Source organism: Ascaphus truei, chromosome 4, assembly GCF_040206685.1.
Source record: "Ascaphus truei isolate aAscTru1 chromosome 4, aAscTru1.hap1, whole genome shotgun sequence".
NCBI lineage: Eukaryota > Metazoa > Chordata > Amphibia > Anura > Ascaphidae > Ascaphus > Ascaphus truei.
Genome location: NC_134486.1, coordinates 249,723,065 through 249,867,243, shown reverse-complemented (window position 1 = coordinate 249,867,243; position 144,179 = coordinate 249,723,065). Strand labels below are relative to the sequence as shown.

Genomic DNA, 144,179 nt, shown 5'->3' with positions numbered 1-144,179 from the left:
GATGGGAGATGCAGGGGGGAGAGAGATGGGAGATGCAGAGGGGGGGAGAGAGATGGGAGATGCAGGGGGGGGAGAGATGGGAGATGCAGGGGGGGGAGAGAGATGGGAGATGCACGGGGGGAGAGAGATGGGAGATGCAGAGGGGGGAGGGAGATGGGAGATGCAGAGGGGGGAGAGATGGGAGATGCAGGGGGGGAGAGAGATGGGAGATGCAGGGGGGGGAAGAGATGGGAGATGCAGGGTGGGAGAGAGATGGGAGATGCAGAGGGGGGGGAGAGAGATGGGAGATGCAGGGGGGAGAGAGATGGGAGATGCAGGGGGGGGGGAGAGAGCTGGGAGATGCAGGGGGGGAGAGAGATGGGAGTTGCAAAGGGGGGGAGAGAGATGGGAGATGCAGAGGGGGGGAGAGTGTGTGTATGTGTATATGTGTATGTGTCAAATACAATAAATAAAAACATTTTTTATTTGCAATGGGTTTTTTTTTTAATTTAAAAAATACATTACACTCACGCATACACACGCATAAAAACACACACACAACACACATGCAGGGGGGGGAGAGATGGGAGATGCAGAGGGGGGGGGGAAGAGAGATGGGAGATGCAGGGGGGGAGAGAGATGGGAGATGCAGAGGGGGAGAGATGGGAGATGTAGGGGGGGGAGAGAGATGGGAGATGCAGAGGGGGGAGAGATGGGAGATGTAGGGGGGGGGAGAGAGATGGGAGATGGTATTTAGAGGAACCCCAGCAGTGAGACCCGGAAGTGAGTCAGTGAGATTTTCCGGTGTCTGCTGCCAGGGCCCAAGATGGCTTTCCCTCCACCCATGCTCCACCGTGCCAGGTAGTGTCCATAATGGGGTGAGAGAGACACAGAATAGGGAGAGAGAGGGACACGCAGAATAGGGAGAGAGAGACACAGAATATGGCGAGAGAGAGACACGCAGAATAGGGAGAGAGAGAGAGACACAGAATAGGGAGAGAGAGAGACACAGAATATGGCGAGAGAGAGGGACACGCAGAATAGGGAGAGAGAGACACAGAATATGGCGAGAGAGAGACACGCAGAATAGGGAGAGAGAGAGAGACACAGAATAGGGAGAGAGAGAGAGACACAGAATAGGGAGAGAGAGAGACACAGAATATGGCGAGAGAGAGACACGCAGAATAGGGAGAGAGAGAGAGACACAGAATAGGGAGAGAGAGAGAGACACAGAATAGGGAGAGAGAGAGAGACACAGAATAGGGAGAGAGAGAGAGACACAGAATAGGGAGAGAGAGAGAGAGACACAGAATAGGGAGAGAGAGAGACACAGAATAGGGAGAGAGAGAGAGAGACACGCAGAATAGGGAGAGAGAGAGACACAGAATAGGGAGAGAGAGAGACACAGAATAGGGAGAGAGAGAGACAGAATATGGCGAGAGAGAGACACGCAGAATAGGGAGAGAGAGAGACACAGAATAGGGAGAGAGAGAGACACAGAATAGGGAGAGAGAGAGAGAGACACGCAGAATAGGGAGAGAGAGAGAGACACGCAGAATAGGGAGAGAGAGAGACACAGAATACGGAGAGAGAGAGACACGCAGAAAAGGGAGCGAGAGACACAGAATAGGGAGAGAGAGACACGCAGAATAGGGAGAGAGAGAGAGACACGCAGAATAGGGAGAGAGAGAGAGAGACACAGAATAGGGAGAGAGAGAGACACGCAGAATAGGGAGAGAGACACACAGAATAGGCAGAGAGAGACACACACACAGAATAGGCAGAGAGAGACACACACAGAATAGGGAGAGAGAGAGAGACACACAGAATAGGGAGAGAGACACACACAGAATAGGACAGAATGGGGGGAGAGAGAGACACACAGAATCGGGAGAGAGACACAGCATGGGGGGGAGAGAGAGACACGGCATGGGGACAGAGAGACACAGCAGATAATGGAGTAGAGACAGAATGGGAAGGGGGCAGAGAATTGAGGGAGGGATGGGGATAGAGGGAGAAAGAGAATGGGGGTGTGGGGGGCAGAGAGAATGGAGGGTGGGAGGGAGAGAATGTGGGGGTGGGGGGAGGTGAGAGAATGGGGAGGGTGAGAGAATGGGGGTTGGGGGAGGGTGAGAGGATGGGGGTTTGGGGGGAGGGTGAGAGAATGGGGGTTTGGGGGGAGGGTGAGAGAATGGGGGTTTGGGGGGAGGGTGTGAGAGAATAGGGGGGTTGGGGGAGGGTGTGAGAAAATGGAGGGGGGGAGGGTGAGAATGGAGGGGGTGGGGGGGAGGGTGAGAATGGAGGAGGTGGGGGGAGGGTGTGAGAATGGGGGGTTGGGTGGAGGGTGTGAGAATGGGGGGAGGGTGAGAGAGAATTTGGGGGGGTGGGGGGTTAGAGGAATGGGGAGTGAGAAGGGGGACAGAGGGGCGGAGAGACATAAAGGGGAAGGGGCGCAGTTGATGATGTAATTTGTTTTATTAATATTTTTTTCATGTGTCCCGGTTTTTATTTTTGTTAATCTGTTCACCCTACTTAAAGGGATCCCATAAGTGTTTTTGTGTGTGTGTATATTCTCAAATTTGCTTGAAAATGCACCATTTGCCCACTTTTTTTTCAAAATTTTGTCGGGGGGGGGGGGGCTTTTAACCCCCCTTATGCTGGTCGGGCTCGCTCGCCACGGTGCACTCACCACCACTTTCACACCGGGCACTGGCCGTTAAAATTATGCCCCCCCCCGAAAAAAATTCTGCGGACGCCCATGCTAGGACCCGTTGGCAGGGTGCCCTCACGTTTGAGGAAGCACACCCTATCACCCTGACATAGCTTCTGCTCCCCCATATGGAGAACAGCTGGGAGCCTATCCCTTCTGGCAGCTATAGGGCAATACTCTAAGGCAGGGGTGTGCAAACTTTTCTCCCTTCGCTCCCCTCCCTGCTCGCTCCCCCTCCTTACCTTGTCTCTGGTGTCAAATGACGCCACATGGTCACGTGACGTCACATGACCCAGTGACGTCATTTGATGTCGCGTTGCCACGGCGCCGCGCCGCCAAAGACAAGGGTAGTTGCAGAAGCATTGGGTGTTCCCCCAGCATTTCATTTAAATGCCTTGGGGAAGAGTGTGGGCCTCTGTAACCGCTGCGCCCACCCTTGAAAATAATGCGCCCCCCTGCACTAAGGGACCCAACACTAAAGACCCTATAATAAAGTGCCTTGTATCCCCTCTTGTGGGTAGGATGCGCCATACAAGGGGATCCTGTAATAATTTAGAAGTGACTTTCCCTCACTGGAAAATAACAAAGGGTTTCTAACTTAGGGCCTCATGCAGTAAGCGCCAATAAGGCTTTTTTCGCCATTTTTCCGCAAAAAATGCCATTCCGATTTAGTAAGCGCTGAAAAGTGGCAAAAATCGGCAATTTTGGTTCCCAATAAAAACTTATCAAAACACATAAATACTTATAAAGAAATAACCCCCCGCCCCGCTAACACATACAGTATAGTAATGGGCACAATTACTATTATCCACAAATGGATAATAGTGAATGTGCCCATTTTAAAAACATAAAGAACAATAAATACATTAAATACATATTGCACTCACCCTTGTCCGGCTGCCACGATGAAGGCCATCCTCATCTTCAACACCGTCCATGCCCTCTCCAATGCTGCAAAACATAAACAAGAATAAAAACAGCCAATGTAATGTCCCCTAACCCCTTAATCACCATAGCGGTTATTAACCGCTACAGTCATTAAGGGGTTAACCCACCCTGACCCACCACTCGGGCGGCCTACATACCCTCCCCCACAACCCCCCCACCCCGTGAGGCCTAACCACCCTTACCCAATACCCAGCCGGGAGGCCTACCCACATACCGTTGGGGCCAATACCCCCTCCCCCCACCCCCAGTACCCACAATAAAAACAATACACTGCCCCACAATAAACATCATTATATTTATTAAATACATAACTCACCCTATGTGCCCCCCATAAATATATGATTTATTATTTTACATACAGGGTTAATACCCCAGGCCCACGTGAGTCCCCGGTGGGCCTGACGGGTCACCTCACAGACCTACAGGTGCCCAGCATCATGTTTCACACAGGGTCTGGAGGCCTGTTGGTTCCCGCCAGGCACTATGGTCCACCAGGTGGTCTCCGCGGGTCACCGTGGGCCACAATGGGGTCTCCACGGTAGGCCCGTGGATGTCTGGGGGGCCCAGGTCAGACCCACAAGTGTCTGAGGGGCCTCGGGTGGTTCCCACGGGGGTCTGGGGACCCACGGGTGGTCCCTACGGGTCCGCGGTGCCCCCACAGATGTGGGGCCACCGGTTCTTGCCTGGTGTCCCAGGTGTCCCCGTGGACCCGGCAGCCTGGTACCCGTGAGAAGCCCGAGGATACCGCAGGTGGTCTCCAGAGGTCTGTCGCAGACCAAAAGGAATGTAAAAAAAATAAACCTGACCTATACATAAAATACATCAATCTCCCCCCCCCCCACAACACATAAAGTACAATAATGTGCAAAATAACTATTATCCAGATAGGGATAATAGATTATTTGCCCATTATTAAACACATTAACTAGCATAATAAAATAACTAAAGTTCTACTCACCTCATCAATAAGAAGCCCCCTCGCCAGCATAATTCGTGTCCTCCGTTGCCAACAAAATACATAGCCAATACATTGCAATTACATTCAGATATCAATTAACCCCTTAATCACCTTATCGGATAATAACCGCAAAGGTAATTAAGGGGTTAAGCCACCCTGGCCCGATACCCACCCTTCACCCATTCATTTGTACAGTGGCTTCATCATGCAACTATATATATACACATAAATATATATATATATAATATATATATAGAGATACATATATATATATAATATATATATAGATATACATGTATATATATATATATATATATATATATATATATATATATATATATATATATATATATATACACACACACACACAGGATGAACCAATATACAAATAAATGTTGAAGGGTTATCAAAAACATGCTCTACTACAAATATCACTTCTCCATACAGACACATTACAATAAAATCATATTTCCTAAAAAAATCCAATCTCATCTTCCAATCAAAATCCTCAAATGCCAATCAAACATTGCATTTACATTGTATACATGATGCATACAATCTATGCACCATGTACACTCTGCAAATCAATGTTAACAATAAAATATTCCAAAAAAAATACCAATACATCCAAACAAGTATACTATTTAAACCAATCAAGTCACCATAAATCAATTAGCATTCATTAATTAAATCACTAAACAATTTAAATACCATCCATAACAATTAAACAATTAACTATTTCAATCGTTAAACAGAACAAGTTACCATCAGCCAAAATATAAGTACCAAAAAGAATACAATATACAAAAGCAAGCCTCACCCTGACCTAAAGTACACCATACAAAACCAAAAATGACATCTATCTAATTAGAAAATACATTACACACACATTTATGCATAGCAGCATAGCCAAAATCATTTTAAATACTGCAAAACAAGCTTTTAAAACAAAATCATTTCTTACCCTGTATGTATAGTGTGGCGGATCTCTCTCTGCTGCAAACACATATCGGCAGAAACGGCGTATCGCCAGGTTATCGGGAGACAGGCTTTTTTATCACCGGCTCATCGGCGTTTTGCTTTCGCAGTGAATCGCCAGGGACTCAGCCCTTCCTGAATACTGCGAGGGCAAATCGCCAAAATCATGCCGATATGGAACACTTGGCGAGAGTGCTTTTTCGGCGCTTACGGCATAGAGCCCTTAGTCACTTACTATAAACATATGTGCAGGTGAGATCCCCTCCTCTGTTCCTCCTGGGATCTGGGGCAAAAAGGCTGAACCCTGCCTAATATAATATGGGTTCCCCACCCCTTGTTGCTGGGCAAATTAAAGGGTGGGCTAAACATTATAGTAAGGTCACCCCATGTCAGGTGACCTTCTGGCAACTGCAAGAAATAAGGGGGTGCCAGACACTAACCTTTAAAATAGAAACATTATTTAAGTTACATAGAAAATGCAACGTATTGTACTAAGAACTAGGATTAACCCCTTAACAGCCTTAGGCCTCGATTATAGTGGCAGCGACGGCGTGCGCATGCGGCACTAACAAACCTCATCTCTATGAGGCCACTCATAGAGAGCGCGACTGCGTGCGTGATTCTCCAGAAGACAAACAATTTTGTCTTTGCCGCGCGAAGGCCGGGCCACGTGCGCTGCTCAGCCAATGAGGGCGAATTGCTCATTTGACATCATGGCCACGCCTCAGACCAGGTTTTGCACAAGCGACAGGCTTGTGTGACATCATGCGCTCCGTCGCGTGTGGCCACTATAATCACGGCCTTAGGGACCATGACACACTAGGATTAAATTAGCAAGGGTGCTACATATATAGCCCAAAGAGGCTGTCCTATGTATGAAAGAAATCTAAGGATAACATAGGGTCTGACAGACTAGGTGGACAAGCGGCTCTTATCTGCTGTCAAATTCTAAGTTACAATAACTTCTATTTATATGTGAATATAAATATGTGTGTAGCCAGGTCTCCCAGGCTCACCCTTATCTCTGCTGCAATGGGAAAATAAGGGAAGGTTGCAGAGCATGCAGGAAGCGTTTCGGTACACTGGAGGCTCCGCGGCGGCCCGAGCGCCCAGGGCGCCGCCATTTGTACTTGCGCATGCGCAGAGCGTCTCAGAGGCGACGGCGTGTGATAAGAGGTCGCGCATGAGCAGAGAGTGGCTGCGGTAGCGCATGAAGCACGGGCCAATCGGTAGGGGCCTAGGCCCGGAGACTACAAGTCCCATGAGCCACAGCCAGACCAGGTGACGCCAGGGAGCCAATAGGGTGATAGGAGACTCTGCAGGAAGAGATAGGAGGTTGCGCAGGGGAGCACGCAGGCAGAGAAGATTGGGAGGGGGACAAGGAAGGAGCTCAGTGTGTAGAGAGGCAAGTAGCCTCTACACTAGGCCCGTATACCCCCAGGCCCAGATAGGCCCTGAGTCACAGTCAGTCAGAGTTAATGTAGGGACAGGCCCTAGAATAGGAACCTGTCACATTAGTGAGTGAAGCTGCTAAAGACACAGAGACTGTCACAGCACCAGCCCAGAGGTTTGGGACCAGACCTCTTCAGGCATATAGTCAGCCATCCGGGTGGGATCGCACCGGAAGGTATCACAGGCAGCTCCGCGTCGTCGGATCCTTAGTGAAGTCTGTTTGCGGGCCCGAGCACAGGAGCGCTCGGCAGGTAACATCCATTAAGTGCACCAACTATAATATTATTCATACTAGTGGCTGCGCAGTCACACACATACACTCACTTTGGGGTATGGGAACACGGTGAAGGGTCGCGTCCTGTGAGATGCGGTAGTATAGTGTCTCATTGAAGAGTAACACCGATAGGGATATACAATGCATGGTTATGGTTACCACCAATAAAGCTACTGTTTCTTTTACACGCTGTGTGAGTAGTATTGTATTATTGTCCTGTGAGGAACATCTCCCGCTCTGCTGGGAGCCATCGCAGGTGGAGGCGCTGCATCTGATAAGAGGTACTATATATTAATATATTGCCCCAGGCTCTCCGTGGCAGAGGCTCAGGCCCTGTGAGCCAGCAGGTTATACAGCATCGGTAGTTGTACTGTGTTCAGAAGGAAACAGGGCTACATGTGAATGAAATAATTCCTCCCCAGACTCTTCTTTTTATCCACGTTATCCCCACACAGCATTGTTTGCTGATACGTGTAGGTTCAACTCCATGCAAAGTAGTTTCATAAAAGGAAGACGGGAGACCAGTTCAACATTACTATTGTAAGGTCAAATTACTGCCAAATAAGCTTTTCTAAATAATGTTTTTTTAATAGAGTTTCAAATGGAAAATAATTATTTCAAGGGTCTCAAAACACTAGACAAACACAATGCTAAAATGAAAGTGCAAATAATACAATCTGCTGTCCATAACCCAGCCTGGTAAATTAGGAGCTTGTGTTTACCAGCATTATTACAATTGCAACTGCCAATTTTCACTGTCCTGAATGTACAAAAAAGACAGAAATACGTGGTTGGTTCAACTGATCCTAAGTACCATACCATCCAACTGTACCTATATAGCAGATAGTGTACCTGTTTTTTATTGTCCTGCACTGTAACTGTTAACCCTTTGCGTGCCCACGGGCATCATACTCTAATTGCTCATTTGGGTAGGGGAGTTCGCGTTCTTCGTTCTCCTCTTGTTCTGTCATTAGTGATGGAGTGGTCACGTGATCGCAAGTGCCGGAGGGGCTGTGGCATTGAAAGGGTTAAAACCAAGTGTACCTATTGTACCAATTTCTCCAGTACATATTGTATTGAGCCAGTAGTTGTAGCTCAGAACCTTGAGATAACTAAAGTAGTTTATACAAATGCAGCGGCCGTTATTCGAACATTTCACGTGGTGCATACTTCTGAATACCCATGTCATGGCGCGGGATTTCTTCCAACCGTACCGCCGTGAGACGCGAGTGCAGGCGAGTGCAGAAAATGTCATTTTAGTGTTCTGGTTTTCAAACACCTGAAATTGACAGAGTAGCACAGTACTGTACACATCACAATTCATTCATTTCTGCCACGGATAGGAAACAGAATCCATGACATTTAAACAAAGCAACCGCGATAAACACGAGTGCCCGGGTGTGATTGGCCGGGTGGAAAACAGCAGAGCACAAGAAACGGCTCGGTGAAATGTTCGAATAACGGCCGCTGCATCTGTAGAGTGATGACGTCTCTGATCAGCTGCTAAGGGGGAATTAAATACCCCCTTCCTTGTGTGTAAGTGTAACTATGTACAAATAAAAAAATACACATTTTATTGATAATATGATTTTAGCATATGGTAAATTGCATGTGTAACAGCGACCCCTTAGGAGGTGAATTGTTAGATGTCTTATGAACAAAATATCTAAGGAATTGTGGTGTTATTCTTTTTGTATTTTCCTACTTCCTTTTGCTATTGTAATAACATTCCCATTGTACCACTTCATAGTTTCACATGCTTGGTCTGCTGAGGGCGCTGTGGGGAAGATGAGCTGTAGAACCTCAGACCAGGTAGGCTCCTGCTGCAGAAGCTGCTGCTCCCAGCAATTTACATCAGCAAAAGAACTGAAGCAGAGGAATCCTGATAACGGTTTCATATGTAATCAGCAACATTGTGACTGTTTATTTAGTTCTTTGGATGTAAATTCCACAGTAACATAGACATCAAACAGACTTTCCTGTTGCAGCTTCCAGAGAGCAAGTTGGCTAACACATGTACAATATCCCTGGTAGTCTAGTGGTTAGGATTTGGCGCTCTCACCGCCGCGGCCCGGGTTCGATTCCCGGTCAGGGAAGTAGATTTTTTTGCACTAATATATTTACCATATTTTAACATTCATTTGGTTATCTTTACATATATATAATTTATTTAATGTTTTAGCAAAATCCCACATTTTCATTCCTACACACATTCCCACTATCCTTTTATGGAAAGTTAATAGAAAGATAATCTCCTTTTCTGTTTTCATAGCTTCCCGTGTCCTGTTTCTGTTGGTTAAACCTCAAAACCTCCAGCTAATTGGTGCAGCTGACAATTTACATACTGTACTTACATACTCACGACACAGACAATTATTTATCAGATGCATTTTATCCTCTTTCCTATGGCTTGTGTGGATCAGTTCATACAAATGAATAAATATAATACGAAAACTAGGGATGTTTATGACCTGTAGATATTATCAGGAACCATACTGTTTTGTGGGACTTATTAGTATAGAGAAAAATATGTATGTGTAATTAGTCTTGCTTAATCTGCAGTCTACCGCATTTTAAAGTAGATTCGAAGAAGTTGCTGTTTTAATATCCATTATATAACAAATGTAACTTTTTATGCTATAGTATGCGAGCCTGCAACTTTAAAACACACCACAAGATGGAGAGCTAACCCAGTAAATCATGCAGAAGGAGCACATCCTGAGATCAAACCTAGCACAGTGAGAAAACAAAACTACCCCATGCAGTTAATCAGCACTGGCTCCCTACTAGCATAATCTGTGATCACAACACTATGGGGGGTAATTTAAAGTATTTTAGCTGCAAACTAAGCAACGCTGGTGCAAAGATACTGCACTAGATTGGAAACGAGACCAATAGGATTTTCATTATTAATGGAATTATTTCCTTGATAAACCTGGTTTCTGAGTTTATGGCCCAGTTTTGGAGGCAGAAGACGGTAAAAAAACCCATATGACCATCCATTCTTCTTCCCAGATATGAACATACTTTTACAGTGTTTATGAAACGCTGTGCAGTCATGTACCAATGTCTCAAAGAGAAAAAAGATAGGCGCAAAAAAGCAATAACTGAAAATGTCTTCATACAAGAAAAATGGCATGTGTGATATATACACAAATAAACAAGAATGCAATGAAAAACATGTATATAAGAAAATAAAAACAGAGACTTTGCCTGAGTATTGGGGCTACAGCAGACGTGCCTTATATGGTGTTTTGATGGACCGTCCTCGTCACACTCAGTCACTGGATCTTCCCCATCAAGGGTGGAGGAGGAGGGGGGCACCAATCTTATAATTGTATAATTATACCAATTGTATAATTATAATTCCCTGTACTGTATTCTTTTTGAAGCGCTCAGTACACTTTTGGCGCTATATAAATAAAGACATACAATACAATACAATCTTCTCCGCCCTGCTAAGCTGCTGTACCGGCGTAGTTGTCTCCTGGGAGTGATCCTCTGTTGACTCCATGTCCTAGCCTGTACTGCTTTGGCTGCTGCGTCTGGCTCTTCCCCTTCTCCTCCGTGAAACCTGGAAGTGACGTCGGACTCCGGACGTGACGTCAGACACCGGATATAATGCTGGTCCGTGTGCAGTGGAAGGATTCCATAGGCTAGCAAATTCAGTCCTGAAGTGAGCTGGCAGGGCTCAAGAGCAGTGGTGACTGAAATGCTCAATGCTTGGAGACCCTCAGTAGGCTTCTCCTCCTACACGTTTGACAACGTGAATTGCTTCTTCAGGGACCCCTCCAGAGGTGATCTTCACTGTTACCAGTAACCTTGGCTTTTGCCTTCAGCCCTTATCTAATACTCAGGAAATAAATGAGAGAGGGTTACTTCCTCTCGGTCTGTTCGTGGTCACGACACCAGTTACAAAGTTCTTGTGGCTAGTGTCTCTCTCCCAGTATGTGCTTGAATTCAGTGTGCTTTAGTCGCTCGTGCAGGACTTTTTCCAAGCACGGTCTTTCCATGATTTTATTAGCTTTCTCACCTCTGAGGATGACTCCTCACTCAAGCTCCTTTTACCATTTTACCCAGTCTTGATTTATTCGCTTGGTAACAAGCTTTTTCATGCGTAGTGCAAACTTTTCTTCCCCTTCACTAGGGTAACCACCAGTGTCTGGCTCAGCATCATTGATCTTGGGCGGTTCAACCTTGGCGGAGTTTTTAACAACTCTCATTGACCACCGTGGTATCTCTGTTTGGTAATCAGTAGACTTATAGTTCTGGGCCTTTTTTTCCTTTCAAAGACGAGTGGACAGCTACTGTTGTATCTTCAGGGCTACGAAACGCGTTGGATAGATTTTATAGCCCTTCTAACTATCTTGTTCATAATCTGCGTGCTGATATTTGCCTGGAGTCTGTAAAAATCTGTGGAACTCGTCAATACCGAAGTGACGCGAAATTTCACTTTGCGGCCGGTCGTGAATTTCAATAGTTCTGACTCCTGAGGGCGTCCCTTCGGCGGCAAGCCGGATGGAGCGGCGGTTTTCAACGGCCCTGACCTGCAAAGGCTCCTTAACTGGACCCTGGAGATGAGCGGAGGGTGTTCCCCAAGTGCCGTGGCGGTGTGCTCCCAGACAAAGATCTTCCTAAAGGCAGCAAAGTGGATATCCTTCGATCCAGCGGTGGCTGCGTGACGTCGGGTAACCCATGTCATTGCACATGAAATGCTGATTACTTTTTGATCTGATGTACGCAGATATCTTACCCTAACAATATATATATATATATTTATTTTACATACTTCACTATGTGCGTCTGCGCTTTTGTTTTCTTTGTATTTCAGTTGTTCTAGGGGTGTTCTCATCCCTATCAATTTAGCTGCAGACGCCTGTCTTCAACTTAGAGGTTGTTTTTTCAATTTTTGTATCACATAGGTGGTTAATGGGTTAACAAAATATTTTTACATTAGAGGCATATAGTTGCGCACTTGTCTTCGTTTGCATTCTGTTCTTTCACTGTATTAGTGCTGCACATTTTCTCACTGTTTAATATTTTATTATCTGCGTAGATACGTTATCAGTATGGTGTGGAGCCTAACCGCATGTAGAGCCAAACGTGAGGAGGCCTTTGATCTTCTCTTTGCAGCGGAGCCCAAAGTGACCGATGAGCCACTTACTGATCAAGCATCTATGAAAGAACATTTTAAAAATCTAGAAAAAATGTTAATAACTGAAAGCAAACAATGGTTTGAAAGACGTACCATGCAAAGGTACCTAGATTGTGGGAGATTCCCAGGAGGGCTTCGTATTTTAAAGAACCCTACCTTTGGTAGGGACAATGAACACTTTATGAAGGAGTGGATACGTATTTTGGATGAATGTTCCAATGATCTAGTACGACTCATCATTTTCGAAAGGAGCAAATCACTCAAAGAGTTGGGAGCCCTAATTGAAGAGCAAATTAAAATTATGGAGCCTTTAATTATAAGTATAGATTGCTCTGAGATGGAGCACGAAGTGTGCGCCAACTTAGAGCAACATGATGATGAGACCGTCAAGACAAAACACAATAAATTTTTCAGAGACAAAAATGACTGTGACACAAATAAACAAAGAACTTGGGCTAAGGACGACAGTAAGGGAAAGGGAGCAGGTACTAAGACTACGAATGAGCCTAAGGTGGATACTAGTGGTCGCCTCATTGAAAATATAGAACACCAAAATGTTTATAGAACAAATGAACAATCAAGAGATAGAGGCAGAAACCCAGGAGGATATCATCATATGGATAGAAGGGATTATCCAAGGAGGGATAGGTCGTACCCTAAAAGGGAGGGACACCTTAGAAACCCTAATTACAAAGGGAGAAATTATGATGAAAATTACAATTATAATAGAAAGAGACAAATAAATTACCATTAGCAAAATGAGCCTTACTGGCCTCCTGCAAGGGTTCCAGACCATCTACGTGAGATTCGTCCTGCTCCCTCTCCCTCTTCTCCATCCCTTTTTTTAGACATGATAAGAAACAGGCACGGTTCCCCAGAGAAAGAGATAAAGACAACAGAGAACCACAAACAGGTGACCTCTGGGACAAAGTTAAAAAGACCGTTACCCGAAGAGGGAAAAGAGGAGGATCCGGGGTCCAAACGAAAAGAATATTAAAGAGTCAACAAATCCCGATTGATAGAGGTATTTTCAATCTCTCTTCGGTTATTCTTAGGTAAAGGGCTCTCTTTTTCTAAGTCATGCGGAGCAAACTCTTTTCAACTTTTTAAAGACTTACACAAATTCATAAGAAATATTACACTCAAAAGACATTTTCTTAAATCAGAGAAGGAATCTAATGTTAATCTAGAAATAATCCCCAGTTTAGAACCAGTACATGAAGAACAACTTTGTATTCATACCCCCTTCAGGGCTCAGTCAACCTTTTATCCATATCAATCGAAGGGTAACCATGTGGATACATTTTTTGACATGGTATATAATGATCTTAATGGTATTAATGATAGTGGGAGAGCAGGTAACATCAGACATAACCTAACTAAAGCAGAAAGTCTTGCATTAAGATTCTTGCAGGATAACCACCAACTTATTATTAGACAGGCTGACAAAGGAGGAGGTGTTGTTTTACAAGATCGCTCTGTCTATGAACAAGAGGCACACCGACTCCTTTGTGACCCTGTCTTTTATAAGAAATTGGCATCAGATCCCACTACTTTGTTTCTAACATCACTTAAGGTGCTCCTAGATGAAGCATTATCCCTAACCGTGATCACAGCAAAGGAACATGGTTTCCTATATAATAACTCACCGAAAATACCGTTTTTTTACCACCTTCCAAAACTGCACAAATCCCTGGTAAACCCACCGGGACGACCTATAGTTTCGGGTATATAATCACTGACCGCAAACCTTTCCCAGTATGTTGATTACTTTTTGCAGAATATTGTAGGGGAGCTTCCTTCTTATCTAAAAGATTCCTCTGCGGTAATAAATCTATTTGCAAAATTTGAATGGAAAAAATCGTACAGGTGGCTTATGTGCGAGGTACAAGCCCTGTACACAAGTATTCCTCATACTAAGGGAATTGCGGCTGTTGATGATTACCTGAAAAAAGATTTAAAACTTACAGATCTGAATAGATGGTTTATTCTTAAAGCTAGTGAGTATGTGCTAACCCATAATTATTTTCTTTTCCTTTCCCAGTTCTTCTTGCAGGTTTGCGGAACTGCAATGGGCACACGTTTTGCCCCCAGCTTCGCAAACCTGTATATGGAGAACTGGGACGAATTATTTATTTGGCATAATAACCCATTTCAACATCATATAGTGGTATGGCGTCGCTACATAGATGACATTCTCTGTGTGTGGGAGGGAGATGAGGAGTCTGTGAATCGTTTTATACAACATATTAATATCAATGACCATAATTTGGTCTTTACCCATGTCATACACACAGAGAATGTCAGCTATTTGGATCTGAACTTAACAGCGTCAGAAGAAATGGGTGTTACTACATCCACTTTCTTTAAGAAGGTCGATACGAATAACCTCCTATTGGCCTCCAGTAACCATAAGAAATCTTGGATAAGTAATATACCTGGAGGCCAATTTATGAGAGTTAAGAGGAATTGCAGTAATGAAGCCGATTTCGAGAAACAAGCCCAATTTCTCTTTTTGAGATTTATGGAACGGGGATATGATTATAAAAAACTTATGTTAGAATTAGAGAAAGTTAGGAAAATGGTTCGCAGTAAAATGTTGATACCCAAGAAGACCAAAACTGATGTAACTGGTGATAAAATAGTAGTTCCTTTTATTACTAACTATAATTCAATGTACAGACAGATAGAGGGGGTCATTAAAAAACACTGGGGAATTATATCGACTGATCCAATTTTGAGTGGTCATATTAGTGCATCCCCCAGGTTTATTTATAGGAAGGCACGTAGCTTGAAGGATGCGTTAGCTCCAAGCGACATTGAGAAACGTCTGGATCTAGAATGAACAAGTTCCAGATCTTTCACAGTAATTTAGCAAGACAAAACACAGAAAATTGATCTTTAAGACACGTTCTTTAATACAGACACCATAGGTCTATATTTTCATTTAAACCATTAATACCTAAAGTTTCGAGTTTTTGTATCCAGTATGTTTCTTGAACCGAAACATCCTTTAATCTATCACCTCCTCGTCTACTCCGAGGTATATGTTTAATCCCTTTAAAGGTTAGGGATGAGGGATCTTTATTATGATGGGTAAAATAATGGCGACTTACGCTGTGAGTCTGTAGGGCATTTTTAATATTTCTCTCATGTCCTTGGATGCGGAGTTTAAATGGGCAAAAGTGCTATTAGCCATTTGGCTACTTGTGCCCATTTATGTGTGTGATGATGGAGGTAGTTGCCCTAGGCGGGTGGTTAGGCCTCCTGGGTGGGTAGCGGGAGGGGTTAGCCCCTTAATTACCATAGTGGTCACAACTTCTAAGGTAATTAAGGGTTAACCCAGCCTGCAACCCTCCTGGGCGGCCAAACTACCCACCCTGGGGCAACAACAGTACACCCTTCACCCACCCCATTAAAACACCAGTAACCACTTAATTACCTTAGTGGTAGTAACCGCTAGAGTAATTAAGGGGTTACTGGTGTTTTAATGGTTGGGCATCATCCCTTTCTTCCATGTTGGCGAGGAAGAAGAAGAGGAGGAGGAGGACGCCTTCATCCTGGCAGGAGTAAGTAAAACATTTATTCATTTAATTTGTATTTTACTATATAATTTGAATGGGCAAAGGCATTTACCCATTCCTTTGTGGTGGTGGGGGTGTGGTGGTAGAGGGGGTTGGGTAAATGGGGTAGTTGCCCCAAAGAGGGTGGTTAGGCCTCTAGGGTGGGTAAGGGGAAGGATAAACCCCATAATTACCTTAGCTGTAATAACCGCTAAGGTAATGAAGGAGTTGACCCCTCAACCCTCCTGTTAGGCCTAACCACCCACCTGGGGCAACTACCACCTTCACCCACCCCCTCTACCACCAAAAAAAAGGAACTTCGGTTTAGCATCTTCATTACCTTAGTGGTTAGCCGTGTAAGTTTAATTCTCCCGCGTCACATGACAGGCACATTTAAACAAGCAGGAGATACCAGCACCCCATACTGGGGCCTGTAACTCGGGAAGCACGGGTGCCCCAGGGCTAAAATTAATGCGGTTCAGTTCCCGGAGACCCCTACTTCAATACTACAGTATGTAATTAAAATAAAAGCAGCCTGATTGCCTGTAAAAGATGCGCAGAGAGAGGGACCTCTTCCAGGCTGGTGAGGCCCGATAAGATTAACACAGCGGGAGTCCCATTCAGAAGCAGGGACCCCCACTGTGTTAATCCCAATGGACAATTTCCACCTGCTCTGTATTTGGCTGTGATCACTCCACGTTTGGTCCGTGGTTCACCAGCACATGTGCGGGGCAGGGTGGAGATAAAGCTGGCTGGCTGGTAGGGACTGACTAACATTCAGCAGTCCCTATCTGAGGGCTGGAAGGTTCGGCCTTTTACCAAACTTTTGACACAAGTCCAAAGAGAGGTACCTGTAGGAAGGGTGCTCTCCACGTCAGACCAGGTTCTGTGGGGGTTCCCTCTGGCGGTTTCCAGGGACTGGTTTTCCTTGGAACAGAAAGCCTCTGTCCTGGGATCTCTCTAGCAGCACAGACTCTTCTGTTCTAGATATTCTAGGCAGTCTGCTTAGTAGGCTTTTAAGCCTGCTTGAAAAGCCAGGTAGAGACTGATCGACAGTCGATCGACAATAAAGACAGGCTTTATTTTGGAAGCCTTTTAGACAGGAAAAAGGCCCTGTTTCCGGGTAATTTAATGTCTATCACCAGGGTGGGCAACCCTGTCGCCATTCGCCACTTGTGGCGAATTGGCAGTGAAACTGTGGCGAATGGAGCCTCCTCCCTCCCCCACTCCCCTTTCCTGCTACCTAGTAAACCTCCGGGTCGTGAGGGCAGTCCGCTGATGTCACTCATGACATGCTGTCTGCCGCCTATGCGGACAGTCTGGCGATCTGCCACACAAGCACTCAGCTGTTATTAGGGGAACCCCGAGCCCAGCGCTTCTCTGTGCTCTGATGGCCAGCTACCAGTGCAGCACTCAGCTGTTAGGAGGGGAAATCCCCTACTCAGTGCTTCTCCCTGCTCGCACTCAGCTGTTAGGAGGGGAAATCCCCTACCCGGTGCTTCTCCCTGCTCGCACTCAGCTGTTGGCAGGGGAAATCCCCTACCGGCGCATCTCCTTTCCTGGACGGCCAGCTACTAGTGCAGGGAGAGCTGAGAGATACTTCCCCCCACCTACCTGTCTGACCTCTAGGTACCTAAGCAGAGTCTGAAGCAAGTATTCTACCAGGACTGTGCTGCTGCAGAGTTACTAACCTCCATTCTATCAGGGAATACCTACCCTCCCTATCTTGGCTGTCCACTGTTTATCCCATACTCTGCAACTGCATCAGCCTGACAATACTCATAACTGGATCTAAAAGGGTTTTTACATTCAGCCCTTGCTGAACATGTCCTCTCCTGCTGCCCAGATCCCCACTCATGCTGCTTTCATGCTCCCAGACCACCCCCTCTCAGGCTGCCCAGATCCTCCCAGACTTCCCTGACCCTCCACTTTCACGCTGCCCTGACCCTCCCCTCTTGCGCTGCCCTGGCCCTCCCCTCTTGTGCTGCCCTGACCCTCCCCTCTCGCGCTGCCCTGACCCTCCCCTCTCGCGCTGCCCTGACCCTCCCCTCTCGCGCTGCCCTCATCATCCCCTCTCACGCTGCCCTCATCATCCCCTCACACAGCCCTCATCAACCCCTCTCACACTGCCCTCATCATCCTCTCTCACGCTAACCTCATCATCCCCTCCCATGCTGCCCTCAGCATCCACTCCCATGCTGCCCAGACCACCCCCCTCCCCCACAGCTGCACCAAGCCTGCCCACACCGGCATCCACCCTGCCCCCACTGCTGCTGCGGAGTTACCCCCTCCCGCCGCCACAGTTCCCCTGCCCTACGCCCCGCGCGTTATGAACCCTCCTATGTGCCCTACGCATAGGACGGGGGGGGTGCTTGATGATGAGGGGGACTGCTGAAAGTGACTGGGGGAGATCTAGGGTGCTGGGGGGAGATGATGATGATGATGGGGGTTAAATGAGATGGTGATGAGGGGGTGAGGTGATGATGATGAGGAGGGTAGTGGTGGTGGCGTGAGAGGAGGATGAAGAGGGGGGTGAGAGGAGGAGGGGGTGAGAGGATGAGGGTTTGCGGTGGGAGAATTTATAAACTTGTTAAAACAGTGTGTGGTTTAAAATTTTCGCATGTGCAACATAATACCTCAATTTTTACTCTACATGGTGTGGCTGTTTTCACTTCTAATTCACCACACCTGTGGCTACATTGAAAAATAGGTTGCCCACCCCTGGTCTATCAGATGCAAAGCTGGTGCAAAAATACTGCACCATATTAATAAAAATCTTATTGGTTTCACTCTAAATGGAATTATTTCCTTTGTGATTTTTTTTCACCAAACACTATGAGCATACATATATATTAAAAACAGTCAGTTCAGAGCTGTTTGCTAGGGCCCAGGTTGTGGCTATAATCCCGTCGGAGGGCCTAAGAATGGTGCTCGGGCATAGGGTATGCAGGGACTGTGTATCCTGATCTTCATCAGTGGATTTGTAGTAGTTGGGGCCTTGCTGTTCTTGCACTCACCAAAATTAAATTGAAAGCTCTGTAGGAAAGGGATTCATGGTGCCGGAAAGACTCCATCTAGATCAATAACTGTAAAGGTTACCCAATGACATCCTGGTTACCGTATGTTACACACAAAAATATTTCGAAAACAAAAACAAACAGCATCATTTGTATTGTCTGACCTATTATATGACACATTTTGAAATGTAAGAGTGGTGAATACAGTACACAGCATCTCCGCCTCTGTACAGGTGGTAATGGCAAATATCTTCCTAATTAACTTTGGACCGACAAAAAGAAAACTAAATAAAAGCTGTAGACAAAGTGGGTGTCAAATATTTAACAGTAAGAGGGAAAAATGGGTCCAGTAATGCGGCCAAATGGTTATAATCTGCCATCGTTTTTATGATTATAATTGTTATTACCGATTAAGTGAAAATCTCTTAATTAATGTGGTTATCAGAGAAGGGGTTAAGTAACAAAAAAAAAATGTTCAAAGCAGTCTCTGTGAATTTATGATCCCATTTATGATGAACAAACGAGCTTAGTGCAAATACTGCTTGTGTTATGTAGGAGGCAGAACATATTTATAGTGAATTATTACTACTCCATTGTTATGCATGTGGTCACTGGTTTTTGGGCATCCTTGTATTGGAACGGGTCACATCAAAGGGGCTGCTCTGGCGTGAGAACCGGTCAGTGTGAGCCAGATAATTCATGGATTTATTACCCAGGTCGGTTCCCAAGATTGTCAGTGGGCAACAAGCACTGGCTGTCGTAATCCGCATTCTCCTGTTAAAGCACATGGTGCTTCAAAAAAGGTTTAATGATCCAACTGTGATTTACTAATGAGAACCTTTATTGTGGGTTTGCTGATCTTTCAGAAGGGAGCAAGGAGCACAGAAAGGTCGCCTTGCTGGCAGTGTCCACAGAGCTTGTCTGTTCACTGTTTAATCCTGCCATCCTATTGTGTGTCTCTCTGTATGTGTATATGTAAAGGTGTATCTTGTCACCCATTCTCCATATATGTATCGACACCGCACACGCTCCCATGTACAGTTCACATTTCGCTACTCCAAACTCATTGTTAAAAAGTTCAGACTTAACATCATTATTTACTTAAAAATCCCAAAACATGACACATTTCGGATTGTAATGGAAGCTGAATCTAAAAGGTTATCTGTAATTAGGACGCAGATGTTCAAACCCAATGTGTATTCTACAAGCACACACTGTATGGACAGATATATGACCTTACTGCATATACAACTCATCATAGGATATAATAAGGCATGTGTTTCTTGGTATATGGTTGTATGATTGAAATAAAACTATATCTACTCCAGATGTCCTCTCTTGTACCTATCTACTGTATCTCACAAGCATGACATGGAACAAGTGGAGTGTTTTTCCTACTGTAAGCATAAAAAGCGAATATTGTAGATATTCATATACAGTATATGTATATATATGTATATATAACACAGAAAGAAATCAGCGCTAGGACTAGCACAAATGAAATATTATAAGTGACTAATAAATGTCCTGACCCAGGTGAAATGAGCTAGCAGGATGCAGCCCAAATGAGAATATGCCTATCCTAATAAATGGAAGAAAAAAGGCGCAATCCTGTGTAGCAATAGAAAACAGGAAAATGTATTAATTGAGCAAGGCAGGCTAGGTGACTGAACAGATTTAAACAAACACAATGATGCCAAAAGACACAATAAACACAATATATGACAATAAAAACCAAGAGTATTCTTGAAAATAAAAAAGGAGGGAAATGTACCAAAAAATGTCCAATAGCGCAAATGTAGGAGGCAGTGAGATGTGGGAGGAATAGTCACTCGATAGGTAGCAAATGACTGGAGCCCAAAAGTGTGGGCTGAAGCCGGAGTATATGCCGTGGGGGTGGCCTGAGAAGCGACATGAGTCTGGTTGTGAGAATTCACCCTTGAAGAAGTCGGCGCAACAGCTGACGAAACGCTTAGGCTCGCGTCATCTATGTCTGACAGCTGACTGTGAAAGGAGTGAGAGCAACTATTTCAGTTATATTGGCAGAACAAAGTGGAAGGCTGCATTTGTCTGTCTGTCTGGCTTAATCTGAGTCTGACATTAAGCAGAGACACGAGTGAATATTCAACTTGAACGAATACAGCTGTCTTGTGTGAGGGGGTATAGAAAAAAAGGGGGTTTGAGCCCCTGAGATTGATGCTACAACGATGCAATTTGTAAGTGGATGTATGTAGGCAGTAGAGTAATACACCGCAGCAACAGGATATATATAAAATCCAACAGAATCAATAGACCTTTTATGATGAACCCAAAAACCTAGACGGGGGGCTTTTTAAAGCAAGACTGGTAGAAGTACAGCGGAGCCCTGTCAGAACAGAGCCCCAAAGTAAATCAAATATCCAGCTACTGCTTGCCTCACCTGCGTCTGGTAGTAGAAGGGTTAAGTCAGCTGGCCCGCCCCATTGTTGCGAGCATTGGATCTTTGGGAGATGGGTTATGGCGGTATGTGGACAGCTTTTTACAACCTTTGGTCTTCCGTCTGCCCTCATTTATCAAGGACACGACGGAATTAATTGTCGCTCTACAGGATGTGGTCTGGAAGAAGGAGTACAGGTGGGTCACACTTGATGTGGTCTCCCTGTACTCCATCATAAAACACGAGCATGGATTAAAAGCTATACAATATTTTTTGAATTTATCAGATATTTCTGTCACTCAGGGGGTTTTTCTTTTGGAATCTATCACTTTTTTACTAACACACAATTATTTTATGTTTGATTCACGGTTTTATTTACAGTTATTAGGCACAGCAATGGGCACGAGTTTTGCACCATCATATGCTAATTTATTTATGGGTTTCTGGGAAGCACATTTTATATATCACATTAATAATTTATACCGCACTAATATTATCTTTTTTAGGAGATATATCGATGATCTCATATTTATTTGGGAGGGAGATGAACCGTCACTACTTTCTTTTATTGATTCACTTAGTCATAATAATTTAAATATAGCATTCACATTCGAGCACAATATTAATCATATCAATTATCTTGACCTATTCCTTTATATAGACAACGACATGACCATACAAACCGATATCTTCAGGAAGGCAAATTCCAAAAATACGTTGCTCAGGGCCAACAGTAGCCATCCACGTTCCTTAATAAAAAGTATACCACAGGCCCAATTTATCAGGCTAAAGAGGCTCTGCTCAGATAACGATACATTTCTTAAACAATCACAAGATATGTCTGCTAGATTCAGATCTAGAGGCTATGCTAAAGAGATCATTGATACCGCCTTTAAATATGCTGACTCAGTTGACAAGGCCTCTCTTCTAAAAAAGAAATCTAAGAAACAAACAATTAGATCAAATTCTTTTATTAATACCAAGGATACATGTCCTATTTTTGTAACTACATATAGCAAGCAATCTAAGTCTATCCGGGATATAGTTAATAAGCATTGGCCTACATTATCCTTGGATAAGGACATGTTTGAGATTACTAAAAATACACCACGATTTACTTACCGTAAATCAAAGACATTAGCGTCGCATTTGTCACCTAGCCTCTATGACTCCTGTACAAATTACCCGCAAATTAAAGGTATACCCAAGGGTTTTTTTTCCTGCGGCCACTGCTCGATGTGTCGTTATGCACATTCCATGAAAGTCATTTTATGGGATTCCAACAAAAGAAAACATAATATTACCAGTTTCATCAACTGTAATAGTAGTTTTGTGATTTCTATGTTATCTTGCGGTTGTGATAAGAAATACATTGGTCGCACAACGGGACCGCTAAAGACTAGGATAGCTGAGCATGTGAGACTCATTAAAAGGCAAGATAAAATACATCCAGTATCCAGACATTTTAGTCTTTGTCCGAATGGAGGAATAACCCATTTTTCATTTTCAGCAATTGAGCAGATCGTGTGTCACCCAAGAGGGGGAGATAGGGTTAATAGACTTAATAGACAGGAAATGTTTTGGATCCATACCCTGAACACACTTCAACCATCTGGCATAAACTTGGACTGGGAGCTAAAACATTTTTTGACCACCTAGCTCCCTATATATAATCATTGTGTCCAGGATATGGATCTTTGCATTTCGATTAGTTATGTATATCCCACTACATTGCTAGTAATCCGTTTATGTGAATATTTATGAATTAAGCTGTATCAGTATTCTAAATATATAAAATATATAAGATGTGTTTTAATAATATCATTTTGGATTGTAATACTCATGAGACTTTGTTTCATATCAGCTTCACCATTATTGTGTGCACGTATTGAAGGTTTTATAGTAGATATTAATGTATATACTATGATGCAACATTAATTTTTTCTGTATAGGCTCTTTCAAATATCAAATGGTTATTATTGTGACCATTGGGGAGTTGCATATATATAAATATCATTCTTAGATTATGTAGCCACTTTATTGTTATAATGATTATGATTCTGTTGATATATATACTTATAATATTTAAGATGAGCTAACAGAACGGTTAAATGTTGCATGTGCTCCACATGTTGTTGTTTTTAAACTCTCTTTTTTCCTTGTATTGTATGTTTATGTTTTAACATTATTACCTAGTCCTCATGTTGCTATTCTGTGACACATTGTGTTCGTTGTGTACACTCACGAGCACCTCTTTCTGCCACTAGATACAAGCCGATATTCCTTTATCCTGATTGGTTCTCAGTCTATTGGCTGAGAACAGTCATGTGTTTATTCATAGCCAATAGATACACAGTGCACACTACTGTATTGCGATTGGGTCTCAGCCTATTGGCCGAGACTGGTCATGTGAGATATTCTGACCAATGTCTGTAGGGCTTAGAGTATTTAGAGTGAGAAGGACAGAGAGTGTTACTCTTTGATAAAGTTCTACTATAGAACGAAACGCGTCAGAGGTACACTACCATGTGGAAGTTCTTTTTTGTTTTTGATTAATAAAAGTATTTAGTTTTTACGCGCCTGGTTGGAGTACTTTTGTGGAGCAGCAGTGACCGCCGTTTTTTCTTCACTTACCTGTGTGAGGGGGTAATCCAGGAAGTGGAAGTGGAACAGCGTCTCCAGTGTTACCCGGATCAGCATCACATGTTCATCTCCAACGTGATTTCGTTGGTGTGCTGATGGAGGGATGCGGAGACCCCTGTGGTCATCGCGGTTACATCTTTAGGTGAGACCATTCCTTAAACCCTTGCACATATTATATGCTTACCCCCTATTTCCATCTATAGAGGTCTAACATCAGCCTGATATTTCCACATTTGCATCCGCAACTTATCATCTGACGGGTCTATTACATTTCCCCATTTGTTGCTCCAGTCATTTGCTACCTATCGAGTGACTATTCCTCCCACATCTCATTGCCTCCTACATTTGCGCTATTGGACATTTTTTGGTACATTTCCCTCCTTTTTTTATTTTCAAGAGTACTCTTGTTTTTCATTGTCATATATTGTGATTATTGTGTCTTTTGGCATCATTGTGTTTGTTTAAATCTGTTCAGTCACCTAGCCTTCCTTGCTCAATTAATAAATGTTCCTGTTTTTTATTGCTATACAGGATTGCGCCTTTTTTCTTTCTTCCATATATTTATATATAACTATTTTTTAAGAGGGTTTTATAATATTTTGTAAATATTATACATTATTTGTATTATCTTATTATTTGCATGGTGCCAATGTGGGATGGAGGACAATACCATTGTATAATAAAGACTTTATATCAATTTGGAGCAAATAAAATCCCACTTGTGATCACATTTGCATGTCTCAGACAGGTCGGCAACCCTACATTTCCCCATTATCTCATAGCATACAATACTTCCAATGCAACCAGGGATTCTGGGTAATGCTAAGAGTTACACAGTGTGGGGCATATTTTAGTAGCTTGGATAAGTGAGTTATCGACAGTTTTGGGCACTTCTCAAGATGTGAAGCTATTCAGAAAGCTCAGATAACATGGCAAACTCGCTCGAGACCTGCTTCTCCCGATCGATAGCTGTCCCGCTCAGACAAACCGAACAGGAGGTCAAAAAATGCTCAGACTCAAATGAGGCCCTGTGAGTGCTCATTTTCATTACTTATTATACATTTTGCATAAAGGATATAATGCTGCACAACATTAAAGAATCAAATATCCTTGCAGTTACCGGTGCTCCTGGTCCAGAGGGTACCTGTCTGAAAAGACTCCAAGAACTATATAAAAAAATAGATGTTCCAGGGCACTACGGATTTGTCAAAAAAGAAGAATTTATTCAATCATTAAACACAACGTTTCAACCAACTGTGTGGTCTTTCTCAAGTGAAGATACAATCTTCACTTGCGAAAGACCACACAGCTGTTTGAAATGTTGTGTTTAATGATTGAATAAATTCTTCTTTTTTGACAAATCCGTAGTGCCCTGGAACATCTATTTTTTATTTAGTATACATTTTAACATGGATCCCTATAAGCGTTGGCGAACTGAAGCAATAGAAAGGAGGTCCCTTATCTAAGGAACGTAAAATATACAAGGGGGTAGTGGATAAACAAGAAATAGTGTGCTGGGGTAGTTGCTCAGCAGGGGTTTAGCTATCAACATGGCCGCTGACAGGGGGTGGGGGGGGGGCAGCCAGTGTTCCTGTCCCGTGCCCCAGTGAGACAGGGGGCCAGGCCCGCTGGCCAACAAGTCAGTAAGTGAAACAGCTGTAGAGCCAATCGGGGCCTTCCGGGTGTACGGGAACTAGCAGCTGATATAAGTTACGGCACAGGCGGGAAAAACATGTTTGAATTTTCACGGCTGTGCAGCTGCTTATTTCTACTCCTAAACCACCCCAGGGCCCGCTGATGCTGCCCAGTGCTCTCTCCCCTCTCAACCCCCCTGAACCCTACTGATTTGAGGAGCAACCACAACCTTCACAGGGCCCCCCTGCTGGCCACCTCAAAGCCCCATCATAGAGCCCCTCCGTGGGACATTGTAGTCCCATTCACATATACCATTTGTGGGCCGTTGCAGCTCCCAACACATCCCCCTCATTGAGCCTCTCCTCTGCAGGCCCCCTCCATGGGACATTGCAGTCCCCTTCACACGGAACCTCTGTGGGCCATTACAGGCCTCTTCAAAGTGCCTCTGTGGGCTGTCTCAAAGCCTCTCTGTGGGCCATTGCAGTTTCCTTCACAGCCCCCTTCTTGAGCCTCCGCGGACTCACCACCCACGTGTTCCTGCTTCCTCCTCCAGCCCTCCACTGCATAGCAAGGTACTGTAACCCTCCTCAGCCAATACCTCTTTCCCTCACCCCCCATACCTTGCCCCCCTTGCCCTTCCACCTCCCCCCTAGCCCCATACCTTTTTTCCTGCCTTTCACCCCCCATACTTTAACCCCCAATGCCTATTTTTCACCATTACCCCATACCTCCAACCCCCTTACCCCATACCTTTTTTCCCCTCCTCACCCAGGCCAATAACTCAACCCCTTACCCTATAATTATTCTCTCCCCCCCTTACCCTATACCTTTCCCCCCTTATACTAAACCTATTTCTCCTCCCATACCTGTTTCTCCCCCTTCCCTTAACCTATACCTATTTCCCCCTCCCCTTACCCGATACCTATTTCCCCCTTACCCTATACCTATTCCCCCCTCCCCCTTACCCTGTACCTACCCCCCTAACCCTGTACCTATTTTCCCACCCTTATCCCATACCTTTTTTGTGTGCCAAAAATCCTGTGGTTTTCAAGAAAAATATCTAAAGAAAGTATAAAGCTAATAAACGTATCAGAGTAATTGTCTTCTTTAGAAATATGTAATCACTCCAAGTAAAAGTAAGGAAGGGTAGAGGGAGGAGAGGGTATATGAGATGGAGAGAGTGTGTGAGGGAGTAGGAGGGGGGAGATACATGCGGGATGGTGGTGTGAGAAGGGGGAAGAGAAATAGAGGGGGGTGAGAGCAAGGGGGGAAGAGGGGTGAGAGCAAGGCTGCTGACATGGGGGCCCGGTGAAAACTCTAGTCCTGGGCCCCATGAAAGCTGTCTGCGGCCCTGGCGATCAAATGCGGGCCTCTATGTATGAAAGAAGTCAGAAGAGTTTTCATATCACATTATAGAGAAAGGTCCTATTCCAGGACCGAAACGTCGGATTGGGTGATTTATCATTTCTATTCAGATGCCCAATACAGATTTTCATTATTACTGAACCGAGTGCAGTCTTTCTTTACCGGACGAGAGAATGGTAATGTGGTTTTTCTATTATTTGAGACTAGCACCTGTCTATATGAACCAGTACATTGAGTGCAAGCTGTGATGTTTGTTTTTACATTATATATATATATATATACACACAGCTCAACCCCGTTATAACGCCATTATAACGCGATCCGTTACGTGAATCCGCTTATAACGCGATGCACGCGTGGCTCCCAATTTTCGTATTTATGAATACTTTGCAACACGATTATTGGTATCTTAAATACTTTATTGTACAATGCATACAATTGTACATTATTTCTAACGCGATCCGCTTATCACGCAATGTGATCCTTTGGACCCCAAGCACAGCGTTATAAGGGGGTTGAGCTATAAATCATCACGTACATGTATACAGTATATGATATGCCTCCTTGAAAAAGTCTGTTTTTAGGTACATTTTTAATATATGTATGGTAAGGGTGTAGTACTGTACATTATGTACTTTTGTGTATTCTTATGGATTAAATAAAATTAATATTTTTTTGTTTTCAGCCGAAACATTGGCAAATGTATAGTAAACTGAGTTATATTACAATGAATGGCCTGTTTGTATATGGCCTATTTGCACTGATCTAAGGGGCATTCTATTTGTACTAATTTGTACTATTTGCACTGGTCTAAGGCAGTACACACATATGCAAACACACTATATATACTCTCTCCATGTATGGATGACTGATGAGGAATGTCTTTATTTCTTTTTTCTATGTGACACCTCCCTGGAGGAATAATTGGCACCAGTGCGATCCTAAATCGTCTGTGTAAGGAATCCATTCCTGGTTTTGGCTGGAGCTCACTCTTGCAGAGTTGGTCAGCTCTCAGACAGACCTTCCCTTGTATTTGCAAGCACTATCACCTGTGCTTGAAATCACTGCAGCTCTGTCTCTCTGCTCTGGCATTGTAGGAATTCCCACACACCCCTGTCTTGGGATTGGCTATCTACCCTTCTTATACTGGCCTCTCCCTTTGACTCATTGCTGAGCATAACCCAAGATTCACTTGGATGTAACTGTGTTTGCCACAAGCTACATTGCCTTAGCCTTTCCTTGTTCATGAGACCTGCTATATTCACCCCAGGCAGAGATCTGCTATTTGGTTCCTGTACTGAAGCACTGGATCCTCAGTGCTAGTCTTGCCTTGTTCCAGAGACCTGCTGCATTCACCCCAGGCAGAGATCTGCTTCATGGTTCCCGTGCTGAAGCGCTGGATCCCCAGTGCCAGCCTTGCCTTGCTCCGGAGACCTGCATTCTCCCCTTGCAGAGACCTTATCATGGGCCGCTCCTGCTCCCCGCACAGAGGCTATTCCCGCACTTCAGCAGCTACGGTGAAGCAGTGTGCTCCTGACTTCCTGTTGCCGAACTCCAGCCTGGACATCGACTACCCTACCGTCTCCAACCCTGACCCTGGCGTGTCAAAGGATTACCCTGGCCTCTCCAACACTGACCCTGCTATGATTGACTACGAACTGCGCAATCCAGAACCGGCTTCGTGGCCTAAGGTCGGTGTATTCACATCCCCGCCTCAGCCCAGCGGTCCGGTACCGGTTTGTGGTGAGCACGTCCGTTATAGCCTGGAATCAAGGGAGACACATTGTGAGTACATAACAATGAGTAATTAATAATATGTTTTGTGGTTGAGACATACCCCACTATATTGCTTTTTTGTTCTCTCTTTTTTGGGGGGTTTTCCACTCATTTCAGTAGCGCCCGGGTTTGTGCCTAAGAGAACCTTCCTTTCAAGACTTTGTACCACTCTGATTTGTTGACTGCAGGCAATCTGGGCTGCATTAGCAAAATCCCATGTATACATTTTAATATGAATTACACAATATATATATTTTTCGCTGGGGGATATAGCTCAGGTCATCGGGTTTGACCGGGAGAGTACCGGGTTTTGAGGCTTTGATCCGATGTCTCAAAGGGGTGAATAAAACATCTAATTTGTACCGGATATTAGTTTGCCGCTCCAAACCAAGCGACTATCCCAACTTAACAACACTACTATAAAGTCATACAAATAAAGCCCTCTACCTAAAAATAAACCTGTGCGGTGATAGAACCTAATGTACTGGCGAAAAAACAGTGCACAATGGTATCTAATGTGACAGTGATACTTAGTATACATCTGCAATAACCAAAACTATTAAACAAAATGTTGCTATATAACATATGAATATTCCTCATGATGAATGAATCCTCAATAAGGAATGGCAGCCTGAGGGACAAGAAAAACAAATCTTTCCAAAAACTTGTTATGCCAGAATGTGAAAAGAGAACCAAGTCCCTCTAACAGATGAATTACCTATGGATAAACAAATTATACATAGCGTAGTACAGTTTGAACATTTATTAAAAACGCAAGATCACATTGAAACACTTACAATGTGTCAGGTTTTGTCGCATGATAAAATTATGCCGCCCGCAGCCTGAGTCCCTGGAGCGTCTAGCAGGCAATTCCAAACTGGAACATACAAGGCCTTTGAATCCACACTGCTGCAGCCTGGCTTCCACCACTTCCATCTCCTCGGTGTCGGACGTTGGGTCCGCCACTGGAAGGCGGGTCCAATGTCTGCATGCGCCCATGGGAGTAGCGCGGGACCTGAGGCCTTCCAAGTCCCCTTGAAGGTAAAGGGTGTGTATGTGGGGGCAGAGGAGCTGTGTGAGTGGGGGGAAGCTGTATGTGTATGTGGGGGGGAGGGGGGGAGCTGTATGTGTGTGTGTCGAGTGTGTGTGTGTCTTGGGGGGATCTGTGTAAGTGTGTATGTCTTAGGAGGGGGGTAGCTGTGAATCTGTGTCTTAGGGGGGAGCTGTACAGTATGTGTGTTGCGGGGGAGCGGTGTGTGTGTAATTCATGGGGGGGGGGTGTGTGTGTGTGAGGAAGGGGTCATTATGTCATGTCGTAGCATTTCGCTTGTTATCACGCTGCCCAAGTATCCGTAGACATGATTACATTTCTCGTCATAATCCAAAGATTTTTGTATTTTTTTTCAAGTTCTAGATTTTTTTTTACAAATTGTGTAGTTATTACTTTAAAATGACATTGTGATACTCGATGGCTACAAAATCTATGCATGATCAAATGACAAAAACAGTAAAAGAACCCCACATCAAGCTTACATAATGGAGATAAACAAGGTTATTTCATACCCGGATCACCCATTTAGATTGGAGATACAGTGCATTAAATGAAATAGCAGAAGATAATTCATTTTTAACTGGATTGGCTATTTAAGAAATGGAAGTGTCTAAATTTAAAAAATCATGCTACTAATTTAGCAATTAAATAATCTCAATTGTAATGAATTATAGCGTGAAATTGAAAGTTTTACAAATATATCTCCATCAATTAAAAAAAACACACATATCAACAGTCTCAACTCTTAAAACTGCAGACCAAGCAATATCCTATGTCTGTTTTTTTTCATAAATAAATCAGTGCTGTACTATGAGAAAATACTTGTAGCACTTTTTTTTAAAACAACTCTGAATGACATTTTAATGTATTATAATGTAACAGGCATCTTTTTGTTTCTATAGCAACCATTTACAAAGTCCCATCCTCTTCCTCTTCTGAAACAGGCTCTGGCACACCCCATTTTGTGCCCTGCCCTCTCTCTAGCAGTGAACCAATTGTATCTGCCTGGTCACATGATCTTTGCATCTTTAGTCCTCTACTGCTACACTGACCGCCATTTAGTGAACCCCCAAGCTGAATCATCGCCGATCGATCGGCAACTTAGCTACATACTTATTGTATTGATGTACATATTAAAGGGAAAAAAACAAAAAGCGCAGCTTGGACTGCTGCTTTAACATCTTACAGCTACTATATGATTACTCACTTATAGAGCCCTATCCTAATTTGGCAATTGCTTTGAGAATATTTATTATATTAACAGTAACAACGGCTAGTAACAAAAGAAGCTTTAATAAGCTAAAGCTGATTAAAATTACTTGCAATCTAGTATGGGGCAGCAGAGGTAATCCGGCTTAGCAATTCTATCCATTGAACATAAAATATCCGATAGCATAGAATTTGATGATGTAATTAATGAGTTTGCTGCGCTAAGAGCGCGTAAAATAATGTTGTAGTAAGAATTAACCCTAAGTGCTTTGTGGCTTCCAGAGTAATATTTGTGTTTGATATATTTTAGTTTTATTGTTATTTTGAGAATTGAATATGTTTGAATTTTATGTACTATTGCTAGTTGATATTGTGCCTAGTTCCTAATAAATGATAGTTTAATCCATAAATATTTTCTACATTTATTTCAATTTAGAACAAAAATTCGACTTTAAAAAATGGCAAGGGGGTTGGAGGACGCGCATGCGTATTGTTTTGCCCTGAATACCTAGTTACGGCGATGATTTCTTAGCAAACAGTGCCTCCACTGGAAGCTTAGACTATTGCAGCCTCTTTATTGCCAGAACAGAAAGTGAATCCCTGCGCTTCTCCCAAAGGGATAGCAATCAATGGGGAATATAAATATATGTATGGTGTAAATACCTATAAGAAAAAAGTAGACTTTTGGTACACATCCTTTGATCAAATAATGCCAAGACTGCTAACCACGTCAAGGTAAGTCTCATTATAGCAGGTCCCTACGCTAAATGCATACTAGTGTTATGTGAAATAAGCCCAGAAGGGGTTAAAATATCAAAGCATATGCTTATATACTGTTGCGGCACACTTTATTCTAACAAATCACTGGTTTGTCCCTGGCTGGTTCCTGGAATGCACGCTGTTCACCCGGAGCATGCCGCATTCCCAGCCAGGGGTCATGCCCGGCTGACGCGCGGTTGATGTGTTAATTGATAATGGTTCAGGATTTACTAGGCTGCAATGCTTCGCGTGTCCGCCAGATGGCATAAAAACATGAATTGTAATGCAGTATATATATATATATATATATATATATATATATACTGTATAACAACAACCCCTATAACCCCTAACATACAGTACTGTACACATACAGTACTGTATACTGTATGCACATCAATGATACTATAGGCCGGCGGGGGCGAGATGTGTTTGCAGCAGAGAGAGAACCACTGCTCTCTCTGCGCAAACATCGGCACATTAAAAATTATTTAAAATACATTTTTATTCATAGTGTAGATGTGCAGGGGGTCTCCGGAGCTGAACCGCGTTGGTTTCAGGTCCGGGGACCCCCTGCTTCCCGAGATACAGCCCCCTTTATGAGGTGCCGGTATCCCTCTGCATTTAAAGGTCCCGATCACGTGACCGCGGCATGTAAACAAAGCAGAGGGATACCGGCACCCCCTAAAGGGGCCTGTATCTCGGGAAGCAGGGGGTCCCCGGACCTAAAACCAAAGCGGTTCAGCTCCGGAGACCCTCTGCACATCTACAGTATGAATAAAACACATATATAAATAAACACTCATTCCTTACCTTTGCGGCTATGTGCTATGGTAACGAAGCAGCATGACTGTATTTTTAATAACATTGTACAGTGAGCAGGGGGTTTCATGAGCCACAAATCAAAGCTCAGGGGACCCCCTGCTCCTGCACAATATTATTAAAAATACAGAAATGCTGCTTCATTACCATAGCTGATAGCCGCTAAGGCAATGAAGGGGTTAACCCACCGTGCCCGCTTTATTGTGGGTAGCGGGGGTGGGTGAAGGGGGTATTTGGCCCTTGGTGTGAGTTTAGGACTTGTGGGGGGGTTGCGGCCGTAGCAGTTAATACCGCTACGGTCATGAAGGAGCTAACCCCTCCCGCTACCCCCCCCGCAAGCCAAAAACAACCACCGTTGGGGCTAATACCCCCTTCACCCACCCCCGCTACCCACAATAAAAAATCCCTAAGGGAGAAGCGCAGGGATTCACTTTTCTATTTTGCACATTTGTATGGCCAATTCCTTCACTAGCTGCATGCTCCTTATACAGAGAAGCGCTGTGATTATATATTTGTTTTACACTCTTTATTGCCAGAGTACATCTATTTACTCTGCTTTCACATGGTCACATGGTCCTTTCCCCAATATCTAATGTATGCAGAAGCACAGCTAAAGCGTCAGCTTTCTCCCATAAGCACTTTTCTGCAAATTTCACATACAAAGACAGAATAGTACTCTACGAATACTATAATACGTGCATGGTTGCATTTCTATAAAAGAGTATTAAAATGGGGAATTAATATTGTCCTACTATTAACCTTGTACCTTTTAACATGAAATGTGTCAAAGGATTGGTCTAGCATGTCCTGGTGGGTAAAGGACAGTTGGCTGTGTCAATGTTGAAAAAATAGATTGCAAATGTAAAAACAGGCCCAAGCAGAATGCCTTTAACAAAAAGACAGCTTCCAGGCAAGAATAATTAAACATAGATCCCGACGTTTTCAAACCCGGCTTGGTACCAACGCTGCGTAAGTTGGAACAATGCCGCTTTACATCATTTCATGAAATGTACGAACACCGTGCCAACCCAAAACACAGCAACATATTCAAACTCTCCGGAGATCAATTAAAGGGCTTATTCCAAATAGCTTCTTGACAACGCCAGCTGTTTCACACTGAAGATGGGAGAGAAGCCACGGTCTGGGAGGTATGTATTAAATTGGTGCAATTGCTCCAAAACATGCAGCAGATATGTGCACCTGCGTCAACTTGCGCCAGTGACATATGTATGAAACTTTTACATTTGTCACAGGTCATATAGAAGCAGAGGTTAACCCCACCGGAACCTGGGGGGGTTTCTTTGACACAGGGAGGCAAACTGCACCAGTTGAAAGCTCAACTTTTGATACATCACGGCCCTTCTCCTCCAGCGTCATTTGCCGCCATGCTGTTCCGTGGCCATGGAAATGCGACGCTGTAGGACATCACATGGCTGGTCACGCATGCGCGATTGGTAGCTGGTATGTGGCGATCGCACATGCTGATGAGTACCTGGCAAGTCCCGATCATGGACTTATCAGTGGCATTGCTTGTGCTTGCACCAACTACAATTGCTTGGTTTCAAACTGCTGTGTTACTGGGACTATAACGGTTGTAACCTCTGCCTTGGGAATGGCTATGGCTACTGCTGCCGTCACAAGAGAACTTTCACCAGTTCCTCCATGGAGTTTTGCAGCGTTATCTCTTTATCTCTTTTCTACTCTAGTGGCTCCCCAGGCCGGCATAGGAATGCAACAGGAGAAAGCTTGCTGCATGTTTGAGTTTTACTTTTCCACACAGTTATAACTGAAATAGGGCAATACCAATCAATAACAGTCTAAACCGTTTCAGGTGCTAAAGTTTACATGACTCCTTTAGAAAACCAGGGAAAGAAGACTACTGTTTAATCCCAACTCAAAAAAGCTTTAGACTATTTTATGTAACTACTCAGATTATAGCATATTAATTCTGTCGCTTGCCGATTGCGTATGCGCACGAGTGGTTGGCAAGGGCCGTACGCACATGCGCTTTCGATGCTTGCCGTATGCGCATGTGCTATCGACGCTTGCCGTATGCGCATGCGCTATCGACGCTTGCCGGATGCGCATGCGCTATCGACACTTGCCGGATGCACATGCGCTATCGATGTTTGCCGGATGCGCATGCGCGATTGGCTCTTGCCAGCCGCATGTGCGAATAAGCGATCGGTGCTTGCCGGACTTTAAAGGCTTATATCTCATGAACATAGTATCGGATTTAAAAAACAACAAAAACGATGAAAATGCAAAAAAGGAGAAAAAAAGAAACAATAAATATGAAATTAAAGTACTTACAGTTTAGGTACTTAGATTGTAAACTCTTTTGGACAGGGACTCTGTCTAATTTTATCTATGAAGCGCTTATTGCTATTATGTCATATATAAAACAGCTGTAAAGCACTATATACATGGATGGCTATATATACACACACTCACACAGTTATATTTCTAAGTATTTATCATCCCCACACAATTTCTTGAAAACACAACTAATAATGACTTGTACTATAAGATCTTTCTGGAAGCAATTCCTCATTTCTGGTGTTTACTTTTATGTTTGGTGCACTTATCTATATATTGCGCCTATATATTGCGCTATCCTTTCCTGGATTCTAAAGATTCTCCTGCAATGTTCCCCGTACATGGTTTTCATTATATAGAATAATTTTCATTTTATAAAAACATGCACATACATTATATATTGTATACAGTATTACTTTATACCCCATCATGGATCACCGTGTAAAATGCCTCATCTCGGAAACTTTAAAGAAAACTTTCTTAAACCTTTTTCACGTTTTCATGTGTTTAACACTTTACCTGCTAAAGTGAGTAGCAGCGCAGTGACTAGCAGCGCAGTGACTAGCAGCGCAGTGACTAGCAGTGCAGTGATCAGCAGCGCAGTGACTACACTGGCGACACACTTTATTCGAGCTCGGCTAGTCCCACGAATTCGGGTATACCCGGGTGTATTGAGGTTTGTTTTCTGCCCGAGTGTATTGCGTTATTTTCCAGGCAGGGATTGAAGCATTTTATTCCCGCTGGCTGCAATACTGCACAGTATATATATATATACTGCATTACAATTCATGAATTTATGCCATCTGGTAGACACGCGAAGCATTGCAGCCTATTAAATCCTAATCATTATCATTTAACAGATCAGCCGCCCATCAGCCAGGCATGAACCCAGGCTGGGAAGGCAAATGCAACGGGGCTTGTCAGAGGTGAGGAGCGGCGCATTCCAGGTATCTGCCAGGTACATACTGGGTATTTGCTCGAATAAAGTGTGTCGGTGCAGTAGCAGCGCAGTGACTAGTCATGGTGAATAGCAGCGCAGTGACTAGCAGCGCAGTGACTAGCAGTGCAGGGACCAGCAGCGCAGTGACTAGCAGCGCAGTGACTAGCAGCGCAGTGACTAAAAGCGCAGTGACTAGCAGCGCAGTGACTAGTCATGGTGAATAGCAGCGCAGTGACTAGTCATGGTGAATAGCAGCGCAGTGACTAGCAGCGCAGTGACTAGCAGTGCAGGGACCAGCAGCGCAGTGACTAGCAGCGCAGTGACTAGCAGCGCAGTGACTAAAAGCGCAGTGACTAGCAGCGCAGTGACTAGTCATGGTGAATAGCAGCGCAGTGACTAGTCATGGTGACTAGCAGCGCAGTGACTAGTCACGGTGACTAGCAGTGCAGTGACTAGACTCACGGTGTCTAGCAGTGCAGTGACTAGACTCATGGTGAATAGCAGCGCAGTGACTAGCAGCGCAGTGACTAGTCATGGTGAATAGCAGCGCAGTGACTAGTCATGGTGAATAGCAGCGCAGACTAGCAGCGCAGTGATTTTCTGCGCAGTGACTAGTCACGGTGACTAGCAGCGCAGTGACTAGACTCATGGTGACTAGCAGCGCGGTGACTAGAAGCGCATTGGCTAACACTTTACCTGCCAAAGTGACCAGCAGCGCAGTGACCAGCAGTGCAGTGACACTAGCAGCACAGTGACCAGCAGCGCAGTGACTACCAGCGCATTGGCTAACACTTTACCTGCCAAAGTGACTAGCAGTGCAGTGACTAGCAGTGCAGTGACCAGCAGCGCGGTGACTAGCAGCGCAGTGACCAGCAGCACAGTGACTAAAACGTTACCTGCCAAAGTGACTAGCAGCGCGGTGACTAGCAGCGCAGTGACTAGCAGTGCATTGGCTAACACTTTACCTGCCAAAGTGACCAGCAGCGCAGTGACCAGCAGCGCAGGGATCAGCAGCGCAGCGACCAGCAGCACAGTGACCAGCAGCGCGGTGAGTAGACGCGCAGTGACCAGCAGCACAGTGACCAGCAGCGCAGGGACCAGCAGCACAGTGACCAGCAGCACAGTGACCAGCAGCGCAGGGACCAGCAGCACAGTGGGCCACAATGCATTGCAGGCCTGCCTGGCAGCAAAAGGGTTAAACATATGAAACATTCACCATAACGGGTAATTTAGCACACAAGACAAAGAAAAGTCACTTATATACATCATTCTTCATTGAGTAGTAAAAGAACGGATGCTTTAATTCAATTGTTTGTAGCTTGTTGCAGCAGAAAGGTTTCCAAACCCAGTATCAAGCATCCTGCCATTTATTTCCCATCACCCCGATAACTGACTTCCATAAATATCATCAAACTTTGACTCCAGTTTGGTCAGCTTTGATGTGTTGTCAGTAACTGTTACATACGCCCATAACATAAATGATATCTTATTGTACATGCAATGTCTTGTATATAATGTATACCCCGTTCACTTAATGTTACTATGTATTTGTAACCATATATTTGTCATCATAACTCTGTGCCAGGACATACTTGAAAACGAGAGGTAACGCTCAATGTATTACTTCCTGGTAAAACATTTTATAAATAAATAGTCTGTATTGTCACCGTTTAAACAAGAGATGACCTAGTACTAATGGCATCTGGTCATAAGTACAAAAGTGACCACAATCTTCCACCGTACAGAACAATGACAAAAAACCTGACTTACCTGATAATCACATAATGCAGTGCTTCCGCTGCTGCCAGGGATTCTGGGTAATGTGCTTATGGGGCAAGGCAGTGATAAAGAACTTGTCTATAACATGTGAGTGTGCTCATAAGTGTTCTTTATCATTACTATCTAATGAAAGGTCCATATGGGACACGAAATGTTGACTTTCCACTGAACTTGTGAGTAGAGCTCTACTTTGTATATAAGAATGTCTTTACTGTTACTAGCAACAGGTCACAACCTAACAGGCTTCCCCTGAATAGCGAGGTAAAATAGTCTTGCAGAGTATCACGATGGACACATTTTTACACACAGCTAGTAGTTTACAATGCAGATAGGGATTATACAGCAAGAGAAAGTATTGCCAATGTCAAATTCTCATGAATGGTACAATTCCATCACCACAAAAGGAACTCAAAAACATCTTTGTTCACATCAGTCTGTTGGGGTATATCACATTTCTGCTTTAATAGACACATAACATACAGGTACTTTGCAATGTTCTAGGTATAAAAGGCACTTAAGAAAATGATTAGCATTGTTTAACTGCTTATTAAAACAATGTGTTGATTTAAAATGAAGAAGAAAAAAAGATGACTTCCAGTACAGTACTGTATAGTTTTTCAATTATCTCCTGATGATGTACTTTCCAGGTCATGAGATTACCCCTCATGATGTAGTTTCCAGGTCATGAGATTACATTGCGATTTCCTTTTTTTATGGTTCCTAGGGGCCTATGCAGAGAGCAGCGAATTTTAAAATTGGCGAATTTATTAAAAAGTAGCTTTTTTGGAGAGTTTTAATCTCCATATGCAGAAAAGTGCGAATTCTGCTATGTTTAACATGGATGCGTGTGGCGAGTTTAAATTGGCGAGATGCGCGCTTCAGAAATGTGTTAAAACAAATTTGCGGCTTTTTTTTCCCCTTTGCAATGGCCGCGAGCGGCAGTTTTTTCTGGCGAGTTAAAACTGAGACAATCGCGCCATTTTATTGGCGCGAACAGCCGCTAGATGCCGTTCGCGCCTCTCTGTATACGGATATTTTTTAAACTGGCGAGATTGAGGTTCTCGCCAGCCGCGAGGCGAGTTTTATAACTAGAAAAGAAAAATTGGCGCGTTTTTCGGAACTCGCCATTTTCTGCTGCTTTCTGCGCGATTTTCTCCAAAAAATGGCGAATTTCGAAATAGCGCTGCTCTCTGCATAGGCCCCTTAGTTTCTTGCATATGACAGTAAATAAAAAATATCACTTGTGAGCACATTCACATGTCTCAGACAGGTCTGTAGCCCTGTGTTTCAACATTGTCCCCGAGCAAACAGGACTTCCACTGCAGCCAAGGATTCTGGGAAATGACATGCAAATGAACACACAGCGTCACCTTTTGCTTTACACAGCTTTTCAGCACAGACGGGGTTAAAGGAGTGCATAGCCAGTAAACCTACTCACAGACAGCTGTTTCAACCTTTTGGGTCTGATCAGTGCGCGGATGTTTATACTTAGAGATGAGCAAATTGTTTTTGAGGATTTGGATCGGCCGGTTCCTTTGATCTGCGGATTTCCACGAATCAGCCTCAAAAAGGGCAACTCGTATTTATTTATTTCTAATCACTGACAATCCACATGGCGGATTCCGCAATCCAGTGGTGGATTTTTAAGAATCCAATTAGTGGATTCCGTGAACCATTGGCGGATTTTAAAAATCCTGGCACGGATTGCGGAATCCGCGGATTGGGTTATTAAAAATCCACCAACAGATTGTATCCAATAGTGGGGTTGGATTAATCTGCACGGATTGAAATGGTAACAATCCGTTGCCGGATTTTACACAGCCGAACAGATTGTATCCAATAGTGGGTTTGGATTAATCTGCACGGATTGAAATTGCGACGGATTTTACACAGCCGAACAGATTGTGAGCGGAAAGCTCAGGAAATTCCGGGAAACTGATTTTGACAGCTTTGCCCACCTCTAGTTATACTGGCTTTGCAATATGAAGCTGGGAAAGGTTTCAACCACACATTAATGAAGTCACGGTGGGTAAAAAAAGTGACAAAAACCCTCCGCCGTCCATCATACAGCAAATATAAATATAATTTGTGTGCACATTCACATGTCTCAGGCAGGTCGGCAACCCTGTCTTTCCCCATTATCTCCTAGCATACAGTGCATCCGCTGCAGCCAGGGATTCTGGGAAATGACATGCAAATGAGCACTCAGTGCGTCACTCTTAACTTCTTATCCATTTTAACCTGGATCCCTGTAAGCTTATGCCTGCCGTATTACACAGCTTTTCAGCACAGCCTGGGTTAAAACAGTGAATAGCCAGTAAACCTACTCACGGACAGATATATAATGTGTTGTTGCATAAGACAGGAATGCATGAGGGTGACCATGCACCGATGAGACTGCAGGAAACAATGCGACGCCTTATCATTTCTCCCTGTGTACAAACACACACAGACACACGCGCATTGCACGTCCTATCAACAAACACACAACCGCAGATTGTTCTCCACAAAAAGGGCAGTCAAAAAGGACTTCATTTAATTAGTGATATGTAAAGATTGTTTTTTTTTTGTTTTTTTGTTTTTTTTTGCATAGAAAAGAGGTTACAAAGCAATGCACAAAAGGAACCGACTAAGTACTAGTGTACGGTATTTATAAAACAAATATTTTAAAAGTAGAGCTTGCATAATGTTTAACATTCTCAGAACATTTATTGCTTTCTCCACACAGCAGAGAAATGAAGTGCATAATAATACATGCTGTGTTTTTACAGGAATACAAAAAAATAGGACACAACCTGCTCATTTGCTGCGCGGAAGTCACCTGGAGACCACCTGCCTGGCAAGGAGGGAGTTAAAATACCCACACCTACTTTCATGACACTGACCACTGTCAAGGGAAATACATTTAGGTTGTTTGCTGCTTTGAGCCTGTACTGACATCGGACTCAGCATCATTCATCATCTGAGACTTGGGATGTATCGGTCACGTCTTTTAAAGCCATGGTACCAAGACAATGCCGTAAAAGGACTCCGGCAGAGAAAAGGTTAAGGGCATTCAGAAATATGGGGCCTGGAGACTAAAGGCTGTGAAGTACAAGCTGCAGCAATACTGCCACAACATTGGTAGTACCTCTTCTTATATTGGGCAGGAGACCCTCTACAGATCGGGCTGAGGTGTGACAGACAACTGCAGACTAATAGGTTCAGGGTCTATAGCACTGTTTTTTAACCTTTTTTTGGTTAAGGAACCCTATAATTATATTGTGAAATGCTTAGGAACCCCAACCCTCTCTAATAGCCTGTCTGAGATCAGATGCATTATAATGAACCCCAACCCTCTCTAATAGCGCCTCTGAGATCAGATGTAGTCTAATAAACCCCAACCCTCTCTAATAGCGTGTCTGAGATCAGATGCATTGTAAGGAACACCAACCCTCTCTAATAATGTGTCTGAGATCAGTTGCAATGTAAACTCTTCTGTATTTGGTGCAATTTTGAAATGACCTAAAAATGGCAAGGAACCCTTTAGGGATGCCCGGGGGAACCCAAGGACTCCTCAGAACCCTGGTTGAAAAACACTGGTTCTATAGCTTTCAGACCCTGTCATTATGAACCATCATAAAGTAGTTTGATTTTTATGACACAAATTACTACTTCCTCTGCTGTTTATCTTGATTATGTGGCACTGGTACTTTAACACAGAAAATAATACACTTTGTTGATATTTGGAAAGACGGAAAAAAAAATGATGCCATTATCTTTCTAATCCAGCTACACCACCAGTAACAAAATAACAAGCAAACATTTTATGTATCTTAATTACTGGTAATAGTAACTAAATAACTTAGCATAAGTAGGATTCTTCCATGTTGACAGTGACAAACACACACAATTTAGCTACAGTACTAATATACCGTAAAGTCGGGCTGGTGGGATTCACTTCAAATTCAATGAGTTTAGGCACCTGATTGTTAGACTACTTTGACAAGAGATTCCTCAGATCAGGAACTTTTGTTCTAGTCATTATAGTTAACTGAGAAGATTCCCTTTGACTACTTGGGGATCTTTGCTAAATTTAGGGGAATATTCTAAACCAGGTTTGTGGTCCCGATTTAGACCAATTCGTATTTTCTGTCTTTATTCAGATACGTCTTATATCTCAACAGATACCCTGTGGTGGGACATCCAAGCTTAATGCGGCTAGTGAGACCTGCAGCACCATTTATGTCATTGGAAGAGACCTCCCTTACATGATCCCTGGAAACTGAAATTATTCAGCTATGCTTTGGACCATCGATCAGAACAGCAAAGAGAGACAGCACTCAGAGTAAGTCAGCAAAATAATGTATTGAAACAGACACAAAAATGTATTTTTGTGTCTGTTTCAAGACATTATTTTGCAGACTCACCTCTGAGTGCTGTCTCTCTTTGCTGTTCTGCTGCCCTGCTGGATGGTAACGTACTCTTTACATTATTTATGGGACTAGCACCAGGCATTTCTGGATATCTGCATTGGAGTGCTTGCTGCTTTTTTACACAATATATATATATATATATATATATATATACACACACACACACACACACACACACACACACACACACACACACACACACACACACACACACACACTGTATATATATATATATATATATATATATAATGATACTTTACTTATTTTCAAACTGTATCTAGCAGTGATACCTGTGTTGTAATTAAGTGCATATGTGTTTGAGTATATTTCCACAAGTACACACAATTAACAGGCATGCAGGCCATTAACGATTTGGTATGACAAGCATTGACAGGATACTACTGTAGGTTTTATCTGCGTTTTACTGAATGTCACTTTTAGCATGTTCATGTCAACAAGGTCTCTTCGAAAGTTATATGCGCTCCTCCAGCTCACTTGTTAGGCATGCCCATGTACTGATATTTAGAACTTAAAATACATTTTGGGGGTTTCTGTAGAGCCAAGGTTTATATATTAATCCAGCTGTATTCCTCCAGGGATACTCAAGCAATGTCAATAGCAACCAAGTTCTATGCATTTATGTCAGGCACTGATAGAAACACTGCTTGGTGTACAGTATGGTCCATCTTCAGGTGGTAATGCTATTACCTAGTGTAACAGAGTCAAGTAACAAAAGTAGCAGAAACGCATCATCTGATGCTTAGAGCAGCTGCAATCTGTTTATATCTCCCAATAAGCGATTGTACAGTTCTACAAATGAAGCTTGCCAAAGGTGAATGCTGCTTCTGCCATAAGATTGCCTTAGAGAGGTTACAATAAATCAGACATCCCACTTCTAGAAGTGACATATTACAAAGGGTCTCTTGTTCTCACAAGCCGCAGGCTGCATGTATATTTGAAATGTGAGAGTTCAAGTTGCCTAAGAATACCAATTCGGCACATAGTTTTTTTTATTTTTATATTGTTGTTGTCCACTTCAACAAGGCACGTTAGAATGCACCTACTTCAGTTCCCCAAGGCCGGTAAGGCTTACTGTTTGCACTGCCCCCAGCCTGCCGAGGACTGGAAGTTGCGGACAGGGGAGAGGCAATAGCTGTGGCGGCTGATGCTGCCATTGCTGCTGCTGCCCCTGGTGGAAGGACCGGGAATGCTCCAGCAAAAGAAAGAGGGAAGCTCTGTGCAGCAGCAGCAGCTGCAGCTGCAGCGTGTACTGTGGCAGAGAGTGAGAGTAAGGAGGTAGAAAGAGGAGGAACGCCAGGAGCAACGCTACCTGCAGAGGGCACTCTGAGAGCATCTGCGTGAGCAAACGTGGCTGTGAGGAGGGCAGAGGCATGCTGTGGTGGCACTTCTGTTGCAGAGGAAAGTCTACACGGGATGTTGTCAGAGGAAGAGAGTCCATTCTGCTGCAGAAAGGCGGTGGGAAGGTGATGAAACGCTGCCGCCCAATGATGAGGATGCAGGGGATGCTGGTGCTGTGCCATGGATGATGTCATAGCGACTGCTTCCCTCTGAGAGGCACATGTGCTAAGATGAGAGACGAGCCGCACTCGGAGGGGATCTGATGTGTCCAGGCCTTCCACAGAACTAAGGTACCTCGCAACTTCTGTCAAACACTCCCGAAAACCAATGCTCATGAAATCCATAGCTAGGGCATGTGCATCAAAGTAACCTTAAAAATAAAGAGGGAGACAGAGAAAGATGATCATTGACGTCTCATTGTCTACTACTGCAACAATCTTGCACATGGGTATATAAATTACCCCTCTACGAACATTGGTTTAGTATAAACACATTAGCCCTGGCCAGACACAAGGAATCAAGTACTGTATAAGCAACCATGAAGTTTTAATGTGGGGGATAGCTTTACCACTATATGAACATGGAACATGGAAGGCACAGCTTGAGAGGTTTATGTTAACTACTCATTCCTGAGAAGGAAACACAAAAATGGCCTATTAATTAATCATAAAGAAATCATGAACTTAAACTGCAGGAAAGTAGAAATCTTTCTGGGTTAGTTAGATAATCAACATGATTTCTGGGTAAAGGTAGATGTCATCTAATCCAGCCAGTGGAGCCAAGCCTATTAATCTAATACTATGCTTCATAATTCAGGGGAATACTTACTAAATTGAGGCATTGATCATTTCTTATGGCCCCATGGCTCTTTTTTGGTATTGCTTCAAGAGACATGCTCCTGAAGATGTCTTGTGGTTAAAGCATGATATGGCTTTCTACCTGATCATGTGTAAATTGACGAAGGTCTTATATCCAATCCATATTTACGTAATAGTGGTAGCCATAGGCTACGCTTATAGTGCGCGCGAAGCGACGGTGACGTCAGGCTGCGGTCGCTGGAAAAATCAAATTGAGATGACTTCCAGCGATCGCGACCAAACTGTCGCTCCATCGCGTCGCACTTACTATAAGAGCACGGGCGGCGGCAATGCATTTGTTTTGACGCAACGTTGCTGTCGCCGGCACTATAAGCACAGCCATACTGTCAGGGCCATACAACATCGTCTGGATCGCCTGCTGTTAATAGGCACGTTGGATTTATAGCTGAAGTCCCACTAACAACCACATACAATAATCACACTAATTGGGTTAATTGCTAATAATGGTCTGGTGCTGATTTTAAAGAACTGTATAAATACAATTCACATTTAAATAACAAAGATGCTGAATCGATATACAGCTCTAACATTAATCTATGTGATAATATGACTTATCTTGCCTATTAGATGGGGTGTAATAATATATGAACATAAATAAATCAAAAGCAGAGGAGGAAAAAGTAACATTAGTAACTTGATCTAACCCTTCACAGTCAGGAGAGGGAGTAGCAATTCATTCGTTTGCACTATGTTACTGGCCCCACTGGTAGGGAAGGTTTAGGGGCATCAGATGGAGCTCACTTTTAAGGTCCTTTTAAACACTTCATAAGTACATATTATTCAGAGAGCCCCAGATTGAACTGTTTCAACGAACATGACGTTTACAAACATAATGCATTTCTTATGGAAACAAGGTTGAGAGTATTGGCTCTTACTTAAGGCCTCGAACATGGTGCCGCAGACTGTGCGGACGCGAGTGACCAGACTGCCTTAAGGCAGTGTTCGCGTCCATGTGGTGTGGGGGGCGCGTGGAAGTGGCAGCGGACGCGTGTTGTGTAAGAAATCAGTTCAAACTGATTTCTTGGCGCGACAGGCCGGTCACGTGAGCGGTTCGCCCAATGAGGGCGAACTACCTCCGTGACGCCCCTCGGCACGCCCCCCGCGGCCCGTCTAGTATGGCCAGGGAAAGCACCCGCTTTCCCTCAGCCTCCGCGCCTCCGCACGGGAGAAGTCACTATGTCCGAGGCCTTAGAACAAAAAGGCTCTATAGAAGGAGTGGCCAACTACAGTCCTCAAGGACCACCAGTAGGTCAACGACTGAGCCACCTGTGCTGAAGCAGGGATATCCTTATAATATTACTTTGTTGGTGGCCCTTGAGGACTGGAGTTAGCCATCCGCGCTGCATAGCATTCTGCAACTGCAGTCTTTACAAAAGTTATTAACCTAGGTGAAAATGTATCATGCATTTGCATGGCAACCTTAAGCATCTGAGCTACTGAGCTATAGTAAATGTGCATTTTTTTGTTGCACTCTGATAACAATTGCTGTGCTATTTCCTGAACAAAACAAATAATCTGGCATATCAATAGTACAATTGTGACCTGATTCAATGTGATATCCCTTATGTAATTCTTTCCTTCACCTGTGCCAAGTGGGTATTTTTTTACATTGCTGGCCATTGACTTCAAGACTTGAAGGTCTTATATTACGTCAATTAAAATGTTCAAGTTGTCATATTACATAAACTGGACAAGTGGAACTGCACCTTCAACCCATTAAAAGCCGGGAGCACCTAAAGAGGTAGCAGACGTTAATGCACCAGCCATTATCACACGGTAAGGAGCCAAACCGCGCAGCTAGCAACATCAGAGAAAGATTTGGAAGGTTTTTTTTGTTTTTATTGTACCATATGTCAGGGCTATTTAGGGATTGAACAACTTTTAGATTGTGTTGGCACCTGAATTCTGAGTAATGAACAAGAAGTTTTCCCCCTAATTAAATAAACTGGTTTTTTTTCAGACTAAGCACAACAGCATGAGGAACGGCCATTGCCAGCTACACACACTTCAAAATGGTGGATATTGGTTTCTGGATATCTGTTTTGGTCAGTTTCCACAGTGGTCAATTTGAAAGCCCCGTCCGCCCTGTTGTAAGTGGACGTGGAGGGACGTGACTGCCGTAGCTGTGCTGTGGAGCAGTGGCGTGGTAATACAGTGTGTGAGAGCCTCTGGTAATGCAATACGCCACATTGCTTGAAACCAAATAACGCAGTGGAGAAAAATTAAGAACATCAGGGCTCCAAACTCTTCAAAAAACAAAACAAAAAAAACCCATGATGGTTCCTCTCATCTTGTATTGTGTGGTAATGACATTCCTGGGAGGTTTTCCCATGGTAATGCTGATCCAGAGTGTCCCTCCCTGCCTTGCACACAAACACACGCACACACAAAGAATGGATAGAAGATTAAAGGCTCTGACTGAAGCCCACCCCGCCCCCCCTTCTCTCTGTTATGCGCTGACTTTTACAGTGCAGTCTTGATTTCCCAGCCTTGACAGTTTGGGGAGTTTGGGTGTATTATCTGCTTAGTGCTATAATGCAGACTTCTATGACATGTTGTGTCACTTAAAATCAAACGAAGAACATCTTTCTCTGGCATTCCTTCATCAAAAACGTCTAATGAGAAAAATATATATTCAATACACATACATCCACACACACACGCACTCAGAAGCTTTATGCATACCTAGTTTTTATGTTTTACATTTAAAAATCTGTGACTTGACGTAAAAGTAAATGAACCAGAATGTACACTGCAATGACAATGGAAGCAATTGTCCTGACCTGACTCACTGGAGAAGCCAAGAAGCTTTGTTTAATGTAGACTTTGTCTCTCTGCAATTCTGGTGTGTGCGTGCACACAAACACACACACACACACACACACACACACACACACACACACACACACACACACACACACACACACACACACACACACACACACACACACACACACACACACACTAAATGAGCCAATCATATAAATGCTGCTGCACTTTAATATCATCATCGCAAAGCACTGGGATTTATGCCAAACTAATGTCCCCTATAAAAAGGTCCTGATCCTTTTGTTTAGGATGATAGGAGGAGCAAACTGCACATCAAGTAATGTCGTTTATCCAATTCATGGACACCCAGACTGCGATGGATTTTTGCTGGTTGTGGTAAAGGTACAATTTACTTATGCAAGACAAATATTAACTGCTTGTTGTGCATTGATTAAATGTCACCTTTTCAAACGAACAATTTCAGGGGCAGGTTTCCAGAAAGACAGAGATGCAAAGTAGAGGTCTACTCACAAGTTCATAGTGAAGTTCTCCATTTATTGTGACAACCAAGAACAATGGAAAGACAAAGTTTCAGGTCCCATATGGATCTTTCATCACCTGATGAAAGGTTCATATGGGACCTGAGATGTTGTTAGTCCACTGTTCTTGGCTGTCACATTAAATGGAGAACTCACTATGAACTTGTGAGTAGTGGTCTACTTCATATCTGTCCGAGAGGAGACCTTCACTTTGAAGACAATGTTCTTTAGGTCACTGGACATCGGAGGACTAGAGAACAGCTGCAGGGTTCCCCGGGTCTAGGTAAGATTAAAAATAAGAAGTGAATAGGAGATATAATGCCTCATTTGCATCTTATTCATCACTAACGTCCATTATAGTTAACGATACCCTCTTTACAGGAGAAAATATGGCTTAACATTACATTATTGTCCTTACTGGATACAGGGTTCCAGTTAACGTGACGGTAACTTAGGTGAATATCACATTAAGTAGCCTAATGCATATACAAGGATGTCAGGTAGTGGATAAAGAAATTACAGTCGAATTGCACAATTCTAACTCTAGTTAACATAACTATCTCCCTTAAACATGCAATAATGTTTAAAGTAAACATTGGACTCTTTCGGCATCTTTGAAAATGAATGCGCTTCTTTTCGACTGGGACTATGGGCAGCAAATGTCTGTCATTTAACTTGCCCTCTCCGTGTCTGAGGGCCGATCAGAAGGGGAAAGACAGGAGAGGAGCGGGCACTTTACCTGTGCAAGGTCCTAATCAATACACAGCGGCATAACACAAGTCAGTAGCTACAGGAAAGAAAAACCACAGTACATTTCATCTGCTAGATATAAACTAACAGAAATAGATACCGAAAATATTTATACACATTTCTAACAGGTAAAGCAAGAGCCCAAAGAAGAAAAATATGCACCCAGACGCCACATTATGTACAGCTAATGTGAGTATATACCATCAATGGATAGGATTACCTATCAAGCCCTCCCCACCCCATGGTAGTAAATGTGGAGGGAGTAAATTTATTTACAGTTCTGACCACTTGATGCTGTTACAGTTTCACCCCAACAACAATACATCTACTGGAGGCGATAATAGTTACACAGGCTTGAATCTATAGTGCACTAGCTGATATACCCGACGTTGCCTGGGATGTAAACACGTAATAGGTAGTATTTATTTATAAATCGTGGAACAATAGGTGACTATTTGTTGTAAAGGTTGGATAATAATGTTGAAAAGAAAGATGGAATAAATGTAATACGATGTTGTTGTTTAAAAATGGTATATTGTAAAGACACCACAGTACAATGTATATTTTGGTGACATAAGAGATGTAAAAATGTGATGAATGTGTCCTGCTAGGGTGTGAGGCGGCGGGTGGCGCGTGGGTTGTGAGTGCTGTCTGTGGAGTGGGGGTCCTGCTAGGGTGTGAGGCGGCGGGTGGCGCGTGGGTTGTGAGTGCTGTCTGTGAGTGGGGGGTCCTGCTAGGGTGTGAGGCGGCGGGTGGTGCGGGGTTGTGAGTGATGTCTGTGAGTGGGGTCCTGCTAGGGTGTGAGGCGGCGGGTCAGTGATGTCGGTGCGTATGGGCGGGAGGCAGCAGGTGTGTGGCGGGTGTGTGAGTGGCGACAGGTGTGTGTTGAGTGCGTGTGGCAGCTGTGAGGCAGAGGCGGCCGGGGTGAAAGGCAGATGCGGGAAGGCGGGGACGGAGAGGCGGGAAGGCGGGAGGAAGAGGAGGGGAGGGGAACGGGAGGAGGGGAAGGGGAGGGGAGGGGAGGAGGAGGGGGAGTGGAAGGTGAGGAGGGGGAGTGGAGTGGAGGGGAAGGGGAGGAGGGGGAGTGGAGGGGCGGAGAGGAGTGGAGGGGAAGGGGAGGAGTGGGAGTGGAGGGGCGGAGAGTGGGAGGGGAGTGGAGGGGGGAGAGGGGGAGGGGCGTAGAGGGGGGAGAGGGGAGGGAAGTGGAGGGGGGAGGGAGTGGAGGAGGGGTAGGGGGGAGAGGGGGAGGGGAATGGAGGGGGGGAGGGGAGTGGAGGGGGGGGAGAGGGGAATGGAGGGGGGGAGGGGAGTGGAGGGGTGGAGGGTGGGAGTGGGGAGGGGAGGAGTGGAGATGAGGAGGAGTGGAGGAGGGGAGGAGTGGAGAGGAGGAGAGTAGAGGAGGAGTGGAGGGGAGGAGTGGAGGGGGAGAGGGGGAGGAGTGAGGGGGGGGGGAGGAGTGGAGGAGTGGAGGGAGGGGAGGAAGTGGATTGGGGGAGAGGGGGGAGGTGGAGGGGGGGGAGAGGGTGGAGTGGAGGGGGGGGAGTAGAGGAGGGGAGTGGGGGGGGAAGGGGGGGAGAGTGGAGGGGGGAAGGGGAGGAGAGTGGAGGAGGGGAGGGGGAGGGGGGAAGGGGGGGAGAGTGGAGGAGGGGAAAGAGTGGAGGGGGGGGAAAGAGTGGAGGGGGGAAGAGTGGAGGGGGGGGAAAGAGTGGGGGGGGGGAAAGAGTGGGGGGGGAAAGAGTGGGGGGGGGAAAGAGTGGAGGGGGGAAGAGTGGAGGGGGGGGGGAAGAGTGGAGGGGGGGGATACAGAAATATTAAAAAATTATATAGTTAATATACCGGTAGCAAGAAAATGTTGATTGCGAACATATGAAAGAGATATCCCTATTTTTATTTATTTATAAAATGTATAAATACAGTAAATTAAAATAGGATATCTCTTTCCTTTGAATCCCTTGTCATTGTCGGTGGGTAATTTCTCTCTTAGAAGTAGCTGCACCCTTAAGTGTATAGGGGCCCAGTAGTGGAACTACCATATGTTCAGCTACACCAGGGCCTTGTCTGGTTAGGGGCCCCTCCTCCCGGCTGTTCTGCAGGGTCAGTAGCATTCTGCCTCAGTACCTCACCTCCCGCCCTTCCCAGGATCTTATTCCCTGCCGGAGGGGACCACCCTGGCGGTCCTATAATGGAAGCTAGGCCCGACCAAAAGTTGGGCCCAACTTCCGCTTCTCCACGCGGCACCATAGGTGGACCCCCTCAGTCGCGCACATGGCCCCGATCATCAGGTAGGGCATCATGAGGGGGGGAGGGGGAGTGAGAGCATGGTGAGGGAGGAGAAGGCGGAGTGAGAGCATGTTTTTGTAGGGGAGGCAGAGTGAGAGAAATACCTGTGAGCCAGGGGGGGGGGGGGACAGACAGTTAGAAGGGGTGATGGAGGAAAATGGAGTGAGACGGAGGGGAGAGAAATACATGGAAGAGGGGGGAAAATAGAGGGGGCTCGTGAGGTGTGAAATGGGGAAGGTGGCTCGTCTGTGTGAACACATGGGGGGAGGGGGGCCCCGGACGCAACTCTAGTCCTGGGCACGAGAAATCTGTCAGCGGCACAGTGGGGAGGGAGCATGTGGTGGAGAGCACAGTGGGGGAGGGAGCATGTGGTGGAGAGCACAGTGGGGAGGGAGCACGTGGGGGAGAGCACAGTGAGGAGGGAGCACGTAGGGGAGAGCACAGTGAGGAGGGAGCACATGGGGGAGAGCACAGTGAGGAGGGAGCACATGGGGGAGAGCACAGTGAGGAGGGAGCACATGGGGGAGAGCACAGTGAGGAGGGAGCACGTGGGGGAGAGCACAGTGAGGAGGATCATGTGGGGGAGAGCACAGTGAGGAGGGATCATGTGGGGAAGAGCACAGTGAGGAGGGAGCCATGTGGGGGAGAGCACAGTGAGGAGGGATCATGTGGGGAAGAGCACAGTGAGGAGGGAGCATGTGGGGAAGAGCACAGTGAGGAGGGAGCATGTGGGAGAGCACGGTGAGGAGGATCATGTGGGAAGAGCACAGTGAGGAGGGAGCATGTGGGGGAGAGCACAGCGAGGAGGGAGCATGTGGTGGAGAGCACAGTGGGGAGGGAGCATGTGGGGGAGAGCACAGTGAGGAGGGAGCACATGGGGGAGAGCACAGTGAGGAGGGAGCACATGGGGGAGAGCACAGTGAGGAGGGAGCACATGGGGGACAGCACATTGAGGAGGGAGCAATGGGGGAGAGCACAGTGAGGAGGGAGCACATGGGGAGAGCACAGTGAGGAGGGAGCACATGGGGGACAGCACAGTGAGGAGGGAGCAATGGGGGAGAGCACAGTGAGGAGGGAGCACATGGGGAGAGCACAGTGAGGAGGGAGCATGTGGGGGAGAGCAGGGTGAGGAGGGATCACGTGGGGGATAGCATGGAGAAGAGGGAGAACATGGGGGACAGCATGGAGAGGAGGGAGAACATGGGGGACAGCAAGGAGAGGAGGAAGAACATGGGGGACAGCATGGAGAGGAGGGAGAACATAGGGACAGCATGGAGAGGATTGCATGGTGAGGAGGGAGGACGTGGGTGACACTTACTCCAAGTATGGACTGGCTAACAAACAAAAGCAGAATGTCCTGTGCAACGTGTACTTTTTCCCTGTTCTGTTGGGATTGCACCATTAGGCAGCAAAACAGTCTCTGCTTATCATTTCATGCAGTGGTTTCCAACCATTTTTTGGTTAACAAACGCTATAATTATATTGTGAAATTCTGCTGAACCCCAACCCTCTCTAGTAGATGTCTGAGTGAGATCAGATGCATTGTAAGGAACCCCAACCCTCTCTAATAGCGCGTCTGAGATCAGATGCATTGCAAGGAACCCCAACCCTCTCTAATAGCGTGTCTGAGATCAGATCCATTGTAAGGAACCCCAACCCTCCCTAATACCGCGTCTGAGATCAGATGCATTGCAAGGAACCCCAACCCTCTCTAATAGCGCGTCTGAGATCAAATGCATTGTAAATTCTTCTGTATTTGGTATAGTTTTCAAGTGACCTGGAAATTGCAGGGAACCTTTATGGGATGCCCGGGGGAACCCGAGGGTTCCTAGGAACATTGGTTGAAAAAAACACTGGGATACGTACTAGGGGAAAAGTAACAAAACACTGCTTTAATGATTAAGAGCAAAACTGTACAGGCAGCTGATAGGATGACAGGTCCAAAAAGATTTCTTATGTGTTGAAAGTCACCATGAAGTGAAATTCCAAGCTGCGCTTAGCACAGGGAGAGTTACTCTCTCCCTTCCCTTTATTACCATGGTACATGCAGCAACAACCTATGTTTCGTTTCTTTTCCATGACCCAGAAAAAACGTGAGGGCCAAAAAATAATGAAGCGCGCCCCCATCCTGGGCTTCCTGTGCGACAAGGAGACCTAATGTCCAGTTCTATGTAGCCGTATAGTGGGCCTCCAATCCCCCTGTCTATTTTCTCCTATGTTTGTGTGTTTGTTTTAACTCCCCATGCCCAGATTTTAGACGTCTTTGCAAAACCCCAAGCAAATCTGCGGCTGGACTGTCTGTGAATGAAGCTTTTAACTCCCACAGTGTTATGAAAGCAAACACAAGCTCAGGGTCAAGTGCCTCTTTTGTCCCTGCAGCTCTTTCCCACGAGTCCAATCCTGCCGTTAGCATTGATTTCCACTCCCTTCATCTGGATCCGCCTACCCCCGTTTGTCAAGGGGATGTTTGCTTAGATCTGCACGCACTGCTACAGTAAAAGGGAGAATTATAGTCTCAGCCTTACCTTTACCTCCAGTTGCCTGCAGCATCTTCAAGTGATCCACTGTCATCTGTAGGATTTCCGCTTTTTCCAGCTTCGCAGATCCCTGCAGAACACAGGCAGAAATAACACAGTCCCTGTAAAATCCACAGGCTCTAATTTGTGATACAGCTTTTTATTCTGTCCTTCTGGTTTCTATTTCCTGGGCCGTGACAGCACACGTTACTTTAATCTGCCTGTTATAGCTGAGCCCCAGATATATTTTTGCTATATTTCATCAATATATTTTCAATTTAAAGCTAGTCTCCTCTATCTAACCATCTTTAACAAACTGTACGGCGGGTCGAATATAGAGAAAGTATAAATCAGTCAAACATGTGAAATCTTATATGTTGTTTTTTTTAAATACATAATTTCTGTAGTATTAGATAATAGTGACTTTATTTATTTCTATCCATCTATTAATGCCACTTTTAATGAGTTTTAAAGGATCATTTGATTTGTGTGGCAGGGATTAGCCCATCACCCAAGCAGTGCAAGATCTTTGCAACACTTTCCTGTTTGTGATCATTTGTTGCCAATATTCTCAGCAGTTTGAGCTGTAAACTGTAACACTAGATAATGATACCTTAATAATATAAAGATACATTGTAGCTGCTGAGTTACATGGACTGAAGGACTGATTGAAACCGAAAGGTGGCCATTATGTTAGGCACACAATCAGGACTTTTACAGATGTATAACAGTAGCACCAAACGATTGCCAGCTTAGGTAAGAATGTTGAATTATACAATGTCACATGCTTTACATATAAAAATAAGAAAGAAAAAAAAGGGGGGGAGGGGGAAGTATTGAAGCATCCTATATTATTCTTGCAGCCGGGTCAAACATTTTGCCGGTTGTGATACCCTTTACTGGACCAACAACAGGAACTCAAAAGTTATATATATATTTTTTTTTTTTATATATCTATAATAATTGAAAACGTTGTATGTTTGCTGTTCTTATGGGCAATCTGATTGGTCCGTCGGTCTGTCACTCAGCCTCTGGCCAATCAGATTGGTCCGTGGCCTGGCCCCGCCCCCACACGCCTCTCATTGGCTTGCTTGCTTCTGTGGCCTCGCCCGGCCTCTCTCCTCTTCTCCTCTTAGCCCCACGGCCTGCCCTGCCGCCCGGCCACTCTCCTCTTCTCCTCCTCCCCCGTGTCCTCTGTGTCCCTCTCCCCCCATATTCTCTGTGTCCCTCTCCCCCCATGTTCTCTGTGGGGGGGACACGGCCGGAGCTGTGCAGGGGGGTGGGATGGCCGGAGCTGCGCGGGGTTGGGGGAGGCGGAGAGAGAGGGGGATGGGGGGACCGGGGGAGGGGAGTGGAGAGAGGAGGGAGAGGGAGGTTTTGCTCCTGGGCAGCACCGGGTCTCTCAGCTAGTGATCTATAAAACCAATAAGCATATATGTCCCCTTTCAGACATCTTAACCACACGTACAAAGCATTTGGAATTTTAGGTCAGCTGAAATGTGTCAAATCTATAGCAATCAAAGGCCGCGATTATAGAGCCCGTGCGTGACCGAGCGCGCACGCGAAACATAAACTAGGCTGGAGGCGACAGGAAGGTGTGGCTGTGATGTCACATGAGCAGTTCGCCCTCATTGGCTGAACCGCTCATGTGACGTGGCCGTTGCGCTGCAATAACAAGTTCAGTTGTCTCCTCTATTATCTGTCGCTCCGTAGCATTTGGTCGTGCGCACTATGTGCGCCTTCATTGGTCTACACTAATTTGTTCTGGCGGAGTGCACTGCCACTGTAATCGCAGCCTAACACAACTACACTACCAGACCTCTGCTTGGAATAATCAGCACTGCTTCTTATAGACCTCACAATATGCTCTGCTAGTCCTATTAAATACATACTGTCTGTTATTGAAGGACTCAATTATTCACATTACTTGCACACTATTAGGACCAGAGTGAACTATTTCTTATGTAGTTGCGTTACAGGTGAAAACAATATCACTACAAACTACATGTTAGCACGTCGTGGGCGATTATTAAATGATGCAAATTCCCTTTTTGAATTTTAATCGAAATATTATATATAATATATTTAAAATGATGGCGAAGTGCTCTTTTTAAACAAAATAATATTAATAAGAACAGAAACGACTAGGAATCGTAAACATGACTACACATTGTACTGTTAAAAGAAACGGCTCAGCTGTAAGCGTGATCACTGCATCGGTTAGGCTTTGGTCCCGCTGCGTCCAGCCCCTTTCCTCCAGTGTGGAGGTCCCCGCTGGCTCCTTCCGGCTTGGCTGACTGCGTGCTGTGACGCGTCAGCCGGCCGATGCTGCAAGCTCCTAGTGATTTGCAGCTCTGACGCGTCACGTGGTGCGGCAATCAGCCAATGAGGGAAGGAGGGGAGGGAAGGAGCTACGGATGGGAGGCGGCTTGGGAGGGGAGCAGGGAAGGAGCTGCGGGGGGAAAATGTGTATGTGTGTGTGTGTGTATGTATGTGTGTGTATGTATGTGTGTGTATGTATGGGGGGGGGGCACCACGGCAAAAAGTAGTTACCGTTCTGTCCCTGAACGCAGAACATTCTTGTAACTGGAATACCCCAGCTCGGGTAACATTTGAGAGATTTCGCAACAATACAGGGAGCCAATGAGGGGGCAAGTGGGAGGGAGGTTGCGGCCAGCTCCTGCTGCTGAGCGGCGTGGTGTGCATAGATGGTGGCCGCCGCTGCTTACGGCTGCAATGTGTCCCAAGCCCTCTGGCAGTCAAAGATTAAAGATGTGGCCGTACTTGGCGACATATTCCCTGGTAGGAGGCAGCAGCAGATGCACGGGGGGAGTCTGTGCAAAAGCATGACAGCTCTGCCTGGAATCCTGTCTGCTGCCGTTTTGGCCACGGCCTCCCCCCCCGCGCCGAAAACCGGCTCTTTTAAAGACCGCATATAGCGGTCAAGTGCCTCTCCACGCGCTGCCTGTCTGCAGTGCGGGCGCGTGGTCTGAGGCAGCGGGACCTTAGCCTTACACGCAACGAGAGCCCGATCTCGTTCCCTAAAAATAGTAAGATGTATGGTAGCGCCAGTGAGATTTGTCAGCATACCTTAGGCAACTAAACAAAGCTATTGAACATATTTGAAATGATAAAGAGTTAGAAATGGCAGATTCACTTATGTGGCTGTCTGCTGCCACTATATTGTAATGTAGTGCAGGGGTGCGAAAACAGGGGGGCGCAAGAAATTCTAGGGGGGGCGCGGCAGTTACAGAGGCCCCGCGCCCTTCCCCAAGGCATTTAAATTAAATGCCGAGGGAGGCGTGAGGGCTCTGTAACTCCCTTACCTGCTCTCTGCCACCTCTTCAGCGACGCGTCAAATTACGCCGCGGGATCATGTGACGTGTCGCCATGGCAACGCGCTTCAAATGATGCGGCAGGGTCACGTGACGTGACATGACCCGCAGTGTCATTTGACACCAGGTCCTTGGAGAGGAGGGGGCGCGAACGCTGCGGCTGCCAGGCAGGGGGGGGGGGGGTGTAGCTCAGGAAGTTTGCGCCCCCCTGATGTAGTGTATTGTCCTCCAAGCTTTATGTTTCTATGACATGTGCACAGGGCTGACATTTTACAGCTGTTTAGATTAACAAGACAAAAAATGGTAAATGCAGTGTATTATCATAGGGCAGCTGAGTACAAATCAAAAGTAAATTATCTAGCAAACAATATATTATTCACCGTTTTCTAACGTAAATCAGCAACCCCTCCCGTTCCCCCCCTGAAATAGCCTAAATAAATGTACAGTCAGAAGGTGAAGCAGATGTAGCAAAGTTAGTTTAATTAAAGCCTCTGTTTAGTTCTAAATAACACGGTTGAAATGTTTTTGTAACAAAAGATATTATTTGTTTTAAAAACAACAACTGATAAATTACAAATGAAAAAAAAAGATTAAAATCAGAAATACACATCGAGTCTATTTCTGTTTGGAGAATTAGATTTTCACTTCAGTTGGCTTAATTTAATCAATTTACTCGGTAGAGACAGTATGAACCAACATAAATATTACATACCTAAAATATTTATACACATTTCTAGCAGGGTCCTGTGAGTCACATCCACGTACTGTACTAACCCAATATGGTTTTTATGTACTAATAAATGTACTTGGGTTAAGGCGGAGACAAACAGATGAAGTTCTGTGTTCAGCCACGTGGGCCGGGACGTGGGAGAATTTAAACAATGCAGGTGGATACCGGCACCCCATGCCGGGGCCTGTAACTCGGGAAGCAGGGGGTCCGGGGCTGAAATTAAAGCGGCTCTACTCCGGAGACCCCCTGCTTCAATGCTGTTATTAAAATAAAATAAAAGCTGCGTGATCGCCTATTAGAGGAGCGCAGGGAGAGTGACTGATTCAATCTCACTCTCACTGCGGGTCTCTTACAGACTGATTCAATCTCACTCTCACTGCGGGTCTCTTACAGACTGATTCAGTCTCACTCTCACTGCGGGTCTCTTACAGACTGATTCAGTCTCACTCTCACTGCGGTTCTCTTACAGACTGATTCAGTCTCACACTCACTGCGGGTCTCTCACAGACTGATTCAGTCTCACTCTCACTGCGGGTCTCTTACAGACTGATTCAGTCTCACTCTCACTGCGGATCTCTTACAGACTGATTCAGTCTCACTCTCACTGCGGTTCTCTTACAGACTGATTCAGTCTCACACTCACTGCGGGTCTCTTACAGACTGATTCAGTCTCACTCTCACTGCGGGTCTCTTACAGACTGATTCAGTCTCACTCTCACTGCGGGTCTCTTACAGACTGATTCAGTCTCACTCTCACTGTGGGTCTCTTACAGACTGATTCAATCTCACACTCACTGCGGGTCTCTTACAGACTGATTCAGTCTCACTCTCACTGCGGGTCTCTTACAGACTGATTCAATCTCACTCTCACTGTGGGTCTCTTACAGACTGATTCAGTCTCACTCTCACTGCGGGTCTCTTACAGACTGATTCAGTCTCACTCTCACTGCGGGTCTCTTACAGACTGATTCAGTCTCACTCTCACTGCGGGTCTCTTACAGACTGATTCAGTCTCACTCTCACTGCGGGTCTCTTACAGACTGATTCAATCTCACACTCACTGCGGGTCTCTTACAGACTGATTCAGTCTCACTCTCACTGCGGGTCTCTTACAGACTGATTCAGTCTCACTCTCACTGCGGGTCTCTTACAGACTGATTCAGCCTCACTCTCACTGCGGGTCTCTTACAGACTGATTCAGTCTCACTCTCACTGCGGGTCTCTTACAGACTGATTCAGTCTCACTCTCACTGTGGGTCTCTTACAGACTGATTCAGTCTCACTCTCACTGCGGGTCTCTTACAGACTGATTCAGTCTCACTCTCACTGCGGGTCTCTTACAGACTGATTCAGTCTCACTCTCACTGCGGGTCTCTTACAGACTGATTCAATCTCACTCTCACTGTGGGTCTCTTACAGACTGATTCAGTCTCACTCTCACTGCGGGTCTCTTACAGACTGATTCAGTCTCACTCGCACTGCGGGTCTCTTACAGACTGATTCAGTCTCACTCTCACTGCGGGTCTCTTACAGACTGATTCAATCTCACTCTCACTGTGGGTCTCTTACAGACTGATTCAGTCTCACTCTCACTGCGGGTCTCTTACAGACTGATTCAGTCTCACTCTCACTGCGGGTCTCTTACAGACTGATTCAGTCTCACTCTCACTGTGGGTCTCTTACAGACTGATTCAGTCTCACTCTCACTGCGGGTCTCTTACAGACTGATTCAGTCTCACTCTCACTGCGGGTCTCTTACAGACTGATTCAGTCTCACTCTCACTGCGGGTCTCTTACAGACTGATTCAGTCTCACTCTCACTGTGGGTCTCTTACAGACTGATTCAGTCTCACTCTCACTGCGGGTCTCTTACAGACTGATTCAGTCTCACTCTCACTGCGGGTCTCTTACAGACTGATTCAATCTCACTCTCACTGTGGGTCTCTTACAGACTGATTCAGTCTCACTCTCACTGCGGGTCTCTTACAGACTGATTCAGTCTCACTCTCACTGCGGGTCTCTTACAGACTGATTCAGTCTCACTCTCACTGCGGGTCTCTTACAGACTGATTCAGTCTCACTCTCACTGCGGGTCTCTTACAGACTGATTCAATCTCACACTCACTGCGGGTCTCTTACAGACTGATTCAGTCTCACTCTCACTGCGGGTCTCTTACAGACTGATTCAGTCTCACTCTCACTGCGGGTCTCTTACAGACTGATTCAGCCTCACTCTCACTGCGGGTCTCTTACAGACTGATTCAGTCTCACTCTCACTGCGGGTCTCTTACAGACTGATTCAGTCTCACTCTCACTGTGGGTCTCTTACAGACTGATTCAGTCTCACTCTCACTGCGGGTCTCTTACAGACTGATTCAGTCTCACTCTCACTGCGGGTCTCTTACAGACTGATTCAGTCTCACTCTCACTGCGGGTCTCTTACAGACTGATTCAATCTCACTCTCACTGTGGGTCTCTTACAGACTGATTCAGTCTCACTCTCACTGCGGGTCTCTTACAGACTGATTCAGTCTCACTCTCACTGCGGGTCTCTTACAGACTGATTCAGTCTCACTCTCACTGCGGGTCTCTTACAGACTGATTCAATCTCACTCTCACTGTGGGTCTCTTACAGACTGATTCAGTCTCACTCTCACTGCGGGTCTCTTACAGACTGATTCAGTCTCACTCTCACTGCGGGTCTCTTACAGACTGATTCAGTCTCACTCTCACTGTGGGTCTCTTACAGACTGATTCAGTCTCACTCTCACTGCGGGTCTCTTACAGACTGATTCAGTCTCACTCTCACTGCGGGTCTCTTACAGACTGATTCAGTCTCACTCTCACTGCGGGTCTCTTACAGACTGATTCAGTCTCACTCTCACTGTGGGTCTCTTACAGACTGATTCAGTCTCACTCTCACTGCGGGTCTCTTACAGACTGATTCAGTCTCACTCTCACTGCGGGTCTCTTACAGACTGATTCAGTCTCACTCTCACTGCGGGTCTCTTACAGACGGATTCAGTCTCACTCTCACTGCGGGTCTCTCACAGACTGATTCAGTGTCACTCTCACTGCGGGTCTCTTACAGACTGATTCAGTCTCACTCTCACTGCGGGTCTCTTACAGACTGATTCAGTCTCACTCTCACTGCGGGTCTCTTACAGACTGATTCAGTCTCACTCTCACTGCGGGTCTCTTACAGACTGATTCAGTCTCACTCTCACTGCGGGTCTCTTACAGACTGATTCAGTCTCACTCTCACTGCGGGTCTCTTACAGACTGATTCAGTCTCACACTCACTGCGGGTCTCTTACAGACTGATTCAGTCTCACTCTCACTGCGGGTCTCTTACAGACGGATTCAGTCTCACGCTCACTGCGGGTCTCTCACAGACTGATTCAGTGTCACTCTCACTGCGGGTCTCTTACAGACTGATTCAGTCTCACTCTCACTGCGGGTCTCTTACAGACTGATTCAGTCTCACTCTCACTGCGGGTCTCTTACAGACTGATTCAGTCTCACTCTCACTGCGGGTCTCTTACAGACTGATTCAGTCTCACTCTCACTGCGGGTCTCTTACAGACTGATTCAGTCTCACTCTCACTGCGGTTCTCTTACAGACTGATTCAGTCTCACTCTCACTGCGGGTCTCTTACAGACTGATTCAGTCTCACTCTCACTGTGGGTCTCTTACAGACTGATTCAGTCTCACTCTCACTGCGGGTCTCTTACAGACTGATTCAGTCTCACTGCGGATCTCTTACAGACTGATTCAGTCTCATTTTCACTGCGGGTCTCTTACAGACTGATTCAGTCTCACTGCGGATCTCTTACAGACTGATTCAGTCTCATTTTCACTGCGGGTCTCTTACAGACTGATTCAGTCTCACTCTCACTGCGGGTCTCTTACAGACTGATTCAGTCTCACTCTCACTGCGGGTCTCTTACAGACTGATTCAGTCTCACTCTCACTGCGGGTCTCTTACAGACTGATTCAGTCTCACTGCGGATCTCTTACAGACTGATTCAGTCTCATTTTCACTGCGGGTCTCTTACAGACTGATTCAGTCTCACTCTCACTGCGGGTCTCTTACAGACTGATTCAGTCTCACTGCGGATCTCTTACAGACTGATTCAGTCTCACTCTCACTGCGGGTCTCTTACAGACTGATTCAGTCTCATTTTCACTGCGGGTCTCTTACAGACTGATTCAGTCTCACTCTCACTGCGGGTCTCTTACAGACTGATTCAGTCTCATTTTCACTGCGGGTCTCTTACAGACTGATTCAGTCTCACTCTCACTGCGGGTCTCTTACAGACTGATTCAGTCTCACTCTCACTGCGGGTCTCTTACAGACTGATTCAGTCTCACTCTCACTGCGGGTCTCTTACAGACTGATTCAGTCTCACTCTCACTGCGGGTCTCTTACAGACTGATTCAGTCTCACTCTCACTGCGGGTCTCTTACAGACTGATTCAGTCTCACTCTCACTGCGGGTCTCTTACAGACTGATTCAGTCTCACTCTCACTGCGGGTCTCTTACAGACTGATTCAGTCTCACTCTCACTGCGGGTCTCTTACAGACTGATTCAGTCTCACTCTCACTGCGGGTCTCTTACAGACTGATTCAGTCTCACTCTCACTGCGGGTCTCTTACAGACTGATTCAGTCTCACTCTCACTGTGGGTCTCTTACAGACTGATTCAGTCTCACTCTCACTGCGGTTCTCTTACAGACTGATTCAGTCTCACTCTCACTGCGGTTCTCTTACAGACTGATTCAGTCTCACTCTCACTGCGGGTCTCTTACAGACTGATTCAGTCTCACTCTCACTGCGGGTCTCTTACAGACTGATTCAGTCTCACTCTCACTGCGGGTCTCTTACAGACTGATTCAGTCTCACTCTCACTGCGGGTCTCTTACAGACTGATTCAGTCTCACTCTCACTGCGGGTCTCTTACAGACTGATTCAGCCCGGTAAGATTCACACAATGCGAGTCCCAGTCAAATGCATAAAATGAAATAAATGTAAATGACATAGGTGCTTATTTACATCAGGCTTTTTTTTTGGTACAAAAAATGCTAAATTATCAAAGGGGAAGTACAGCCAAAAACAGCCAGATCGGCCGCTTCGGAAGACAGAATAATTGCACGGGTGAGTACGGTCACTGAGCTGCACCAGTCCAAGCAACGTGCAGTAACAACACTGCTAACAAATCAAGACTAGGCGGACATCCCCATTGCAAAGACACCGACCGGAGCCATAGCAGCAGCAAGAGGAAATCAATCAAGGATTCACTCATATTAGTATTACAGTAACTAGAAAAAGTCAAACCAAGTCCACAGCACTCATAGTTAGCATATAAATAAAGACTTACGTTGATTTATTTTTGAACATGAATTTTATTAATGTTTCATTTACATAAAGGGGAGTAAGAGGTACAGAAAATAAAAGAAAAGTGGGGGGGGGGGGAGTACACTTAGAAGTTTATACATTGTAACATGTGATGTCCAAGGTGGTTAGGGAGCGCAATGACATGGATAAGAAGAAACATACAAAATAGTGCAATATGTCTACAACTTCAGGTTAGGAATCCAAATGTCATTCATCCAATGAATTAGATACTCACAGATTGAACTGTGGCAACATGTATATAAAGGTATCTTTAAAGTTGCAAGTTTGTTTCTTTACGGTTGTTTGTTGTTGAGTTTGTAAGTTTGTTTCAAGGTTGTTAGTTGTTGAGTTTGTAAGATGCTCATGACTAATTTGTGGCTCCCAAGTGTTCTGGAATTTCGGATCAGTTTCTCGTAGTAGACTTGTCAGTTGTTTCATCACCATTACATCCCATATGTTTTCTTTCACCTGTTTTAGTGAGGGGGTCTCCGCAAATTTCCAGGCTCGGGCTATGGCACCCTTAGTTGCTGATAGTATATTTTCAAAATTAGTCTTTGTGCGTCATGTAAATTGTCTGGGGGTTTTATTCATAGAAAAATTCATGGGTCCCAAGGAATATTACAGTCTGTTATATCTTGTATTCCTTTCCTTATCTTTTCAGCAGATATGAAGATGCGATCCTCTCTGCCCGCATTCCCTGCAGCAGTGGGGAGAATGTGCTGTCGAGAAATGATGCAATCTGGATGGGGTGAAATGCCATCTGTGAAGAACCTTGATGCTTCTCTCTCTGATTTAAATGTATTGAGGATTTTTCTCTCCTCTCCAGCAGGGCCGCCAACAGAAATCATTGGGCCCAGGACAAACATAAGAAGCAGGGCCCCCCTCCTGTGCAGTGAGGGACGGGTATGAGCAGTATGGGTGAGGGGAGGTAGAGAGATAATGGCCCGAGGGGGGGGGGGGTTATAATGAGGTAATGGACCTCGGGGGGATTATAATGAGGTAAAGGACCTGGGGCAGGGGGAGGGTAATGAACCGGGAGTGGGGTATAAGAAGGTAATGGTCTCAGAGGCAATTTAAGGTGGTAGTGGACGGAGTGTCGGTAATAAGGATGTAATGGGTCGGGGGGTATATAGGGATGTAATGGGACGTTATACAAGAGGGTAATGGGTCGGGGGGATATAAGGAAGTAATAGGTATAGGGGAGTGTATAAGGGAGGTCCTGGGGAGGTAATGGGGTACTGGTCTGGAGAGGGGGATTTAAGGTGGTAATGGGCATGGGGAGAGGGGTACAAGGGGGTACTGAGCCTTTGGAAGGGGGTTTAAGGTGGTACTGGGCCTGGGGAGGTGGGTACAGGGTCTGGAGAGGGGTGTAAAAGGGGATAAAGGGCCTAGGGAGGGGGGCATAAAGGGGTGCTGGGCATGTAGGGGGTACTGGGTCTGGGCAGGGGGGTATGGGGTGTATGGGATGTATGGGCCTTGAGAGGGTGTTATAGGCCCGTGGAGTTGTTATACAGTATCTCCCTAGTCTTCCGAATCTAATCCAAGGTCTCTTTCCCACTGTGTCATAAATGTCGGTTTGTTTTCTCCTGTGTTTTTGGAGAGGGTTTTGTAGAATAAAGCTATTTGTGCCTTTGTTTTCTGCATTGCAATAAAGATTTTCAAATGTAGTGAGTGTTCTACTTACAGTATTAGTTCTTTGGTGTTAAGTGTGAGCACAAAATGTCTCAGTTGTAGGTACTGGTAAAACTATCTATGTGGGATCCCCGATGATTCGTGAATATCTTGGAAGGTCCATCTTGAATTGTCTCTGTAAAGTTTCCTGGTTTGGGTTACCCCAGCTGTTTGCCATAGTGGGAAGGAGCCTATTTGAATGCCTGGAGCAAATTCTAGGTTCCCAAAAGACAGGATTAAGGGGGAAGAGATTGAGGAAATATCTGTATTTTTACAGGTCGACGCCCATACAATCAGAGAGTGTGTTAGTACTGGGACGGGAGGGCTGAGTGAAGACCTCTTTGTCGTAGGGACCCGTAATAGTGTTGATATATTGAAAAACATCTTAGCCCAGACAAGCCCAACATCAGGTGCTGCTAATATTATTCTTAATTACTATTATTATTATTATGATTAATAATATTAGAGATATATATGATCAATTATCTAACAATAACACGTTCCCTGATATCAATATTTTATACACTAATAAATGTACATGTTATCACAAATTTTCCCTAACACTACAAGACATTTTGGTGCCCCCTGAAATATCCACATTCATAAAATAAAGCAGTAGTTCTGCCTGCTCACCATTTTTTAGCTTATTTGTCTTGGGGAATACGCTGACCTGTGGTCCCCCAACCTTTAGTGCCCCCCCTGTTCCCAAGCAGGTTTGTGCAAGAATCCTTGTCCAGTGGACACAAAATGGTAGCGGGGGCAATCAGGTTCGTTCTGGCGGTCAATAGAAAGTTGCAAAGTCATCAATCCATATTATATATCAGCCCAACGCCAAAGGCCAGGGCCCACACATCAGGGGGACACTCTAATTCAGGTAAGGTAAAAACAAATAATAATTTGAAGGGGGGGGGATTGCTGCTTTAATGCTTTTGTTTCCTGCATATTTTAGCAGTGTATTTTACATCAATGTTTCTTCAGCTGGTAATTTAGTTTTTTTTTGTTTCCCCCCCCCCCCAGTATTTTAACCAGGGGAAGGGGGACCTGAACCTCCTTATTTTTAGCTCCTGGGATCGCCATGTTCCCAAGAAATTAATTGGTTTAGTTGCCGGTATTCCTTCCTCGATTTTCAAATATGCCGCCTGCGGTCATACAAGAGGAAGCCAGATCATATCTCTGAAGACGTTGCAGCTTCTTCTAGCAAGCGAGACCTGCGATATGTGGCGGCCATTTTGATTTCCCTAGCAGAAGCAGAAAAACAGCCAAGTAAACTAAAAATAGCGAGGGTCAGCCCGGGAGAACTCCACGGTGCCAATGCTGTAAAAACAAACATTATTAAATATTGGAGATACAATCTAGATACCGCAATTCCGCAGTCTTAATCAGAGTCACTTTTTTCATGTGGGAAAAGTGTATATTATACTGCAAAGCACTGCATGCACAGTCAGCACAGCACAGACATGGTTAATCAGCAATATGCAAGAATAAAATTAAAAGAACCATATTGTGCCAAAGAGGTCTTCAACAGATTGCATGTTATGCCTTGAGTTAGTTGATTTTGGCGTTTTTCTCTTTCTTTCTTAAAGCAACATTATTAGGGTGAGAAATGACGTGGTCAAGTAAAAAAATATATATATCTTTGCATTATGCCGCAGGAGAGTTGTCACTGTATATACACAGCACGTTTGCAAACTTAGTATGCTTTTAAGTGTGAAGTCCATCATACTCCACCCCTTGCAATGAATTGCCACACACTGCACTGTAATGCCACTCCACCTTTGAGAGGGATAAACCCCTTCATTGCCAGATGGAGCGGAAACGTATTGCAGAGGCAGCGAGTGGGCTCACGTGCAGCTCAGTTCTACTTAACCTAATTAGGTTCATATTGCCAGCAATTCCCATCACCATTATGAACATATTTCCTATGACAAGATGCCACATATGCAGTCACATCGCAGTTCATGTTGCATATGCATATTTCTGTGCGGCTGAATGAAATCAGTGCGCGCTGAAGTAGTATTGTTAGACAATCTGAGGCACAAGCAAGGGGGATTTCTGATTATAGTCATAGTCACATTGTCTAGGTCTCATTTACTCTGCATGGAAAAGTGGCTGCTGCTTTAAACACTACACGGTGATACCGGCAAATCCCTTTGGGAAGAGGATGCAACGAATCAGTGGTAACAAGCAAGCAGCAGTTGTATAGAGGCCTGTTTCTCACCCTACCCCCTGGGAATCCCAGACAGGTCATGTCACAACCCCATATAAAAATCACTGCACACATGCTTGGCAACTCATTGGTTGTTGCTCTGGTCTGGCTGGGATTCCCAGAGTAAAAGGGTTAATAAAAAACTAGAGTAGAAAAAGGTCCCAAATCTATTATCATTTTTCAATAGACATAAGAAGATCTGTGTATTCATTGAGCCTATACATTTAAATCAATTTTTTCCACTGCGATGGATGAACCTGCAACACAGGATTTGATCTGTGCTGAAGCAGGGATATCCTGAAAACCCTGAGCTGTTGGTGGCCCTTGACGACTGGAGTTGGTTACCCGTGGTTTAATAGCTGTGGCCACGCATGCTGTGTATGATCTTGTGCCCATGCACACTGGGAGTGCTCGCCTCCTGGCATTAGCACAAGCAATGGGGGAGACGTCCCTGCTCTTTCGAATTTCTGATCGAAGCATTGTAATGCAAAACAGGCCTGGTAGGAATGGCATATCATCTGTACTGTACGTTGTGCTACTAAAAGATCCATTGTGGAAAAAGAAACGATACTAAGAATTGGTTTTAATATACTGTACATGGGAAATTATGCATTCAAGTCTAACAGTTGCAAAACTGGGGCAAAAATGCCAGTTTTAGGTTTTTAATTATTAATTAGAAACACATTTGTTCCATTTCTTCGCAGTAGCTTTTTGTGTCGCTATGCTGAAGCCGGGTGTGATTGCGGCTCCGTTGCGAAGAGTTTCCCACCGCCCACTTTATTTGTCCAGAAGTTTTCTTTAGTAAATTCCCCCAGGAGCATCCTGTCAACTCTGCTTCCCAAACCCAGCTGCGCAGTAGTCAGACCAGTTGGCCGCACGCTCGCCACCTTCCTTGGCTATGGACTAAATCAAGAACAAATAGCACTTTTGCAACAATCAATGTTACAGATCTCTGTACAACTAGAAAACGTGAATCCAGATTCAATGGTTAAATAGGCACACAACGTGAAATAGGAATTGTATATTCTCCGTTTAATTAGTGTGACAGAACAAACTAAATACCATTATTTCTAGATTGTGAGTAATTTAATGTTCACAACAAAAGCTGTGGGAGTTCAATGGAGATTAGGAAGTGAGGTGTAGCTCCTCGGTATGAATATAGATAGGCTGTGTAACTTCTGCGGTTCTGCAGATACTAGCTGCACACCTCTCATACCGGGGGTTACAACTAAATTCACCTATGTATGGTCTGTTTGTCACAGTTTTTCTGTCTTAACGTACAGTAGTGCAGTTAAAACACCCTGCTTTACTTACATCATGTTCACATCACACCTATGTAAGGTGATCCCAAAACTGTATGTACACCTACAAAATTGACATTTCTATGGCATTGCAACTTGTAAAAAAAAAGTCTACATTTCCAACAAGGATTGAAAAGAAAAAAAAACTGTAAAATGAAGAATCATCATTAAAATAAAGTTACGTTTCGGAGAACTAGTGTTACATTCTATATACTCCCAAACGTCCATTCAGGAAGTTTTTGGATGGAAACCCCCCATTTAAGTCAACGGTTTCTAAGTGTATAGAATTTACCCCTACTCTCTGTTTGTGATTTTCAGGAGCCAGTGAATAAAGCAAAAGAGACGACTAGTTTCTTCCTCATGTTTTGTCTCTCTGCGAATGCCATGTTCTGTGTATTGTTGTGTGGAACTCATTGTAACCACATCAAGAATCCTGAGCTACAAAACAGACTTCCCAAGTTCATTCAAATGCCTTTTAACTGGTGTATTCTAAAGGTTTGAAATGTATATGTCATATATGGGGGTTTTTGCACCAACTTTTTTTTTATATTGAAAATGTGAGAATTTTTTTTGATACTGAACATATATTTGTGCAAATGCAAAGCTCTACTAAAACTCTGCTAAAATTTCCCGAGTAGTCTAACTTGGTTCATTTATGTTAGGTATAAAGAAGGTCATAACATAACAGCATATAAAATCCTGTATCAATTATTTTATATATTTCTATGTTTATTTTATTTTTTGGTTCATTTTCGCTAAACGTATGGACTTAAAATTAAATAGTGTTACAGGCCAGGTAGTCATTCCTAAATGTCCATGTAAGGCATGTTCATGAAACATTTTGTAATAAGACAAGTTATATAGGCAAATAAATAAAAATGCAAAAAAGGTGGGTTACTGTATACATTACAACAGATAGAATTCACCTGCACATTTATTAGTGATTGCCTGGCCGGTAATACTATGAAATAAAACGTTATGTATTTAATCACTAACAGAAGTATATAATTAATTACAATATTTCTATTGCTACATCACACATTCTGCTCCTCAGACTCGATTATCACTCATTTATTATCTATTACATTATAATAACTATATTTAACCCAGCTATTGTGATCCTTTTGTTTCTATGAAATTCTTTCTATTTCCCAATGGCACATTTTCAACATCTCAAACTGTTGAAATTACTTGCGGCTTTCAGCCCCTCTTGCACTTTAACTATTGCACAGCCCGAGACGGCCTGCAACCCCACATTGCAAGGCAATATGCTACAGGCGGCAGGGGTTACTAACTCCTGAAGTGCTGGAGGGGTTAGCCTTGTATTTCAGAGCACAGAAAGAGTTAAAGCAGCAAAACATGTGAAAACGTATATATTTTTGTTTTGTTTTTAAATAAATCAGTTCTGTAGTATTAGGTAATAGTGACAGTTTTTTTTAGTTCACTTTTTCGTTTATTCACCTCTTAATGGCATGAGCTTTAAAGCCTCCTTTGATTTCTATAGCAGGTTTTAACCCAACTCCCCAGAACTGCAAGATCTTTGCAACACTTTCCTCTTTGGGATAATTTGTTGCCAATGTTCCAAGCAGTTTGAGCTGCAAACTGTAACAATAGATAATGTTACCGTAGTAATATAAGGATACATTGTAGCTTCTGAGGTACAATGACTGAAGCTGCCATTATATTAGGCACACAATCAGGATTTTGTCAGATTTATACCAGGAGCACCAAACGATTGAATGTAGAATGATACATTGTCACATGCTTTACATATACAAATAAGAAGAAAATAAAAAAAGGGGGCGGGGGTGGGGAATGTATTATTGCTGCTTTCAACTGATGGGAACGTAGGAATCATGTTTTACGGGCACATCGCTGATACTAATAACCACTTAGAAGCTGCTGCAGAAAAAATACTAACACGTTCTTAATGTGGAACATGAACATGATATCTGTGTATCACATCTGAAACATAAAAGAGTCCTCTCTGTCACAAAACAACCGCAATATTTTGTAGCAAAGTACACAGGCAACATGAGCCACGTTCCCCTGGAGGGTAAACAGCAGGCGAACACGAGTGGAAATATCTTTTTTCCCCACTTTCAAGATGGATTCTTTTTTATTTTTAACAGTTTTGCCACAACAAAGCATTGAATTGAAATGCATGTTGCCTGCCAGATAAGGCCACATGCAATATTATTTTAATGAGCTTAGAAAAGAACCAACAATTCCAGATCTGAGGTGCAGTAAAAGAGAAGGGGGAAATAAGAATTGTTTCAGAAAACAGCTTACTTGTTTTTCAAAGGCGGTGGGCACAAGTCGCCTTAATTCAGACAGGCTGTTATTGATACGATCACGTCGGCGTTTTTCTATAATCTGGTGGAGAGAGACAATCAGTGACAAACTGAACCAGGCCAGCATTAACTCATTACACATCTCTCACAGTAAGAGCCCACAGACCTTCTGAGAAATATACCCAGCTCTAAAAAACGATACTTCGCTATCATTTAATGCAATAATTAGAAGTCTGCAAGGCATTTTCTCGCAATCGTGTTTTTGGCGACTTTGGATAGCTGTGGCCGGGGGGAAAAAAGGAATGAAAATAACAAAACGTTGACAAAAATCCAAATTAATACCTGCCTGGGGATGCACGGTTACGCCCAATTTCTTTTTAAAATGTTGGTGTAAACTAGCAGGTTTTGCAAACCTTAGCATAAAAGGGGGAGATACATAAATAATGGATTAGTATATGTTGTTTTCCAGTGGAAAAAACACCAAGGATTCAAAACAAACTTTAAGTATTTTTTAATTTTTTTTATTTAAGGTTTCAACACTGACAAACTGATCTAGAACAGATTTACAGATATGGACTAATGCATTTTAGCACCTTATGTTAACATCAGACAATCTTATTCCTGGGAACCTGTGTTGTATTGGAGTATGGATCTATTGCATTGATACAGGTCATTTGCTGTTTTAAGCCGACGTTCTGTGCTTGGTACAGAAAAAGATAGCGCTGAGCAAAGTACAGGATGGGTATACCACTACTGAGCACCGATATTCCCAGTATGCGTGTGCGCATTTCTCGTGTCTTGAGGGTTTAAATGGGTGGACTAGCTCGCCCAACTGGTTCTCATTTATACTTCCAGACCAAGTATGCTGTAGATATATAGATATATACAGGGCTGAAAAAACCCAATCGTCCGGTACAAATTAAAATTAGGGTAGATAAGATGCAGCCTCCTTTTCTCTGGATCGTGCGTGGGAAGAAGTGCTTCAGACATAAAAGTGACATTTAGGAAAAGGAGTCCCTGCTCCGAAGAGCTTACAATCTAACTGGTTGGTAGGAAGAACGTACAGAGACAGTAGGTGGGCGTTCGGGTAAGTGCGTCTGCAAAGGGGCCAAGCTTTATGTATGAAGTGTAAAGTGTCAGCCACGGAGCAACTCCTATGCTCCGTCAAGCAGGTTTGTTTTAAGGTGGGTCTTAAATGTGGATAGAGAGGGTGCTAGTTGTATATTGAGGGGAAGCGCATTCCAGAGGTGTGGGGCAGTCAGTGAGAAAGGTTTAAGGCGGGAGAGGGCTTTAGATACAAAGGGGGTAGAGAGAAGACATCCTTGAGCAGAACGCAAAAGTCAGGATGGTGTACTGTATAGCCAGAAATTAGGGCTGAGATGTAGGGAGGGGAAGAAGAATGTAAGGCTACGGCCCCGCTCCCTCCGTCAGCGCGCCCGCACTGCAGACAGGCGGGGCGCTGACATACACAGACAGCGATATGCGGTCTGTAGGGAGCAGGAGCCGGAGCGGGAGGTGGGCGGGAGTGGGAGGCTTGACAGGGAGGGGGGCGTGGCTTGAGCGGAGGGACCCGCTACTCTTCCCCCCCCCCATCCCTCCCTCCACGGGCTCGGGCAGCTGCTGATGGTAAGCAACACACACACACTCATACACACACACAGGCACTCTCTCTCACACACACACACACACACACACACACGCACGCACGCACGCACGCACGCACACACGCACGCACACACACACACACACACGCACTCATATACACACACACACGCACACACATACACACACACAGGCACTCACGCTGCTTTCACTCCACACTCCTCCCCGCTCCCCGAAGCCTCTCCTCCTCCCGAAGCCTCCCCTCCTCATTGGCTCACAGCCACACCACGTGACGCGCCAACGCTAGGGATCACCATTCTCTTGTATCCCGTAGCGGCTGACGCGTCACAGCGTGTAGTGAGCTGTGCAGCCAAGGGGGACCGGGACCGGCTCCGCAGGATTCCCCTGCTGGTGGGGAACTTGCGTGTGGCCGCCCACGCCGCCGGCGCACCAGGTCCCAGGCCTTAAGCTTTAAAGGAGGAGAATGGAGTGTGTGATACGGGATTTGATAGGAAGCCAGGAGAGGGATTTCAGCAGGGGAGACGCTGAGACAGATTTAGGAGGTGTAAAGGCAGCATGCCTGGCGCTCACCGCCGGAAACTCGATATTTGTGCCCCACAATGCCTTGTGTCTGCCGCTGCAGTCTGTATTCTTTAAGAGCAAGGCATTGTAGGGTGCAAGTATCGAGTCTCCGGTGGTGAGCAAAAAGCCACGCTACCTTCACACAACCTACAGTTCTGAGCCTTTAACCCGCACGATCCAATGAAGAGGATGCTACAACTTTCCGTTCAGGCTGGTTGATTTTGACCCTTGGTGCCTCACAGACAGAGGTAAGGACAAGGGTCCTAATTATTTTGGGTGGAGGGTCTTTTTGAATATTAAGGAGGGTCTGTGTGGTATGAAGGGGGGATCTGTATTAGTATGAATGGGTGGGTCGGTGTGGATATGAGAGAGGGTCAGTGTGGGTATGAAGGGGGGGGGGATCTGTGTGGGTATGAAAGAGGGTCTGTGTTGGTATGATGGGGGTATGTGGGTGGGTATCAAGAGGGGGTCTGTGAGTATGGGGGGTTTGTGTGGGTATGAGGGTGTCTGTGTGAGTATGGGGGGCTGTGTGGATATGAGGGGGTCTGTGTGAGTATGGGGGGGTTGTGTGGGTATGAGGTAAGGGTCTGTGGGAGCATGAGGGAGGTCTGTGAGTATGGGGGGTTGTGTGGGTATGAGGGGGTCTTTGTGAGTATGGGGGGTTGTGTGGGTATGAGGTAGGGGTCTGTGTGAGTATGGGGGGTTGTGATGGTATGAGGTAGGGGTCTGTGTGAGTATAGGGGGTTGTGTGGGTATGAGGTAGGGGTCTGTGTGAGTATGGGGGGTTGTGTTGGTATGAGGTAGGGGTCTGTGTGAGTATGGGGGGTTGTGTGGGTATGAGGGTGTCTGTGTGAGTATGGGGGGTTGTGTGGGTATGAGGTAGGGGTCTGTGTGAGCATGGGGGGTTGTGTGGGTATGAGGTAGGGGTCTGTGTGAGTATGGGGGGTTGTGTGGGTATGAGGTAGGGGTCTGTGTGAGTATGGGGGGTTGTGTGGGTATGAGGTAGGGGTCTGTGTGAGTATGGGGGGTTGTGTAGGTATGAGGGGGTTTGTGTGAGTATGGGGGGTTGTGTAGGTATGAGGTAGGGGTCTGTGTGAGCATGAGGGAGGTCTGTGTGGGTATTAGACACTTTACAGTTCGTTGACTTGAATTGGCTCTAAGACAAAGACGTATGGCAGAAGACTGCTTCGTAAATATGTCACTTTTAACCCAACATTTCAATGTCATCGGTTACAACTAAATGAATCAGTGTGTCCAGCATTAAAGTCCGGAGTGCTGCTTAGTTTTCGTTATTAACTGGTCTTACCATACAGTTCTAACACCAGAGACAACGTTGTACCCAGCCGAAAAGATCCAGGGGGGTCATGCACTAAGCTCCGTTAAGTCGTTTTAGAGCGCAAAGTGCTCTTAGAACGTGACGTTGCTCTGAACACGATGCACTAAGCCACGCAAACAGGCACTTTGCGCTCTAAAACTGACTTAATTCTGGAAATTTTTCTAAGTCCAACTTTGCTCGTTCGTTACCGTTTGCGTTAAATTCTGCCCTTAAGCGGGATGCACTAAGCTACGTAACCTTAGCGTACGCGAAAGTTGCGTTCAACAGAACACGTCAGATCAAGGTAGACACAAAAAAAGCTGGACTTTGAAAAATGTCTTGCTTTACATTTTTGCATGCGTAACACTTATACAACAGGCCGGCGGGGGTCCCAGAGGGAGACCGGGGGTCGTGCGGGTGTCCCCGGCTGACCCCGCGGCCGTCCCGGGGTCCCCGCAGGAGTCCCGGGGTACCCGCGGGCCTGCGGTACCAATGTTGTGCCTACAAAAATACTAAACATTATTTCTAACTAAATACAACCCCCTAACACATACAGTACAATAATGTGCAAAATAACTATTATCCAGATATGGATAATAGATTATTTGCCCATTATTAAACACTGCATTAGCATACCTAAATAAAAACAGTAGCCAGCTAATCCAATGAATACAAGCAGTAACAACATCAACAATGAATTAATTAAACCATTAACCAATGAAACCAATTAATTCCTAAACCAACTCAAAATGAATAGTAACACTAACCAATCAAAGGAAAGAAAAGGTGATGTAAAATAGCGCTAATGGGAATTGAGACAATAAACCCTACTATGAGGGTGAGCCCTAATGGTAGAAAGGCAGCCTGGTGAAAAATTGATGGTACAATCAGATAAGACAGCATAAACAAAAAGAGATACCGGCGCCTAATGAGTCCAAAAATAATGGAAACCTGGATGTCCAGTGGAAATAGTCCCAGTCCCAAGATGATCTACAGTCACTAAATCTTTGGGTGCTCCGTTAGGACTCCATGCAGGGGAAGTGGAACATGAAACGAAAAAAAAGATATTTAGTGCAACACAGCTATACAAATTATACAGACATAAAATTGCAAACTGGCTGACACAAGGAGACAAGACAAACAGACACAACTAGACAAACAACACTAAAGCAAAGCTAATGATAAAAGTTAATTTATTATAACTAAAAATAAGGTGGTAGGACAAATAGCTGATGTGCCGCTCCGGTGGGTTAAAACCTAGATAACACTCACAGGACGGCAGATGTAGAATCGCATTAGACCAATGTGAGCTGGTAACCACGTGTAGGGGGTTCGCAGGGTGTTCTGGATGCCGTGCACTCCTTCCGTTTCTCCTTGCTGGCAATGACCGGAAATGACGTCTCCGTCGTACCGAAACCGGTAGTGACGTCGCCGGATGTGGCGTCAAGGACTGGCAATCTCCAGTGAAGCCGCAGGAAAACGGCAATCCGCACCTCCTTGCCCCTCAGTCGCTCAACCAAGGCACCCAGCGATTGTACTGCTTGTACTTCTAGTCAGCCAAAATGTCCAAATCAGAATAAAATAGCCCTATAGGCTATAGGTGTCCTACCACCTTATTTTTAGTTATAATAAATTAACTTTTATCATTAGCTTTGCTTTAGTGTTGTTTGTTTAGTTGTGTCTGTTTGTCTTGTCTCCTTGTGTCAGCCAGTTTGCAATTTTATGTCTGTATAATTTGTATAGCTGTGTTGCACTAAATATCTTTTTTTCCGTTTCATGTTCCACTTCCCCTGCATGGAGTCCTAACGGAGTACCCAAAGATTTAGTGACTGTAGATCATCTTGGGACTGGGACTATTTCAACTGGACATCCAGGTTTCCATTGTTTTTGGACTCATTAGGCGCCGGTATCACTAACCAATCAAACCAATGAATTACTACAACATTAATGAATGTAAACATTTAAAGACAAAGAAATAAATTCAAACAATATCTGAAATAACCATAAAACGCATTAGCTAACATAATACAACATTAACTACAAACGAACACCAATCGCAAACATTTTATTACCATTAAGCAGGAAAAAATAAACAATCACATCCACATAAGAAATTGAAATTAAAAACCAACAGCAATACCAAGCCACAAATGCCCCCCAAATATTGTCATAATAATGTATTCATCTGTACCCTAAAGTGGTACAGATTAATATATTATCAGTCAATGTGCCTCCTCCAAAAAATCAAAAAACACATCCAACGAAGAAACCTGTAAAAAGAGACATTTACAAACATTCAATATATTACTTACCATTAGAAGCGGTGGCCCTCCGACTCCCGGGGTAACAGGAAGCTCACGTACCTTGAAGGCCTCCAACAGCATCCGATGCCATCCGCCATGAAGATCCGGATCAGGTACCCAAATCTTCCTTTTTCTTTCTTTAATCACCTTCTTCTATCTTCACCTGTCACCATTTCTTGATCTTCTTTATCTTCTATCTTCATCTGTCAAACCAAAAAACCCCATGGTAAATCCCATCCGATGTTGTCTCGTCGTCTTCTTGAGCTCAAATGAGGCGTCACGGCCTTAAATAGGGCTTGTGACGTCACATTTAGTCTCAAAATGGTTAACAGCCACCTCATTGGTTGTTCAAACCATGTTCCGACTTAAATTTTTTTTTTTACATGACGTCACTTAAAGGGAATGATGCCAGCCAATCAGAATGGCTGTGCTTCATTTGCCTTTAAGATGACTTCACTAAATCCAAGATGGCCGGCGTCACATGGTATTTCAGCCAATCAGATCGTGGGAACCAATTCCACACTCTGATATGCTGAAATACCATGTGACGCTGGCCATCTTGGATTTAGTGAAGTCATCTTAAAGGCAAATGCAGCACAGCCGTTCTGATTGGCTGGCATCATTCCCTTTAAGTGACGTCATGTAAAAATTTTTTTTTAAGTCGGAACATGGTTTTAACAGCCAATCAGGTGGCTGTTAACCATTTTGAGGCTAAATGTGACGTCACAAGCCCTATTTAAGGCCGTGACGCCTCATTTGAGCCCAAAAGATGACGAGACAACATCGGTTGGGATTTACCAGGGTTTTTTTGGATTGACAGATGAAGATAGAAGATAAAGAAGATCAAGAAATGGTGACAGGTGAAGATAGAAGAAGGTGATTAAAGAAAGAAAAAGGAAGATTTGGGTACCTGATCCGGATCTTCATGGCGGATGGCATCGGATGCTGTTGGAGGCCTTCAAGGTACGTGAGCTTCCTGTTACCCCGGGAGTCGGAGGGCCACCGCTTCTAATGGTAAGTAATATATTGAATGTTTGTAAATGTCTCTTTTTACAGGTTTCTTCATTGGATGTGTTTTTTGATTTTTTGGGGGAGGCACATTGACTGATAATATATTAATCTGTACCACTTTAGGGTACAGATGAATACATTATTATGACAATATTTGGGGGGCATTTGTGGCTTGGTATTGCTGTTGGTTTTTTTAATTTCAATTTCTTATGTGGATGTGATTGTTTATTTTTTCCTGCTTAATGGTAATAAAATGTTTGCGATTGGTGTTCGTTTGTAGTTAATGTTGTATGTTAGCTAATGCGTTTTATGGTCATTCCAGATATTGTTTGAATTTATGTCTTTGTCTTTTAATATTTACATTAATAAATTTTGTAGTAATTTATTGGTTTGATTGGTTAGTGTTACTATTCATTTTGAGTTGGTTCAGGAATTAATTGGTTTCATTGGTTAATGGTTTAATTAACTCATTGTTGATGTTGTTACTGCTTGTATTCATTGGATTAGCTGGCTATTGTTTTTATTTATTTTATTTAGGTATGCTAATGCAGTGTTTAATAATGGTCAAATAATCTATTATCCATATCTGGATAATAGTAATTTTGCACATTATTGTACTGTATGTGTTAGGGCGGAGGGGGGGTCGTGTATTGATGTTTGTTAAATCTTTTTTTAATATACATGTATTTCATAGTGTAGATGTGCAGGGGATCTCCGGAGCTGAACCGCATTGGTTTCAGGTCCGAGGACCCCCTACTTCAGGAGATACAGGCCCCGTTATGGGGTGCCGGTATCCCCTGCACTTTCAAACGTCCGCGTCACGTGACCGGGACATTGAAATTCTGCAGGGGATACCGGCACCCCATAACGGGGCCTGTATCTCATGAAGTAGGGGGTCCTCGGACCTTAAACCAATGCTGTTCAGCTCCGGAGACCCCCTGCTCATGTACACTATTATTCAAATGTATTTATTTAGTGTACGATCGCCTGTAACAGGCTTGCATGGAGATGGTAAATCTCCATGCAAATGTTACACGCGGCTTTTTTTTCTAGCAGCTAGCGTACGTGAAGTTTAAGAACGCTAGCAGGGGGGAAAAGCAACATGTACGCTGTGGGTGTTTTGAGCACGTACGTTTAAAAAATGGGCTCAAGGCCTTAGTGAATCGCGTCCCCGGCCTCACTTTTTAACGGACGTGCTTTTTTTGAACATCAGAACGCAAACCCATTGAGCTTAATGCATAGCCCCCCATATGTTAGTAATACCTATACGTTATGCTATATCATACCATATACAGTATAACTATATACTATACGTTATACTATGATTAACCCTATTGTCAGTTATCGTGATCCTTTTGCTTCTCTGTAATTCTCCCTTTTTGCTTTTAAAATTTTTTTTTGTTTCTCTTCACAATTGTACATTTTCAATGTGCAATGTGGCACAGAATAAAATAATTTTTTTTTTTATATTTACAGTTGGGAGGCTGTGTGACTACGTATTTAACTTCAACCTACCCCTCTCCGCTTCTTCCTGGCCATGATTTGTGATGTTGTCGTTGGGGAACTCGATCGAATTAGAGATCCGCTGCTGTGCCTGTGAGATAGTAAAAAATGCGTCATTACTCCAAATCTGTGACACAGCAGCTCGGTGACACACCGCAAGGACGAGCCGCTCAGACACACACCGCAGCGACGAGCCGCTCATACACACACCGCAAGGACGAGCCGCTCAGACACACACCGCAGGGATGAGCCGCTCAGATACACACCGCAAGGACGGACCGCTCAGATACACTCCGCAGCGACGAGCCGCTCAGATACACACCGCAAGGACGGACCGCTCAGATACACTTCGCAGCGACGAGCCGCTCAGATACACACCGCAGGGACGAACCGCTCAGATACACACCGCAGGGACGAGCCGCTCAGATACACACCGCAGGGACGAACCGCTCAGATACACACCGCAGGGACGAGCCGCTCAGATACACACCACAGGGACGAGCCGCTCAGATACACAACGCAGCGACGAGCCGCTCAGACACACACCGCAAGGACGGACCGCTCAGATACACACCGCAGCGACGAGCCGCTCAGATACACACCGCAGGGACGAGCCGCTCAGATACACAACGCAGCGACGAGCCGCTCAGACACACACCGCAGGGACGAACCGCTCAGATACACACCGCAGGGACGAGCCGCTCAGATACACACCACAGGGACGAGCCGCTCAGATACACACCGCAAGGACGGACCGCTCAGATACACTTCGCAGCGACGAGCCGCTCAGATACACACCGCAGGGACGAGCCGCTCAGATACACACCGCAAGGACGGACCGCTCAGATACACTTCGCAGCGACGAGCCGCTCAGATACACACCGCAGGGACGAACCGCTCAGATACACACCGCAGGGACGAGCCGCTCAGATACACACCACAGGGACGAGCCGCTCAGATACACAACGCAGCGACGAGCCGCTCAGACACACACCGCAGGGACGAGCCGCTCAGATACACACCGCAGCGACAAGCCGCTCAGACACACAATGCAAGGACGAACCGCTCAGATACACACCGCTGCGACGAGCCGCTCAGACACACACCGCAGGGACGAGCCGCTCAGACACACACCGCAGGGACGAGCCGCTCAGACACACACCGCAGGGACGAGCCGCTCAGATACACACCGCAGGGACGAGCCGCTCAGATACACAACGCAGCGACGAGCCGCTCAGACACACACCGCAGGGACGAGCCGCTCAGATACACACCGCAGGGACGAGCCGCTCAGATACACACCGCAGGGACGAGCCGCTCAGATACACACCGCAGGGACGAGCCGCTCAGACACACACCGCAGGGACGAGCCGCTCAGATACACACCGCAGGGACGAGCCGCTCAGACACACACCGCAGCGACGAGCCGCTCAGATACACACCGCAGGGACGAGCCGCTCAGATACACACCGCAGGGACGAGCCGCTCAGATACACACCGCAGGGACGAGCCGCTCAGATACACACCGCAGGGACGAGACGCTCAGATACACACCGCAGCGACGAGCCGCTCAGATACACACCGCAGCGACGAGCCGCTCAGACACACACCGCAGGGACGAGCCGCTCAGATACACACCGCAGGGACGAGCCGCTCAGACACACACCGCAGGGATGAGCCGCTCAGACACACACCGCAGGGATGAGCCGCTCAGATACACACCGCAGGGACGAGCCGCTCAGACACACACCGCAGGGACGAGCCGCTCAGACACACACCGCAGGGACGAGCCGCTCAGATACACACCGCAGCGACGAGCCGCTCAGATACACACCACAGGGACGAGCCGCTCAGATACACACCGCAGCGACGAGCCGCTCAGATACACACCGCAGGGACGAGCCGCTCAGACACACACCGCAGGGACGAGCCGCTCAGATACACACCGCAGGGACGAGCCGCTCAGACACACACTGCAGTGACGAGCCGCTCAGACACACACCGCAGCGACGAGCCGCTCAGATACACACCGCAGGGACGAGCCGCTCAGACACACACCGCAGGGACGAGCCGCTCAGACACACACCGCAGGGACGAGCCGCTCAGACACACACCGCAGGGACGAGCCGCTCAGATACACACCGCAGGGACGAGCCGCTCAGACACACACCGCAGCGACGAGCCGCTCAGATACACACCGCAGCGACGAGCCGCTCAGACACACACCGCAGCGACGAGCCGCTCAGATACACACCGCAGCAACGAGCCGCTCAGATACACACCGCAGCGACGAGACGCTCAGATACACACCGCAGGGACGAGCCGCTCAGATACACACCGCAGGGACGAGCCGCTCAGACACACACCGCAGCGACGAGCCGCTCAGATACACACCGCAGGGACGAGCCGCTCAGACACACACCGCAGCGACGAGCCGCTCAGACACACACCGCAGCGACGAGCCGCTCAGACACACACCGCAGGGACGAGCCGCTCAGATACACACCGCAGGGACGAGCCGCTCAGACACACACCGCAGGGACGAGCCGCTCAGATACACACCGCAGGGACGAGCCGCTCAGACACACACCGCAGGGACGAGCCGCTCAGACACACACCGCAGGGACGAGCCGCTCAGACACACACCGCAGGGACGAGCCGCTCAGATACACACCGCAGGGACGAGCCGCTCAGATACACACCGCAGGGACGAGCCGCTCAGACACACACCGCAGGGACGAGCCGCTCAGACACACACCGCAGGGACGAGCCGCTCAGACACACACCGCAGGGACGAGCTGCTCAGACACACACCGCAGGGACGAGCCGCTCAGACACACACCGCAGCGACGAGCCGCTCAGACACACACCGCAGGGACGAGCCGCTCAGACACACACCGCAGGGACGAGCTGCTCAGACACACACCGCAGGGACGAGCCGCTCAGACACACACCGCAGGGACGAGCCGCTCAGACACACACCGCAGGGACGAGCCGCTCAGACACACACCGCAGGGACGAGCCGCTCAGATACACACCGCAGGGACGAGCCGCTCAGATACACACCGCAGGGACGAGCCGCTCAGATACACAACGCAGCGACGAGCCGCTCAGACACACACCGCAGGGACGAGCCGCTCAGATACACACCGCAGGGACGAGCCGCTCAGATACACACCGCAGGGACGAGCCGCTCAGATACACACCGCAGGGACGAGCCGCTCAGACACACACCGCAGCGACGAGCCGCTCAGATACACACCGCAGGGACGAGCCGCTCAGATACACACCGCAGGGACGAGCCGCTCAGATACACACCGCAGGGACGAGCCGCTCAGATACACACCGCAGGGACGAGACGCTCAGATACACACCGCAGCGACGAGCCGCTCAGATACACACCGCAGCGACGAGCCGCTCAGACACACACCGCAGGGACGAGCCGCTCAGATACACACCGCAGGGACGAGCCGCTCAGACACACACCGCAGGGATGAGCCGCTCAGACACACACCGCAGGGATGAGCCGCTCAGATACACACCGCAGGGACGAGCCGCTCAGACACACACCGCAGGGACGAGCCGCTCAGACACACACCGCAGGGACGAGCCGCTCAGATACACACCGCAGCGACGAGCCGCTCAGACACACACCGCAGCGACGAGCCGCTCAGACACACACTGCAGTGACGAGACGCTCAGATACACACCGCAGGGACGAGCCGCTCAGACACACACCGTAGCGACGAGCCGCTCAGATACACACCGCAGGGACGAGCCGCTCAGATACACACCGTAGCGACGAGCCGCTCAGATACACACCGCAGGGACGAGCCGCTCAGACACACACCGCAGGGACGAGCCGCTCAGATACACACCGCAGGGACGAGCCGCTCAGACACACACCGCAGGGACGAGCCGCTCAGATACACACCGCAGGGACGAGCCGCTCAGACACACACCGCAGGGACGAGCCGCTCAGATACACACCGCAGGGACGAGCCGCTCAGATACACACCGCAGGGACGAGCCGCTCAGATACACACCGCAGGGACGAGCCGCTCAGATACACACCGCAGCGACGAGCCGCTCAGACACACACCGCAGGGACGAGCCGCTCAGACACACACCGCAGTGACGAGCCGCTCAGACACACACCGCAGCGACGAGCCGCTCAGATACACACCGCAGGGACGAGCCGCTCAGACACACACCGCAGGGACGAGCCGCTCAGACACACACCGCAGGGACGAGCCGCTCAGACACACACCGCAGGGACGAGCCGCTCAGATACACACCGCAGGGACGAGCCGCTCAGACACACACCGCAGCGACGAGCCGCTCAGATACACACCGCAGCGACGAGCCGCTCAGACACACACCGCAGCGACGAGCCGCTCAGATACACACCGCAGCAACGAGCCGCTCAGATACACACCGCAGCGACGAGACGCTCAGATACACACCGCAGGGACGAGCCGCTCAGATACACACCGCAGGGACGAGCCGCTCAGACACACACCGCAGCGACGAGCCGCTCAGATACACACCGCAGGGACGAGCCGCTCAGACACACACCGCAGCGACGAGCCGCTCAGACACACACCGCAGCGACGAGCCGCTCAGACACACACCGCAGGGACGAGCCGCTCAGACACACACCGCAGGGACGAGACGCTCAGACACACACCGCAGGGACGAGCCGCTCAGACACACACCGCAGGGACGAGCCGCTCAGACACACACCGCAGGGACGAGCCGCTCAGATACACACCACAGGGACGAGCCGCTCAGATACACACCGCAGGGACGAGCCGCTCAGACACACACCGCAGGGACGAGCCGCTCAGACACACACCGCAGGGACGAGCCGCTCAGACACACACCGCAGGGACGAGCTGCTCAGACACACACCGCAGGGACGAGCCGCTCAGACACACACCGCAGGGACGAGCCGCTCAGACACACACCGCAGGGACGAGCCGCTCAGATACACACCACAGCGACGAGCCGCTCAGATACACACCGCAGGGACGAGCCGCTCAGACACACACCGCAGGGACGAGCCGCTCAGACACACACCGCAGGGACGAGCCGCTCAGATACACACCGCAGGGACGAGCCGCTCAGATACACACCGCAGGGACGAGCCGCTCAGACACACACCGCAGGGACGAGCCGCTCAGACACACACCGCAGGGACGAGCCGCTCAGACACACACCGCAGGGACGAGCCGCTCAGACACACACCGCAGGGACGAGCCGCTCAGACACACACCGCAGGGACGAGCCGCTCAGACACACACCGCAGGGACGAGCCGCTCAGACACACACCGCAGCGACGAGCCGCTCAGATACACACCGCAGGGACGAGCTGCTCAGACACACACCGCAGCGACGAGCCGCTCAGACACACACCGCAGGGACGAGCCGCTCAGATACACACCGCAGTGACGAGCCGCTCAGATACACACCGCAGCAACGAGCCGCTCAGATACACACCGCAGGGACGAGCCGCTCAGATACACACCGCAGGGACGAGCCGCTCAGACACACACCGCAGCGACGAATCGCTCAGATACACACCGCAGGGACGAGCCGCTCAGACACACACCGCAGGGACGAGCCGCTCAGACACACACCGCAGCGACGAGCCGCTCAGATACACACCGCAGGGACGAGCCGCTCAGACACACACCGCAGCGACGAGCCGCTCAGATACACACCGCAGGGACGAGCCGCTCAGACACACACCGCAGGGACGAGCCGCTCAGATACACAGCGCAGGGACGAGACGCTCAGATACACACCGCAGCGACGAGACGCTCAGATACACACCGCAGCGACGAGACGCTCAGATACACACCGCAGGGACGAGCCGCTCAGATACACACCGCAGGGACGAGCCGCTCAGATACACACCGCAGCGACGAGCCGCTCAGATACACACCGCAGCGACGAGCTGCTCAGACACACACCGCAGGGACGAGCCGCTCAGATACACACCGCAGCGACGAGCCGCTCAGACACACACTGCAGTGACGAGACGCTCAGACACACACTGCAGTGACGAGACGCTCAGACACACACTGCAGTGACGAGCCGCTCAGACACACACCGCAGGGACGAGCCGCTCAGATACACACCGCAGCGACGAGCCGCTCAGACACACACCGCAGTGACGAGACGCTCAGACACACTGCAGTGATGAGACGCTCAGACACACACTACAGTGACGAGACGCTCAGACACACACTGCCACAGTTCTATGCTGCTCAGATACACTCTCAGATAAGCCTATCCTACCCTTCAATCACTCAGGCACTTGACAGATACCGACATAATATAATTATGGATTTATAAATCAATAGCACATTTCTCACCATTCTTCATTAATACTAATAACACTAATAATGAAAATTGTACATGGTAGCTCAAGAGGAATCCCTGTTCCAAATAGCTCACGATATAATAAAGCAGTAGGACTGTGTTTTTCAATTGTTTTTGGTTAAGGAATCCTATAATTATATTGTGCCCTATAATTATATTGTGCCCTATAATTATATTGTGAAATCTGCGGAACCCCAACTCTCTCTAACAGCCTTTCTGAGATCAGATGCATTGTAAGGAAACCCAACCCTCTCTAATAGTGCGTCTGAGATTAGATACATTGTAAGGAACCCCAACCCTCTCTAATAGGGCGTCTGAGATCAGATGCATTGTAAGGAACCCCAACCCTCTCTAACAGCGCGTCTGAGATCAGATGCATTGTAAGGAACCCCAACCCTCTCTAATAGCGCGTCTGAGATCAGATGCATTGTAAGGAACCCCAACCCTCTCTAACAGCGCGTCTGAGATCAGATGCATTGTAAATTCTTCTGCATTTGGCCCAATTTTCAAATGACCTGAAAATTGCGTGGAACCTTGGTTGAAAAATACTGCCCTAGGAGATAGCAAATGGCAAATGACAACATACAAGCATAATAGTTAAGGAAATCACTTGTCCAGGTGATCTTTGATGACATAATTGTTTTTAACACTTCAATGTCTTAGGGGGCTGCAGTACAATGTCTATAATGTATACCTCTCCTGCAGGGTTTCCAGCAATCCCCATTTTCTAATCAAGAATCCTAGCCACCTTATACTGTATGCCACAAAAAAATTGCATGCGTCAAAACAAGTCTGAGTTAATGTTGTAAAGGGGACCGTATACATTGGTTTTGTTATTTTGATTTTGGGTCAATAAAATTAACACAACCTGCAAAAAAAGAAAATAATGTGTGGTATGATTTTCAGTTTATTAGAAAGAAAGGTGGAAAAACAGCTAGGTCTCAATATTACAAACTTAAAGTAAATTACACTTATCACAAGGACAAAACAATGCAAGACAATATAGAAACTGCCAGCAAAATCTCCTTTTAATAGGTAGAGAACTATTTCTTCCAAAATATATGTTGTTTGCGGGAAAACTCGTGGCTCTAAAGATTTATATTTTTGCTTCTCTGCTACTCTCAAGCTGCACGTGGTTTATACGGGAGAGCTATTCATTGTGCTATCAACTAGAAAATACCATCATTTTTGTAAGTCGGGGCACACTGATCGTTCCCATATTGTATGAGAATATCTAGGAGAGAAAAAAGTATTCTAGGAGGAAAATGTTACCCTTCATTCTGGGTTATTATAGCCAGCTATAAATTGGTAATGTTGGAGTTTTGGTTGTGGTACTCCACACTAGCAATAAGACAGATTGAAATGTTTTTTTTTTTTTTTTTTAAATAACATGTATTATTCTGTTAGAGAAGATACAGTATATACATACATACATACACAAGCACAGGGGTATTTTTGTAGGTAAAAAGATGCCAACCCAGATCCGTAAGCAGAGAAAAAGTTATTTGTATGTACTGTAAACTACGATATATAATTCAACTTACATTACAATAATTTCATAATCACTACATAGAGTTTCTTGTTGATCCCTCAAAATAAGTGCCGGAACCCAAACAAAAAGACAGTTTACACGAGTTCTCTAAAAATATTCCTGTGTGTACGTGTGTGTATATACACCCACACATACACCATGTAAAAAGCCCATGTGCACGTATAGCAATAGTAGAACATACTTTGCCCTAACCAAGGCATGGAGAAATGATAATACAGCACACGATAATGAACTGAACAGAAAAGTCCAATTCGAACAATGATGATATAGCTCACGTGGTGTTCTTGTTGGACTGAATGAAACTCTTTTTTTGTTCAATTCATTACCGTGGACTGCAGGGGAGCGCAAACTTTTACTGCTGCGCCCCACTGTCCGGCCTGCTCGGAGCTCGTGCCCCCCCTCCCCTCCTCCTCCTACCTGCCAGCTGCGTCAAATGACGCTCCGGGGTCACGTGATGCAAGGTCACGTGACCCGCTGCGTCATTTGACCCTTGTGACGTCACATCGCATGACCCCGCTGCGTCATTTGACGCCGCGTTGCCATCGAGATGAGTCACAGCGTCTGAATCCCGGTAAGTTTTATTGTTGCAGAGGCCTCACGTGATCCCCGGCATTTCATTTAAACGCCTTGGGGAAGAGCGCGGGGCCTCTGCAACCGTCCGCGCCCTCCAGACAAATCTCTCGCCCCCCTGGGGGGCAGGATTCCCCAGTTTGCACACCCCTGGTGTGCTGTATTATCATTTCTCCATGCCTTGGTTTGGGTAATGTATGTTCTATTATTGCTCTAGGTGAACATGGGCTTTTTGCATTTTGGGTGTTTGTGTATATGTATGTATTATACTATTTGTTATTTATATGATTGTCAAGTATATTACTGCTGTGACGCTCTATGTACATTAATGGCGCTATATAAATAAAGACATACATGTATGTACAGACACACACACACACACACACACACACACACACACACACACACACACACACACACACACACACACACACACACACATAAAAGTTAAGCGTTTTATTGCTGGCCTTTGTATTGACAAGGCTGATTATTTCGTGAAAGAAAAATCCCACTATTGGCCTGAATAGATACATATGCTTCCCGAGCCACAGCTTGAATAGAAGTAGTTTAAAACATTTACTGCGGGAAGGGGCTGCATCGCATTGCAGATCCTACAGCAGCAAACCAGCGAATACAGTCCTTACCAAAAAGAAACTTCAGCAACCATGAAGTCAGGTATAATTAGGAATTCCGTTTTTTGTGTTTAACACCATAAAAAAAAAAACACACCGATTAATCATCTAGTACTTCCAGTTTAAACCGATAAAAAAAAATTAAATTAATTAATTTCCTACTGTGTACACTGTACCATTTCTTATAGCAGCCCAGTCTCAGGTAGGAGACGGATGTAACACAGGGGGTAGTATGCAAACTACAACGAAAGTGCACCGATAAACACCACAATTCAAATGTGTGTCAGCCTTTTTGACATTGTTAACAATGATTAACACAGAACTTTTGTTATAAAATACTGGAAAAGCAAACAAATAAACACACATTTTACAAAAAGATAAACACTGAAAACCCTCTCCCCAGGTATAATGCAAAGCGTTTAAGACAGGACCGCTACAGTAAATGTCCTTGTCAAATTGAGTTTTCACTATTTAAAGATAGTGAGAGGTTTTGCCGACAAATACTGTAGTAGTATAATTTTAGAACTAATTTACAAATTTCTTGCGATACAAGATGAAGTGACAATCTGAATAGCACTACAAGACATATATTAACACTATTTGACATGCAAGCGTCACAATGATGATAGAAGTTTTTTTTTTATAAAGTAACACGGTTTCTGTCCTCTTTACAGGAATCTGATGCTAAAAAGTGACAACATTTAAGACACATTTAATAAACAACTAAAAGGATGTGCTGCAGGATAAGAATAATGCTTTTGCTAAAGAAAAAAAAAAGTGAAAGAGATGACAATTTGGAGGACAATGTAACTCCTGCAGTATAAAGAGCCCACAACGCTGCTTAACTTCTTCAGAACCAAAGCGGGGATAACTGATCTTAAAGCAACAGGTAGTAATGATCGCCATTTTACTTACATTAAGAGATCTCTCCTTGCCTTTTTCAACGCTGTCTTTATTTTTTTATAAATGTGATATCCAGGAACTATAAGCGTTTGAAAGATTAAGTGTCCGGGAGGATAAAATGGACCTCTCCCCTGAGCCCGGTGCAGTGTAAAGGTTACCAGAGATGAAACACTTACAATATATATATACAATATTTACTCGCCCGGGGGTTAAATCCACTCGCCCGGGGCGAGCAAATGTATAGGTTTGTCGAACACTGTGTATATATATATATATATATATATATATATATATATATATATATATATATATATATATATATATATATATATATATATATATATATATATATATATATATATATATATATATATATACATATATATTATATATATATATATATTATTTTTTTTAAAGAGCGGGGATATGGTCAGGGGACGAGATACTGATTAAGATTATATGAATGGAACTCAAATAGGCTTCAGTGGGGGAAGTGGAGGTTGCGGCTTCAAGTTATTGGTTGCCAAGGGGTAAAGGCACGAGGACTGGAACGAGGGGTGAGAGGGTTACTGGAGCCCCTCTGGGTTTATACATTTTGACACTATGGATAAGTATGTATATTACTGATTTTGTATGTACAGCACCCGCACCCAAACAATAGTTCATGCACTCCGGGGTTAAGGCACAAGAAATAAGGTGCAAACTGTAACCCCGTGGCAGACAGGGCAGCAAACATGCTTCACACATTGCTAATCCAAGCACAAAAGGGCAAGTGTTTGATCATGCAGCTCTTGTGCAAAGCTTTGGTCAGGCCAGTAGCCTCTGCTGTCCAGGTGTATTCAGCACTGAAGAGGCTACAATTGTTGTCACCAAGGGAAGGTTAGGAATTTAGGATGACATGCTGAAGACTTACGCATCTAAATACACAGTGTGCAACTCACAGAACGCATAACTGGTCAATGAACAGTAGACGCTGCTAACACAAAACAAAAGGGATTAGGGGTAGCAGTGGTTGCATATGAGAGAAAGTAATGCAAAGGAGAGTGGGTTCATTGATAAAAGAAACAAACATACTGTAAATAGTTACTGCCTTTGAATCTATTGGCTTGTTTAACCTTTCCATTAGCAAAGAGGCCAGCAAAATGTTTAATATTCTTTTTATCAAGTAATGTCATTTCAGACCCAAAAGCTTGACTATTTGTAGGTTACTAAACCTGACCTAATGGTAACAGGTAAAGTAATGTAGTTATCTCTTAGCGTATTCATGCTAGACCAGTGTGTTATGTACATCTATGCCCAAATTATCACCAGCCAAGGCAATAATATTATTTGGATTTGTTTCCAACCACTGTTCATATTTGTACTCAGATAATATTGTTCGACTGTGTAGGATTTCTTCGTTTCCTCTGGTTAATACACATGCCACTGCAGGGGACTCACAGGCACTCAACTGAACCAAACCTGAACTGTTCCATAAGAAAGCACACCAAAGCCTGACTCTCATTCTCTTGGCTGCAAGAGGCTTGTAACTCATACAATACAGACTAGGGGGCCTATGCAGAGAGCAGCGCTATAGCAAATATCGCCATTTTTTGATGAAATTTGCTTAGAAAACAGCAGAAAATGGCAAGTTACGAAAAACGTGCCATTTTTTTTTTCTATTTGTAAATCTCGCCGCGCGGCTGGCGAGAACCTACATCTCGCTAGTTTTAAAAATATCCGAATTCAGAAAGGCGCGAACGCCATCTAGCAGCTGTTCGCGCCAATAAAATGGCGCGATTTTCTACAATTAGCTCCGCCAACAAAAGTTGGCAAGAAGCTAGAGCTCGCCGGCCATAGGGGGAAAAAAAATGCGCGATTTTTTATTTTACACATTTCAGCAGCGCGCATCTCTCCCTTTTAAACTCGCCACACGCATTCATGCTATAAATTGCAGATTTCGCACATTTCTGCATATGGAGAATAAAACTCTCCAAAAAAGCTACTTTTTATTACCCTCGCCCATTTTTAAAATCGCTGCTCTCTGCATAGGCCCCTAGATATGATACATAGAAATAGTCAATTAATAACCATCGTCAGTCATTGACTTGTAATTGAACTAGGGGACAGCGGTATATCAGAAATGTCCTTTTTGTTAAATACTGTACAATGCATGTGCAATAAAACAATTGTTTTCTGTTGTTTTGGCATAAAAACATCCATACTTTAATGGGTTCCATGGATCTGTGCCCGTTGCTAAATAGGACCAGTCTGTCCTGAAATTAGACACTGTAACCATCCCACCACAGGTCAGAACTGATATAGCTGATCAGCAAATATTAACCCTGAAATGTGAATGTTTTCTCTTTATAATTGCTTTTTGTTTATTTAGTCCCTGTCCTAACTAACCCCATTAAATGTTGACTTTAGGTAATCAGAAACCAAAACTTCCTTTGCAGGGTCAAAATCCTTTTAATTCCACTTGGGATGAAGTATGTAACTATGGGAACCTCCAATGCAAAACCAGCACTAATGCTTGATCTCACACATGAGATGGTCCAAAGGTTATCAGAGAAGTTCTGTACCACTGCTTTTTGATTCACAATTCCACTTTTGTAACAAGAATAGAGTCAATTAATCATACACTGTTTTAATGATATCTAAATAACTTTTCATCCTTATTAAAAAGGATTGTACTCTTTTGCACGGTACCACTACATTTTAGTGGCACTCTGATCAATAATTAATGGTCTTAAGCAGTATTGCGATTCCTTTTTTTCACTAATTAATGGTCCTAAGCAGTATTGTGACTCACTTTTTCAATTTAATTTCACGATCTAAGAATTTTAAAAACTTTTAAAAGTTGTCACTGCTGATCTGATGAGCCATATAACTAACTGCCTGTAAATATAGATTCCCATAGGTTGCTTCAAACATCTGCAAAAGCTCATTATCGCATCTGTAAATATTCAGAATATTTAGCGTGAGATAGAAAGCAGTGGGATTATTTTAGGCGAAATAATTGAAATAAAAAATAATTGTATTACTCTCACTCCCTACATCAATAAAAAAAATAATTGTAATGCTGTTTTTATGTGCAGCAGTTGTACCCCAATAATAAAAACAAAACAACTTTACACCTTACATTTCCCCCTGCCCCCCCCCAAGACAAATCATCCAAAATGAAGCTTTAAGTAGTGTCCCCAAATCCCAAACTCACCCAGAATAATTATTCTCACTCCCTACATCAATTGTCTCATCCATGTCACTGTCAGAGCTGGTGTCATCGCAGGGTCTCTTCATTTTCAAAGCGAGAGAAAATAAGAATCACCCTCCACACAAAAAAAATAAAGCAAATCACAGTGAGAGTTCCGCTCGGGGGATGCAATGTCCAGAGGATGGGAGATGAGTGGGAGTGAACTGTCCCTGCATTCAGACACCAGCATCTACTGTATTTCCCAGCAGGTCTGCAATGCTTTCCCACGCTGCAGATCACAGGCTGAAGCCACACAAGTCACCACTCCCCCTGGCAGACACACCCACCTCCATACTCATTAGGAACACCCCTCTGCATTCTATAAACACACCCCCCAAAGCCCTCTGCGTTCTATAAACACCCCCCAAAGCCCTCTGCGTTCTATAAACACCCCCCCCCCCCCAAAGCCCTCGGCGTTCTAAGAACACACCCCCCAAAGCCCTCTGCGTTCTAAGAACACACCCACCACATAAATACATTCTACTGTGGGGAATCGTGAGTTATGTCCCAGTAAGAAGTATGAAGGGTGAAGGAGTGCTAGTGTATATTATTATTATTGTTTATTTATAAAGTGACAACATATTCCGCAGCGCGGTGGGGAATCAGAATGGTGTCAAGCACGTAAAATTAATGACATACCAAATAAGAACAATTGCAAACGAAACACAGTGAATTTCTTCTCCATTGTTATATGCCGCCTAGTGCTTTTAACTATTTTCTTGCCTCACTATTTTTTACTTATTTGGTTAAGAATACAATTATTTTAAAATTAAATCACCAGCACTATACTGTATAATCATTTAGAGAGGTTTCTCCATAATCCTTTTTCTCAACATTATACTCACTATATAGTGCTCCATGTATGTGTTTCCCTGAGTCCATACTCCTACGTTATACCTATACCAGTTGATCTAAGTGCATGCTATTGGGGGTATTCTATACTCTCCCTATCTTTAGGGGGAGTCACATTCATCTATAAAGAAGAACAAAGAATCGCAAACAGATACAGAAGGTAATGAGGGACCTGCTCGTGGGCGTTTACAATCGAGAGGGAATGCGGTGCAAAGTTGAAACAAAAGCTAAACACACACATACTGTATATATATATATATATATTATTATTTATTTTTTTTAATATAAGAATTTATGGTAGTGATTTATTTTATGCATATAGAGCAGGGGCGCGCAAACTGGGGGCGCAACATTTTCAAGGGGGGGGCGCTTTCAGAGGCCCCGCGCTCTTCCCACAACATTTAAATTAAATGCCTGTTGACGCCGCGGGTCACATGATGTGACGTCACACGACCCTGCAGCGTAATATGACACCGCACGAGGTAAGGGAGGGGGGCGCACCGACAGAGGAGAGCAGGCAGGGGGGGGGGGGGGCGCAGCAAATAAAGTTTACGCGCCCCTGCGTCAAATGATGTCGTGATGTCAGAAAACGCCTGGGAAAAGGTAAGTGGGGTGGGGGCGCGAGCAAGGGGGGGGGGAGCAGGCAGGGGGTGCAGACAAAAAAAATTTGCGCACCCCTGAGATAGAGAATGTTACCGTGTAGAGATGTGACAAGCTTTCTCCAAATTTTACAAACCATGACAAATTTACCCTTTTTTATTTGCAAAAAAAAAGCAGTGGCTGAGGGTTTGCTAGCGATTCGACATGCATTAAAAGTTTGTTTAAAAGTCTTCCATCCAGACTTTGAAGTAGGGTTTTTGCTGTAGTGAGAGAGAGAGAGGAAGAGAAGGATAGAGACAGAGAGATGGGAGTTAGCATCTTAAAGCTGCAGTTCAAGCAATATCCTACATGTGTGTGTGTTTTTTTTAATAAATCTGTTCTGTACTATGAGAAAATACTTGTAGCATTTAAAAAAAATTAAATACATTTTTAATGTATTCTAATGTAGAAAGCATTTTTGTTTCTATAGAAACCATTTGCAAAGTCAAAACTCCTTCCTCTTCTGAGACCGGCTCTGGCTCTTCAGCCCTGCCCTCTCTCTAGCAGTGCAACAAGTGTATCTAATGCCTGCTTGGTTACTGATCTTCCACATAGAACTTTGCATTGTGGGTACTGTTTTGCAGCAACAAAAATGAATTAAATCAGGGGAGCGCAAAGTTTTTTAGCTGTGCTGCTCCTCCTCAGTCTCGCGCCCCGCTCCACTTGTTTGGCGGCGTGAAATGACGCAGTGTGGTCACGTGACGTCACTTGACCCCATTGCCATGGAGACGGGCATGTGACATCACTCCGTATGAGACCGCGGCGTCATTTGATGCCGCGTTGCCATGGCGACGGGCACAGCAAATCTCCAGGATCATGGTAAGTGACTTACAGAGGCATCCCGCGATCCCCCGGCATTCAATTTTAAATGCCTCGGGGAAGAGCACTGCATCTCTGCATCCGGCCGCGCCCCCCAGTTTGTGCACCGCCGAATTAAATAACCCAAAGCAAAGCGATCGATTACTGGAGAACGGATCGATCGGAAACCTAGCTAATCACTTGTCAGTGTGCAGATTGTATTGATGCACATATTGAATGGAAAAAATAAAAAATAACATTTTAAAAACGGCAGCTTCAACTGCAGCTTTAAATAGCTTGGCGAATTGCGAATTGTGACTGAGTTGCGATTCATTGGCAAAAAAAAGCAAATTGATGGTGGTAATGTGTGACGTGTGAGACATTTTTAGCCTTAAAAGTTCTGCGCACAGGTTCGCCAGGAATCTCTTTTTGTGAAAAAATGAATGATTTTGGACATTTTGAAACATCTCTAGTAACTTAAATTAGACAACAAAAATAAGGTACAAATGATACCGTTAATGGTTAACTTATAGTTAAAAAGAGTGCAATCTTCTGGGACCTCTTACAAAGGTGGAGATAAGCATTGCCACAGCAATACATTTGTTTTTTTAGAATGGTTTTTCACAATTTGTTAGGGCCCGTCTGGCTTTATAACACGTTTTAATTGCACTCTAGCACCATACACAGTATACCTGTGGAAAGGTAAGGAGAAGTTGCAGAGGCCCTCACGGCTCCCAGGTATTTTATTTAAATGCCTTCGGGAAGCGCGCTGGGCCTCTGTAACACCCGCGCCCCCCGCAGATAATCCCGCGCCCCCCAGTTTGTGCACCCCTGCCCTAGGGGTTTGTGAGGTGTCTCAAGGGGTTCTCCCCTCAAAAGTCTGTAAAGACAGATCCCAGGCAGTATAGTGGGTTCCTGAGCCCGTGTAAACACTGCAAAACTTAGTAAAGCCCCAAACTGCACCTTAGCATGGGCGGTAGAGCTGTCAATTACAGCTGGAGCTTCCAAAGTCACTCCCCACAATGCTTTGCATCCACAGTCAAAAGGCATTGTGACTTGAAGCTCCCGCAGTGATTGACAGCTATACCACCCATGCTGTCTGCACACACAGGTGCAGTTTGGGGCTTTATTAAGCGTGTATGTCCCGCAAGCTCAGGACACTATACTGCCTAGGATTGGTAAAACAGTTTTGTTAGCAATAGTCTGGTAAGTAAGCAATAAGATTTATTCATTAGGGGATTGCAGAACAAATATTTTCTAGCAAGGAGTGCACAATGCAAAAAAGGCTGGGAACCACTGGACTAAATAATTGTTTTGCTTCCTTTTCTCTACACACTGGAGGAAATACAAAGCACACAGTATAAAATTGGTAGTGTATGACTTGCTTTTAGGGTCTACCATGATGTGATTGCAGGCGTAACATTTTTTGGCCAAAAGATTGAACTAAATGACTCATACTTATGTAACCCCCTGTGCCTACAAGTAACACAGGCTTGCTGCCCCCTAGCAGGTTCCTCTCTACAGGACATGTGACTGTAGCCAAACAGTAGGATGGCTGGTGAAGGAGGAGGGACTGAGAGAGGATTTTCTAAAAGGGAGTGGACCATGACCGTTTTGGTCAGTTTCTGCATAACCTGATGCTGTTTGGAGGGAGCGCTGCGCAGCTGGACGAGCATGTGCAGCCACGCCCAGGAGAGGAGGATAATACAGCAAGGAGCAAAGGAAAAAGAGAGACCCCTGTGCAACGGAGCCCCAGCCGAGCGGGACCGCGCAGCAGGTCGTGAGTGTCTGAGACACAACAAAGGATATCTCCCGCTCACTGCATTCATATTGGTACCGAAGTCGCTTTGCAAAGCACAGGCCTGCAACACACACCCTAACGAGTTTCAAGGGGTGTGCCGGCACCCCTAACATATAGAACAGTACCCCCACTAGTCCTAAGTAAGACTACATCTTCAAGGTGACAGCAAAGTCACCATACTGTATTTGACTAGGAAGCAATGCTCTGCAGCCTATGTACAGTACATAAGTGGTTTACAGCTATTATTTAGTCAAGGGACACTCTAATGATATTGTGAAAATCTGCAGAACCCCCACCTTCTCTAATAGTGAGTCTGAGATCAGATGCATTGAAAGGAACCCTAACCCTATCTAATAGGCTGTCTGTGAGGATCCGTCATCTGAGCCCTTACCGGCGCGCTCCCGGCTTACCCAGACCCGCGATCAGGTGTCCTGCCTCTGCTGCCTCCTGCAGCACATCTCGCAGACCAGTCATTACCAGCGTACCTTCTAGGACCACACTCACACTAAATGCTGTCCCTGCTGGTCCCGCCTCCAGGCTTCGCTCGCGCAGTGATGTCACCGTCACGCAGCGCACATCTGCTTTGTGCAGCTCCCGCGCATGCGCGCAGAATCTTCTCCATTCTGCTGTGTAATAGGATTCACCTGTCTTGTCTCCATCAGTCAACCACAGCCATGCATACTAGGGACTGTGCTTCCTCCTCATTGGTCTGTTCTTCCTATATATGCTCAGCCTGCCCTCTGGCACATTGGCTGAACATAACCTTGTTTATGTGTGCTGTGTTCACTGCAGTCTTGCCCACTGTCTGAGCCTTGCCTGTCTTGTTCCGTGTTGCCTGACCTTGCTTGTTCTTTGGATTCCGCACTTCTCCGCTCCTGACCCGGCTTACCAACGACGATCCATATCTCACCGCTCCTGACCCCGGCTTACCCACGACGATCCACACCTCTCCAATCCCGACCTTGGCTAAGTACCTGCAATGATCCGTACCTCTCCAATCCAGACCTCGGCAAGTATCACTAACCATCCTGACCTCTCTTCCCGACCCGGCTACCTCGACCTATCTACACTCCAGACGCGCCCTCACGGCTCTGGGTTGGCGTTTATCAAATCCCCACCTCGGCTTGGCGGTCACGTCTTGTTTGTGGTGAGTGCATCGTTACAGTATGCTCAGCCCAACAAACATGGACCCCGCTGAGGTGGGGCGATGCTTGAGCACACACGCCAGCATGTTTTCGAAGATTGAGAAATATTGATAGCAGAATGACCGACGCATGGACTTATTACAAGAGAATCTCCTGTCTCTCACGGTCCGGGAACAAGCCCCTCCTCCTGCTCCTGCACCTTCGGGTCCTGCTGCCACCACGTCTACACTTATGCCTATGACCCTGACCTCCGAACCCCGATTTCTGACCCCCAATCGTTATGCGGGAGATCCCCACGGATGCCGAGGGTTTCTTAATCAATGCTTTATTCAGTTCGAAATTATGCCTTCCCGTTTTCCTTCGCAAAGATCCAAGGTGGCGTATATCATTTCGCTACTCACCGATGAGGCACTGGCCTGGGATTCCTCCATCTGGGAGCAAAGATCGAACTTTACTCAGGACATAGGACTATTTGCCCGGGAATTCCGCAGAGTCTTTGATATACCTGGTCGGAAGGTAACTGCTGCTTCCTCTCTTTTCCACATTTCCCAGGGAAACTGTCCTGTCGCTAGATACCCTCTTGTGTTTCGTACCATCGCTGCTGAAACCGGATGGAATAACGAGTCGTTATCAGCTGCCTTCTGGCAAGGCCGCTCTGAGACATTAAAGGATGAACTCGCTGCACAAGAGGTCCGAAAGATCCCGCCATCGCCTGCTCACTCTGAGAGTGTCTTCTCCCCAGGTGAGCACACAGGAATCTTTTCACCCCGATATCCCTGAACCCATGCAACTAGTTGGTAATAAGTTGTCTGCCATGGAGAAACAATGCCGACGCAACGCCGGATTGTGTCTGTACTGTGGCAATCTCGGTCATCTGGTACTTCATTGCCCATACAAATCGGGAAACGCCATCTCCCAATGAGGTCCAGGGGAATCACATTGGGAACACTTTCTTTATCCCCTATCACAGCGAAACCCCCTACCAGGATTTTGCTTCCTGTTACGCTTACCGGTGAGGGCTTCCTCGTTTCTGCACTGGCCTTTGTGGATTCCGGGTCGGGAGGTAATTTTGTCGATCAAAGTTTCGCAGAAAGGAATAAGATTCCCCTCGTTTGCAATAGATGCCCGGTGGGATTGGAAGCCATTGATGGCCGACCTCTACAACCAGCCATTATCTCCCTACAGACCATCCTCCTTCGTCTTCATACTGGTGAGGATTATACAGAGGAGATCCAGTTGGATGCCATCCACACCCCTTCGGTGGACGTGATTCTTGGTTTCCCATGGCTGCAACTTCACAATCCACGCATCGATTGGTTTGGCAAGGATCCTGTCCTATGGAGCCCCCTCTTCTCCAAGAACTGTACGGTATCCTCCAAAAGTATCTGTGGGGTCACTACTCCCAAAGAAGGGAAGGTAAAATTGCCTGAGGTCTACGCCGAATTCCGTGACATATTTGATAAAGCCAGGTCTGAGGTCTTACGCCCGCATTGTCCTTTCGATTGTCTAATTGATTTTCTTTCTGGCTCAGTACCTCCAAGGTGAACTTCTTATCCACTTTCTCTCCCCGAGACTAAAGCTCTGAAGGAGTATATCCATGAGAATTCACAAAAGGGGTTTATTCATAAATCTTCTTCTCCAGCCGGTGCAGGCTTCTTTTTTCTTAAGAAAAAAGACGGATCACTATGACCCTGTATTGACTAAAGAGATCTTAACAAGATCACCATTAAAAACCGCTATCCTTTACCATTGATTCTAGAACTCTTCAATCGCCTCCAAGGAGCCAACATCTTTACTAAATTGGATCTTCGTGGGGCCTACAATTTGGTAAGGATTCGCCAAGGCAACGAATGGAAAACGACTTTCAATACCCGTGATGGCCACTATGAATACCTCATCATGCCCTTTGGTCTCTGTAATGCCCCTGCCGTCTTCCAAGACTTTGTTAACGAGATTTTCAGTGACCTGCTCAATCAATTTGTGGTCATTTATCTGGACGACATAATGATCTTTTCCAAATCCTCACAGGAACATGTCAGCCATGTTAAACAGGTAGTTCTACGCCTAAGGGAAAACCATTTGTTTGCCAAGCTGGAAAAGTGTCACTTCCATCAAACTTCCACAGCCTTCCTGGGATATATCATTTCTAACCCGGGTCTCACCATGGATCTAGCTAGGGTAAAGGTGGTTCTGGATTGGTCTCGTCCCACTACCCTCAAGACTGTACAGTGCTTCCTGGGGTTTGCAAATTATTACCGCAGGTTTATTCAAAATTTCTCCTCAGCAGTATCCCCCATCACAGCTCTAACTAAGAAAGGTGCGGATCCTGCCTCATGGTCGCGGCTGCTAATCAAGCTTTTGATCACCTGAAGACCGCCTTAGTTTCTGAACCCATCCTTATCCATCCGGATCCCAAGCTACCATTCACCTTAGTGGTAGATGCGTTGGACCCGGTACTATTCTCTCAGAGGAAGAAAACTCATAATTTTGTTCCGCTGGTGAAATTTTGTTTGAAAAAATGTATATCCCTGTGCATTTTTTTTGAAAACTTTCTCCAGCTTAACATAATTATGATGTCGGTAACCGGGAACTCCTAGCAATCAAATTAGCTCTGGAGGAATGGAGACATCTGTTGGAAGGTACGGAGGACCCCATCACTATTCTCACCGACCACAAGAATTTGCTCTATATCCAGGGTGCTCGACGCTTAGGGGCTCGTCAAGCTGGTGGTCACTTTTCTTTAAACGATTCAATTTTATTATCTCTTTTCTTCCAGGTTCTAAAAATACCAAGGCCAATGCTCTCTCCTGCCAGTTCCTGGTAGATGACAAAACAGAGGATCAACAGAAACCTATTCTTCCCTCCAAATATATTTTTTCTGCCAACACGTTTGATGCTTTGAAAGACATCGTACAAAAGCAATCTCACATTCCGGAGGATCTCGTAGTTCCTGGTGCTCGATTGTTTACTCCACCATCTCATCGGAAGAAGGTTATTGAATGGGGTCACTCTTCTAAACTTTCAGGACATCCAGGTACTAGAAGGACCACTGATCTCGTGGAGTGGACCTTTTGGTGGCCCGGTATGCAAAAGGACAAAGAATTTGTTGCTGCGTGCCCGACATGTGCTCGAAATAAGACTCCCCGGAATAAACCACCAGGACTCCTCCAACCACTTCCCATCCCGGACCGTCCATGGACACACTTGTCCATGGACTTCATAGTCGAACTGCCAGTATCTAAAGGGATGAACACCATCTTAGTTGTGCTAGATCGCTTTTGTAAACTGTCTCATTTTATTCCATTAAAAGCCCTTCCCAACTCTCCCAAATTGGCAGACATCTTTATCAAAGAAATCTTTCGCCTCCACAGGGTACCATTGGTCGTAGTCTCCGATAGAGGGTCACAGTTCATTTCCAAGTTCTGGCGCTCCTTCTGCCAGCAACTAGAAATAGCGCAACATTTTTCTTCAGGGTATCATCCCCAAACCAACGGCCAGAGAGCGCGAACCAATCAGTCCCTGGAGCAATATATCTGGAGTTTCGTTTCTGATTCTCTGGACGACTGGTCTGAGCTTCTTCCCTGGGCCGAGTTCGCGCATAACAATTTGCGCAATGAATCCACCACAGAGTCTCCCTTCTTCATTAATTATGGATTTCACCCATTACTTCTACCCATCTCCACTTCCACTTCCGGGGTACCAGCAGCAGACGACAGAATCAATAGTCTTCAAAAGCTGTGGAGAAGGATTCAAGAGAACCTCAAGACGGCAACTACCAGACAAAAGGCGCAGGCGGATCGTCACCGAAGAAAGATCCAAGAGTTTAAACCAGGAGACAAGGTGTGGTTGTCATCTAAAAACTTCAAACTCAAGGTCCCTATGCTGAAACTGACACCTAGATTTATAGGACCTTTCGCTATTATGGAGAAAGTGAACCCAGTCGCTTACCGGCGACATCTCCCACATCTATGAGAATACCTACCGTATTTCACGTCTCCCTCCTAAAGCTGGTTACCCTGAACTCTCATTCTTCCAACTCGTCTTCGCCTCCTCCTCCTTGCCTCGTACAAGGCCAACAGGAGTACGAGGTACAATCTATCCTGGATTCCAGGTCCACTAGAGGATCAACCCAGTACCTGGTGCATTGGAAGGACTTTGGACCCGAAGAAAGGTCTTGGATTCCTCATCATCATCTCCATACACCCAGACTCCTCCGTCTCTTCCATCAGAGATACCCTGACAAGCCTTCCTGGAATCACCCGGAGGTTGCTTCTGAAGTGGGGGGGTACTGTGAGGATCCATCATCTGCGCGCTCCCGGCTTACCCAGACCTGCGATCAAGTGTCTGGCCTCTGCTGCCTCCTGCAGCACATCTCGCAGACAAGTCATTACCAGTGTAACTTCTAGGGGCACACGCAGACCTCACCTGGCACTAAATGCTGTCCCCGCTAGTCCCGCCTCCAGACTTTGCTCGTGCAGCGACGTCACCGTCGCGCAGCACGCACCTGCTATGTGCGGCACCTGCGCACGCACGCAGAGTCTCCTACGTTCAGCTGTGTAATAGGATTCACCTGTCTTGTCTCCATCAGCCAACCACAGCCAAGCATAATAGGGAGTATGCTTCCTCCTCATTGGCAGGCTGTTCTTCCCATATATGCTCAGCCTGCCCTTTGGCACATTGGCTGAGCATAACCTTGTTTATGTGTGCTGTGTTCACTGCAGTCCTGCCTTCTTTCTGAGCCTTGCCTGTCTTGTTCCGTGTTGCCTGACCTTGCTTGTTCTTTGGATTCCGCACTTCTCCGCTCCTGACCCGGCTTATCAACGACGATCCGTATCTCTCCGCTCCTGACCCCGGCTTACGCACGACGATCCGCACCTCTCCAATCCCGAACTTGGCTAAGTACATGCATTGATCCGTACTACTCCAATCCAAACCTCAGCAAGTATCACTGACCATCCGGACCTCTCTTACCCCGACCCGGCTACCTCGACCTATCTACACTCCAGACGTGCCCTCACGGCTGTGGGTTGGCGTTTATCAAATCTTCACTTCGGCCTCGCGGTCACGCCTTGTTTGTGGTGAGCACATCGTTACACTGTCTGAGATTAGATGCATTGTAAGGAACCCAAACCCTCTCTAATAGCGCGTCTGATATAAAATGCATTGAAAGCAACCCCAACCCTCTCTAATAGTGCATCTGAGATCAGATGCATTGAAAGGTACCCCAACCCTCTCCAATAGTGCATTTGAGATCAGATGCATTGTAAGGAACCCCAGCCAACTCTAATAGTGTCTCTGAGATCAGATGCATTGTAAATTATTCTGTATTTGGTACAATTTTCAAATAACCTGAAAATTGCAGGGAGCCCTTTAGGGATGCCTGGGGAACCCAAGAGTTACTAGGAAGCCCTAATGAAATAAATGCTGTACACTGTATTTAACAGAACAAAGGACATCAGAGATATCTAATAACGCGTCTGAGATCAGATGAATTGTAAGGAACCTCAACCCTCTCTAATAGTGCGTCTGAGATCAGATCTATTGTAAGGAATTCCAACCCTCTCTAATAGCGTGTCTGATATCAAATGCATTGTAAGGAACCCCAACCCTCTCTAATAGTGCGTCTGAGATCAGATCCATTGTAAGGAACCCCAACCCTCTCTAATAGCGTGTCTGATATCAAATGCATTGGAAAGAACCCCAACCCTCTCTAATAGCACATCTGAGATGAAACCCCAACCCTCTCTAATAGCACGTCTGTGATCAGATGCATTGTATAGTGCGTCTGAGATCAGATGCATTGTAAGGGACCCCAACCCACTCGAATAATGCTTCTGAGATTAGATGCATTGTAAGGAACCCCAATCCGCTCTAATAGCGTGTCTGATAGCAAATGCATTGTAAGGAACCCCAATCCGCTCTAATAGTGTGTCTGAGATCAAATGCATTGTAAGGAACCCCAATCCGCTCTAATAGCGTGTCTGATAGCAAATGCATTGTAAGGAACCCCAACCCTCTCTAATAGTGTGTCTGAGATCAAATGCATTGTAAGGAACCCCAATCCGCTCTAATAGCGTGTCTGATAGCAAATGCATTGTAAGGAACCCCAACCCTCTCTAATAGCGTGTATGAGATCAGATACATTGAAAGGAACCCCAACCCTCTCGAATAACCTGTATGAGATCAGATACATTGTAAGGAACCCCAACCCTCTCTAATGGCACGTCTGAGATCAGATGCATTGTAAGGAACCCCAATCCTCTCTTATAGCGCATCTGAGATGAGTTGCATTGTAAGGAACCCCAGCTGTCTCTAATAGTGTCTCTGAGATCAGATACATTGTAAATTATTCTGTATTTGGTACAATTTTCAAATAACCTGAAAATTGCAAGGAATCCTTTCGGGATGCCTGGAGAACCCAAGGGCTACTAGAAAGCCCTAGTGAAAAACCCTGAGGTACACTGTATGTAACAGAACAAGGTATATCAGAGATATATTCCAATCACTTTTAAGTGACGTCTTAAAGGTTCACTGCCACTTAGACGATGATCAGTTTTGACCAGTCTACTTTTTTTGGCATTTTGCCATTATAATGCTATTGCTTCTTGCTTTGCGAACTAGACTTCAGTGAACTACCATTGCAATCATCCAAGTGCCAATTTTTGTTTATTAAAAGGGCAGCACATTTTAGAAAAAGAGAAATGTGAGAACATTTGGGACTTCTGTTCTAAGCGTCGCAAACTGCTTTTATTTGCACACAATTGGTTACAGAAATCTGATTTTAAATTGCGCTTGTCTGCACCTATGTACTAACCTGGAATTTCTCCATCTGTGTTATCAGTATCAAAAACATATTTTTCTTTCTTTGGCACACAGAAATGTATTGCGCTCAGCGGCGGATTTCATAATCTACCGTCCCTTTGTACTTGCCTGTGTCAGCCGCCTCATTTCTGCCGCTCTCCTTCTCCTTTTGGAATTCCAGCGTCAAATGACGCCGCGGACATCACCAACGTGTCATTGCACGGTGGCGTGGTGCCACGGCAACGAGGCTCCATGTGACGCCATGTTGGTGACGTTGTGTGGCGTCATTTGATGGTAGGACTCCAAAGGAGCATGAGGGCGGCAGCCAAGAGGCACATGAAGTGCCTTCCCATTAGGTCCAATAGGCCTGCGATGGTCAGTGACTGCTGGGGGCCCGATAGCAGGTCACAGCAGTTGCCGCCGGCCCCGCCCCACTGCAGGCAGCTGTCCCATGCTGCTGCTCACACGTGCGCGCTGGGCCTCCCTCTCACGCCAGCGCGTTGGAAGCTTAGCCCAGCTGACTTCCGGCGCTGGCGTCAGAGACCTGGCGCCGGGTGCAGCCACACTGCATTTTTTTTTACGGGCACGCAGGGAGCCTTGGCTCACGGGGCCCGGGACGCCAACCCTGGCAGACCCTCCCTGTTGGCGGGTCTGCATATGTGTCATGATGCAACATAATAGTTAATTTTCTCAACAGGGGTGATGGCATATATTATTCCAATTACATTTATTCTGCAGTTTAACACTAGATACGACTTTGGGAAAAAAGGTTAAGGGTGGGTGTAACATTTGGTAAATAAGCTCATGATAGTGAAAACTGTTTAGTATTTGCTATCATCTTTTCTATACTTTAAACCAAACATATGAGCAAATAGTCTGTTAGGTACTTGTCTTCCTTTCCCTATATTATTATTACCCTATATTATCCTCAGCTCCCATAGGAGGGTTTCTCCCTCCGGATCAAGGCTCAATGTTACCTGGCATTCGAGCATTGGTATGATATTGATATTGATCCCCTAATAGGTATCACAAACTACCATACATCTACAGGCTCCTGAAATCAAATACATAACCCTGTGCAACACATAAGCATACATTATCAGCTTTGTTTACTACATGTGACATTCTATTTCCTGACATATGGATGAAAGTTTTGCCTTGGAGAAAGGTGCGAGTGGATGGTGCTTCTAAAGGGTAAGTGTTTTTCCATGACTATAATATGATAGCTTTAATACAGAGCTAATGGGATTAAAAACTTTTCACAATTACAATATAGTGCGCGTTATGCAGCACTGTACATAGATTATTATGGGCACAATGAGTACCTGCTCTGATGAGCTTACAGTCGATATTTGGTGCCGGAGTCACAGTGAGGTAAAGTGACTTGCCCAAGATCACCAAAAAAGCACACACTGGGATTTAAATCAGGCTCCATGCTTCAAAACCAAAGTACAGGCATACCCCGCATTTATGTATGCAATGGGTCCAGAGCATGTATGTAAAGCGAAAATGTACTTAAAGTGAAGCACTACCTTTTCCCCACTTATCGATGCATGTACTGTACTGCAATCGTCATATACGTGCATAACTGATGTAAATAACGCATTTGTAACAGGCTCTATAGTCTCCCCGCTTGCGCACAGCTTCGGTACAGGTAGGGAGCCGGTTTTGCTGTTCAGGACGTGCTGACAGGCGCATGCGCGAGCTGCTGTTTGCCTATTGGTCGATATGTACTTACTCGCGAGTGTACTTAAAGTGAGTGTCCTTAAACCGGGGTATGCCTGTAATTGTTTTCAGTCAGTGCCGGTACTCAGTAAGGCACTCCTTCAGCCAATTACACATTGAATATGAACTCAAGGCAAAGCCATTATTGAAATTGGACATGCCAAATAGTCTGTGTTTCTGTTTTGTTTTTATGACTGATTTATACGTGAAATCTGGAAATGTTAACATCGATTTCCAAGGGATTCATTTGTGACTTACACATGTAGTTGGGGAAATCCTTTGGAAAGACGTTAAACACAGACTTTAGCATTTGTTGCTAAACTTTCATTGACGCAACAGTCAATTAAAAAATAAATTCATATTAAGCATTGTACTCTACCAATACAATGAAGGCTATTTAGCACGCTTCCCAGAATGCATAGACACACAGGCCGGGTTTTATTTGTCCTAAATCAGACGTAAGTAGCTTGTCAACTATAGTACATCTGAAAGTTAGAGAAGTTTAAAACAACCTTAACTTGGCACAGTTTTTTGATGCTCAGTTACGGGATAAAAATTATAGAACATAACAAAGAATATATTACATACCATTTTATCTTCCTTTAAAGGAGCAGTTTTCAGGTCTCTTTAAAAAAAATGTTTTAATACCTTTTGTAACAGGGTCTCCAGAGCTGAACCGTGCTGATTTCAGCTCCATGGAGCCCCTGCTTCCTGAGATACTTACCTCTGTATCGGGTACCGGTGTCTCTGTGCTGTTTAAATGTCCCGGTGACCTGAGCCAATAGGAAGCTGCAAGGGATGACGTCACAACTTCCTATTGGCCCCTGCGATGCAGGACATTTAAACTGCCATATTGTGAACCCAGGGCTCCTAAGAGATACCCCATAGGGAAGCAGGGGGTCCCTGAAGCTGAAATCAACGCGGTTCAGCTCCGGAGACGCCCTTGCTCCAAACCTATAAAAAATTACACATTTTGTTTTAAAGAGCCGCGAGGACTGCTGCTTTAATAACTCCCCAAATCACCCAATGGCGCACACATGGAGAATGAGCTGAAACATACATTGATAATCAAGATTTGAAGAATAAAAATACCCCTCTAAGCATCAGTGCTAAGGTGAAAAGACAGGGTCAGAGGGAGAAGAGGAGGTGCTAGTAGAAATCGAATAAGGAAAAAGATTGAATATCCGAATATATTCAATATCAGCCAATATTCTTTGACTGATGTTGAAAAAAAGGTACTCAATAAGAGTCTAACATTTGCTCCTGTTTGTGGGCCAAACAGTTTTAACTTGTTTATAGATGTTCACAAATTTGCCCGGAAATTAGCTGTGAAGAAATATTTCGCACGGGATGCTGTATCCAACCAAACTATCCTATCCAGTGAGGTGCGCAGCACGAGCAGCCCCTAGCAACGGAGCTTTAAGAAAACATCAACTTTTTACCCAAAGTTCGCACAGGGACATTTGGTCAGCTCCTTTGTTGAGATGGTTAACATGGATCTAGAGAATTCATGTCGTACTTATAAAATTAGGCATGATAATTTTAATGTTCAGGAGAAGGAGGCTGTTCAAAGTTTGGAACAGAATGACTCAATAGTTATTAAATCTGCAGATAAGGGTGGAGGTATTGTGGTCGTGGACAAGGATTATTATATACAGGAGTCCATGAGACTATTGGGAGACAAGACCACATACCTCCCCCTTACAGGTGATCCTTTGGTGCCTTTTAAGGCCGAACTTGGGGAGTTGCTGACAACTGGCCCAGATAGTGGGGCTATATGTGAAGATGAGTTTGATTTTTTATCTGTTCAGTTTCCCCGCACCCCTTTATTTTATACCTAAAATTCACAAAAATTTGACCTCACCCCCTGGTAGACCTATTATTTCTGGTATTTCTTCTCTCACTTCTAACCTTTCTCAATTCATTGATCACCACCTTCAACCTCTAGTCACTGGTGTCAAATCCTATTTGCGAGACACGACACACATATTACAAATTTTGAAAGATCTCGAATGGCAGCCTGGGTATATACTGGCCACGGCTGATGTCACATCGTTATATACTGTGATTGACCATCAACTAGGCTGCCAAGCCGTGTCTCGCAAGTTGGAAAATGTAAGTAATTATTCACTTATTAAAAGGAATTTTTTGGTGCATGGTATTTGGTTTATTTTAACACATAATTATTTCACTTTTAATTCACAGTACTTTATTCAGAAATGTGGTACCGCTATGGGCACAAGGTTTGCTCCTAGTTATGCCAATTTATTTATGGACAGTTGGGAGGAGTTTATTTGGAACAACTGTCCTCTAGGAGCAAACCTGGTGCTCTGGCAGCGCTACATTGATGATGTGGTTTTCGTTTGGTCGGGCAGTCAAGCCTCACTGGATGATTTCTGCACGTATTTAAATCACAATCATCACAATCTTAAATTCACTTGTCACCATAGTATTGAGCACATTGATTTTTTGGATCTACACATTTATATTAGAAATAACATACTGCACACTAAGACCTTTTTTAAGCCAGTACAGGCTAATAACTATGTACGTGCAGATAGTCAGCATAACCCACAGTGGCTACGAAATATTCCGAAGGGTCAGTTGGTGCGTCTTAAACGCAACTGCTCTGAAGAAGAGAATTTTAGACTACAGGCAAAGGACCTAAAAAATAAATTTATTATGAGAAATTATTCGGAGAGTCTCCTTGACAAAGCTTTTGAACAAGTTAACAACATACAAAGGGACACTCTACTCAAATATAATAATAAGAGAAAAGACACAGTGGAAAGGTGTAATAAGCAAGTTGCTTTTATTACTCAATATAATGAGATGGCACCTAAAATAAAACAGAATTTAAACAAGTATTGGCCCATCCTGTTGAAAGATGATATTTTGGAGGATATTCTCCCCAAAAAAACAAATATCATATTTTCAAAGGCTAATAACTTAAAATCTAAGCTAGCTGCGAGCTGCCCAGTTAAGCAACAAATAAAGAGACAGACAGGGGGTTTAATAGGTTTCTTTACTTGTGCGAAATGTGTAGCCTGTTCCTTTAGTATAAATGCTAGACATTTTAAATCTAATGTAACCTCTAAAAGTTATCCCATTAAGACACTTATTAATTGCCATTCCACTTTTGTAATGTACTTGCTCCAATGCCCTTGTGGCTTGCAGTATATTGGCAGAACTGGGAGAACTTTTCAGAGACGCATTTATGAGCACCTTTATAATATCAAAAAGGGATTGGTTACACATAGTGTCTCTCACCATTTTCTTTTGTGTCATGACAAAACTCCTATAGGTTTACGTTGTCAGGCCATTGAGGTGGTTCAGGCCAATCTGTGAGGTGGGAATAGATTAAAGCAGGCCAGTATGCGTGAAGCATACTGCATCTACGAATTAAAAACACTCTCTCCAAGAGGGCTGAATACAGACTTCGAACTCAAGGCCTTTTTACGATGTATTACATCGAGTCTATTTTATGTGTATCCTATCTTCATTAATTTATTTTCTTAAACCCTTTTAATGTTTTAATGTATTTATGTTGTCATTTTTGTAGTCATGTTATGTCTGTACTTAATGTCTAGCCAGGCTTGTTCTTGTGCCACCCTGATTATGGCAACTATATGGTTAATTCATTTCAATCATGTAATTAGCCAAATCATGGACTAAGTGTATTTATACCATTAAGACACAGGGGGAGGCACATCCCTTGAAGAAGTGCGCATGCGCACGAAACGCGTCGGGAAGTTTCGAATGTTTTAGAGCTTATATCTGGTTTGCGGAGGACACTGCGTAGCAGCCGGTGAAGCCGTGGGGGAAGAGGAGTGAGAGAGGAACACTCGCATTGGGAGCATTGCATCGCAGAGGGAGCATCGCGGGGCGTGACGTCATATCCGCCCGGAAGTCCCGCAGTTCGTGTGACTCACCTTCTACCCTTATGACGTGGGGACACCTGTGAGAGAGCTCCGGTCGCCATCTTTGGAGAGCATCAGTGCGATTTCAGTCTCAACTGCTTTTGCCCATCCAGGGTCTTGTGAGTAGGGTTTCAATTTTACCCCTCTGGATTTTGGTGTCTATGAGTTATCCTCCGGAACCCAGCATTAGTTGTGTTAATAAATAGCTTTGTATTAATTTTTAGCCTTGCTAGTGTGGTTGTGTTTGTCTATTTTGTCTGTCATGTGTTGTTAGTCTGTTCTGTTTTTATGTCAACAGCATTTTGCATACTGCACCATAATTTGTTTCTTTCTCTCTCTCTTTTACATATTGCATGGTCTATGATGAGAGTCGTCAGTATATCTCTTCATCATCTGTTCATCTAAGGACTTTAATTGGACTCCACACTGTATGGTTTGGATTTGATTGACATTTATTCAATATATTTTTTGGCGCCAGTAATTCTTTTTTTTTTTCCTTGTTCTTTGACTGACTGTACGGTCAGTTTTTACCAGGCTGCCAGTTGTTTATTTTTGCACTTTTTATTCTACTAAGTATACTTTTCATTGTTTTTTTAGCGCTGTTTTACACCGTCTTTTTTTGCTAAGGTGAAAAGGCCACAAGGATTCCGTAATACATAGTCCCCACAGAGTTTGCAATTGCAATGTTCGAAATGCTAGAGAAGGATTTCATCAATAACCCATTTAGTGCAATGCATTGTGATGACAGTCACTGAGCATCAGCTTCCTCCCTCCTACCTCTGTTGTCCTCAACAGGAAGAGATCTTGGAATAGGACATTGTCGCCCCATGTCCCAGTGACAGCCTTCACGACCGGCAGGAAAAAGACTTCTGCACTCCTTCCTGAAACCTCTTCCCTGTGTGTTATGCTGTACATTGAATGGCTACTCACAATCACAGCATATCCTGCCATCTACCTTCCTTCAGCAGGAAGCAAAGGTAAGGAGGATGCTCATAGTGAAAACCGGAGAACTTAAGGGAGGCACTTAAAGCATCAACTGACACAGATAACACATTTTGTTTTACCTGCATAGATCCCAGGAATCCAATGGAGCTCAAATATGATGCTCCCACGTCAAAAATATTAGATTTTTAGCCAGTTTGTTAAAGAAAAACGTCAAGCATTCTTGTCCAGGAGATTGAAATTCTAATTGCTAGGAAACAGGGCTTGGAGCAGAAAAGTAATTGAGACCTCTAAGACATAAGGTCCATCTCTATAATCGTTTATATATATATACAACATAGAAAAGGAGACTCCACCTAAACTCTACTCATGTCTAGATTTGCGATATGATTGTAAGCATTAAACTCAACTTTTAATATTATACCTTTTAGAATAAAATAAAGATAAAGTAATGAAAAAAGGTATGTTTAAAATCAAATGAGCACATAGGAATCAATAGTTCCTTAACAGTGGTCGTTTGTACTGGAGAATCAATTAATGGTTAATAACAGTCTATTGGTACTGGGGAGTCATTAAATTATTCCCTCAGTAATAATGAAAACGTAATGTAGCTGTTATTGTACCTTTTTATTTGTTTCTATTAATTAGTTGTGCATACAGTAGGTCAATCCTCTTTGTACTAGCACTAGAAGGATATGAAAGGTAATAAGGCAGTGGGATCATACCAGCTGCTAAGGCTGCGCTTACAGTGCCGGCGACAGCGAAGCGATGTCGCGGTAAAACAAATGCATTGCCGCAGTCGCGTGCGCTTATAGTAAGCGTAGCCTTAAGTATCTCTCGCCTCTGTAATAGTATTGCTGCTTACGTAGCTGAATAATATTCAACAGAATCCCTACATCTGATATACTAATTGCACCAAGAGTAACCCAGGAACTACTATTGTCACTTTAGTTAGGAATCTAGAATGGTTTCTATTAAGCAGTGTTTTGAAGTAATGAGATGAGAGGAAAATAATCAAGCTGATTACTAAGGTGTGGTCCTTACTGTTGATCAGTATTTCTCTCACCATTGATAGTTTCAATAGTTATATTACGGAGTTGTATTCAGAGGGATCCCTAGATCTAAACAGTGTTAAGCTGCAAGAACAGAATTCCTGTTGATCACTCCTAACAGAATTGTTAGTAGCTGATGTTTCCTCCATTAGTACTGCAAGCCATTTTGATCAGCAGTATTGTAGGGGAAGTCCTCATGGTAAAAATCTATTTCTTTCTCTCTTCCCTGAGCATAGTGGAGAAATAAATTGTGATATTTTGGGATTAGGGAAAAAGATGAGAGAAAGATTTAAATATATAGATATATTTGTATAATATTTTCATGAATTAAGACTTGCCTATCTTACAAATGTTATTTTAGTCATTTGATGCTTCTGTTACAAAACACAAAGCGTTTCTAAAATAACAGTAGATTATATGTGATAATATGGTAATCGCCAGATGAAAATACTGAATAATAGTCATGAAAATGCAAATTGCCAAAAATATATGTACTTATTTTTTAGGCACCAGCAGATGTGTTATGTACTGGCAACAATGTCAAGATACCCCTTCTGGTAGACAAGGTACAGTAGAGAAGGACAGAATGTAGCTGACACATTCCCTTCCTGGTGTCTTCAAACTAACACCAAATGTGAAGGTTCTATTAACATTTCTGTCAGATCACCAGTTTGATAATAATCCAGTCCTAGATTTGGCATTCCTATATGCTGATCTTTTAGCAACTATGGTAGTATAGAGATAGTGATTTGAATCTGACATCAGGGCTGCTGACGGGACTTGCCTGTTTTCATTTGGGGCAATGTGATTTGTGGCACTGTAAGATTTCCGTTCATATATATCGTTGCATTTTTTCTGCAATATTGCACTATGTACTTTTCTTTCTCTTTTTTATGCGTGATGGTTTTGCGCTCCCCACTACAGGAAGACATACCATTCAAGAACTACAAGGACAGTCCTACTTTGAGTTTTTGAGCAGCGTTTCTCCTTTACACATTTGATTACATATTCCTTTCACTTTTAATAAATTTTTGTATCACCAATGACTTATTGTCACTTTTTATACAGTCCTACGGGTCAGTTTGCGGCTATTCATTGGCTTACCCTAGAACACAACTAAAGCTGATAAATTAGAGGCCCCGAAAACTCGAATTGAATGTTATAAATGTAATAAAGTGAAAAAGGTACATGCAACGCTGCTACCAAGGGGAACTGCACCGTTGGTGAACTTCTATACAGCTAACATGTTTTTATTAATATACTAAATGAACTGTTGCTGCTTGATTTATACAGTCAGCCTCGTGCATCTGGCATTAGTTTGGGCAGAATTGCTTTACGTGTGCCCTTAGCTTTTAAAAATACATTTTGAGGTACAGTAGATAATGGGCCAAAATATTTGCTACATTTAACAATCTAGGTCAAGAGGAGGTCAAGTGGAGACAGGAATTTTGAAGAGTCTTGTCTAGAGTGTCATATGGATGTGGATGAAAGGTTAGGCCACGGCTTGCATTGTTTGACTTTATAGTAATATTTTCTGCCTTTATCGGTTTAAAAAATAAATAAATAATTTATATATATATATATATATATATTTATATGCAATAAAGATCTGCGCCTGTGTGGAGATGTCAGAGAATTGGGTGGATCAAAAAATGCTAAAAAATTATAATATATATATATGATGATAATAAATACCGTAGATATATGATCCAATATATAGACTAATATAGCATGAACAATTGATATCTAAACCATAATACATTGATTAATATATATACGGTGCTGTGGAACCTTCTATTAATGCACAATACAAGCTGTCCTTTGGAGTCCAAAAACAATGTCCAATGAGGGGGGAAAAACCAAGCACTATCAGGAAACAGGCAGCTTCTTAACGAGGGTGCAACGACCTCCCTCTCCAGCTGCATAGAAAAAAAGAAGAAAAAAAGCGCCGATTCCTAGTGCATTACTGTGCAAAAAGATACTGCTCCGTGGCTCCACCGTGTCAGATCTTGCCCTCGTAGATTAGTGTGACCGGGGAGAGGAGTTGCGGTGAGCCCGACTTCGTGAGTTCCTGCTTGCGGTGAACAACGAGGGCAAGATCTGACACGGTGGAGCCACGGAGCAGTATAGCAGTGAAGCGGCGGTCGCTGATCCTCTGGAGCATGAGTATTATCTCATAACATGCTTTTTATTAATCTATGTTTGTGAGTTCATTTTATGAGCCTTTTTTGGGAAATTAAATATCTTTTTGCACAGTAATGCACTAGGAATCGGTGCTTTTTTTTCCCCCCTCCTATATATATATATATATATATATATATATATATATATATATATATATATATATATATATATATATATATATATATATATATATATATATATACTAGCTGAGAGACCCAGCGTTGCCCGTGAGTTAAATTTCCCGCTATGTGGGGGGCAGTGGACAGGGGGGGGGGGGCAGTGGACAGGAGGGGGGGGGATAGTGGACAGGAGGGGGGGGGACAGTAGACAGGAGGGGGGTCCCCACCCTACAGTGTCTGACACACACACACACACACACAGTGACACACACACACACACACACAGTGACACACACACACAGTCACACACACAGTGACACACACACACACACAGTGACACACACACAGTGACACACACACACACAGTGACACACACACACACAGTGACACACACACACTCACACACATAGTGACACACACATAGTGTCCCACACACACAGTGTCCCACACACACAGTGTCCCACACACACATAGTGACACACACACACACACACACACACACACACACACACACACACACACACACACACACACACACACACACACACACACACACACACACACACAGTGTCACACACACAGTGTCACACACACACACACCCACAGTGTCACACACACACACACACAGATATGTCACCTCTCCTTCCGGGCGCCGCCATCTTAGGCACTCGGCTCTGCGAGGGAGGAAGGGGGTCCTTCCGGGCGCCGCTATCTTAGGTACTCGGCGCCGCGTGCCTGCCCACTGCCTGTCCCCCCGCCGGGGAGGGAGAGAGAGCTGAGCGTCGGGGAGGGATGCATAGCCAGAAAACCTACCCACAGACAGCCGTTTCGACCTTAATGGGTCTCATCAGTGTGGGGTTGGTTAACTGGCTATGCAATGAAGCAATGAGGATGGGGTTTACCATACTTAGTTAAGTTATGGTGGGTAAAAAAAAGTGACGAAAACCCTCCACAGCAAAGCATATAGCAAATGGAAATATTACTGTATGCTTATTTGCATGTCTTAGACAGGTCTGCAACCCCGCCTTTCACCATTATCACCCAGCACACAGCACTTCCACTGCAGCAAGGGATTCTGGGAAATTACATGCAAATGGTCACACAGTGTCACCTTTTGCTTCAAAACCATTTTTAACATGGTTCAATATATATATATATATATATATATATATATATATATACAGTGTTCGACAAACCTATACATTTGCTCACCCCGGGCGAGTGGATTTAACCCCCGGGCGAGTAAATATTGGCCCAAGCAGCACACGTTTGGTACTAGGTGGCGAGTAGATTTTTTTGTGTGGCGAGTAGATTTTTTGGTGATTTGTCAACCACTGTCTATATATATATATATACACATATATATATATAAGTATACATTACCGCATAGCAGCAAAAAGGAGACAGCACTCAGGTGAGGAAGGTGCACCACCCTGAGGAAGATCCCCTGTGGGATTGAAACGTTGGAGTTATGTGCTGTATTTAATACATTTATTTTCATTCACCTGAGTGCTGTCTCCTTTTTGCTGCTATGCGGTAATGTATACTTTTATTATTTATATGGGACATGCACCTATTCATTATTGAATTTCTATTGGAGTGCCAGTGATTTTTTATCACATATATATATATATATATATATATATATATATATATGTGTGTGTACTTTATGTGGACTGTGTGTGTATGCATATAAATACATTAATATAATACAATCGCCCACTAATTTTGTTTTGTGTGAAAGCCATGACAGATGCTTAGAACTTTTGAAATAAGATGGTAAAATTTGGCATTTTTGATGAGGGTTCATGTTTACATTTCTTGTCAAATTTGTGGAAAATCAGACTAATAGATTTTGAGAACAACAAAATATGAAAACTTAAACTTGCCATAAATTGGCTGATTTTTTTTCACTTGTTAAGCAAGAATAAAAGACTGGACAGACCTCAAATTTTACTTTAGTGTCTCTATTAAATTTGCGATTTAGTTTGTAGCAGCTTTCAGGAAACATTTGCCACATAATTGTTTAGGGCATGATTTGCATGGTTGTATTTTGGAAAGGCGGCGACCACTGTAACTGTGCCTCCCTAGGATGTAATTGAATGGCGCTTAGCTTAAATTCTGCACCGCCAGAGCTGGCAGCAGTATATTGCAGAACAATTTTCTGCAATGCTTGACTATCCTCTGAGACTGAAGAGGTTTTGTGTCAGAGTTAAAGCATAATGAAACAGTGAGTCTATATCTTATTAACCTTGACAAATAATAAAGCATAATACACTTTACTTTGTAGGGTGCTACATAATAATAGTGCCTGATGCACATTTCTGGGTATTGGATGATAAAAGTTCAGTTCTGTATTAAATCGAAGACAACAGAACAATTTTTTAGAGTTATTATAGCAAGAGCCTATAAAGCAAGCAGATTCCTTTGTATGTACAGTGTGGAATAGGTGATTGAAGGCCAAGTCCCTCTTCCGTGAGGAACACTTGAAAACCACCACTGGCTCTGCTGTTCCACACATAAGTCCTAATTCTTCTGCAAGAAGTTGTACTTTAGCCCAACGTTGCATTATTTGTTCTTCTCAGTGCTATACGGTAGGATAACTTTTTTTAACCTCTCTAGTTTTTCCCTGGTCACTGATTGTTTGAACTGTGTATTTTAGTCCAAAGAAAGTGAGCCCAAACCTAAAATATTACGGCTGCTAAGCCTTTATTTATTTGTGGCATTACTAGGCCTCAAAAAGCCTTATCTGAGAAGATTAACAGACATTTTTTTCTAATAAGATCATTTGTAGTCTGCTTGGTGGAGTGAAAAAAATTGCAGGAGTTGCCATGTGAACACTCTACTGCAGGAGTTGCCATGTGAACACTCTACTGCAGGAGTTGCCATGTGAACACTCTACTGCAGGAGTTGCCATGTGAAGACTCTACTGCAGGAGTTGCCATGTGAACACTCTACTGCAGGAGTTGCCATGTGAAGACTCTACTGCAGGAGCTGCCATGTGAACACTCTACTGCAGGAGTTGCCATGTGAAGACTCTACTGCAGGAGTTGCCATGTGAAGACTCTACTGCAGGAGTTGCATGTGAAGACTCTACTGCAGGAGTTGCCATGTGAAGACTCTACTGCAGGAGTTGCCATGTGAAGACTCTACTGCAGGAGTTGCATGTGAAGACTCTACTGCAGGAGTTGCCATGTGAAGACTCTACTGCAGGAGTTGCCACATGAACACTCTACTGCAGGAGTTGCCATTTGAAGACTCTACTGCAGGAGTTGGGCCTTTAAAACAATAATATGTAAAACAGCTAAGATTATTTTTTTAAATCAGGTAATATGGTTTAAAGGACAACCCATAGAGCTCACTTTCAAAATAGGTCATATTGGAGGGAAACGGTACCTTTAAAGCATATATCAGTTACTGTGTAATAGCACTGATCATTTTGCATGCATGTATATGTAGCCAGGTCCCCCTCTGCCTGTCGCCCCCTCACCTTGCTGGCGATCGCGGGTGCCGGCGAGCCCAATGGCGGTCCCGTCGGCCGGTCGCAAGAGTGGGGGCGATCAGGATCCTGCTTCGGGGGCTGCCGGGGACGCGTGCGGCCGGTTGCTAGGGCCGCGATCGCGTTGCGAGGGCTCCCGGCGCTCCCGAAGCAGGGCGGCAGAGCGCCGCCATCTTCTATGTGGTTGCGCATGCGCAATGGGTTTCCTGGCACAGTGGCCACTACGGAGGTTGGCGCATGTGCAGGACAAGCGCGCAAACGGGGGCCAATCAGAGGAGGGCTCCAGTTAGGGACTACAAGTCCCATGAGCCTTAGGGGACCAGACGTGATGCCAGGGAGCCAATAGGGCTATAGCATCTCCCTGCAGAGGAGATTAGATACATTTAGCTGGGTTTTGCAGCAAGGGAGTCGGCATCAGGAGCAGCTAGGGGAAGGAGGTAGGGTGCAGGAGTCAGTGACTCCCTGCACTAGGCCAGCAGCCCCCTAGGCCCCAGATAGCCCTGATCCACCAGTAGTATTGAGTTGTTTCAGGGACAGGCCCCAGGTTAGGGACCCTGCCCCTTACTATCCAAAGCCAGTTAGGGGCACAGTGGACGCTGCGCTTCCATCCAGAGGCTTGGGATCAAGCCTGCTCATCAGAGAGAGCGGAACCGTACCAAGGGTGGACCACCCTCACAGATCTTCTCACCGGAGGAACCGGACATCACCCTAAAGCTCGTCTGATCCTTTGTGAAGAGTCTTTAACGCCCAGGTGCCGTTGCACTGGGCAGGTAACGTTACGCACGTGCACACACGAGAGTTCTCTCACATAGTGGCAGTGCTGACCACGGGACAAGGGGGGTTATTCTGTGGACACGGTGTGGGGGTACACGGTGGTGGGTGTGGGGATTATGCAATATCCTTATGCAGTGCTAACCGTTAATGTGTTTAGTAAATGTTATGCTCCTATATGCAGTAAAGCCTGTTCTGTTTTACAACTGTTTGCTTAACGTGATTGTTTCCTGTGAGGGCCTCCTCCCACTCCGTTGGGATCCCTCCCAGGTGGAGGCGTTGCACCACGAGATTGTATTATATGTATGTACCCCAGGCTCCCCGAGCGGAGGCTTAGACTCCTGAGAGCCACACAGGTATACACAGCAGGTAGTAGCGTCTGTATTCACAGGGAATACCCGTTACATATAGCTCTCAGATGGGACACTTTTTTATTCACCTGACATCAGTGGAGATCTGTAACAAAATCTACCATACGGATGTAACAGACGTTATTGCTGCCGCTGTCCCGTTATAGTGGGACACCCACAATGCGTCAGCGGGAGCAAACACATGCAGATGTATATCAAGCACTGTCCAGTGTAACCTCTTAAGTGTTGTATGGACTAGCAAGGTATTACAAAGATCGACATTTTGCTTTTAGTGTGTAGAGAAAATGGTGCAGCAGAACATTTTATTCTCCCGTGTCCTCTTCAGATTTCACGGAACTTAAATGGTTAAAGAAGGGTTAGGTCCCATCCTTGTCACATGGTAGAAATGAGTATATCATTGTTTGTTATACCTTCATCTTTATACCAACTTTGCCTGTACATTCTTTAGACTATTTTATCTATTGGAATCAAACAATGTCCTGTAATGCACTTTATTGCGGCCCTTAGTAGCAGAAAATGCTTGGAGATGTCCTATTAAAATGGTTATATTAGATAAAAACTAAGAGCCACAATTTGAAAGTAACTTGATAAACATGCTTTTTGATTTTTTTTTTACTTCATGCAGATGCAGGTGTGACTCATATATATATATATATATATATATATATATATATATATATATATATATATATATATATATATATATATATATATATAACGAGAGAAAAAAAGAGAGCGCAAACCCATAGCGCAATATGAAATTTATTGGGACAAGGGAATAGGGACAGTGGGATCAAGTGCACTTACAAGGTGAAATTTAAAACGAGCATTAGTGAATTATATCACCGCCAACGATGCAGGGAAGTTACCCCTGAACTGCGTCCAAGACCCTTCAGTATATATATTGATGAGCATGCTCTCCAGCCAATGACTGTGAACCAAGGAAAGAATACCATAGGATACCAAGAACGATGACATCACGGAAGGAGGCATTGGTAGAGATATAGGTAGAGATGGGCACATGAGCAAGAGAAAGACCTATGGAGAGAAAGAGAGAGTACATCATCTGAGTATAGGGAACCCATGTATGCTGGGGGTTCCGAAGCTGTGAGTAGACCAAATGGAAACACATCCAGTGGATTGCACCTACAACACTTGAGTACTGTATCCTTTTCAACATACACAGCTATTAACACACCAATACTTCTACACAAGTTCCAATGTAGTGCCGGCACCTACAGTGGCCCATTAGTTAGAATCTGGGCCACTGGGACAGAGTAAGAGGCACTGTGGGGCAATTGCACAGTGGGCTACATTACGACCCTATTTATATGATTGCCATAAGTATTGTTCATTGTCCTCTGATTCTGAGGGCCACTGTATGTGATTTCTGTGTTCCTCATATATAAAGTATTGTTATTAAAAAGATACGAAGATAAGGGTCCCAATGCTTTGTCTGACCCCAGCCTGGTTTCTCGCCAGCTGAATATTTTCTAGTATCTACGCTGGGTGTGGGCGCGAGGAAAAGTGCTGGCGAATGGAGCCCGAGCGCGGCCCGATCACAGTTCCCCCCCCCCCCCCCCACAATGCCAGTAATGCTGTTTTCCCTGAAGGATTAACACAGCGGGGGTCCCTGCTTTTGAATCGGACTCCCGCAGCGTTAATCCTACCGGGCCGCCACCAGTCAAAGACTGCTTAGTGCCGGTGTCTTGGTGCTGTTTAAATGCCCTATCATGTGGGCGATAACGCAGGAGATTTGAACATGCAGGAGATACCGGCAATCCTACTGAGGTCTGAACCTCGGGAAGCCGATGGCCTGGAATTAATGGGGTTTAGCTCCGGAGACCCCCGGCATCAATATTGAGTACTAAAAATAAGTATGCAAATACCTATAATTGCTGTAAGTGCTGCTCAGGGAGACAGAGAGACAGACAGAGAGAGAGAGAGAGAGACAGAGAGAGAGACAGAGAGAGAGACTGCTTCTCTCTGATCTCTGCGCAACTCTTAGACTGGTGGCGGTAGGAATGATGCTGTGGGAGTCCCATTCAGAAGCAGAGACCCTCGTTGAATTAATCCTTCAGGGAAATGTACTCTCTTCTGAGCCGTGATTGAGCGTGGCCACGATTTGGCTGCACTTGGGCTGCGCTCCATCTACTCCAAATGGCGCCGTATCTGTACATATTAATACATATAGGGAAATAACGAGGGTTTACACTGGCATGGATCTAGCTTTCTTTTTCCAAAACTGTGAAAATTAGAAAATATTCCAAATATTCAAACATTTTCAGTGCTACAGTAAATCTAATAAAGTTGTTTTGCACACATTTTATACCTGGGAATGTTTGATAAATAGAATGACCATATAATTACAAGAGAAATGACAGGAAAAGTCCTGAAGACATTTGACACCGACTGATTACGAGGTTACACCAACAGCATCTGTATGTCCTGCTTACTTTAAGTATTAGCACTCAAATGTTAGCTGGTTTTAGTCTCCCTTTCAATTGCCTCAGTCATGATCCACATCAGGTGAAAAAGAAGCCTCTGGGTCTGCTTAGGTAGTGCAGGGTGACAGATTGTTTTGGGTGACATGTCAGAGAGGTGGCACTCCTAAAGATTTGATAAAGTCTCGAGTCAGGCTCTTTTCTTCTGTCCTTCAGGTGGAATGCAAGAATTCAGATATCCAGATACAAAACTCACAGGCTTGAGGTGCATCTTTTTCAGTGCTGTCATGGCAGAGGTGAGAGGAACAAGGACCAGAGTTTTCATGTTGTAGCCCCTTAGGATAGAATTTAGGAGGATTCCTCCTGCAGAGGCTTTTGTTTAGTCAGGTCACACCTAGAAGTGTTGTCTCTGTAAACAACAGTATGAAATACCAAGGCTTTTATGGCTGTCCCTGTTTTTAGAACATACATACAGAACATTCAGAGAGGGGCTAAGATGCAGGGTACGGTACCACATGCAAAATTGCTGTGTATGTCACTTATTTTAGGAATCTCTCTATATAATACCATTATAAGGAGTGCTGACTCTAACCAGAGACACCCAGACGTAGTATTGTTACTTTATTACATATTATTTTAATTTTAACTACAGTATATGACGCTCCCAAAGTTAATGAATATGATGAATGAACAGTAAGGTGATTAATGTTTCAGCTGCTTTTTATTGTACTAGAGAAATAGGAAAAAGCAAGTGCTCTGCATGTGTTCAACTTTTTTACTCTATTAAACCTAAAAAAAGAAAGACAGTCTCAACAGCCAAATTGCCAAGCCTATTCCCCATTTTGGTGTATGACAGGACCTTTATCAAGATAAGCAGATATCAGTGAGAGGGAGTGGCTCAGTGAGTAAAGACACTGACTGGCACTGAGAGTTTGGAGCAGGGGAGCCTGGTTCAATTCCCAGTGTCGGCTCCTTGTGACCTTGGGCAAGTCACTTTATCTCCCTGTGCCTCAGGCACCAAAAACATAGATTGTAAGCTCCACAGAGCAGGGACCTGTGCCTGCAAAATGTCTCTGTAAAGCGCTACGTAAAACTAGCAGCGATATACAAGAACATGTTATATATATATATATATCAGCAAACTTAGCTCTGTATATATTTATAATAAAAGGTACAACAAAAATAATAAAGATAAATAACTAACAAGCTCTGATATATAACACTTCGACTGGAGTTCGTACCGCGTGGAGGATCTGGACTCTTAGGCAAGACGGGATTGCTGTCGGAGGCCTCGCTGCATGGGACCTGCTTCAGCATCATTCCGCGAGCTCCAGGAAGGTACCCAACGTGCACCATCAGACCAAAGGGGGGTAGCCCTGCCCTGGGAAATACATTTGGGGAGGGTAGCTTTGTTGGACACCGGGTATATGTGCCTGTAAAAGATGTGTGCATTTTTACGCAATGGAAACCGTTTTAAGGTGAAACTAAAATGAGGCTTTATTGCGCCTGTTCCTTTAACACGGCAAAAACACTAAAAATAAACAAAATAAAGGCCTACTCCCCTTTGGAGTATATCTACAGCTTTACTGTCCCTTTCTAACTGGGTGGGTAGCTAAGCTAGTTACCACCCCCAAAATATATACATATATATATACAACAGTCCAAGAAGAAAGTCTCTTATCTGTTTGTTATAGCTGTAGGGAAAGGCCTCTTTGCTCTCCTCGGTCAGCACGCTTGTGTGCTATGGCAATGTCTGTGTCCAGGTATAGAGGTTTGGTCCCCTTGTCTTGCTATCAGCATTCAGTCCTTCTGCAGCTCAAGACATCTGTTCCTCTGGTCAGCCCTACTTGTGAGCTAAGGAAAAGCTTCTTCCAGTTTCTCAGAACAGGCTTTTCTAACAGCCAGGTGGAGTCTGGTTGATTGCCTGTGCAATTAACCAGCCCACTGCAGAATTTAGAGACAGTTTTTCTCAACAGTGATAAGTCCCTGTTACAGTGTCCAAGCAAACTCAGGGTATTTGGGGCTAGCTACCATAGGGGTTCTATTATTATATTACTGTATTGTGTGACCTGTGTTTATTATTGTCTGAGTTATATTGTGGGACCTCAGTAAAGACGAGTTATTTTTATATATTGGTTGTGATAGTATTATTGCTGAGTATATTGTTTCCTATGAGGAGCAAGTCCCAGCTATGCTGGGATTCTCATAGGTGGAGGCGGGGCACAGAGAGAGAGAGAGAGAGATAGTACCCCAGGCTCCCCAGAAGTGGAGGCTTTGGCCTCCTTTGAGCCTCACAGGTAACAGCAGCACCCTGTAATGCCTGTATGCCCGCAGACCTGGCCAGTCCCCAGTACTGAGGTGGGTAAGGGTATAACACGCACCCACAGCAGTGAGGGTGTGCCCGGAGTGTGGTCAGGTGCGTTGCCGGGCCTGGTGAGAAAGGGTTAACGTGATACTTGCTGAGTCTGGGGTTCCAAAAGTCAGAGGGTCAAAATCCAAGAGCCATGGGTCAGGGGCAGGAGAAAGCAGCGTAGTGAGGTCCAAAGCCGAGTCCAGGGGTTGCGAGGTACACGTAGTCAAACAAGAGCCGAGATCAAATCCAAAGGTATCCAACAGAGGCAGGGACAGGAACAAGAGCTGTAACAGAGAACAGAGCTTGGCATAGACAGCTGCACACAGGAGTCACAGAAGAACTATGCAGAGCGAGGAAGGAGAGGGCAGACTAGGGTTATAAATGCAGGAGGACCAATGGTAGCAAGGGGTGGAGCAGAGGCCTGTCTGAGTGATCCCAGGGATAGGTCCAGGTGATGAGACAGGAAAAAACAGCGCAAACACAATAGTGAAGTACTTTCAAAAAAGTGTATAAAACATAAAAGAATATATATCTGCGGACATCAGGTTAAAATTTACAGGCATGTAATGCACTCAGGCATAAGTTACCAACACCGCTCGCCGTGGAGAGAAGGAACACTCTGGTACTCAGTCCCTCAGATTAGGCAGCTGGGCAAGCAGGGTGGATATCAGGATACAGGTCAATCGGCTAGTTCTTATATCCAATATTCTCCTTCGAGCTTGTAGCCCTCCGATCAGCTGGTCCGTGAGGTCAGGAGAGAAGAAGGAAAATCTGCAGTTTCATGGTCTGAAAACAACTGATGAAAACAACTGATGAAGTTGTTTTCAGACAACGAAACCGGTTGGAACTACGAGGTGGAACGAGTGACTCCTGAATATACTTTGGGTGGCCTCTAGTCACTGCTTCTATTACCCATTGGGAGCTTGTTTGATTTCGAGCGACGTCATTTCGGCTTGACGGCCGTCCTCGCCTGACGGTGTGTCGTGAAGCTGTATAGCAGGCGGGAGTGCATCATCGGCTGCCCCTGCAGATTTTCCTTCTTTTCTCCTGACCTCACGGACCAGCTGATCGGAGGGCTACGAGCTGGAAGGAGAATATTGGATATAAGAACTAGCCAATTGACCTGTATCCTGACACCCACCCTGCATGCCCAGCTGTCATATCTGAGGGACTGAGTACCAGAGTGTTCCTTCTCTCCACGGCGAGCGGTGTTGGTAACTTATGCCTGAGTGCATTACATGCCTGTAAACTTTTAACCTGATGTACGCAGATATATATATTCTTTTATGTTTTATACACTTTTTTGAAAGTACTTCACTATTGTGTTTGCGCTGTTTTTTCTGTCTCACTGCTATTTAGGGGTGCTGAGCCTCTACACACATAACGGCTGCAGATGCCAAACTCAACATTCAGAGGTTGTTGATTATTTAATATTATATCACAGAGGTGATTATGGGTTACGAGTACATTAGAGATTAACTATAGTTGCGCACTTATATCTTTTTCTTTTTAATAGGTCCAGGTGAGCAGGGATTCAGAGAGGTGAGTAGTTTAAATCGCCTGCAGCTGATGGGGGGCGTAGCCAGCGGCGCGGGAGGACGAGTAAGAGGATCGGTTGCCGTGAGCGCACCCCGGCCGCGTGCAGGAGGATGCGGCATGCGCCGCGGAGGAGCGGCACGACGTGGGGGCAGGAAAGGTAAGGAGCCGAGGGAGCGGGGAACCGGAGCTGACAGCCGCACTGGGAGCTGAGGTGACGGGGACCCGCTGAGAGGCGCGTGTCCCCCGATCCCTTACACACCCGTAATCACCCGCAGTTTCCCATAGACATAGGGAAAGGTGGTTACACATGATAACATGTATAGTACTGTAAATCTGAGGGTTAGAAAGTTATGATCCCTAATAAATAAATGTTCCGCTTGTTTATTGTTTTTAAAGGTAGGTGTTTGATCCAACACAGAGGTATCACTGGAATATGAGAAAAAAGGTGATGTCTGGCGCAACAGCCAAAAGTGGGTCCCAAACAAGTTGTATTAAAAATATTGCTTTATTAATCCATCTAAAAAAGTGGAGGCACACACCCTCCTACGCGTTTCGTGTTGAGAACACTTTATCAAGGAGTATACATGAGCATAAACATACTTCCTTATATACCCATTCAAATTGCCTATTTTCGCGCCACAGGTAACGACGTAGCTCCGCCCACATTGCGTGATGTCATCACGCTCCCCTCAAGCACGCCCCCAAGCGCTCCGAATCAACCTGGAGTGCCAAACCCTCCCCGTATAGCCACATAAGCATCTCGGCGCTGTGGAAAGACACCCCAAGCCCCCATATTTACCATCATGAAACCGCTATTCCGGTGAGCGCGGCGGAACAGAGTATTTCCCCGTTCGTTGCGTCATCACTGGAGGCGGCTCCCTATGGCCCACATGGGACACTCGGCTCCACCCACATCACGTTTTAATGCAAAAAGGCATAACAAGTTGGAAGTGACATGCCCAAGGAAACGGGAGACAATGGGTGCACGAGATGAGGGGTAGGAACGCCCCTAAATCGTCATCTGTTGCTAGATGGCCATAAACAAAATTAAGAAGCAAATCGTTGCTAAATATACTAGTGAAAACATTAAATAGCATATGGACATTGGTTCTATTCTTGTTGACGGGCACACAAAAAATATAAAACATAACTTACATACATATATACCAAAGTCTCCTAAAGAAACTGTGCAGAGATTATTATAGTGGAAAATTACTAATTCGATGGGGGCTATGCACTAAGCAGTGATAAGTTGTTTTAAGAGCGCAAAGTGCTTTTAGAACGTGAAGTTCCGCCGAGCGCTATGCACTAAGCCGCGCAAACAGGCACTTTGTGCTCTAAAACGGGCTTTTTCTTGAAATTTTTTCAAAGTCCAACTTTGATCATACGATCAGCTGTTTGCGCTGAATCCTGCCCTTCTGCGGGATTCACTAAGCAACGCAAACTGATCGTACGTGAAAGTTGCGCTGAATAAAGCTCACCAGCTAAAGGCAGGTGATAAAAAAGCTGAGCTTAGAAAAAATTCTTTGTTTACATTTTGCAGGCACAAAACCAATACAACAGGCCGGCGGGTGTCCCCGGCTGACCCCGCAGGGGTCCCCGAGGGAGGCCGGGGGTCGCGCGGGTGTCCCCGGCTGACCCCGTGGCCGTCCCAGGGTCCCCGCGGGAGTCCCGGGGTCCCCGCGGGCCTGCAGTACCAATGTTGTGCCAACAAAAATACTAAACAATATTTCTAACTAAATACACCCCCCTAACACATACAGTACAATAATGTGCAAAATAACTATTATCCAGATATGGATAATAGATTATTTGCCCATTATTAAACACTGCATTAGCATACCTAAATAAAGTCAATAAAAACAGCAGCCAGCTAATCCAATGAATACAAGCAGTAACAACATCAACAATGAATTAATGAAACCATTAACCAATTAAACCAATTAATTCCTAAACCAACTCAAAATGAATAGTAACACTAACCAATCAAACCAATGAATTACTGTACTACAACATTAATGAATGTAAACATTAAAAGACAAATAAATACATTCAAACAATCTCTGAAAGAACCATAAAACGCATTAGCCAACATAATACAACATTAACTACAAACGAACACCAATCGCAAACATTTTATTACATTAAGCAGGAAAAATACAAACAATTACATCCACATAAGAAACTGACATTAAAAAAAACCAACAGCAATACCAAGCCAGGAATGCCCCTCAAATATTGTAATAATAATGTATTCATTGGTTTTATTGGTTAGTGTTACTATTCATTTTGAGTTGGTTTAGGAATTAATTGGTTTCATTGGTTAATGGTTTCATTAATTCATTGTTGATGTTCTTACTGCTTGTATTCATTGGATTAGCTGGCTGCTGTTTTTATTGACTTTATTTAGGTATGCTAATGCAGTGTTTAATAATGGGCAAATAATCTATTATCCATATCTGGATAATAGTTATTTTGCACATTATTGTACTGTATGTGTTAGGGAGGAGGGCGGGAGGGGGGTCGTGTATTGATGTTTGTTAATTCTTTTTTAAATATACATTTAATAGTGTAGATGTGCAGGGGTCTCCGGAGATGACCTGCGTTGGTTTCAGGTCCGAGGACCCCCTACTTCAGGAGATACAGGCCCCATTATGGGGTGCCGGTATCCCCTGCACTTTCAATCGTTCGCGTCACGTGACTGGGACATTGAAATTCTGCAGGGGATACCGGCACCCCATAACGGGGCCTGTATCTCCTGAAGTAGGGGGTCCTCTGACCTGAAACCAATGCGGTTCAGCTAGGGAGACCCCCTGCTCATGTACACTATAATTAAAATGTATTTATTTATTGTACGATCGCCTGTAACAGCCTTGCATGGAGATGGCAAATCTCCATGCAAATGTTACAAGCGGCTTTTTTTTCAATCAGCTAGCGTACGGAAGTGCTAATTTTTTTCAGGCCGGCGCGAAAGCTCGGAGCTTAGTGCATAGCCCCCGATATGTTCATTTACAAAGTTATTTCTTCCAATATTTGATTTACAATTTTCTTCAAAATCTTAAGAATCCTTCTGACTAAAGTCATGAAAGAAACTCCTTTCAAAATGAGAAAAAAGAGATACAAGCACATTAAAAAAACTCTCAAGTTATAATAGCACAAGATTGTGCTTATACAAAAGTTATAGAACAGAGATGAATGGATTCAATAGCACTGAATTAGAGCATCATTCACTATACAAATTAATTATCAAAAAAATCAATAATCTGAAATGAAGTCTTGGTAGAAAAGAATTCTAAGCAAGGAGAAATAAGGTGAAAATCTTTATAGGAGACTGAGAACTATTAAGACAAAAAATATGTCCTACCAATATGTCCTACCTAGAGCTGTCAATATCCATTTGTAAATACATGAATAAAAAAAACATGAATATAAAAATCATAAATGATTCAATACCATTTTATTATCGTCCATTATGATTTAAAGTTTTAAAGTTTAAAAAGTTCACTTATGTCAAGGGTCCCTTCGAACTAATTATTCCAGAACATCCAAAATAAACACTATACAGTTTTATTATTGTAAAAGAAATGAGAGAATATACCGAGTATAGAGCAATATCTACTATTTTATTATTCTCCAAGAAAATGGGTCAGGTTCCATTCTACATTAATACCATGTGGAGATTTGGTGTTTAACAAAAAAATCCATTCGGATTCCATACTATCGAATAGATTAATCATGTTTCCCACTCTTTCTCTGGGTATAACTCTATCTATGGCTAAAAAGGTAAGATTGTCAACACCTCCATTTCTACATTCATTAAAATGTTTTGCCACTGGGTGTGCTAGGTCTCCCTTCTTAATGAGCCTAACGTGTTCCTGAATCCTCAGTTTTAACAATCTAGTGGTTCTACCCACATACCCCATCCCGTAGCCACAAGTGAGCAGATATATAACATATCTAGTATTGCAATTCATAAAGCTATTAATTTTGAATCTCCTTTGTGGACTGAGGGATGAGAAACACTTTGATGGCACCATAAATCTGCATATATTACATGCTCCACACTGATATGAACCCTTGGTGGAAAAGTCTCTCTCTTTTTGAGTATCTTTAAAGATGTCACTTGGTGAGACAAATCCTGCTAGAGTCTTGGCTCTCCTAAACACACATTTGGGGCCTACTAGAAGATAGTCTTTTAATGAGGGATCCATCTCCAACACATTCCAATGTCTACGTAAAATAGTTTTAATTTCATTACTATTTCTATTGTATTGTGAAATAAAGAACGGTATGTCAGAATCACTAATTACTGTGTTAGTATTTGTGGAATTAGATATGGCAGAACCTGCATTTCTATTTCTCCTTTTCATCCTAGACCCCCCAGACTCTAGAAGGGTTTTCCTATCTAGACTAGAGATCTCATTCAATGTTGTCTGTAACTGATTGGGTTCATAACCCCTTTCAATAAATCTCTTTTTCAATTCCTCAGACTGAGATAGGAAGCTTTCCATTGTTGAGCAATTCCTTCTCAGTCAGAGGAATTGTCCCCTAGGAATCCGAGAGATCAAAGGGCGTGGGTGGCAGCTGTCTGCTCTCAGGAAGGAGTTAAGTGAATTTTCCTTCCGATAAGTATTAGTTTGAATTAATTGATTAATATCGATATTTAATAGAAGATCCAGAAATTTAATTTGATGAATATTATGTAGCCCTGGTTCCTAGCGAAAACAGAACACTACCATATGCTGTATAACCTGTAGGCTCACAGGGCCTGAGCCTCTGCCACGGAGAGCCTGGGGTACGCACAATACTTATAACTTGGTGCAGCGCCTCCACCTGCGACAGCTTCCGCCCAATGGGAAGTGGGTCTTCGCAGGAACTTATGTACATTAATATACACACACAGCAATATACCTTAACCAATATACTTTACTTGTAGCAACCATGAGCTTTATCAACAGGTGTCCCTCCCTAGAGGAGACACTGCTCTCTGCGTTCCGCCGAACGCTCACTCTGCCCCTTCCCTTCACCGGGTGATCCCACCCCGTGTCCAGTTTCCTTTTGGGAATAAGTCTCCCACCCTCAAGTGAGACAGTGAATGTATAAGTATGTGACTGCGCAGCCACTGTGTCCTGAGTGAATGATGGTACCGTTGGTGCACTTGAAGTTTACCTGCCGGGCACTCCAGTACCCGGTTCTGCAACTATCTTCACAAAGGATCAGTGTGGGCGTAGATGACGTCACCCGTAGGTGTCCGGGGTGATCCCACCCAGACACGCTGCGACTTGGTAGCGGGGCCTGATCCCAGACCTCCCGCTGACTTAGAACTGTCCCGGTAGCAATCGTGTAATAGTAAGGGAATCCGGAACCTGTCTATGGCCAGTCCCTAGCTCAGCTTCACACTACTGGGACTCAGGGCCTAACTGGGCCTGGGGCATGCGGCCTAGGTAGGGGCGGACTGCCTCCCTACACCGGAGATCCTTCTCCTTCCTCCTACAGCTTGCTCTGACCCAACGTGCGCCCCCTCACTTCCTTTTCCTCCCTTCCTCGTACCTGGGACCCGCAGTTACCTAGCTCCCCTCCTATCCGAGCTCTCCTCCTTCGCGGGCTTTTGCTCCCCTTGCCTGCGCATGCGCAACCTTCTGTCAGGCCAGTTCTGCACCGGCGTCAACCTAACATGGCGGCTCCTTCTTGCGCGGAACCTCCGTTATCGGAGCGTTCCCTAGGTGCAGCATCTCCCACCCCACAACAACAAATGGTGGAAAAAGGGGTCCCGGCTACATCCTCCCCCCTGTGGATTCCAACAGCCCGCTTGGACGATACCTTTAAACTGGTACAACATTATATAATGAAAAATGCATAACATAAAACATTTTCTTCTTCTACAGTAGCGACATACTTTATTGCACTAAATGCCGGCGGCATGCCGGGATCTGCCCCAGCTGCCGCCAGTAATAAACGCGCGCCGCCGCGTTTCCCCCACTCACCCCCCCTCCTCATCGCGCGCAATTTACCCCCCCTTCCGGACCCCGAACCTGGCTTCTGCTCTGCCCCTCTGCTTCCCCGCACCCCCGCTTACCTTAATTTCATCTCCAGGGGTGTCGGGGAAGCCTGGGGAAGCCGGGGAAGCCGGGGAAGCCGGGCGCGCATGTGACTGTGACATCACAGTGCGCCGCCACGCGCCGCGGCTACCCGCTTCCCAGCTGCATACAGCCAGCGGCTTTTGCTCGAATAAGAGCTGCCGCTGCTGTAAATCAGATTGTACATTTCGCAAACCATCACAATCACTGATTTCACTCGGTTGCGAGCCCACTGCTGAGCCTCATAGTGGGGTGCCCCAAACTAATCATAGGCCATCCTCATGGGAGGTTGCCCGTTCCTTTGAGTTCGCCTTAACTGTTGCTCGGTCACTCCCTGGGGGGAGTGACTATCTTGGTCGTGAATCTCGAGTTCTTCCCTTGAGGGGGTTACAGTCTCTAAATTATCATGACTTGGTACAAAGCACGGGCTCAGCGGGTCTAGTGACGATTTTTCCGAAGCCACCCCATGGGGCGAGTGCTCCCCGAGCCCTTTACCCGTAGCTCCGCCAGGAGGTGCGCTCTGTTGAGGGCCCCTTTGCGAGGTTTCCTCTTGTGGGTCTTCCTGAAATACTGAGTTCCCTGGCTCGTCATCTTCCAATGTCACTTCCCCATCCAATGAGGATGCAGGCCACTCCAATTCTCCCTCCTCCACTCGGGGAATAGGGAGCAAATGATTTCGGTGCCATGGCTTCACCCGACCCTCCGAGTCCTTAATGCGGTAGCCAGGAAGGCCGGGCATTTGTGAGGCTACCTCGTACACTCCCTCCACCGATCAGCCAATTTATGTTTTCCAGTACTCCCAGGTTACGGAGAAGCACGGTGTCGCCTGGTTTAATGTCTCTGTGTTTAACTTTATGATCGTACCGCCGTTTATTCCCGGCGTTCAGCTTTTCGGTAGATTTCTCGGCTTGCAGGTAGGCCCGCTGCAGATTCTCTTGCAATCGCTGTACATATTGGAAATGAGTAGTATTATGCACCCCATCTGTGGAGACTCTCAACCGTATATACACAGGCAGTCGAGCTTCTCGACCAAACATGAGAAAGTACGGAGAGAACCCCGTGGAATCGTGTCGCGTGCAATTGTAGGCATGCACTAGTGTTTCCACATGATGACTCCATTCAGTCTTTTCTACCCCCGTTAACGTGCCTAACATGTCCAGTAACGTGCGGTTGAATTGTTCCGGGAGTGCATCCCCTTCGGGGTGATATGGGATAGTTCGGGATTTAGCGATATGCAAGATTTTCAGCAGTTCTTTTATTAAGTTGCTTTCAAAGTCTCTTCCTTGATCGGAATGTAGTCGTTGAGGAAGCCCATAATGCATAAAGTACTTTTCCCAGAGCACCTTGGCAACCGTAATGGCTTTTTGATCTTTTGTCGGGAAGGCCTGGGGGTATCTAGTGTAATGATCCGTGATGACCAGCACATTGCCTATGCCGCGACTATCTGGTTCAATGCATAGGTAGTCCATACACACTAAGTCCATAGGCCCGGTGCTTTTTAAGTGGCCCATTGGGGCAGCCCTGGTGGGCAATGACTTCCGCTGAATACAACGCACACCGTCGATAGTGATGCTCTACTGCTTCTCTCATTTTTGGCCAGAAAAACCGGTCTCTCACTAGTCCGAAGGTCTTGTCAACCCCCAAATGACCATGTTCATCGTGTAGAGCCCTCAGTACCAATTACTGTAGTCTTTTTGGCAGTACTAATTGTCTCCTATTCAGGTGGTTATGGTACTCTACAACTCTGTATAGTAAATTGTCTCGTATTTCGAATTTGTCGGCTTCCCGCATCAGTATACCTTCTACATCACTCGGAGCCTGTCTGAGGAGGGCCGGGCGATTTTGGCGGATAGCATAGTGAATGGCCCCCGCAACCGGGTCTTGTTCTTGGTAGCGTACCATATCTTTCCAGGCTATGATTTTGTCTGGAGTAATGTGCATACCACTGGGGTCCCGATAGGCCTCCGGGATAGCGTTGGATGTGCATCCTAGAGAGTCAGCCACCCTTAATTCCGAGAACGCCACTTGATCATTGACTGTGGCAGCAGTACAACATAGCGCCCTTATTCCGGGTCCCGGCATTTCTTCCCATTGGTCTTCGTCGGGGGTAGTGGCCAGCCCTGGTCGTCTAGACAGGGCGTCCGCTCCAATATTCAAGGGACCTAGCTTATATTTCAGGGTGAAATTGTAATTGAACAGGGTGGCCAGCCAACGATTTCCGGCCGCGTCGAGTTTGGCTGAGGTCATGATATACTGCTGCGACCAGCTTTAATCTAAAGTTTACCCATCTTGTCCCGCGGCTTGGCGCCGAACTTGACCGAGCGCCAGCCGCATCTTGCCGCATATTCCCCGCATCCTTCCCCTCCTTCCCTGACCTCTGGCTCCGCTCTGCCCCTCTTCTCCGGGTCCCCCGGGGTCCTCCTCTGCTCCCACATCCCCTTAACCCGCCACCACCTTCGGGTGAACCCTGGGCACGCGCGCCACGCACGCACGCTCCCTGGCACGCGTGACTCGTGGCATGCGGCGGGACCCAGCCACGTCTGGCCGTGGATTGCGGTGGCGGCCGCTGTAGACTTAGCTCGGCCGCCACTGTAGGTAAGGGGATTGTTATCGGTCCGCACCTCCAACGACACACCGTACAAGTAGTCACGAAGTTTGTCGACAATGGCCCACTCAAGTTTGTGCACTGGGTAGTTCTGTTCACTGATGGTAAGACTGCGGCTGATATAAGCTACGGGTCGCAGTCCCTCTGGATACTTTTGATGTAGCACCGCCACTAACCCGCTCAGGCTAGCATCCACATGTAATATATATAGTTGATCGGGGTTTGCATAGGCCAACACGGGGGCTGCGGTCAAACTCTGCTTCAGGTCCGTGAAGGCTTGTTCGCACTCTGTCGTCCATTTGTCCCCGAAAGGTTGTCGAGCAGGCGTAGCCTTCCGGCCTGTGTCTTCCGGATATATTTTGAGGAGGCCGTTGAGGGCTTTGGCCCATCGGGAATATCCCTCCACAAACCTGCGATAGTATCCGCAGAACCCCAGAAACGACCGCAACTCCCCCACGTTGTCAGGTCGGGGCCAATTGACGACGGTTTCTATTTTGGCTGGGTCCGTGGCAATTCCCTCAGCGGACACTATGTGTCCCACGTAGGTCACCGACGTCCAGCAGAACCGGCATTTGTCTAAGGAGAGCTTGAGTCCTTCTTGAGCTAATCGGTCAAGTACTTTCAGGAGTCGAGCCTCGTGTTCCTCCAGGGTTTTCCCGAAGACTATGATGTCTCGGGGATTCAAGTCACCCAACGTCTTTTCCATTAGCCGCTGAAAGGTGGCGGGGGCACCACATATGCCTTGGGGCATACGGGTGAATTGGTAGAACCCCAGTGGGCAAATGAACGCCATTTTCTCTTGGTCCTCGGGACTCATAGGTACCTGGTAATAGCCGGACTGGAGGTCCAATACACTGAACCATTTGCTTCCATATAGAGCGTCCAGGATTTCTTCTATGCAGGGGAGATTATACTGGTTGGTACTGTTCAGTTGTTCAGTGTTCTGTAGTCTACACATAACCTCACAGTCCCATTCTTCTTTCGCACTACCACTATGGGTGAGGCGTAAGGGCTTCATGATTCCGTGACGATTCCGGCTTCTTCCATCTCATGGAGGGCCGCTCGTACATCTTCTACGTCCCTAGGAGCAAGCCGACGGGAACATTCCCTGAAGGGCTTGGTATCAGTCATCCGAATGGTGTGTTGGGCATTTTGGCTGCACCCCACATCCATCTCCCCTGTAGAGAATACTGAGCGTCTTTCTTCCAGCTGCACTCGTAACCGTTCCTTCCAGGTGTCCGACAGCCCGGACGAGCCAAAGTCGAAGTCTAACGGCAATCCGGGATCTTCCACTCGGGTAGCTTTTACTTGCACGGCTTCATCCACCGAGCTGACGGGGTAAATCCTCCCTATTCTCTGTCCCGCGTCGATGGCCATGGGGAATGGCGAAAGATTCTGGACCATCACATAGATTCGACGGGGAATGGCGGTCGGCCAATCCCTAAATTCCAGTACTAGCCGATATCCTCGGCGGACATCTTCTTCTGGCATGCTTTCTAGAGAAAAGAGCTGCTCCTCGTCTGCTCGTTCTGCGTAGGCACACCAGGCGGGTACCCTCTGCTTCTCTCCTGGTAAAAGTCTGGTCAGCCCTGCCCGGCCACAGAACAACAGTCCGTAGTCCTCCGATGGTGGCGGAGGGGAATCTGGATCCACCTGGACAAGCTGTAGCTGTAGGCTGGACATGGGCAGTTCATTAGTTTCTTGTAGATAGGCCCGGATGACGGCTTGTACAATGTCAGCATTCATGCCTAGGATGATCGAATACTTAGGGGGCTCTTTGGGTTCTGGACACACCAAGGCGTCCACCTTCATGGGGTGAGACTTCCCAGTGTTGAGCTGTTGTATCTCCAGGTCCACGGTCACTATGCCATCGATGGGGTAGTCGTCATTGCTTAGGCCTCTCACTTTGATATGCCCTGCCGATTTCAGGGGCCGCTTCTGGAGGTGCCGATCATAGAATCCTCGATATATGATGGTTACTTGAGATCCCGTGTCCAGTAGTGCGGAGGAGTAGATGCCGCCCACTAGCACCCGGATCAGCGCTACCAGTCCCACGCGGTTACTCTCCTCCTCGGGTCCGTCGCCACTTTGTGTGGGAACAGGGGCTTCTGGGCTGGCCGCATAAACACCTCATATCAGGACCTGGGACGCGAATTTCTTGGGAGACGGGCTCCGGTGGCGAGACTCCCCCATCCGACAATCATAGGAGATATGCCCCTTTTTCCCGCATTTGTAGCAGGACATATCTCTGGGTGGGGTACGGCGGTCATACGGAGGCGAGGTTCGTCCGGCGTATTTCGGCCTTTCCGGGCCGGGTTTATCCGGCGGGTCCTCCTTCTTCTCAGCACTCCCTTTGGGTTTAGTGCTGCTGGCTGCTTTAGCCTTCTGTGGGGAGTGAAGCATGAGATGCGTTTCGTGCTCTTTGACGTGCTGTAAGAGTTTGATAAAAGAGGGGGGGGGAGTCCTCGAGTGAGGTTATCGCGAATCATGTTTGCAATAGGGTGAGTAGGACTGGACCCCCGTAGGTATTGTTTGTGGAGGTATTTGTCCATCTGTGAGGCGGTCACATATTTATTATGCAGCAGTGGTCCCAGTGAGATTTGCACGCGGTGGATATAGGCAGACAAATCTTCTCCCTCCTTTTGATTGATGGCGTAGTATTTGGCCCACAAGGCACCATCATCCTCGGTCGCACTATAGGCCTCGACGAGGAACTCGATCATCATACGAGAGGTCAGGTCGGGGTACTGCTCTCGGTGAATGCTGATCAAAGTGGATGCCGGGGGTCTCAAGCACTCCATGAGTCGTTGGCGTTTCACCACGTCTGTACAAGACCATTCTTCCATTACTCCCCTAGTGTGCTCCTTCCAAGGATCTATCCCATCCTCTCCCGTGGGCACAGGTAGAGTCCCCGAGAAGGCCTTTAATTTCCGGTAGCTTTGGGAATGCGTGGCTAGGGTAAGTGCTTCTACTAACGGCGGTAAGCTTGAGGGGGTGGTTAACTGGTCTATCTTGTCATTGAGTTTCTGCAGCATGTCACTACGCACCCCCGCCTCGCTCGCAGGGTAGTGAGCAAAGGGGAGCGTAGGGTCGTCGTCACCTAGTTCCCCCGCAGGGGGGTCCCGAAGTGGATAGACTAATGGGCTGCCGCCAGACAGAGAGTCTGGAAGCGGCAGATATTGAGGAACGGCAGGCTCGATGACTACTAGATCTCGCCGGCAATCTACTAGCAAGGTGTTCCACTTAGCATCTTAATCTATGAGGGCCTTGGCAAAACCCGGTAGTTGTCGTAGGGCCATTTGCAATGTCTCTAAAGGTAGGGCCATTGGTACTCAGGTCACAGCCACTGCGCGGCGGGCATGCGCATTTGCTGCGCTCAGTCGCCTATTTCCTGACGTGAGGGATGGCCCATGGTGGCGATATTTTTGGCTCGAGGGGCACCCCAGGTCTAAGATCTCAGCAGCGCCTCCAAATGTAGCCCTGGTTCCTAGCGAACACAGACCACTACCATATGCTGTATTACCTGTAGGCTCACAGGGCCTGAGCCTCTGCCACGGAGAGCCTGTGGTACGCACAATACTTATAACTTGGTGCAGCACCTCCACCTGCGACAGCTTCCGCCCAAGGGGAAGTGGGTCTTCGCAGGAACTTATGTACATTAATACACACACACAGCAATATACCTTAACCAATATACTTTACTTGTAGCAACCCTAAGCTTTATCAACAGGTGTCCCTCCCTAGAGGAGACACTACTCTCTGCGTTCCGCCGAACGCTCACTCTCCCCCTTCCCTTCACCGGGTGATCCCACCCCGTGTCCAGTTCCCTTTTGGGAATAAGTCTCCCACCCTCAAGTGAGACAGTGAATGTATATGTATGTGACTGCGCAGCCACTGTGTCCTGAGTGAATGATGTACCATTGGTGCACTTGAAGTTTGCCTGCCGGGCACTCCAGTACCCGGTTCTGCAACTATCTTCACAAAGGATCAGTGTGGGCGTAGATGACGTCACCCGTAGGTGTACGGGGCGATCCCACCCAGACACGCTGCAACTTGGTAGCGGGGCCTGATCCCAGACCTCCCGCTGACTTAGAACTGTCCCGGTAGCAATCGTGTAATAGTAAGGGAATCCGGAACCTGTCTATGGCCAGTCCCTAGCTCAGCTTCACACTACTGGGACTCAGGGCCTAACTGAGGCATGTGGCCTAGGTAGGGGCGGACTGCCTCCCTACACCGGAGCTCCTTCTCCTTCCTCCTACAGGTAGCTCTGACCCAACGTGCGCCCCCTCACTTCCCTTTCCTCCCTTCCTTGTACCTGATTGGCCCTCGCGCGTCACGGGGTACCGCGGGGCTGCTGGGACCCGCAGTTCCCTAGCTCCCCTCCTATCCAAGCTCTCCTCCTTCGCAGGCTTTTGCTCCCCTTGCCTGCGCATGCGCAACCTTCTGTCAAGCCAGTTCTGCGCCAGCGCCAACCTAACATGGCGGCTCCCTCTTGCGCGGAACCTCCGTTATCGGAGTGTTCCCTAGGTGCAGCATCTCCCACCCCACAACAACAAATGGTGGAAAAAGGGGTCCCGGCTACAATTATAATCATAAGTGAAATTTAAATCATAAGTGTTAGTGTTAATATATGTAAAAAAAAATTTACGTGCCTATGTTCCCTTTCCAAATTAATATTTAATCATCAATAAATCGCTTGTAAAATATAATATTGTGCCTAAAGGGTTTTGTGCTACTATAAATAAAATGTGTTTCCCACCACCCCATGAATAAATTTGCTTAAGAGGGGGCGAAACTCGTCTCCATTGCCGTGCCTTTATGTTGTAAATAAAACTTGTGCTCAAACAAAAAATAATTGTGCGTTAATAAAAAAGTGATTGCTTCTATGATAAATGTGGTATTAAAAAGTGAATTTTCTGAACCTTCTAAAAAGAATCTCACTGCTACCACCCCTAATTCATGTTTAATTATTGTGTACAAAGAGGTCACATCTAATGTGACCCATATGAAAGATTTGTCCCATTTGATCTCCTGGATTTGTCTGAGCAGGTCTCCAGAATCAAGGATGAAAGAAGGCAGATTTCTGACATAAGGTTGTAGGAATTTGTCTACATACCGTGATAAGCCATCTCCCAAAGATTCTATACTTGAGACTATTGGCCGACCAGGAGGGTCGACCAATGTCTTGTGGATCTTTGGGAGATGGTGAAATATTGGAATGGTCGGGGTTGGATTGTAAATATAGTCATATTCATTTTTAGAAAGAACATTGGTTAATTTACCTAATTCTAAGAGATCCAATAAGGATCTCAAAAACGGAGAGGTTGGATCACGTGGGAGCACAGAGTAGGAGGCAGAGTCCCCAAGCTGGCGATAAGCCTCCTTCAGATATCCCGTCCTGCTCTGTACCACCACGCTCCCCCCTTATCTGCATTTTTTATAACCAATGACTGATTATTCTGTAATGACCTCATTGCCATCCTTTCTTCTTTAGTGAGATTATCTCTTCCACCTTGTCTGAAAGAAAAACCTTGTGACAACAGTCTCAGGTCTCTGATGACCAAATTCCCATACATTGTGATATAGGTACCCTTGACATATGTGTGATTGGAAATTGATTTCTTCCTTAAATGTGAATTCCACTCACTAAAAACCTGTGAACTTGTAATGTCCATCTGGTCTTCCTGATAACCCCATACCTCGTCCATGTCCCTCAGGGTACAAAAATCCCTGAAGGATGACAGTCGAGCCACAGGGGATGGGGAAGAAACAGATGGACCCGATGGTACCGAATTAGACATAGGAGATACATTTCTTTCTTTATTGGTATCGGGATTGTCAGTGGCAGAAGATGATATAACACCTGTATCTTTTTGATGTTGATCAAAGAATTTTTTCAGGGTAAATTTCCGCACATACAGAGGCGACCAGGCTTAACCTAATGCGGCTGCCCCCACATTTTAAAAATAGCGCGGGTGGCGCGGCAGTCTTCGGCCGAAAACCGGCCGGTTTTCCCACGCCTCGGGCGCTTTCAATAGTAAGCGCCATTAGCGCTTATTTATTGAAGCGGCCGCAGCGCTGAAAAATCCGTTTTTAAACGGAGAGCAGACCCGCGGCGCTCCCAGCCAGCTCCCGGCGAACTTTAGATTAAAAGCTGCCGCAGCAGTATTTGCGTACGTCTATAACTGTTTCAAACAGATTGAAGTCAGCATTTGGTGCGTATTTTAAACCTTTGTTAAGTAATGACATTTCTGCCACTGTCAGTTCCTCTCCAGACAGATTGATCACATTATCAATATCACTCAGGGATTCTTTTTCCTTCTCTTTTGAGGCTTTCTTTTTTCATCCGCCCCGGTTTCCCCTCCTTGTGCTTTGTCGTTTTTTTGGAAAAGATAAAAATTCTTCTGCGATTGCAGTGAACTTCTCAAATTATGTGTTGAGGCATCGGTTGTAGTATGGTAGCCTCCCTGGATAAATCCTTCATCTTTCCTTTGTCTAGTGGCTTCTCGTGAGGACGTTCCTGCTTGATCGTCCACTTCTACGAAGGAAACGGCATGGGAAGAGGCGGGCTCTACGTCTGAAATCTCAGATTCTCCACTTTGCTGATCACTTTTCCCCTTCAAGATAGATTTCCTTGGTGTTGATCATTATCATGATTGAGTTATGCCTGGGAATACCATATGTCCGATCTGGATTCTGAATTATTCTTTGCCAGCTACTGCACCGACACACTTTATTCGAGCAAATACCCAGTATGTACCTGGCAGATACCTGGAATGCGCCGCTCCTCACCTCTGACAAGCCCCGTTGCGTTTGCCTTCCCAGCCTGGGTTCATGCCTGGCTGACGGCGGCTGATCTGTTAAATGATAATGATTAGGATTTAATAGGCTGCAATGCTTCGCGTGTCTACCAGATGGCATAAATTCATGAATTGTAATGCAGTATATATATATATATATATATACTGTGCAGTATTGCAGCCAGCGGGAATAAAATGCTTCAATCCCTCCTTGGAAAATACCTCAATGCACTCGGGCAGAAAACAGTCACAAACCTCAATACACCCGGGTATACCCGAATTCGTGGGACTAGCCGAGCTCGAATAAAGTGTGTCGCCAGTGTATATACCTGTTTTTTATCATAATCAGATTTGTCATGGTCGAATTTGTTTTGCTTCTTTGCTATAATGTCTCTCTCTATGGGGCCTATGCAGAGAGCAGCGAATTTTAAAATTGGCGAATTTATTAAAAAGTAGCTTTTTTGGAGAGTTTTAATCTCCATATGCAGAAAAGTGCGAATTCTGCTATGTTTAACATGGATGCGTGTGGCGAGTTTAAATTGGCGAGATGCGCGCCTCAGAAATGTGTTAAAACAAATTTGCGCCTTTTTTTTTCCCTTTGCAATGGCCGCGAGCGGCAGTTTTTTCTGGCGAGTCAAAACGGAGACAATCGCGCCATTTTATTGGCGCGAACAGCCGCTAGATGCCGTTCGCGCCTCTCTGCATACGGATATTTTTTAAACTGGCGAGATTGAGGTTCTCGCCAGCCGCGAGGCGAGTTTTACAAATAGAAAAGAAAAATTGGCGCGTTTTTCGGAACTCGCCATTTTCTGCTGCTTTCTGCGCGATTTTCTCCAAAAAATGGCGAATTTCGAAATAGCGCTGCTCTCTGCATAGGCCCCTATATCCTCTATTGTCTTGAGTAGTATCCGATCATAATTCTTGAAACCATCCATCTCTTTGTATCTGTGTAGTTTCTCCAGGAGTACTGTAATTTGCCCATCCAACAGATCTTTTTCTTTTAATTTTTCTTGTACAATTAATTCCATAAGGTTTAATGAGCAAGTATCTAGACCAGTTATCCACTTTTCTTCAAATTCTTTGTTTTGAAAACCAAAGGTAGGCACCTTTTTGATCCGCAGACCCCTTGGGATTCTCTTGACCTTCAGATAGTTTTCCAATGCCACGGCATCCCACCACGCTCTGGTTCTGAGAATCAACAGTTTTTCTAACTTCTGGAAGTGGATTTTTAGGTCTGCTACGTCATTAGTGTCCACATCTATGATATTATCAAACACTTGAGAAGCTTTTCTTCTTAAGATGTCATAGCGACAGCTAAATGCGTAGTCTGGTAGAGAGATGGATTCTTGTGAACTGCCAGTATCTTCCATTTCCAGATGGAATAGTACACGACTCCACACACAGAGAGAGGTAGATACGTGTTTGCTGTGTTAATAAAAAATATATTCACCCCACATGAGAAGGGGGAAAGGAAAAAAGGTAAAAAGGTTGGGACCCACTTAAAATAAACAATATTGTAGTAATAACCGGATCCTAGACGAATACGAGCTGCCGTCACTACAGTCCCAATTTCAAGTGACAAAGGCGCTTCAGCACTGGATCCCTTCAATATATATGCAGAAAACAGGACTGGGAAAAGATATGGATAAACTGCTTGTAGTAGTAAAGTCCCCAAGTGGGCAAATATTCCCTGAAGGGTAAGGTGTAAGGCTAAAAAAAAACCATCAGACCCTCATTGGGATGGTCCCTGGACTCACATTAAGTAATCATGATTAAAGAAGTACTCACAGAAATCACTTAATCCTGAAGTCCTGATAGGTGTGCAGCCTGGAGTAGGGAAGTAGATCTGAGAAAAAAAGGTGATGTCTGGCGCAACAGCCAAAAGTGGGTCCCAAACAAGTTGTATTCAAAATATTGCTTTATTAATCCATCTAAAAAAGTGGAGGCACACACATTCACTGGAATATGCATTACGTCTTCACGTTATTGACACACAAAAAAATTCTGATTGTGTTATGGCTGCTTCAGTCAGTGAACGGCAACTCAGCAGCTACAATGTATCCTTACATTTCTAAGGTAACATTATCTATTGTTACAGTTGTGAGCTTAAACTACTGGGAATATTGGCAGCAAATTATCCCAAACAGAGAAGTGTTGCAAAGATCTTGCACTGGTTGGGAGGTGGGCTAAAACCTGCTATAGCAATCAAAGGATACTTTAAAACTCAGAAAAATGACATTAAGGAGTTAAATAATAAATAAATACAGTAACTATTACCTAATACTACAGAGCTGATTTATTTTTAAAATCCCCATAAGATTTCACCTGTTTTGCTGCTATAATTAAGCATAACAGACTCCATGGGTAGCTGGGATCTAGTATTAAGGAGTCAAAGCCCAAGAGGCAATGTCTGGTTGCAATATTATGTAAATAGTTAATTAAACACCCTGTAGTTAAGAAACAGTTTATTATTGTTTTATTATATGTCATAAACTCCAAAGACTGAACCTTGGTGGCGTGCAAGTTTGTAGACCATGCCATCAAAAACAACTGGAACTATACCGGACTCCTGCTTATAATCCTTCACTTTGGAGTTGCAGAGAAACAAACAGTAGTAAATTGGTTACAAGTAAGATCCACATGGTTTAGTGGCTACGAAGCAGGGAAGGCAGTCGGAGTTGGCTGTATAGTAGCTGAGTCATCAGAATCGCAGCCAGTTTTTCCCAGGGGAAAGTAACCACATCGTCATACTGAGATGAAGGAGAAAGTATCCATGTCTGATTTTTTGGTATATTAAACTTCTTAAATATCGACTCACAATTAACTTAACAGCGAGTTCATTGTGATCCAACACAAGATCTTCATGGTCAAGCAGACCCAGCGTGAAGGTAACTACAGGTCACTACAGCAAGTCAAAATAGCAGTCATCAGCTTATTATTGTTTAACATGTGTGCAGCTAACTTACTATCCTGTGTATTCAAAAAGGATAATAGGTCTGGGCTCAGTGCAAAACAATACAGCACTTGAGGTGTGTTAGTAAAGATTGTCTTCTTGTAGCACATGGGGAAAGATTTCATAAAAATGTATACATTTAATATATTACAACCTAATGGTATTTAAACATAAAGACATAGAGATTTGCGTAAAATCCTTGTGTATTGAATCTAATATTCCGTATTTCCTACCGTTGTGTTCATCTCAAGCATTCTTGAATCCTGACTTTATTTACTCCCCTCTTCTATTACTCTTTGAGCATAAAATTACTTCCTCATATTTCCCAAGGGACTACCAGCCTGCGGCTTCAAAGCGTATATTGGGAGAAATAAAATGGTCATAATCTCTCCAACAGGAACATTTTTGTATATTGTGTAAGACAGGTCCATTACAATGTTTTCAGAACCTTTTACACTCACACAAAGACATGCAACGAGTTGGACCTCACTGTTCAACCCATTAGGGGTTACCCTATTACCGTGTGACCTTGACAATGAATAGTAAAAAATTGCTTTCATACATTATTAAAAAAAATTATATATATATATTAGGATCACATGATATGTCATCTGCCTCGTTTTCATGGAAGGAAGGAAGGGGTTACTTAACTATAAGAGTTTGGTCTATAAAAAGAGTATCTGACTTGTATAAGTCACAAATATACTAATGCACAACAGCTGCTAAACTATGATACAACTGGATATAATATGCATGATTATTATGGTTAAAAGAAAATGCCAGCTGATATTTGGAATGCTTCAGATATATATGATGGAAAAAGTTATAAACTTTTATAAAAGACAGTGGCAACTCAATTTAGCTAATGTTAATTTCAAGCACATGGCATTTTCATTTTATGTTTTGTTCACGTCAAAAGGTCTTTTGCAATGTGAAATGAAGTGCAGCCAGTCAGGAGAGAACAATGCTAATCAGTAGGATGGGATCCAGGAGTTGGCCGT

The 144,179-nt window shown here is 45.3% G+C and overlaps 1 protein-coding gene and 1 non-coding gene across 2 annotated transcripts; one reads left to right on the top strand and one right to left on the bottom strand.

Annotated features, from left to right (window-relative positions):
* Positions 1 to 9,323: 9,323 nt before the first annotated feature.
* TRNAE-CUC (transfer RNA glutamic acid (anticodon CUC)) lies at positions 9,324 to 9,395 on the top strand. The gene has a single exon. It is a non-coding gene; the product is annotated as a tRNA-Glu (tRNA).
* A 30,987-nt stretch (positions 9,396 to 40,382) lies between these two features.
* Positions 40,383 to 92,002, bottom strand: HEY2 (hes related family bHLH transcription factor with YRPW motif 2). Its single transcript, XM_075597244.1, has 5 exons — positions 91,753 to 92,002; positions 78,519 to 78,597; positions 70,189 to 70,272; positions 53,264 to 53,345; positions 40,383 to 43,892 (listed from the first exon to the last, which is right to left on the bottom strand). The coding sequence occupies exons 1-5, from the start codon at positions 91,833 to 91,835 to the stop codon at positions 43,213 to 43,215; spliced, it is 1,008 nt and encodes a 335-aa protein (XP_075453359.1). The 5' UTR covers positions 91,836 to 92,002; the 3' UTR covers positions 40,383 to 43,212.
* Positions 92,003 to 144,179: the final 52,177 nt, after the last annotated feature.

Bases quoted from the DNA above. Each gene is read 5' to 3' on its own strand.
- HEY2 (XM_075597244.1), bottom strand. From the start codon at position 91,835: ATGAAGAGACCCTGCGATGACACCAGCTCTGACAGTGACATGGATGAG. The intron at 70,273-78,518 runs GTAGGTTGAAGT...TCTCTCCACCAG, and splicing joins CCAGGAAGAAGCGGAGAGGG to ATTATAGAAAAACGCCGACG. The intron at 53,346-70,188 runs GTAAGCTGTTTT...TGTGTTCTGCAG, and splicing joins CCACCGCCTTTGAAAAACAA to GGATCTGCGAAGCTGGAAAA.